This window comes from Ascaphus truei, chromosome 1, assembly GCF_040206685.1.
Source record: "Ascaphus truei isolate aAscTru1 chromosome 1, aAscTru1.hap1, whole genome shotgun sequence".
Taxonomy (NCBI): Eukaryota; Metazoa; Chordata; class Amphibia; order Anura; family Ascaphidae; genus Ascaphus; species Ascaphus truei.
In genome coordinates, this window is record NC_134483.1 from 417975983 (window position 1) to 418117143 (window position 141161).

Here is a 141161-nt window from a genome sequence, read left to right on the forward strand (position 1 = left end):
CTGAGATGTCTTAATTCACAATAGAGAGTGTCTTAATTCTCATAGAGAAAAAGACCATCTTGAAGTACAAAAATAGAGAATGTCTTCACATACAATCTAAACGAGAAGAGAATAATACTTGAATCAGTGGAAAAGATCTTGATACACAATAGAGAAAATTACCATCTTGGTATACACAATAGAGAATGTCTTGATATATAATGTAAGTATCTTAATACAAAGAGTGAAGTTAAAATGGATTGTTTCAACAACACATCCATAGATATTCCATAATGACAGTGAAACTGAAAGTCCTAATATATAAGAATTGAAAAGAGTCTTGATATACAATTATCTTAGTGGGAGAACTAAGTGCCTTGTAAACCCAGAATTGGGCACTTGTAATCTAGTGTATTCACATAGATGGGAAATACACCACTAAACATAAAGGCCCAAACTTCGATTATGGCCATAGAGAAAGAGAGAGAAGGAAGTGGCGGGAATAAAATGGGGAGGGGATATATTACTTTAAAAAGGGAACCAGTTCAATTCATTCATTAAGACCCCCAGGTGCTTTTGTTCCGAGGGTATAGATCCAGAACTGTTCCCTTTGGAGAAGGAGATTGTCTCTATCACCTCTCCTGGGATCCTTCGGTACAACTTCTATTCCCCTAAAATTAAATCCATCCACTTTACCCTCATGATGAGTTAAAAAGTGGTGTGCCTCTATCCAAATTCTGTTGGGCGTTTCAAATTCCACTAATGTGTTCACAAATCCTGACCTTTAGGAGGTCTGATGGTCTTCCCTATATAAAAAATTGTACAAAAAGTACAATTGATAATGTATACAACAAATGTAGTAAGTCAATTTATAAACTGTCCAATCTCATATTGTTTAGCAGTCTTTGCGTCATTAATGATTTTATCTCGCTTCATATATTTGCGTACAAGACATCTACCACATGTGTAATTCCCCACTGGTCTTGAAAGGAAATTACCATTAGTTGTTTTTTTACTCAAATCCTTTTTTAAAACACTTGGGGCCCAACCTATTTTTAATGTTTTTGGCCTTCCTAAATGCTATTTTAGTATGAGCTGTAATGGTATCCCTCAGCTTCGGGTCTATTTGCAAAATGCTCCAATGTTTTTTGAGGATTTGTCTACAGTGAATTGAGGCCCGATCCTGTGGTATTGCAGGTGATCAGGATCACAGTGATCCACCTTTATTTTATGTACCTGATATGTTCCATTCGTACATATAAATTGTATTTTGCCTTACTAATTCTGTCTGTTTCTCCTTTCTGCCCCTTTGTTTTTGTTTTTTTGGGGGGGGGGGTCTCCAGGCTCACCTAGCCTGTAAAGGGGGTAACAGTTTTGTTGGTTTCAATATTAGGGTAAGTTTCCCAGCTCAGAGCCCTAGGCACTGCACTGAAGAAATTCCGTCACAGTAGGGACTAGATTCCCATCGCAGGGCTTATAAGACCTGGGTTGGACTGTCAGCAATTTCAGGGAGCAAGTTTCCAGATCCGTCCTGGGCAGTAGCAAAAGACTTGAGTTATCTGTAAACCTCATGGTGGAGGACACCAGCATGCAGGGGGTATATTATCTTGAAAACCAGTCCTGTTATCACCGGAAGTTGATGTTACCTGTTAATAAAGTTTTAAAAGTTCCTGGTTCCCTCTATTTCTATTGACTCCTTGTCAAGAGCCTGCACGGGCCTTCAGCACCCTGAGAGCACAAGGTAAACTGCTAAGCACCCACACACACACACAAGTAACATTCGCTTAAAGACATGGGGGGGAAGTGAGGAGGAAGGTCCGTTTCTTGTGAGGGGGGGGGGGGGAGAAAGAGGAGTGAGAAGTCAATTTCATGGGGGGGTGGGGAGGACAGAGTGAGGTTGTTTCAGTGAGGGAAGAGGGAGGTGTTAAAGTGTCCATGAGGAAGGTGGGAAAGTGTCAGTGTTTATATAAATAAACCATTTTTTTTTTAAATCAGAGACAACAATCTCAAGCAAAAAAATAGAAAAAAAAGGCCTTTATTACTGAAATGTAAGGTTCTTCCAAAATAAGTTAGAATCATTAAGGGTGCAAATGTGCCTGCCTTACCAATTAAAATGTTACCTTACTGAGTCACTGCATATTTTATTACACAAGCAATATTAAAACTACCACCTCCTCTTGAAGAATATTTCTAGCCTTGATTGGATATCAGCTCATTGGCACCACAGGATCTGTTTCTCCACTTGCAAAGGGGAGATTCACTTACATTGGCAATAGACTGGCAGGTATAACATTTTAACAATCAGAGTTCACTGCCACATAATGCAGACCACGTGTTAAATATAAACAGTGAGGAAAAGTACTGCCATTTGTTTCCACGGTCTGGCATCTCACGAGTCTTTATACTGACGTGATACTCTTGTTAGGACAGTTCTGACATAGCGGGAAGAACTTGCTAGATTACATGCTTGCACCTAGCACTTACATTTTGCTAGCCATGAATATCTACCAACACCATCCCTTATTACCTAGTAAACATTTACTCAAGCGGACAAGCAAGACGTTTTTGACACAAAGTACATTTTTTTTTTTAAATAAGGAGATGCTTGGGGTAAACACTGTTCTGACATTAGAAAACCAAATTATATACAGTACTTAACATTGCAAATCAATGCAGTTTAAAAACAAAACAGCATTGGTCTGCAAATGCAAGGATGCAAAAAGGGAACTGCTACACACGCAACAGTCCAGAACAAAACAACAATCTTTATAGAAGCAGCACTCCAGGCTTGGTAAAGTAAAGCTACTTGGGGCTCTGACTTCTAAAGAAGTTTTATAAAGTACCAAGGATGATGTAGTGGGGGCCTCCCTTTAATTACTTCATTAAACAATGACAAATATATTTCACGGATTGTAACAACCCACACTGATATTAACCCTTTGAGTGTCCAAAGGCAGTCACTACGTCATGGGGTGTGGCGCTCCAGGGGCCTCATGATGTAGTGACTACGTCATGCCCAGGGAGGCTTGTTTCTCCTGGTTAGATAACGGCCTACATTCCCATGGATCTTTGAAGAAACGGCATAGGACTCGTCTTCCATTTCCTGAAAAACGTCTGCCGCGGTCACGTGACCACACTGTGCCAGAGGGGTCGTAGCACTACGGCACTCAAAGGGTGGTAACGTTATATTGTGCTATACTGAGGACAGTCTTAATTGCATAAACCTACAGTGCTGCTTAAAAAAAAAGTTGCCAGTTTGATTAAGCGGAGTAATGGACACATCTTTCTTAAAGCAGCAATCCCAGCTAGGAATGTGTGCGTGTGTATGCTTTATTTGTTAACATGATCGGAGCCAGGGCTCCTCTGATGCCGAGCCTCGCTATTTTCAGCTCCGGGGACCTCCTGGTTCCTGAAAGAATTACTGGTGCACTCACACACTATTGTAACAGTTTGCAGCTCAAACTGCTGGGAATATTGGCAACACATGATCCAAAACACGAAAGTGTTGCAAATCTTGCACTGCTTGAGAGGTGGGCTACAACCTGCTATAGAAATCAAATGATGCTTTAAAACGCATTAAAAAAAAGTGCATTCAAAGTTGACGCCATATATTTTTTCGTTTTTTAAACAGACACGTATCCAATATGGCAGAACTGATTTTTTTTTTTTTTTAAAGATTGCACATGTTTTGCCGCTTTAAAACTCTGTCATTATCTCTGGAACCAAGGGGCCCACGCACTAAAAATAGTGAGGGTCACCACCAAGGGTGCTCCTGGCTCCAATTATGTAAAAATAAAGAATTGTTGGCAGGATTGCTGCGTTAAAGGAATATGTAGTCATCATATGAAATTGCTTCTGTCTCAGCTCTCATTTTGTTGATGGTATAAATGGTTCACATGACTTGGTTCCATACAATTCTTGAATTGAATTTACAAGCCGCACACTTCCATATTTAAATCCCTTCTGCCCAAGAGGATTAGCTGCTGTTTGTATGCATGAGAGGACTCTGTGGTGCTACTGTGGATTTATAACAATGAACAGCACTAGAAAACCAAAAACTATGCATTCACGTGAAAGAACTGGCAAAAAGAGCTTGATAAAAAAAAGTTTAGATGTATACGTTATACAAAAAAAACAAATAGAAAACAACAAAGCTATATACAATTTCTAATCCTGCTGCTTTAACCACCATTATAATATTTTGAGAATTATTTTTTTCTTAAGAAAAAAAAAAAAGAAAAAAAAAAGAGAGGGGGTGGGGGGGAGATGATAACCATTCAGTTGAAATAAAATAGTCTCCCATTATGCATATTATGTGGTTTGTTCTAAATATCTGATCTGTCCTCCATTTCACAAAAACCAAGGCTAACCTTATTCATTCGTACAGAGAGCACCTGCAAACAGTGTGAAATCTCAACTCTACCATCCTAATAATTTACATCCGTGTCATTAATAATTATGGACTTTTCAGTGTCCTTTTATTAGTCGTGCTGGTTGCACACTGACCCACAATAATAATGTTACTACTAGTACTAGCTCAGTGAATGCACTCTTACGGTAACTGAATCGATGTAGGCCATTCAGGTACAACTTAAACCAATGACAATGAAAAGGAAAGGAACCAAACTCTACTTCCGTTTGCCTTTTGTGTCTGTGGTTTGGAAAACACTGGAAGCAGACATGAGATTCTCTATGTACTGTCCCAAAACTTGATTTTCTGACTTCAGTTTCAGGTTCTCTTCCTTAACAGCATCAACTCGTGCTGAAAGATCTGCATGTAAACAGAACATAAAAACAGTGACCAATTTAATTGCAGGTTCTAAGAAAGAAAAAAAACACAGAGATGCATTCAACACGATTCAAGTACAGTAGTAAGCAATGTTAAAGTTTGAAAATTAGAAGGTTGCTCTACGGGAGACTCCTAGTTTCCCTGTACACGAACACTACACACTTTCTGTACACGAACATTACACACCTTCGAGACAGGTAATGTGTTTTATGGTTTAGCACCTTAGTCAATATTGCTCTTAATGTCATTTAGTGACCATTAGCAGCAAGGCCTAACACAAAAACAAAAATCAACATTTATGTTGAGCTAACTAAAGAGGGATGATGAACAAGTAGTGTGGGCAAACTGGCAAACTATAGAAAGTGCATGAAGACCAATGATGGGCAGCTTCGCAAATACAATGATCCGTGGCAGAAGCTTAGACAAAAATTATACAGGCATACCCCGGTTTAAGGACACTCACTTTAAGTACACTCGCGAGTAAGGACATATCGCCCAATAGGCAAACGGCAGTTCGCGCATGCGCCTGTCAGCACGTCCTGAACAGCAATACCGGCTCCCTACCCGTACCGAAGCTGTGCTCAAGCGTGGAGACTATAGAGCCTGTTACACATGCGTTATTTACATCAGTTCTGCACGTATATGACGATTGCTGTACAGTACATGCATCGATAAGTGGGAAAAAAGGTTGTGCTTCACTTTAAGTACATTTTCACTTTACATACATGCTCTGGTCCCATTGCGTACGTTAATGCGGGGTATGCCTGTACTTCAGAATGATCTAACAAAATACTCCCTGAAACGTTAGCACATGGGTGCTTCGAAATAAGTGCATAACGTCAACAACATTTCATCTGTGTAATTTTAAAGGATGTTCATTTAGTTCTGAAAATATCATTTTATCTTGATTTGGCCCTTTCAGTAATGCACAAGCCCAATGTCAGCTCTGTCAATTTGACAGTTTGAGTGACACAGCATTTCTTTATCTTCTGGTATCTGCCAATTAGTATTTTGGAAATAGAAGTGGTTTGTTGTAATTGCTCAATTGTTCTCATGCTTGTCTTTAAACAAATGTGACACAGAACCAAAATCTAGGTAGAATCCCCCAAAAATATCAAATGCTCTTGGCTGGGATGTATATAACACATTATTTCACTTTATTTCACCCAAAAAGTACCACCGGGCTTTAAAAACAAAAAAGTGCTCTAACCCTAACCCTAAAGAGAAGATCCAAATCTTTTCCATCATGCTCTTTAGATATTTACAAACACTTATTCAAAAACAGATCATATATTAAATTTTTACTTCAGTGTAGAACTGAAGTAAAGCTATTGCGTCTACACCAGAGCACCAATTGGGATCTTGAAAGCATAAACCCTTCCTATATAAAAGGATTTTTTTCTTCTTTAAATTTTGAATCCAATCAGATTATTTCCCTTTAACTGCTGTTTCCAATCTTGGTTCTACAGATAACAGTCACTAATAACCGGGTACCCGTGGATTATAGTAACCATCAGAATTACAGTGCCAAAAAAAAAAAAAAAAAAAAACCTTTCATATTGCACCGACACACTTTATTCGAGCAAATACCCAGTATGTACCTGGCAGATACCTGGAATGCGCCGCTCCTCACCTCTGACATGCCCCGTTGCGTTTGCCTTCCCAGCCTGGGTTCATGCCTGGCTGAGAATTGTAATGATATATATATATATATATATATATACATATACACACACACACACACACACACACACACACACTGTGCAGTATTGCAGCCAGCGGGAATAAAATGCTTCAATCCCTGCCTGGAAAATAACCCAATGCACTCGGGCAGAAAACAGTCACAAACCTCAATACACCCGGGTATACCCGAATTCGTGGGACTAGCCGAGCTCGAATAAAGTGTGTCGCCAGTGTAGTTGAGACATTTTGCAAAACAGAAAATTAGTCATGCTTGTGGGAACAAGAGTGCATCACAATATTATTATCTCTAAATGCATTTTCAAAGAAATAGCGGTCTTTTGAGTTTATATAAAAGCATCTGTTCTTGGAAATAATGACACAAAAGAAACAAAAAAACACACGTCGTATATACTGTAAGCAACCTAAACATACAAAACAGAGGTAGTATACCTTCTAAAGTGTGCTGGAGTTCCAAAACTTGGTTAATGAGTCGTGTCTTTTCTTCCAGTTCAATTTGATTTTCAACATCCAGAGCTATAAAGAGAATCACATAATACACATCAGGATCCATCGCTGCAGTTTATTCCATCAGTGTCAGGGGAAGGAGCAATACACGGATAGGACCGCCTGGCACTGAGGGGGTTAACCAAGTGGTCACAAGTCACAGTATAACCAGTAAAATGTATACCGTTCATGTCGGAGTTCATCATTGCAGAGGACGAGCCTTGCGGAGTCAAACGGAACGATGATGCACAGGATTCTGCATAGAGGGGGAGGGGAAAAAAAGTCAATAAGTAAGCATGTGTAGAAGCAACATACAGCACTAGTTAGTCCGTGCCTGTTAAGCAGCGCAAACACCAGGAAAGCCAATACAAGTGGGCGAGTGGCACATTTGAATTGCAGGACGCCAATGGAGCCTCCCAAGTTTATTTTCCAGACATATGCTACAGATTACATTACTATGTACTGGATGAGCTTATCAAACAGTGAATTCTTGATATACGCTTCATGTATGATAACCTCCTCAGTCTGATTACTTTTGGAAGCACCCAAGAAGCCACCCACTGGTATTCAAGTGAAAGATTGCACAAGTACCGCTTATTCACTTGAGACCATCCACTTTCTGCAACTAAAACATCAAATATCATAACTCTTATTCCTGCCTCAGATTTGACATTCACTGGATGGTACCCAATTGTTCCATGAAAACACACACACACACACACACACACCATTTTGTACTGTATGCCAGAAGCATTTCCACATCTGCTATGGTGAGCAGTGCTGCATCCAAATGTGCTGAATGAAACGAACATAACAATTCCGACTAGCCGTCCTTGTGAATAAGCGAATAGTCTACAATTTAGGAGACCAGGTAATGACTCAAACGAAGGAAACATTTTATCTTCCTGTGCTTCAGACCGCATTCTTCTGTGAAAGGATTGAATGAGGGGAATTCACTAACCGTTTGATATGGATCATCACAAAGTTATCCAGCATTAACAGTCAGTGTAATCAATGGTAGTTAACGTTGGACCGCGGTGCGATAACCCGTATCAGTTAGGTGAACCCCGGCAAATGAGTCTATATTTTCCTGCTACGTTCTATGATAAAGCAGGAGATCTTTCTCTATAATATTTTACTAGTTGAATGCAGTACTCCACACTCCTGTGAGTTTGAACATAATTTATTATGTTGGATGCAAGCACAGTATTTTGACAAACTTGTTAGTAGTTCAATGTGTTGTGCTATTTTGCTTTGGTGCCACAGAACAAAATAAGGTTGGTAACTTCTAATATGATTGAATACATGATATCCCAAATGACAGATTGTTAACGAGAAGCAGTAAGCCTGTGTGTTAACATTTATGTTGAGTTCTGTAAGATGGTGGGGAAATTAATATAAAATTAGAAATAAAAATGTACCGTCATCATGATTTGCAATAATTCAGCCAATGTAATGTATGATCAAATTGTGAAACAGCCAGCCGTGGCTGCAAACAAAAGTATCCACAAATGTTTAGGCACTTTTACGTTTCAATCCCACAAAGTTCTCTCAACAACAGACAGGACATGTAGCCGGCCCACAACATTTATGCAGACAAAGATCATGGTATCATTTTGATACTGTTCCAGTAGAAACAGTGGTTCTAAAACATCTCCTCAAGGATCACTGGCCACGTCCGGTATCAGGAATAGTCAATGAATCTGTACCCAGGTGAATAATGTTTTTACGTTTCAAGTTTGTAGAATGTTGGTTAACCTAAAAATCGAATACGTCCAGGACCCGAATGAGAGGTTTAGGAACCGTTGCAATAAATGGTAAGATATTCTGCAAAACAAACAGTTGTGCTCCAAATGCACAATGTTCCCTGTGTACTGGAGAAATGAGCAGCTCTTGTTCACGGCCACTGCAGAGGTTAATACTTACCTCCGTAAGGGGTGCCGGTATTTCTGGCAAGTTTAAAAAAGGTGGTCACGCGGTCCAATAACAAGCCGCAAGGGATGACGTCATGGCTTCCTATAGGCCCTCGTGTCGCAGGACATTTAAGCCACCATTTCATTAGGCACACAGTGCAGAGCAGCCACCAGCACCCCCTACAGAGGAAAATATTTTGGGAAGCAGGAGGTCCCCGGAGCTAAAATTAATGGGGATCAGCTCTGGATACCCCCTGTTTCAATCCTATAACAAAACAAAAAAAGGGATGTAATGCAACCTGGACTGCTGCTTTAATTAGTGCAATAAATAAATAAATAAATATATATATATATATATATATATATATATATATATATATATACACACACACACACACACACACACATATATACACACACACACACACGTCTAGAGCACTTCATGTGAAGCATTGCATGCCAAGTCAGCCGTTTTGCAGACAATATAGATATTTAGATGTACAGTATACACAATTGATTTACAAATGCTGTGTACATTGTGAGATTTCTTTTCAATTGCTGTCACATTTTAAATCACTTCGAACTTCTAAACCTATATACAAATATGTATTATATATGTACAAACATGTGCAAAGATTCTCTTTTTTGTCATATAAATATATTATATATGTGTACATACAAGTATCTAGAATGGATGCACACAATAACAAACGCAAACTATGCATACATATTAAGACATTTTAAACACATTAATTTAAAATTCATGCAAATATTTGACATTCATTTATTTGCTATACACAATTTATAGTTGCATATAGGCCATCTACACTTGCAAAATGGAGGTAGTACGTAGTAACTCTAAATGTGTAATATATGCATTGCTTCAAAAGAAATGTAACGTAGACAGGTGCAGATATTAAGCACTTTAGTGCCAGAGGAAACTGCCATCGGTAGCACACCCCTCTGACACTGAAGGGGTTACATGGATCTATAATGTGAATACCTACAGATGTAGCAAGTTATTGCACCCACTCAGCATCATGGGATACTCTGATATTCTGCATTATGACTGCCATTGAATCCTATGGAAAATCTGTGATATTCTGTATTACAATGCAATACGTGTTATTAGTGGGAGAAATGAAGTCTGCGACATCTACAGTACGTTAACAAAAACTGCTAAGGAACAGGTGCCGGTATTAATACAAACTCAATCATTACTGTCAATATGCTGTAGGCCCTGGGTTACAGTATTTGGTGTATGTGGCACAACTAAAATTTGCTTCCCCAGTCCAGTTATAGTTTCCATTATATCTACTTGGATAATAAAGCATTTTCCATATGGACATATCAACAGCCCCAATATTTGACCATGGTAGATTGTATAATCTAATACAATACAGATAAATATGGTTTATTACATATGTACTATATATCTGCTTCAGTGCTGTAATATTGTAATAATATAATTATATTAGGGGTGTAGATTACGTATCATCATATCAAACGAGCAGGATGATATATAAATAATACAATTACAGCATAGTATCCAAAACAACAATACAGTGTAACAACTACAAAAAATACTAATACCCAGAATCAGTATCATTAATGTGCAAAATACAGATCATATTAAACATGACATAGTTACCACATCACTATATATAATTATTATAATCCTCAGATAGACAATGAATGAATATATTCACATCATTATTGACCTCTGCTCTCACCTGCACGTGAGTAGAGTATATTAGAGATGCGGTGTGATATATAGATATACAGTATATGTTATGTATATAAATATATATACACCCCTCGCTCAGGCACAGCTCTCCAAGACCCTCCTCTGCGACACCACGCAACGGTACGTGCGCGCGCCCTGCGCTCTGCGCGCTGACGTCACAGCAGGGCCTGGCACGGTGGGTGGATGGGCGGTGGCACACCACCGACTATGGACGCGCTCAACCGGCAGACGCCGCGTCACCATCTAGCCAGGAGGAGAATGGCGAGGGGCGGGGCAATAAGCAGATGCGTGAGTGGGCGGGAGCGCCCTGTGTCATTGTGACGTAAGAAGGGAGGAGGTAACCGGAGTAGAACGCAGGGAGGGGTGTATTAGTGTTACTGTCACCTGGTGCTTCCACAACACGAAGACATCCGGGTGCAGGCATACATAGGCAGGGGTGTCACATGTAGCCACAACAATAGGAAATCTCTGATATTCTTTAAGGCCGGGGTAATGCATGGGGGCTGGAATTATACATGTGTATATTATGGTAAAATAGTTTCTGCACTCATCTATGTATAATAACCAGAACACTGATATAGATTGAACCAGACTCGGATATAGCCAAGACACTAAGATATGTATATGTAACCCCCTTTCCCTACGCCTAATGGAAACCGTGGGCAATTACGTGTGCTGTTAGTACTTGTACGCTCACAGGAGACCTTAGCTTCTGGGAGCCTGGGGTGAGCACTCTCGCTCTTAGTGCAGGGCCTCCACCTATGAGGGATCCCAGCGTTGGCGGGATGACTCCTCATAGGACCCAATACAATCAGTAAAAACAATATCACTATATATATATATATATATGTAACCATGCTGTAAAATGGATTACAGTCATCTCTCCTGCTGACAGTAAGGCCTGGTAAGTTATGGGCATGCCAGCAGTAATTATGGAGGTTTGCCCTCACACCCTGGTGAGGTGCCCTATGTATGGATGGGAGTGGTCACATGCTCTGACTCCATGATTAGTGATGTCAGAGTTGTGCCAGCCACCAGAGGATACATAAGGCACAGCACTGCTCAAAAAGTTAGATCATCAGTGGAGTTCAGTAGAGTTGGTAGTAGATATGAGACAAGGAGCAAGTCGGAGTACAGACTTGGGAGGAGACAGCTCATAAGACTGTGACCAGGGACCTGGCACAGGGAATATCTCCCTAAGGGGAGATAGGGAATCCACCAATTTGGGAAAGGACACCTTTCAAAGAGAAGTGCGGTGAACATGAGCGGCTGAGTACAACCGCTGTGAGGGGCAGCTGGCCCGCCGCAAGTCAATAAAGATGATCTTGTTAACTCATACCCTCGTGTGTAAGTGTGGAGTGATTACACAGAGGGGTGCACCACAGAGGAGTTCCTCACCAGGACCATCCACAAGCGGACGCTGGGATCCTGATGAGGTGGAGGCGCTGCACTGGATATAGGTAGGACTCAAGCACACTACCTCAGCTGCCTACTGGGTTGGCAAACCCCACACAACATCATGCGGGAGACTCAGGAGTCCTGTTGCCAACAGGTGCACCACCAGACACTACACTGTAATGGGGACTGGTTAGACCACAGGGTCCAATGCGAGATTGGGTGGGTCAGGCTAGGCCAGAAAATCCGTTACATTTGGAGGCGCTGCTGAGATACCTGTCAACAGGACAGGCTTTTGCTAGGCACACTGGGAAACAGGGAGAGTGTCTGCTGCCACTTTGTGCTGTGTTGGGACGGACCTAGGGGTAGTCAGGGGGCTGATGGAGTTTGTCAGTTCGCAGGGACGACCTAGGGCCTGAAAGGAGTTGGGGGTTTGGAGCCGGGCTATAGCTGTCCTAGTCACCTTGAGGCAATGCTAGTTGGTAGGATGCCTAAAGGGATAGCCTGTTAACGTGGTCAGGAATTCTGGAGAGGATCTGCACTAGGCTAGCCAACAGTAGGTAGACGCCCAAGTACTGCATGGAAGAGCCAGAGTACTCTAGCCCATTCCAGACCACTTACCGAAGGGAGCACAGACTGGGAGGAAGGAGATACAGCAGACACAGATAGAGTGAGCCTAGCCTGAGGTAGTGCATACATGAGTCCAGCCTACATTAGGTACACAAGGTGGTGCATCAAGGTAATCTTTATTGTACCGGTGTGGTAGCTGCCCCGCAGAGAGGAGCTCCATGTACAATAATTCTAAGTACAGTGAAAGAATGGCGACCGCTAGAATGGAGGATCCGCGCTGTGCGGAAGGTCCAAGATGGCGGACGGAGGCTAATGGAGAGAGCGCACATGGCGTGTGTGCGGGTGAAGGGCAAGCTAAGGAAATGACTTTCACGAGCCTGCTGTGGAGTGGTGCTAAGGCTGTGGCCGCACCGTTTTGGTCCTGCCTAGGACCGCAGGGTACTACCCTGGAGGACAGTGTTGAGGACATTGTCGTTATGTGTGATGGAAAAGAAGGATCTGCTTGCCAGCCGGTGAGCGCTATGCAAAAAGTAGCTAAAGTAATTGGAAAGGCAAACCAAGATGGCGGCACCCGCTTCCCAGGGAGACCGCGTGGGCTCGTTGCAGAGAATTCTGCAGTTGCAAAAGTTGCAGACAGTTGGCCGGGATTGGCGCCAAAGAAAGAACCCCACCCTGTTTGGAGTAATGGCGCGAAAGCTGTGGCCGCGCCCACCAGGACTGTGAAAGGTGCGGCCTCAATTAAAGGACATCCTATTAAGCTGTGGGACCTGCCCATAATTGCTACAAGTGGGGGTGGTTTCCAGCTTTGTCAGATGAGGGTGGAGCTAGTCAAGGGAGTGGCTGGTGATTCAACCCCTGCTTGCCAGTCACGCGGAGCCAGTTCACAGAACAGACCGCTGCTGCAAGTATCTCCTACTAAGACAATGGCCTGTCCACAAGAAGCGACTGCCATGGTATCTACCCAGCCATATTCAGTACCAGGAGGCTTACTGGTGATTCAGGTGGCGGGCACCGAGACTGTGGTGTGCCTCTGTCTACAATGCAGGCTACCCGGCGGTACCGTGGGCATGGCGACGCGCTGCCCGCAATGTGGCACACAGTACTTGTGGCCTATGCCTACATTTGTGCCCATCCAGACTATCGAACCCGCGGGGGATACGGCTAGGCTGTCCACCGGGTCCCCCGGTGCACTGTGGAAAGAAGGTGCGGATCCCGGAGAATGGGGATCGGGACCGGTTGTTAAGGCCGAGCCCGAGGAGAAAGGAGCGGTCGATCAGCGTACCGACCGAGAGACAAAAAGGTGGTCGCCATGAACGGTGACCCCGAGCAGAATGGAAGCGGATTCCTCCGATGAGGAACCCAGAGTGTCGTCCGGTGCAGTGATCCGGCCTGTGGCAGTATCCTGTGGAGAAAACGGGAGGAAGGTACCACTTACCGGGAGTATCGGTGAGAGGAGTCGGGTGTCGCCAGTGGAGCGGAAGGCTGAGAGGCGGAGCCCTTCCATTCCTGGGACCGGCGGGTCCAGCGGTAACGGGCGATCCACGCCCACCCTGCAGAGCGGTAAGAGCAGCCCTTGTACTTACCAGGCTCCGGTGACGGCATCCGTGGAGGAGAGGCGGTGTCAGGCCCAGGCGGTGCACGAGAAGGCAGCGGAACTTCTGGACGTCGTCGTGGAGGAAGAGATCCCGCATGGGGATCCATCGCAAGATGGCGGAGTATCCGGTTCCGGTGATGACGTCACTTCCGGCGGAGGTAGCGGAACGACCGGAGAGATGACAGCGACGCCTCGGCGATCGGGCAGTGCTTTCCGATCACCTGTGACAACCAAGAGCTGGCAGGCTGCGAGGAGAGCCGAGAAGGGTGAGGCTCAGCCTGCGGAGAGTCCTCGCAGTGATTCTGGACAATCAAAGGGTAGAGAGCGGGTCGGAATCCCGCGGATACCATTTGCCAGTCCTTACGCCCAAACCCGTGCCCTAGATAAAGCCCCTGTCCCAGTCACCTTTTCCCGTGGGTCCACGTCCAGCTTGGGGATGTCGGGAGGGTCCCAGGGAACCGGTGAGGAACGGACTGGGGAGAGACTGGCGAGTTATACGTCCGTCGGTGGGTGGAGGCTATTCGGGGGAGGCGTCTACGTCTAGTTGGAGCCCTAGCGTGGCTATAGTAAAGTTAGAGGAAAGGCCCAAGAGAGTGGGGTGGCCTCAGTCCCGATCTACTGGGACATCAGGGGTGTCTTCCTGGGGGGACACGGAGGAGGGTGAATCCTTAGAATCCAAGCCCGAGAAGGTTAGGGAGACCCGGTGGTGGGCCCCATTATTCGAGGGTTATGTGGGATGGATGGACCGCACTCGGTTCCTACTACAAAGGGAGGATGTAGTAGACTACTGGTGGGCTAAAGGGGAATTGACGCCGGAGAAACACCAAAAGGAGATGCAGGAGCGGTGGTTTCAAATCTGCCACGGCAGTATAAAGGCCAAGGGTCCCACTATACTGACAGACCCCGTAGACCCAGACGAGCCCCTGTCATGGGTGTTGCCAGGGAAGGCAGGGAATGCAAACTTAACAAGGTGTAGCCGGGCTGAGAGGGCTATTACCGCCAAATACAAATATTCCCATGGCTTGGAATATCCCTACGTTCCAGAACTCCTCATGCAGGAGATTGAGGACAATAGGGACAGATGGTTGCGAGAGACCATAGAGGAATATATGGTCAATAAAGGGGGTGCCATTAAGGGCAGCAGAGCTGAGGAGAGGATAGCGCACCTTATGCGGGTGTGGAGTATAGGCAGGAATGTCTATAAACACAAAGTGGTGTATCGACCTGAAAGGGGGTTGCCACGCGATTATAGTGTGACCGTCCTGGACATGGGGGGTCGGGAAGTTAAGAAACCCGATCTTCGTCACTATTATTAGGGGGAACAGGATGGCTGTTGCGTAAGTTAGTGGCTGCTGGTCAGGGCTTGCTTGGCGCAATGTGTTTGTGAAATCTGTCAATGTTGTGACTAATTATGTGTGTCATTCATTTTACAGTGCTTCCTGAAGAAAGGTACTTCAAATTTAGGTCCCAGCCAGGGACGGTGGGATTCACCAGGGGGAGAATGTAACCATGCTGTAAAATGGCTACAGTCATCTCTCCTGCTGACAGTAAGGCCTGGTAAGTTATGGGCATGCCAGCAGTAATTATGGAGGTTTGCCCTCACACCCTGGTGAGGTGCCCTATGTATGTATGGGAGTGGTCACATGCTCTGACTCCATGATTAGTGATGTCAGAGTTGTGCCAGCCCCCAGAGGATACATAAGGCACAGCACTGCTCAAAAAGTTAGATCATCAGTGGAGTTCAGTAGAGTTGGTAGTAGATATGAGACAAGGAGCAAGTCGGAGTACAGACTTGGGAGGAGACAGCTCATAAGACTGTGACCAGGGACCTGGCACAGGGAATATCTCCCTAAGGGGAGATAGGGAATCCACCAATTTGGGAAAGGACACCTTTCAAAGGGAAGTGCGGTGAACATGAGCGGCTGAGTACAACCGCTGTGAGGGGCAGCTGGCCCGCCGCAAGTCAATAAAGATGATCTTGTTAACTCATACCCTCGTGTGTAAGTGTGGAGTGATTACACAGAGGGGTGCACCACAGAGGAGTTCCTCACCAGGACCATCCACAAGCGGACGCTGGGATCCTGATGAGGTGGAGGCGCTGCACTGGATATAGGTAGGACTCAAGCACACTACCTCAGCTGCCTGTCTGGGTTGGCAATCCCCACACAACATCATGCGGGAGACTCAGGAGTCCTGTTGCCAACAGGTGCACCACCAGACACTACACTGTAATGGGGACTGGTTAGACCACAGGGGCCAATGCGAGATTGGGTGGGTCAGGCTAGGCCAGAAAATCCGTTACATATATAAATATATATATAAGTTCTTGAGTATTAGGTGATACCTTTTTTATTGGACTAACAATTTATGTCATAGGACAAGCTTTCGAGAGTTATCCTCTCTTCTTCAGATCAAGCAATACTGATATACAAAGGATTCAATGGCTAAAACAATGTACAGAGAGGGAAAAAAACCCAGATATTTACTGTAGATTAGGTAGGGTGTTAAATGTGTTTGAAGCCAGGGGACAGTGTCAAAGAAAGGTGGGGAGGGGGAGGGATACTGTGGGGGAGAGAGAAAGTGTGGATAAGAATAGAGGGAAGCAGGATAATTACAAGCAATTTTGATAGGGTGTGAGAAAACCCATGTCCGCATTAAGTCCTTTGGTTTTGGTGTCAAAGAGTCTTATCATTCTGAGTTCAAATGTTTTCCGTTCTTGGGTGCTTTTAAACATTCCATTGAGGATTTTGATTTTTAGATCATTTATGGAATGATCTGGTTGTGAGAAGTGATGTCCCACAGGTGAGCTGTATCTTCCTTCTTCGTGATGGAGTATAGAGTGTCTGTGCATATTCATTCTTCCTTGTAGTTTTTGTCTGGTTTCCCCAATGTAGCAATCTTGGTCACATTTGTTGCATTGAATCATATACACTATATTCCTGGATGTGCAGCTGTATGATCCTTTAACATTGAATGTTCTATGGTTGTGAGTGGCTGTGGGATCTTGGCAAATATGTTTGCAGAGTTTGCAGCGTTTGTTGTTGCACGGTTTTGTGCGATTATCCATGTCTTTAAAATCATTGTGAAGTTTTCTGCTGACTAATTTCTGTTTGAGATTTGGTGGTTGTCGGAATGCAAGAATGGGAGGTTTGGGAAAGATTTCTTTTAATGTCGCATCCTCTGTCAGCATGGGTTGCAGATCTTTGATTATTTTTCGTATACCCTCTAGGGTAGGGTTGTATGTGGTCACTAGTGGTATGCGTGTGGTAGGTTCTTTCTGTCTGTATTGTAGCATGTGTTCTCGTGGGGCTTTTATTGCAGATGTAATAGTTTTGTCAATGGTCTTTGGTTTGTATCCCTTCTGTCTGAACGATTCGGTCAGGGTTGTGAGATGCCTGTTTCTGTCTTCAGTGTCAGAGCATATGCGGTGGTATCTTATAGCCTGGCTGTGTATGATAACTTGTTTTGTATGAGTGGGATGGAAGCTGGAGTTGATAATATACAGGCTTTTATATAATGAAAAATGCATATCATACATATAACTTACCTCGGTACAACAGGCATCTAAACAAGATGGAAGATTTCAGTGAGCACCGTCATTATAGAAGCAAACTTGCTCCGAAACAACTGCTGAGACTCATAATGGGGTGCCCCTAACAAACCATACACCACTCTTGTTGGAGGTCTTCTCACTCTTTGACTCTGACGAGTCTCTTCTCCAGCGTATTCTTGGTTGGAGAGGCTTCCATCGGCTTGAGGCCCTGGCCCTCTCATAAGGTGTGACTCTTGGTTACATTGTCTCTTTTGGGTGTAAAACTGTGACTCTGGGTCCAGAGGCCGACTTGTTGAGGCCACTGGAAATGGTACCTGACTGACAGGACCATTGCCCGACTCTTCCCTTGGTGCTTCCCACCAGTTTCTGTTGGTACAGCAGGGCCCCGCTTTTCGGCGATCCGCTTATCCGGCGGCACCGAGAAGGGGGCCGCCATCTTTGAATCAGAGTTGCGCATGCGCAGAACGGGCGGTTGTGCCCAGTGCGCATGCGCAGACCGTTGTCTGCGCGCGCAGACCGTAGGCCGCGCATGCGCAGAACGGCGAAAAACACCGTTCTGTCCATGCAAAATCACTGAAAATCGCCGGATCCACTTTCCGGCGATTTTCACTATACGGCAGGCCCCTGGAACGGAACCCGCCGTATTCCCGGGGCCCTGCTGTATTTGAAGAAGTACCTTCCATTGGATCCTGGTTCTCTTCCATTAAAGCTTCCAGGATCCTGTTGAAATCTTCCTATTCCATTGAAGATATTATGGGCGATGGTTCAGTATCACTTCCCCCTACTTGAGGAATTGGAAGCAAATTATTTCGGTGCCAAACCTTTACCCGGCCCTCCGAATCCTTGATGTGGTAGATGGGAAGCACAGGCATCTGTGACTCCACCATCGGTCAGCTAACTTTTGCTTCCCTGGTACTCCCATGTTCCGCAGGATGACCATGTCTCCAGGCTGAAGTTCCCGATATTGTACCTTACAATCATACCGCCGTTTGTTATTTCGATTCAGCTTAATGGTGGCTTCTTCCGTCAAGTAATACGCTCTATGGAGGTTATCTTGAAGTCTTGTTACATACTTATAGTGGGTCATGTTTGGTACCCTGTCGGTGGACACTCTAGCCGGCTATCCACTGGTAGTCTGGCCTCTCTTCCGAACATCATAATGTATGGTGTGAACCCAGTGGACTCATGCCTCGTGCAATTGTAGGCATATACAAAATGCTCTACATGCTTGCTCCAACCGGCCTCAGAGTCCCGTAGTGTGCCTAACATGTCCACTAGGGTCCGGTTGAAGCACTCTGGAAGGGCATCTACTTCAGGATGGTAGGGAGTCGTGCGAGACTTCTCGATATTAAGCAGCTTCAGGCGCTCTTTGATCAGCTTGCTCTCAATGTCCCTCCCTTGATCAGAGTGCATGCGATTGAGTAGCCTGTAATGTCCGAAGTACTTCTCCCACAGTATCTTAGCTACCGTGAAGGCTTTTTGGTCCTTGGTGGGGAACGTGTTGGCGTACCGGGTATAATGATCCATTATCACAAGAACATTCCTGATACCCCTCAAGTCTTGTTCGATACATAGAAAGTCCATACAGACTAGGTCCATGGGACCAGAGTTTTTCAGGTGGTTTTCAAGGGAGACCAGGCAAAATACACCTTTATACCGGGATCTTATCATTGAGCAAAGCCAATAAGTCAAATAAATTGTAATTTATTGCATAGAAACAGGCAAACACACATTGAATTACAATAGACAGAAAAAGATACACTTACTGGGGGTCTGGGGTTGACATACTGACTTTCCTAGTTGAAATAAAGTCTTTAAAACAGTCCAGTGCGGAAGTGGGGACTTAGAGAAAACATTCCGGTTTAAAAAGTCCTGCAGCCTTTTTCCTTGCAATCGCAGCAAGGCATCTCTGGGTCCGACCCGACCCGTTCTTGCCCTTATGGGAAATTGGACTTCCGGAATCTTGGCACAAGCATTGAATCCCTTTGAATCACTGGGAAACCCCTCTCTTATGAATCTCTGGGGAATCTGCCAAATCTGAGCTAGGTCAGAGTTTTTAAAACCTCTGGTATTCATTCCCAGAAACCCTGCAGCCCAATAAAAAAAAACCTTAGCAAATCCCCTAGCAACCAATTTGAGGCGAGCAGACGGGGTTTCCCAAACACCTGAGTGTTCCCAGGGTCCGGAAAAATATTCTTCTCTGCCCCTTTGCCCCCAACGGTGCGAGGCTCTACTCTGTCTGGGCTAGGCCACATGGACCCTTTGAGCTGAGGATGTGGGTGCCTCACTTAGCCGTTCTTGCTAATAAATGGTTCACACCTCTAGCCATCTGGTGTCCCTTTCATCTAGGACCAAGGGTTAGACCCACCGGCACAAACACCCAGGTGGCTAGGAGAGGGAAGACCCTGCTTTGTTTCATGGACACAGTATATAACATTTGAAAACATACCAGCTTTAATAACCTATACTTTTCTATTCTTTATTAAAATGTGCAAAGTTTATTTGGGGTGTTAGAGTGAAACCTATAACGGTGTTTTTTCTCACACTTGTCATATCTCTGACCCTCAATAGATAAACTTCTTATTTTAATAAAAACCTGCTCAGCCTTATCTTAATAAAACCCTCTCAGTTTGTAACCCTCTTTCCCCACGCCTCAGGGAAACCGCGGGCGATTACGCGTGCTGCTAGTACCTACCTGTATATGCTCACAGGAGGCCTTAGCTTCTGGGAGCCTGGGATAAGCACACTCGCTCTTAGTGCAGGGCCTCCACCTATGAGGGATCTCAGCGTTGGCAGGATAACTCCTCATAGGACCCAATACAATCAGTAAAAACAATATCACACCAGATAGATATATATATATATATATATATATATATATATAACTCTGTTTTACTGTAACAGTATATAGCATATATCACAACAATACAATACAGGCAGGTCCGGTAATGCGGCGGGTTCTGTTCCATGGTTCCGCCGCAAAGCGAAAATCGCTGCAAAGCAGAACAAAGATTTCTGGCATCTGCGTATGCGCAGACCGGCAATTTTCCCTTCTGCACATGCGCAACCTCCGTTCTGTGCAAGCGCGACAACCGTACTGCGCATGTGCGATCTCCACCCCCCCGTTCTGCACATGCGCGACCTAGGCAGCCCCCGATCAACGTATGTGCAGACATGGGGGCCCCCTTCCCGGTACCACTGTATGAGCGGAACGCCGAAAAGCGGGCTGCCGAAAAGCGGGGCCCTACTGTACACCAATAACACAACACCCTGTGTGGTTCCCCCAAAGTACTGAGGGTGCCTAGGGCACCTATAACCCCTGTGTCTGCACAAGCAATCCCACCAAAGTGTGAGGTAGCACGACCCCCCTGTGATGTGTAGGTGCACGTTGGTACCTTCCTGGTCACGGGCCCGACCAGGGGATAATGAGAGGAGGATAAATCAAATCCCACGCAGCCAGGCCTCCAACACAACTCTCCTCACACCTTAACCAGGGCGCGGTCCGCGGGGAAGTCTCCAGCCTAAGGATTCCTTTTATCTGCTGCCACGTGCAACTCTGGTTCCAGGCCGCTGTCCGGCGTGTGGACATCCGTCCACGGCGCAGTTGTGCTGCTGCAGCTCTAATGGGAGAGTCCCTACCTGGGGCATTCCCTACAATACTTCGCTCACAGTGCAGGGGCTATCTGGGGCCTAGGGGGCAAGGTCTGGCCTAGTCTAAGAAGCCGACTGCTCCCTGAACACTACCTTCCTCCTTGCTGCCTCCGTCAGAACTGCCCATGCTGTCTTCAGTCATGCAGAGGAGATCTGGATCTCCAAAATGGCCGCTCACTCCCATTTGGCTGGGGCAGCCTATGTGACCAAACATGAGGCTTCTGGGAGTTGTTGCTCAGCTCCTTACATGCAGAGCCATTCCAAGATAGCCACCGCAACTTATCCCGATTCGACGGTGCAATGCAGGGGCGATGCAGAGGCAGCTCTCCCTCCTGTGGGCAGGTAAGGGGGGACACTGCTGCATATATATAACAAAAATGGCGACACACACAAGTAGATAGGGCCCTAAGGGCCGACGAAATGATTACCAGCACCAGAAACCATGTTTTTATTTATACATAACAGTGGTTTGCAGAAGTATTCACCCCTACCAATAATGTAGCAAGTTGTTGAATTACAAATAATGTATGTGTAACCGGTCTTCTCCCACCCTAATGGAGATCTCACTGTTACACTGTGTTGTGGTGCTCACCTGCAGGAATACAGAAGGCCCTGAGCTTCCGCCGATGTTAGTTGGGGATGAACAGGACAGGTTTTTGGTGATCCGTAGCTCTCATCTTCGTGGTGCAGCACCTCCAATTCCAATGGGCCTGTTAGAAATAGGAGCAGTCACCGCAGAATACTTCTTTCCCTCCCCCTGACAGACTGCAGCCTCATGCAGGAGTTTAAAAGCATAACTGGATCTTTATTGAACACTTTTCATCACAGTAACAGGGTATATCTCTGCTTACAACCCAACCCAGATGCATCACCTCTTTCCTGGGCAGGATAGCACTGAGCATCTTCAGCCATGAAGCGAGGTAGGAAATACCAGCCATGGTAATACCCCCTCAGTCTGTTCACAGCATGCCTTACAATACATTCTCTGTGGCCCTGGACTCAACCCCCAGGGCTTGAGGCCCCAAAGGTCTATCCCAATCTCTCACACTCCCTGGTGGAGTATGGTGTAGCTGCTCCCACTCCCCTGAGGGAGGGAAAGCCTGGAACCAGGTCCCTGGTCCAGGATAGAATAACACACACCCCACTCCCAGGTGGGAGAGGGTAAAGACACCTCTTTCACTGAGGAGTGAGAGAGACGGAAAACCACTACATTTTGCTGCAGCTCCTTTTTATTACCAGGGGAGGGGCCCTAGGTCTCAACCCCGTATGGGCAGTACCCAGGCCCTAAACCCCCCCCCCCCCACCCTGTCACTTAAGGGAGCTGCTTACTACAGCAAGGGCAGATTTAACCCCAACACTGCCTGCTCTGGTACCAGGATTTATGTGTTAGGCAGAGAAACTAGTAGCCAGGGGCTGCATGGCTACACATGCGTATTTTTTCACTCTAACTTTTTATACACTTAAATTGAACACTGTTATATGATGAAAAGGTTAAATGTCCGCAAAGGGAAAAAAACTGACATTTACTGGTTGCATACGTAGTCAGTCCCATAAAGAGGCAATCTATTCTTTTTTTCCCTATGTTTTTTTGGACCTCCTGCATCCGGAGATACTTACCTCCATAGGGGGTGCCCGTTACCGCTCTGCTTGGCTACCAGGTTTCATGTTATGGTGGCGTCTCACAGCTCCTGCGCCTTGCAGACCAATAGTAAGCTGTGACATCATCAGTTCTGGCTTCCTATTGGCCTGTGTGATGCGGGAGCTTTAAACTTTAAAACCCTGGTAACTAAGCAGAGCGGCTACTGGCACCTGCTACAGTGGTAAGTATCTCTAAAAGCAGGGGGTCCCCGGAGCTGAAATGAATGGGATTCAGCCCCGGAGACCCCCTGCTTAATTTCTGGAGAAAAATAAATAAAACATTTTTTAAAGGTGCTTGGATTACTCTTTTAAATCAGTACTTGGTAGAAGCACCTTTTGTAGCAAGTTCTGCTATGAGTTATTTTAGATAGGTCTCTTCTAGCTTTGCACAGTAGGATGGGGACATTTTTGCCCATTCTTCACGGGAAAATTGATCCAGTTCTGAGAAGTTTGTTGGGGATTGTCGATGGACTGCAATCTTCAAGTCTCGCCATAAATGTTCGATTCGATCCAAGTCAGGACTTTGACTAGGCCACTCATGAATATTAATTCTCTTCTTGTTCAACCCCTCCAGTGGGACTTTGACTTTATGCTACGGGTCATTGTCCAGATGAAATGTGAATTTCCTGTTCATCTCCATGGCAGTGGACACACTTATAGAAAAAAGAAATAGTTGCGCCAAACGTGTGTAAGTGGATTTTAGACTTTAGTCCCACACAAAGTGTTAACCTGCTGCCAGAGTCTCTATAGAGGTGATTCACAAACCTCTATGTTTAACAGTCTTAGGGAGCGGGGTGGATCCTCCGGCGCTTGTCTCCACTTGTGACTCCGGGGTACATGTAATATAGATGGAAAAAAGGGGGAAGGGGGTGAGCGGACACAATCAGAGGTATCAGGAGTGTAGTAACAAATATATGAATGTATATTTAAACACACTTACATGGGGATATAAGGTCTTCCGTAGTAGTAGGGAGGACTCTGGATATTACCTCAAAATATAGGAAAGAAAAGGGGACATAGTATAACACTGTTTAATAAACGAACAATATTAAAAGAGATTGGGAACTCACAAACGGCCAACAAAAAATGGCATAGGGAAGGGATATCTCCAGATTCCACAGACCGGCTTTTCAAGTCTTTGATCGTCTGTCTGCAATCTTCCCCAGTTGGTTTGCTGTTGTTTCAGGAGGGTTGGTAAACGGCAGCGGTAGGTCTTCCGGTACTCGTGCACAGATCGGTTGTCCTCACGCTTTGCACTCTCCTTGTCTCAGCTATCCGCCTTCCGCGCATGCGCATGCGCTCCGGTCGTAGTGCTGGGCAAACTGGGATTGAGTTTTTCCTTCTCTACGGTGACCTGACTTGTCCAAAGTTCGTCAGACGCGTTTCGCAAAATGCTTCCTCAGTGACGTTGATCATTGCGGGGTAGCAGCACCATTTATATCCTGAAACCTTTAGTCAGTCCAATCGGCTCATACTTCCTTATTTCTATTATGTATCCTTAAGAACGGCCTTATTGCAGTCACTGCTCTACATTGATGAACATATTAAATATACACTAGCTGAGAGACCCGGCGTTGCCCGAGATGTGAACCGTAAATGTTGTATGATAATGTGTATTGCAAAGTTTTAATGTCATGTGAATGTTATGTAATATTTGTGAAAAGTGTGTTTGTAAACCAACAACAGTAGAAAGCATATGTATATGAGTCGAATTTTGCTAAGTGTATGTTACTTGTTACGGTTGTTAGTTCATAAAATGTTATTGTTGGAAAGGCTTGGTGAAAGATGTTTATGTCCATTGTTGAGAGTAGTGTATTTCTGGTCAGCTTGAAGTGTGTGTTGTGTAAATGTTTGGTAAGAAAAGATGAGTGCAGTGTATTGAGTGTGTTTGTGGTTTGTAGAAGTTGTTATGACAATATTTAGAGGTGAGGCAAATGTAGGAAAGTGTATGTTCATTGTAAGACTTGTTTGTAAACCACATTTTTGGTAGTTCCACTTGGAGCAAAGATGTACAATTGTTGGGGGGATCCAACTCTAGAGCACGCAACATATAACTGGCCGTGGGAGAAACATGGTGATTGTAAGTTTATACCAGTACACTTGATTGACTGTCCTTGTGCTTTGTTGATGGTGATAGCAAAAGCTAGTTTGATGGGGAACTGGGGCCGTTTGAAAGTAAAAGGCATGTCTGTTGGAATGAGTGGAATGCGGGGGATGAAAACATCTTGGCCTTTGGCGTTGCCGGTTAAGATAGTAGCTTCAATTAGGTTGGGCATCAATGTTTTGATGCACAGTCTGGTTCCATTACAAAGGTTAGGTGTGTGTAGGTTGCGAAGGAGCATGATGGGTGATCCAACTTTCAGGCGAAGGTGATGTGGTGGCATTCCAGATGGTTACAGGGAGTGTAGGAATTCTGTTGGATAGTTCACGGCTTCATCGGTATCCACAACTGTATCGATTGAGTTGTATTGAGTAATAGTGTTTGGAAGAATATCTTGAATTTGATGATTTAGGTCATTGACAGAAGTATTTTTTGCTGCAAGGATGGCTCTTTCACAGAGCCACTGGTGGTTTGTGTAATTGCGTAATAGATTTGGATAGACGTGATGTATGAGCTCTTGAAGTGATGTCATCCTGTTACAAAAATGTGTGGGAAAAGAAATTTCACCTGATGTCGTCAGTAGGTAAAGTACCTTCACCAATTTGAAGAAGGGTGTCTGCAAAAAGTTGTTCATTTGAGTTGCCGAGAAGTTGGACTCGCATATTGGTTGTTAATGGGAAATGTTTGACATGTCGCCATAAAATAGAGGATTTGAGGCATGCATGAAGTTCGTCTGCTGGTGTGGATCATGGTATGACTGGAAGTGTTTGTCTGAAATCACCAGCTAAAAGAATGACAGCGCCACCCATTATTTGTTTATTGTTACGCAAGTCTGGCAAGGTTCTATTAAGGGCTTCAAGTGATTTTTTATGCGCCATGGTACATTCATCCCAAACAATAAGTTTGCAAATTTGAAGAACGCGTGCTTGGCCAGATGTTTTGGTAATATTACAGGTTGGGTTTTCTTCATGAGCAATATTTAGAGGTAATTTAAGAGCTGAGTGCACAGTTCTTCCTCCATCATAAGAGTGGCTGCAATGCCAGATGATGCTAGTGCAAGTGCAACATCATTGTGCATACTTATTTCTGCAAGGAGTAAATTTATGAGAAATGTTTTGCCTGTTCCACCTGGAGCATCAAGAAACAGTATTGCACCTTGTCCGTTGGTGATGTGCTCCATGATGTTGTCATAGGTGGTAAGTTGTTGTGCAATTAACATTGGTTTTCTTGTTGCAACATATTGTTGTAGAAGTGAAATATTGTATTGTTTTTCGCGCATAAGCTCTGTATTGAGTACATCGTGATGATTACGCTGTGGAGATTGTAGACCTAGTTGAAGTAGTGTTTTGTTATTGATAGATAGACATGTATCTTCTATCAATATGAGTACCTCGTTGAAAATCTCTGGTGAAAACTGAACATTGAGTGATGGATTGTCTCTGTGTGCTTTGGCAAGTATATCTTCACTCATGCTTTCTCGATATGTGTCCCATAGAGTGTTGGGGTTTGATGGGTTGCAGGTGGTAAGGATAATGGCAAAAAGGTTGCGAATTTTTCCTTGGCAGTGACTGTAATGCAGCTTCGGCTAATGTACTATTCCAGTGTTGATCATCCTCTAGTAAGCCAAGCTTTTGGCAAGTTTCTCGATAAGTCTGACACAGTTGACCGTTGACAGTTTTAAGAGCGTCAAATGAAGTTGGGCCTGGAACGGTATGAAGTAGCATTCTGAGAAAGAAGCATTCAGCGTTGTTTGGGTGAACTGTGTAGACACGCCCTAAGGTTTCACTTGCAAGGGCATCCGTCCCGGGAACAGCTATACCCTGCTTTCTTTTCTTGAACTGTTTTGTGGATGCATTCCAAGTGTAATATCGTGGCGTTTGCGGATAAAGCAATGTCCTTGCAAAAGAGTCGTGTTGACATAATTGAAAGAAGGCAGTTAAAGTTGTGTTTGGTGGTTGAGCAGTAAGTGCCTCTGCATTGTGAGGTGTGAAGTATACTCTCTGTCCATTTTCTAAATGAACAGTGAGGTGAACAACGGTTGGGTGTCTTATATATCTTCCCAGCTGGTAGAGTGTCACTTCGTCCCGGATGTGTTCATTTGTGATTCCGAAAATGGCCATGTCGCTTCCCTTGTTGACAGACTTGCAAATGTATTTAATAGATTTAACCGAATTACAGTATTCGACATTAATGTGTGCGTTATAAATTTTAGTTAGAAGTGGACAATATGGAACAACCCATTTGTTGTCGACTTGGATGTGTTTGTTGCCTCGAATAGTCATTGTTGCTGTGTATCTACCGTCTGTGGGAGCGTGTCTTCGATATTGAGGATATCCATCAACTCCATTTTGTGTGTCTGCAATGAATGGTTTTGGGAATTTTTTGGTGCATTTACCGTCTTTCATACATGGTGCATGAATATTAATGTTTCCACATGGGCCATGAATCATATTTTTTTTTTTTTACAACTTTGATTTTATTGGGTGAAATACATCTTACATGGTAACACCATCCATTGTCTACAGTGACATCACCGCATTTAGTACTTTCTTTTTTACATAATTAACCAAAAACTTGACCTACTGGACTTACAAGACGAACCGGGGGACAAGACACACTAACTATGTAGTAGGGAGGGGAGGGGGGGAAGGGAGGGGGGGGGGGTGGTAGGGCTCGGAAGGGTGTTCCACCTATCATCTTCCGTTCGGGCGCCGTGCGTGTATTTTAGTGTAGACCTCTTTCTCCGAGAACATTGACCCACTCTCTCCTGCTGTTACCTCTTTGGCTGCCTCTTACACTAGGGGCCTATTCTGCCCTGGATCCCGCTCCTTCTTTGGGTTCTCTGTCTCTATGTTGTCGTGGATCCCTTTCATTACCGGAGAACGCATTTACCGCCTATTATTGCAGGATTGTGGTGATATCTATTCCCGGGATGTCTGTCTGTGCCAGCCAGGGCTCCCAGACTTTTAGAAAATTTGAGCCGGTGTCGTTAACCAAACTCGTCAACTGTTCCATCCGGCAGACAAACCAAATTCTATTTCTAATCTTGGGGATAATTGGAATCTCTGGTTGTTTCCATACTGCTGCAATCTCGCATCTGGTGGCTGTAGCTAGATGTGTGATCAATTTATGTGTGGCATTAGATAGCCCCTTGACTCGTCTGCCCAATAGGAACAGCCACGGGTCTAAGGGGATTTCCACTTCTAGCAGTCTCTGAAGCCAATCTTTAATCTCCTCCCAAAGCGGGTTTACCTTCGTACAAGACCACAGCATATGGAATAAGTCCGCTCTCTCTCCGCACTGCTTGGGGCAGAGCGGAGAGTAGCCTTTGACAAATTTAGATAATTTAGCGGGCGTGTAATACCACCTCATCAGGACTTTATATGCGTTCTCCTTTAATGTGGTGCAGATGGAGCTTTTGGCCGCCATCTGCAGGATCTTATCCCAGTCTTCGTCTTCTAATGTCTCTCCCATATCTGCTTCCCACTGTCTCATGTAGGCATGTTTGGGTTGGTCGTCCGTCTTCGGGCACACTACTTCCCTGTACATTCTAGATGTTAGTCCCCTTGTGTCCGTATCTCTTGAACAGAGCTGCTCAAAATTTGTTCTCCGAGGCCGAGTTGGGGCTTCATTGTAGAAGGCCCTGATCTGGAGGTATCTAAAGAATTCAGTGTTTGGTAAATTGTTCTCCTCTTTAATGTGATCAAATGTTTTTATATGTTGCCTGCCCTCCAGATCTTTTAGGCGGAGATACCCTGCTTGAATCCATTTTGAGAAAATGGAGCTATCCATACCTGGAGCAAAGTTTGGGTTCCCCCATACGGGAGTCATCAGAGAGTTCAGGGATGTGAGATGGCACTTGAACTTAACCGCGTCCCAGACTTTCAAGGAGCTGACCATGGTCTGCAGCGGAGTCCGCATAACGGCCCGACTTTTTTTGGGCAACCAAATTAGGTTCCTAATATCTATTGGTGTGCAGCATGTTTTTTCTAGTGCTACCCACCTCCGAAGGTTCGGGTCTGTGTGCCACTGCACAATCTGGCTCAGTTGGGCTGCTTTGTAGTAGGCGAACAAGCATGGCACCCCCAACCCTCCTCTTAAGGTCGGCCTCCTCAAGATCGCTTTGTTAATTCGTGGGTTTTTCTTATTCCAGATAAACTTTGTTATTAAGGACTGAAGCGAGAGGATATCTTCTTGTATCAGGGGGATCGGGAGGGCCTGGAAAAGGTACAGCACTCGTGGCAGGAGATTCATCCTCACACTATGAATACGGCCTATCCACGAGATACTGTACTCCGCCCATCTCCGGAGATCCTCACGGAGAGTCCGAAACAACCTGGGATAATTTGCTTTATATAAAGCCTTATATTCTTTCGTGATATATACCCCTAAATACTTAATCATAGAGGGTTGCCATTTAAAATTAAAATTAAGTCCAATTAGTTTTTCTACTGGTTTGGGTAAATTTATATTGAGGGCTTCCGATTTGGCCTGATTAATTTTGAACCCAGAAATTTGTTTAAAGGTCCCCAGAATTGAGAAGACGTTGGGCAGGGAGGTGAGAGGCTGTGATAATGTCAGGATCACATCATCTGCGTAGAGCGCCACTTTGTGTGACTGCCCTTTTACAGCTATGCCCGCAATATCCGGGTTGTTTCTGATATGTGCCGCCAAGGGTTCCACGCAGAGGGCGAACAACAAAGGGGACAGCGGGCATCCCTGGCGTGTGCCACTCTTAATTTGAAATTGCTCTGATGGGAATCCCTGGTGTCTCACCCTTGCCGTTGGCCCCTCGTAGAGGGCCATGATGGCCTCCAAGAGGCGTCCCTCAAAGCCAAATGCCCCAAGCGTCCCTCTCAAATAGGGCCAATCGATTCGATCGAAGGCTTTCTCCGCGTCCAGACTTAGTACCATTGACGGGATATTCTGTTTCTGTGCCAAATCCACCAAATCTATTATCCGTCTGGTATTGTCCGCCGCTTGCCTTCCTCCGATGAACCCCACCTGATCTGGATGAACTAACCTGGGAAGGACGATACCCACTCTATTAGCTAGTAATTTGGAGAAAATTTTTACATCCGTATTAATCAGCGAGATGGGCCGGTAGCTCTTACAGTCTGCCGGGTCCTTACCAGGTTTATGGATCAGGGAGATTGACGCCTGAAGCATCTGAGCTGGGAACGAGGCCCCGTGTAGTATAGATTTAAATAGCTTCAATAGATGTGGGGCTAAAATTTTCAGGTATTTTTTATAGTATAAGTTGGAGAAGCCATCTGGACCGGGCGCTTTGGCAGGCTTAAGTGACTTTACAACTACCGTTAACTCTTCTAAAGAGAAGTCCGTCTGTAACGCTTCTTTCTCCACCCTGCTCAAGGTCGGTAATTTGGCTTCTTTTAAGAATTCCCCGAGATTATCCCTCGTCTTTTGATTGTGTATGACCTTACCCCCATCGTATAGCGTCTCGTAGTAGCTTTTGAACTCTGCCACGATCCGCTTAGGATTAGAAGTAAGCTCACCCCCTTGTGTGCGAATAGTTTGTATATGATAATTCGGAATTTTGTTTTGAAGTCGATTTGCTAATAGGGTGTCCGGCTTGTTCGCTTTCTCAAAGTACCTACGTCTGGACCAACTCATCTCCTTTTCTGCCCGGGAGGCCAGTTTTATATTCAACTGCTGTTTGGTTTCTGCCAAAGCACGCAGTGTGTCCTGATTCCTAGATACTTTGTGCGCCTTGGATAGGGTCGCTAGTTTGTCTTGTAGGACTTTTATCTGTTTCTCCTGATCCCTCCGGCGCCTAGCAGCTAGACACATGAGGGAGCCTCTGAGAGTCGCCTTGTGGGCTTCCCATAGGGTGGTGTCGGAAGAAACACTCCCCACGTTCTCAGTGAAGAAATCCTTAATCCTCTCACCAATTTCTCTCTGCAAGTTTGGGATTTTTAGTAACAGCTCGTTTAGCCTCCAGTTTGCTCCAGGTCTGTCTAGTAAGTTTAGAGTGCACCGCAGCTCGATAGGTGCGTGGTCGGACCACGAAATATCGTGGATCCCTGTGTGGGAGACCACTGGGACCAGTCTGTTTGATACTAGGAAGTAGTCCAGCCTGCTGTATCTGTTATGGGGGTGGGAGAAGAAGGTATAATCTCTACTTTGGGGATGCTGTTCTCGCCATATATCTACCAATTGGCAATCCTTCAATCCCTGCATGATTTGCCGAATATCTAGCTTAGGGGGGAGACTAGCGGCCGTGCACCGGTCTAACTTGGGATTCAGTGTCCTGTTGAAATCGCCCTCTATGATCATGTTTCCCTTGGCTACCTTTTGGAGTTTTCGGAAGAAAAGGGAAAATAAATCAGTTGATGTTTCACAGGGTGCGTATACTGATGCTAATGTAAGCGGTTTCCCGTGGATTGATCCCACCAGAATTAGAAATCTGCCCTCTTTATCTGCCACCTTTTTCTCAACTGTGAAATCTATCCTATTGTGTATGGCTATCGCTACCCCTCTCTTTTTCACTTGGGCGGATGCCAAATGTACTACCCGGAAATCTTTGTCTAAAAATTTTGGGTAGCTGCCCCTAGAAAAGTGTGTCTCTTGGAGAAAGAGGAGGTCGGCTTTGAGTCGTTTGTAATCCCTGAGAGCTAGCTTGCGCTTCGCCGGACCGTTAAACCCCTTAACGTTGTGAGAGATACACCGGACCTCGTTATTCATAGTACTTTATTTGTGACCCGATTCCGTCGGTGTCTTCCTGAGCCATTCTGAGTCCTCTAGATGGCGTGGGGATCCCGATCCCTGTCTCTTTTAATCCGTCGCCGCCTTTCTTCTGCGCCCTGCCAGGGGAGTAGGGTATGTGGTGGGGGAAAGTGGTACAGAGGGAAAACACATCAGGGGGGACAACGAGAAGACAACAACACAAATACATGTAAACAAACAGAACCATGGTATCGGCTCTAGGACTTCCCTGTCCCACAGCCCATCCCATTGCCTTCAATAAACACACAAACAGTACCCTGGAGGTCCCAGAGGGCCCCAGGGTAAATGCCCGGAAGTAAATCCTTCCATCTGGACCCTCCTCCCTCCCTGTCCAGCACCATAGTCCCTCTTGCGGACCATGGGATTCTGGGACTTTAACAGGGGCGCGGGCTGGGCCCAACTCCCTGTTGTGGAAGCACATGCCTGCGGGCAGGGTTGGTGACAGACTCCCGACCACCCGCCGGCTACTGCTAAACATCCTCGCGCAGCCACCTCCTCCCCCAACTGGGTCTGATTTCAGGCGACCCTTAAATCCCTTAACCTACATGTCTAGTTGTGTCTATTAGTATCTAAGCCTAACTGCCGTGCTCTGGCCTGATTGTAAAGTCTGGGGACGCACGGAGCCGAACCCCCCCCGCACCCCTGGACCTCCTTCTATTCTGCTTGTGGCCCCCCCTGCTTCCTCCACTGGCCTGTCCTCTCCCTTGCTTGCCTCTGCCTAGGTGGCCGCTAGATTCCCTCTTCCTGCCTTGTGTACTAGGCCTCCCTCTCCTTCACCCCTCCCCCCCCCCTGCTTCCTGGGTATCTCGCGCTCTTGTCGCGCCCTTCCCACTCTGTTCTGGGGCTGCTCCGGTGTGACAGCCTTCACTGCCCGGCACTCCTTCACGCTGATTAGCTGACTCCCCTCCGTGTCCACTGGGCGGCCGTACCCCTCCCCGGCAGTGGAGCTCGCGTGCCTCCGCCGGGGGGAGCTGGGACCCGGCCCGTGACGCACTTCCGGTGGGACAGCCCCTCTGCCGGAACCTGTCGGGCGACGCAGCAGTGGGTCGGCAGATGGGAGCCAGACGAGGGCGGAGACGGTCGCAGCCGGGGGCGGGCGCACTCTGCCTACGAGACTGCCTCGACAACACAGCCGCCGCCATGATGCTTGCCGCGCTGAGAGCCGGGACCCGACTCGTGTGCACTTCCGGTGGGACAGCCTCTCCGCCGGGTATCCGGGACTCCGCGGCGCCGCCGGCACCTGTCAAGTGAAGCAGCAGTGGGTTGGCAGATGGGGGCCGGACGAGGGCGGAGACAGTCGCAGCCGGAGGCGGGCGCACTCTGATCATCAGTCTGTCCCGCCAAAACAGCCGCCGCCATGATACTTGCCGCGCTTTCTCCCCTTCTTTGCCAGGTAAGGCTAGTAACGCCATTTTGGGGGGTTTTCTTCGCCATTGCGGGGTTTGTTGCAGGTGGGTGTATTCACTCCCTCTGGTCTCCTTGGGCACCTTCTGAGGTCGAGGTGGGCCTTAGAACAGCATTCATCAGTGGGGGTACAATTAGCAACTTAACATGGAACTTATATAACTTGAACTGTGATTTGCGGCGTCTTGTATGATGTTACTAAGCGTCTGTATCCGCTCTGTCTTTGCGCCGCTCCGCTGTTTTGGGCACTTTTTCCCATTCAGCCGGGCGCGGGGGACGCGCCTCCGGGGTCCCCGGGCCTGTGGTTGCAGCTGTTATGCCCAGCTTTTTGAGGAATGCGGCCCCCTCTGAGTGGTGTTTAATGGTGTGGGAGCGGCCGTTTCTTATCACCACCAGGGCGAAAGGGAAAGCCCAGCGATAGCGGACGTCTGCGTCACGTAGGGCTCTTGTGATGGGGAATAGCGTCCTCCGACTCGCCAGGGTAAGAGGGGAGAGATCCTGGAAAATCGCCATGGTGATTCCCTCATAGGTTACCGCCGGCATAGCCCGTGTAATCTTACAGATCTCCTCCTTTGTTCTGTAATGGTGCAGGCGGAGGATCACGTCCCGGGGAGGGTTGTTGGGCATTGGGCGCGAACGCAGGGCGCGATGGCAGCGATCCATTGTTAGCTCAGCCTCCGTTTTGCCTGGCAATATGCTGCTCATCCATCTATTGAGCAGGGCCTCGGGATCTAGGATCTCCTCGGGTATCCCCCGTATGCGCAGGTTATTGCGCCTGTCGCGATTCTCGCTGTCCTCTTGCCTGTCCTCGAGCTCCGCTACTCTGCGCTCCAGGTCCCCCATCCGTGTATTTGTTTCCCGATGGCCCCGGGAGCTTTCCTCCATTTTTTCTTCAAGCTCGCTCGTGCGGGTGCCGATCTGTAGCATGTCTTTGCGGAGACTCTCCACTTCCTCCCTGAAGAACGACTTTAAATCTACTAGCAACCGAGCTATTTCTTTCTTTATTATCCCTGTCTGTTCTGTCCCCTCCATCTCTGGTGCCGAGTCTGAGTCTGTACCTGCAGGGATCTCCTCTGGCCTTGCTTTGCTTCCCCCTGTGAAGTATGATCGCACATCCGTTTTTCGTTTATTTTTCTGCCTTGTTGTGGCCATAATTCCTCAAAAGTGATATGTGACTGTTCCGCAGAGGTTCACACTCGTGGTGCTATTCTTGAAACTAGGGTAACTGCGCCGAGAATGTCTTTTATTAGCTAATTTGTGCCGGTGGGTATTGGAGCTGCTGCACTACACTTCCATCCACATACCCGTAGCCACGCCTCCTCCCATGAATCATATTTTTGGTGACTATTGCAAATAGTATTGGGTCTTCTTCTGGATTTGGCAACTCTGCTGAGATAACGTTATCGATGTCTATGGCATGTAGCTTTTCTTTGAGCCATATAAGAATATGAGCATGTGGAAGACCTCTTTTCTGCCACTCTATCGAGTACATCCAGCATCGTGTTTGTCCAAAGATATAACTCTTAGTGATGATGTGAATTAATGTGATTAGTTTTTGTCGAAATACTCTGGCGATTAAGTCGTGTCGATCGCTGTGTGCCTGTCCATCCCCAAGTTCTTGTTTTATTTCTGGCCAAGCTGGATTACATGTAAATGTAATAAAAAAGTCTGGTCGTCCATATGCTCGAACATATGCCATAGCGTCTTGAGCATATTCGTGCATGTGTCGAGGACTTCCTGTGAATGTTGCTGGTAGAATTAACATTTTGCCTATGTTGTCAACGTGACCATCGTTGCCAACAGCATCCCTGAGATGTATGTATTGATCAACGCAAAGTTGTTTTTGATGTAAACGTATGTATAGAAGACGCTCACTTTCAATTTTTGCATACATGTCAACAATAAACTGATGAAAGAGTTGGCGACAATGTAAAATGTGGTTTTGCAATGCATCTCGTATCATTAATCTATATGCGTAGAAGTCCATAGCGGAGACAGTTTTTTTTTGTGTTTGCTTGGGAAGCTGGGTCTACTTGCATGATAGCCATCGTCACCGTTCCAAAGTATGAGAGGGTATTGAAGTGCATCATATGAGCGATGTGTTTCACAAATGCGTGTGAGTGAATGAGCGCGTCACTGAAGAATTATGTCCCGTGTATTAAATTGTTCCCCTGCTATAACAATAGCGACTTCGTTGATTTGTGCTGCATTAAAGCGACGTTCATGTTGACCCACTGGTGTTTTGTCCGCTCTGATAATGACTTTATTGTCATCAGTTGGCATGCGTTCAAGTGATGTTTTGAATGTGTTAATGAGATGGTTGTGTTCATGTAACATCTTTTGTAAGGAGATGACAATATCACGTCTTGTATCGGGTATCCAATGGCATCGTTGATCAGCTTGTTGTTGTTCATCACCCATGAAGTAAATTTGCAAGAATTGTGGATCTTGTTCTGGTAATGGGAGCAGAGAGCCGGCCCTGTGGTAAACTTGACCTTGTACTTTGAAAGTAATTTTAAATCCTATTTGTTCCACTATAGATGTAGCACCAAAGGATGTCATTTGGAAACAGGAGTTGTATTTGCGTATGTTTTGGAGAAAATGTTTTGATTCTGAAGTTGTTCCTGACATGTATGAAAGAAGTGAATTTGGGGGTGAGTGTAGAGGTGGTAGCTGAATTTTGCCATTGCTGCAGCACATTCCAGCTGATTCCTTGTGAAATTTCTTTGCTTGACAGTAGCGACATATAGTGTCAATGTGTCCAATGTTGACCTTTGGATGTTGCTGGTATAGTATGTGTGGATTATATAGGAGAGCAGCGCGTAGCAAAGTGTAATGTGTTGAATGCGTTAATGTACTATGTTTGTGTTGTTGCTGTTGTAGTGTGTCGGTTGTTGTATTTTGTTGTGATTTTGATGTGCGCTGTATTGTTCTGAGTTTAGCAAGGCGTGCTTCATGCTGTTGTGGAGTCTCCGTGGCTCTTGATGTTGTATATCGTAGTCGCATTTTTGCCAGGCATGTTTCATGTTCTTCTGGTGTCTCTGCGGCTCGTGATGTTGTAGCACGTATTTTTTTTTTTGCAAGGCGTGCCTCATGGTGTTGTGTAGGGTCTGCTGGTCGTGATTTTGTAGCACGTTGTTGTTGTTTTGCAAGGCGTGCCTCATGGTGTTGTGTAGGCTCTGCGGGTCGTGATTTTGTAGCACGTTGTTGTTGTTTTGCAAGGCGTGCCTCATGGTGTTGTGTAGTCTCTGTGGCTCGTGATGTTTTTGCACGTTGTTGGTCTTTTGCAAGGCGTGCCTCATGTTGTTGTGTAGTCTCTGTGGCTCGTGATGTTTTTGCACGTTGTTGGTCTTTTGCAAGGCGTGCCTCATGCTGTTGTGTAGTTTCTGTGGCTCTTGATGTTCTAGCTCGTAGTCGCATTTTTGCCAGGCGTGTTTAATGTTCTTCTGGTGTCTCTGCAGCTCGTGATGTTGTAGCACGTTGTTTTTTTTTGGTGAAGGCGTGGCTCATGGTGTTGTGTAGTCTCTGTGGCTGGTGATGTTGTATCACGTTGTTGTGCGTCATGTTGTTCTGGTGTATGTGCGGCTGCTGATGTTGTAGTATGTTGTTGGTCTTTAGCAAGGCGTGGCTCATGGTCTTGTGTAGTCTGTGTGACTGGTGATGTAGTGTTTGTGTGTCGGTGTTTTTGTTGGTGTTGTTGTCGTTGTGTTGCTCTTCTGACTCTGGCTCCGTCTCTTTGTAGTGCAAGGCGTGTTTGGCGCTGTACTGTTTGATTAGCAGGTGATGTTGTGTGTGTGTGTCGAGGAAGTGGTGTGTTAGGATGCTGTGTGTTTCTTTGTCCCTTTGATGTAGTTGGTGTCTGTGTAGCATATGGAAGTAGTGTGTGATGTTGTTGTGTGCTTTGTGTTGGTGTTGATGTTGTGTTTGTGAGTATTTGTTGAAGAGCTATTGTGTCATGTGTTGTGAGTTGTGTGTTTTGATTGTGTGCGGGCATTTTGAATTGTGTCAAGTGTGTGTGCATACTGTGAGGTCGTACACATCCTGGATGTGTGTGTGTGCGTGTGGCGTGTAGTGTCAGGGTGTGTATGTTTTGTTTTGCAATGTTGTTTTTTGGGAGGCATGTTTTGTGTTGGGAAGATGTGTTGTTTTTGTTGAGTTTTTGATGTGCGGTATTGTAGGTGGTGTAGAGGTGTTGTGTGTGTGACTTGTGCTGTGTTGTGGAAAGTAGGCGTGGAGTGTGATGTTAGTGAAGTGTTTCAGTGCATGTGTGCTTAGTATACTTCCTGATGTTGTTGTGTGAAGGTTCAATAGGATCCAATAGTTGCGTTCTGTGTACAGCGTTCACGTGTGGAGGTGTTCAAAGCATCAGGCGGTGGTCTGTGAAAGGGTTGTAAATGGGTTAAGGGTGACAATCTTGAGGGGTCTTTTGTGCTTGTTGTGTGGTGTGTGTGTGTGGGTGTGTGTTTGAGTGTTTTGTGAATGTTGGTTGTGTGTGTGGCTGAATAGTGTGTGTATGGGTGTTGTGTGTGCTTGTTGGTTGTGTGTGTGGTGGGTGGGTGGATGAGTGAGTATGGGGTAGGTGGGTGAGTGTGTGTGTGGGTGAATAATGTGTGTTGTGTGTGATTGTTGCTTGTGTGTGTGGTGTGTGGGTGGATGAGTGAGTGTGGGGTTGGTGGGTGAGTGAGTGTCGGGTGTGTAGGTGAGTGAGGGTGGGTGAGTGTGGTGTGTGTGAGTGTGTGTGTGGCTGAATAGTGTGTGTATGTGTGTTGTTTGTGATTATTGCTTGTGTGTGGTGTGTGTGGCTGAGTGTGGGGTGCATGGATGGATGAGTGAGTGTGTTATTGGTGGGTGAGTGTGTGGTGTGTGGGTGAGTGTGTGGATGAGTTACACTACACCTACACGTTCCTGATAGAGAAGCCCTCTCTGCCTACACTACACCTACACGTTCCTGATAGAGAAGCTGGGGTGGTGAGGGCTAGGGGACTGTTTTGAGGTGGCTGGCTAAGGTAGTGTTTGGGAGGGGGGGGGCGTGCGGGCTACGGGAGTGTTTGGGGGTGTGGTGGGCGGGCTACGGGTGTGTTTTGGGGGGGGTAGGGGGGGCTATGGGAGTGTTTGGGGGGGGGTGCCGGGCGGCCTATGGGACTGTTTGTTGGGGGGGGGGGGTGCCGGGCGGGCTACGGGAGTGTTTGGGGGGGGTCCGGGTGGGCTACGGGAGTGTTTGGGGGGGGGTCCGGCAGCCTATGGTAGTGTTTGTGGGGGGGGGGGTCCGGGTGGGCTACGGGAGTGTTTTTGGGGGGGTTTGGCCGGGCGGTCTACGGGACTGTGTGGGGTGGTTCGTGCGTGATCCAGGAGGTCTTGCGGCGTACACTGAAACAGTGCTGCGGCAGCAGGGTGAAGTTGAGGTGTGTGGTCCCTGGAGGGGGGTTGTGGCGTCCAGCGGGAGGTGTTGTGATTGCGTGCTCGGTGCGGCTTTGGTGGGGGTGATGGGGGGGGTGCCGGGCGGGCTACGGGAGTGTTTTTATTGGTAAGGGCGGGCTAGAGGAGTGCTTTGTCCGTACGGTGGTGGATGCGGGCCCTCCTGCGGTAGGGGTTGCGCTCCACGTGCGTTGTTGTGATGCAGGCCCATTTGAGGTAGGGGTTGTGCTCCACGTGCGTGTTTTTGATGCGGCCCTCCTGCGGTAGGGGTTGCGCTCCATGTGTGTGTTTCAGATGGGTGCCCTCCGGAGGTAGGGGTTGTGGCGTCGTCAGTGCGTTTTGGTGTATTGTTGCGGTTGTGGGCAGGGGAGGGTGCACGGGAGGGGTTGCGCTCGACGGGAGTGCTTGTGGTCCACGGGAGTGTTTGTGATGCGGGCTACGGGAGCCTGTGTTGCGGGCTAGGGGAGGGTGTGTTGCGGGCTCCGGAGGGGGGACTGTGTTGTCCGGTGGTGTTGGTGAAAGTGAGTAGCAGAGTGTGTTGCGGGCTACTGGAGTCAGGTGTGGTGCTGTGTGGGGGAGGGGGGTTGCGGGCTAGGTTAGGGTGTGTTGCGGCCTCCGGAGGGGGGTTAGTGTGTTGCGTGCTAGTGGAGGAGATGCGGGCGTTGTCCGGTGGCGATGTTTGCTGGGGGGTGTGTGGTGTTTTTGGGGAGGAACGTGTTCTGTTGAGGTGAAGGGGAGGGGTGTTGGCAGGGTAGACAGGAGTGTGTGAGGGTGGTAGAGGGGCTGCGGTAGCGGCAGAGGTGTGGTGTGTTCGGTGGTGGTGTGCATTGTTGGGTGTGTGGTTGTTAATAGGGGGTGGCATGCATTGTTGGGTGTGTGGTTGTTAATAGGGGGTGGCCGTCGGTGTGCGCTCTGTGAGCGTGCGGTGTGTGGAGGTGATCGTGCGCTGTTGCAGTGGTGAAAACAATATATAGATAGGTAAGAGTGTGTACCTGCTTCCTTGTTTTGGTGGTATCAGACGGTGAGGGTTTTGTGGGTTGAGAGGTGAGAGCTGTGAAGCGTTGTCTCCCAGAGCAGTGAGGGTTAGATGCTGTGAAGCGTTCCCAAATCTCCCAGAGCTGTGAGGGTTAGGTGCTGTGAAGCGTTCCCAAAGCTCAGTGAGGGCTGGGAGAGTGTGGCAGTGGGGTTGGTGTGTTGGCCGCAGGCCAATGAGAGGTGTGCGGGGGCGGGCGTGGGGCCAAGGGAGCTATGTAATTGGGCTGAGGCCGTGGTGTCAGTGCCAATGAGAGGTGTGCGGGGGCGGGTGTGCCAGAGGAGCAATGTGATTGGCCTGAGGCGGATTGGCCTGAGGCGGAGTGACGGGCCAAAGGTCCAATGCGATTGGCCGTAGACACAGGGACCGTAGACACAGGGAGACACAGACAGACAGGCAACGACACATAGGACACTTTGAGAAATATATAGATAGATACATGGTAAAAATTATACATACATAGTAAAAATTTCCACTTAACTTCATATTAAAACATAATTTATATATTTAGCTTAAAATACATGTATACTCATACTATCTATCCTATTCTGTACATTCAGTATCAACGAATCCTCTTAAGTAAAACAATGTTGACTAAAATGTCTTAAAGTGCTTGGTTAAATAAATGCGGTGACTTCCATCTCTAAATTTAACCCTTTGGGTATTAATGTTTGGAGAGTGAAAATCCAAAATATTTCTCTTTTGGATATCTTTTGTATGAAGTCACCTCCCCTCCAATCTGCTTTAACCTGTTCTATGCCCCCAAATTTTAGACAAGCTGGATTCTTATTATGTGTGTTTTTATAATGATTTGACACGCTGTGAGTCTCTAAACCAATCGTAATGTTTCTAATGTGTTCTCCTATCCTTGTTTTTAATTTCCGGATTGTTCTCCCTACGTACTGTAAATTGCATCCGCACTGTAGGACATAAACTATCCCTTTACTGTTACATGTAATATTGGATTTAATATGATAATTAATTAATGAAACTGAACTGTTAAAAGATGTGATTTTTGTACCTAATTGTATATTATTCTTACACGCTTTACAGTTTAAACATTTCGTAAAACCTTTGGAAGCTTTATCCAGCCAACATTGGTTCTGCTTTTGGGGGAGATAACTAGGCACTAATTTTTGTTTTAAGTTCGGTGCTTTAGAGAAGATCACATCGGGTTTCTCACCTATTATTTCTTTTAGCCAATGATCTTGTTTCAGAATGTGCCAATGTTTTTTTAGAATGCCTTTAATTTGGTTTGCTTGTGTGCTAAATGTGGTTATGAATGGAATAAAAATTTTCCCAATATGATTCTCTGTATCTTTTTTCTTATATGTTAGCATGTCTGCTCTGTTTAACTTGCCTACTTTATCAATTGCTGTTTCTATTGTGGTTAGTTTATATTCTTTCTCTATGAATCTTTCCTTCATGGGCATAACCTGTCTCTCGTAATCTTCTTTTTTCATACAGTTACGTTTTAACCGTCTGAATTCCCCATATGGGACATTTTCAAGCCAATTCTTTTTATGGCAGCTATCGGCTTTAATAAAATTGTTACAATTAACTGATTTGAAATGTGTTCGAGTGTTGATATGATCTGATTCTATAAAAATTTCCAAATCTAAAAATTCTACTTTTAATGCGCTAATGTTATACGTAAAATTTAAATTAAAATTATTATGATTGATCGTGCTAAAAAATTCTTCTAGTGATGTAGAATCCCCTTTCCATATGATGATAATATCATCAATATACCGACGATAGAGCACCAGGCTTGTTCCCCAGATCTTGTTGGTCCAGATGACTTGGTCTTCCCACCACCCAAGGAAGAGATTCGCGTAACTGGTGCCCATCGCGGTTCCTCTTGTTTGCAGATAATAATCACCCCCAAACCAAAAGACATTGTGATTTAAAATAAACTTAATCCCCTCTATTATAAATTCTAATTGTGTTGGAGCCATTCCTGCATGTTTATTCAGGCAATATGTTGTGGCATCACAGCCCTGCACATGGTCTATGCAGGTATAGAGGGATGTTATGTCACAGGTGGCTAGTAGAAAGTCTGGTTGCCAGACCACCTTCTCTAAAAGTTGTATTACCTGGGTGGGGTCCTTTAGGTATGAGGGTAGTTTCTTCACTGAAGGTTGTAACAGTGTGTCTATATATGATGATAAATTTTGTGTTAATGAGCCAATTCCCGAAATTATAGGCCTACCTGGGGGTTTGGTTAGTGACTTGTGTAATTTCGGGAGGTAGTAAAAGACAGGCATTTTTGAATTCTCTGTCGTAATAAAATCGTATTCGTTTTTTAAAAGAATACCTTTCTTTAGACCAACGTCCAGCAGAATCTGCATCTCTTGTGTAAATATTGTATTTGGGTTGGATTTTAACTTTTTATATGTGGTTACATCTCCCAAAAGCCTCTCTGCTTCTCCTATGTAGTCTGTTGTGTCTAAAATGACTACTCCTCCCCCCTTATCTGCCTGTTTGATTACTATTTCTTTGTTCTCAGAGAGGTGGTCTAGAACTTCCCTTTCTTTCTTAGACAGATTTGGTCTTCTTTTATTTTTCTTCTCGTCTATTGTTTTTAGGTCCTCCTCAATTAGTTTCTGGAATGTCTCCAGGTATGGGCCTTTACAGAAGCTTGGATAAAACTTTGAAGGTTGTTTTAATGAGGTATGTGTAAATTGATCATTTGTATCAATTGTATTTACCATAGCTACATTACTCTGAACCTGATTAGTTTTTGCAAAATATCTTTTGAGAGTTAATCTTCTCATATATTTTTGGGCATCAATAAAGACTTGGAATGACGAGGTCCTATTAGATGGTGCAAAGTTTAGCCCTCTACTTAGGAGTGATTCTTCTTCTTGCTTTAATTTATATTTACTTAAATTGAAGACTCCTATTTTTGTGTTAGTTATGTTCATCTTCTCTGATCCCTTCTTCCCCCCTCTGCATCCTCTCTTCTTTCCCCGTTTCTCCCCTCTCTGGATGTTATGCCTGAATTCGCTCTCCACATTCTTGGATAATAGCCCTCCTGGTCTCTGTCTCTCTCCCTTCCTCTCCTTTGTTCTAAAAAAGGAAGTCCCTGATCTTGATAGTTTTCTTTCCTCCATGGTGTTCTATATCCTTCATATTTATCTCTCCTATTGCCAAAATCTCTTTGTTCGGGCTCTCTATATTCTCTATAATGCCGATCTCTTCTGTCTGACTCTTTATTTCCTCTAGATTGGAACACTTAGGTTTAGCTCCCCCTCTGGCCAGGATAAGACAGAAAAAACTTTCTGCAGGTAGTGCTTCCTATAAGTAGCTCCTCCTCCTACATGCCAGCAGTCTTTTTCTGTGCTACCTAGCCAGTAGGTGTGTTATTTCGGGCATACCTGATGGTCTTCCTCTTTTAGGGGATACATTGATGCCAGGGGGTCAGTTTCTCTCCCAGTCTTTGGCCCTGGTGTCACATTCAGGTGAGTGGCAATTCATGGGTCCCTTTGATTGAAATCCCCCTCATCCTCTGAAAAAGAAGCAGCATGGAGCAGCGTGTGCTGTTCTCCAGTCTCCCGGCTGCATGGAGGTTTGAGGTGCGCGAATGTGGAAGCATGTGCAAGAGGAAGGTAATTCAAACGGACCGGCACCAGCATTTTTTTAAGGACACGCAGAGGTTTCCCGTTGTCGGTGCCCAACATAGCAATTCGAGTCTGACAGCAGTAAAAGGTCTCTGCACAAGTCTTGTAGGAAAGTTTTGTTTTTCTATTTTCAACTTTTAAAAAGTGTGTTTTTTTTCTCAAAGGCACTAATTTGAGTGTCTTCATTTTTCTTAAAGGGCTTATTATATGCTTAATACCTGCTTATTGCACAATGCCTATTTTTTCAAAGTTTGGCTTTAAAAAGCGCCTTGTAAACAATCCTGAGTTCAAATCTCAGTTTGTGCTCTGTATCAGGGGTGTGCAAACTTGGGTGCGTGAATTTTTTTTGTGGGGGGCGCAGCGCTTACAGAGGTCCAGCGCTCTTCCCCAAAGCATTTAAATTAAATGCTGGTGCAAAAACAAGGAACAAGAAGCAAGTTGCTGTGGAAAGTAGCAGAAGTCATTCAACCTAGGCAAAAAATTGTTGTAGAACCGCTCATCCTGATATATTTGTAGGGATGTCCTAATTTGCTTGTCTACCTCCGCTGCAGGGTGCCTCCTGAGGGAGTGTTCAGATGTTCCGCGGCGGCCCGGCAGCACAGGGCGCCGCCATGTTGTTGCGCAATAGTAGGTGTGACTGTCAGAGCGGGGAGAGTTCGCGCATGCGCAGTGCAAAGCGCGCAAATGGCTGGCCAATCACAGAGAGGCTTTGCAGTAAACTACTACCCCCAGGAGCCTCAGCGAAGTCACCTGACGCCAGGGAGCGAATAGGATTGCAGGGATTGCTGACAGGCAGGAAAGGGAAGCGTGGGGGAGAGACCACACTAGCCAGAGGGCATCGGAGGAGCAAGGGGAGAGGTTGTGTGTGTGCAGGGGCTCAGAGACCCACCTGCGTAGGCCAGATGACCCCTCAGGCCCCAGTGTATACCCTGAGTCACCATAAGCTTGTGGTGCTGCAGGGACGCCCTATATAGGTAGTGACAACGATTCATTTACTGCATAGACAGATAGGGACACAGTGTCGCGGAGCTGCGGTGGTGACAGTCGTTTGGGCCCAAGCTGCTGGACATCATCCACTTGTGAGACTGCGCTGGATCGGCGGATCCTTTTCGAAGTTTGTTGCCGGTCACCGCAGTGACCGGAAGGTATTTTATAAGTGCACCAACACCGGTACCAACAGGCGCTGATCTCGCCTTGGGGGAGGACTCTTTGGGGACACTGGGTTGAGTGACCAGAGAACTGCGCATATTTATATATATATATACATAAGAGTGGACACGGTGTGGGGTGCACGCGGTGACGGGGAGTGACATTTCTCTATAGGAGAGTGGCCGAGCCACTGGTAGACGTTATTGCCTTTCAATCCGTTCAATGCTCTATCATATGTGTATTATTACTTATAGTTATAAGATAAGGTTCTACTTATGCGTATCAGTAAACGGTTACCAAACTGAAGTGTGTTACTATGGTTCTTGCCTAGGGGAATCTCACTCATTGGGGATCCTGGGTAAGTGGAGGCGCTGCCAAAAGTATTATTATTGCCCCAGGCTCCCAGTTAGCGGAGGCCCAGATCTCACTGAGCCAGCAGGTGTGTATAGTACCAATAGTTTCTCTAGAGCAGCAGGAAAGAGGGCTACATTTGGAGGCTCTGCTGAGATCTCAGACCTGGGGTGCCCCTTCAGAACTAAATTGTGCTTTTCAGTTAACCATGCTTGTGCCCTCACCGACCGAGGTGCGCAAGTGGGCCCTACAATGCAAAATCCCACTGACCTGTGCCATAGCCATTGGAAATGTCCCTGCCGCCACATCTTTGGGCACTTTAGGGGATGAAGTGAGGAAACTTCCATTCCTGGCCACGGCCCGAGTGGCAGACCATAAGTATGATGCGGATAACACCTGGCGTAAAGCGTTATTTGTCATGGAACGGGACATATGCCCAGAAGCAGTACCTTCCATATTAATCCTGCCTGAAGCCCCTGGCATCCACTGCTCGCTGGTGCACGCAGCTGTAGCCGAACCACTGGCTGCGTCCACACCACAGAAGGAGTACTCTGGCCCGTCATGTGCCGCAACGGCCAATCCCTTCAGTACCCCTGAGAGCAGTCTGAGCCCCCTTCCACCATCCGGCCCTCGCTAAGTAGAAGCAGCATGTCTAGACTTGATGCGTATGTACCTGCCGGAAATATCACGCCTAATGATATGTCCATCTCTGTGCTAGCAGAGGCCATACATCAATCCACCCAGTCGCATCAGTACCGGAAGCTGAAGGCGTTTTCTGGAGACAAACCGACACCCCTGGGAGAAGTCGGATTTGAAGAATGGCTGGATCATGCTGAGCAGGTACTCCCTGAATGGTCCTGCACGGATGCCGTGAGGAGGCAGCGCATAATTGAATGTCTACGAACGCCCGCTTCTCATATAGTGCATTGGTACCGAGATGACCATCCGGATGCTGTCACGCATGGTATAATTCATGCCCTCACAAAAGCCTATGGAATTCCGGTGGATGCGTTTGCACTGATGGCCAAGTTCCACGCACTAACCCAGAAAAAGGGAGAAATGGTGTCTGATTTCCTTAGGCGTCTACACTTCGATCTCTGGACCCTGGTGAGGAGGAAGGTAGTACAGAAGGCGGATGCAGACGGGCTGCGAACCACGCAATTGCTGAGGGGACTTCTTCCATTATATCCGGTGTCCGTAAGAGTCAGCGGATGCCTGGTGCCGGGACAAGCTTTGTCGTTTGATGAACTGATGGACCGAGTGCAGGCACATGAGATCGTGCTGTTGGGTCGGGACTTGAACCCGGGAAAGAAGACGGGAGTGCCCTCCAAAGAAGCCAAGAAGTCAGAGGCTAAAGTTGAGCCGGTGGGGGATGTGACCCCAGAGAAGGAGGAGTCTGAGGAACCCGCAGTTGTCCGGGGACGCACCACCTCGGGACGAGCTTCCCCGACGTTCTGGGATAGCCCACCCCGGAGCAATATCCAGTGCTACTACTGCGGTAAGATGGGGCACATCATGGCTCACTGCTCTGCCAAGCGAAGAACGGTGCCCCGACCGGCCAAATCCATGCTGTGTATTCCCCAGACCGTGGAACCCGGCCTGGTACCCCACGTGGGTGCTGCCCAGGACGCCAGCGAAGCACCGGGCTCTGCCCCGATGAGTAGCCGCATCGGCCCACCTGCCATTGTCAAAGTCATCATAGAGGGTATTTATGCCTCAGCCCTGCTGGATACTGGTTCCCAAGTAACCATTGTGTATCTGCCCTTCTACAATCAGCATCTGCATCGGTTGCCGCTACTGTCTGCAGACTCCATGAGGTTGAGAGGGTTAAGCCATGAACACTACCCTATCGATGGAGTGGTGAGAGTACACCTGGACATTACACAGCTGAATACCGGCAAGCATCACCCCATGGAGGTGAAAGCGCTGGTGTGCCCGGAACCCCAAGACCATCCCAGCGCCCCTATAATCATGGGGACTAATACGGACATTGTACAGGCCGTGATCCATATGTACTTGCAGGAAGCGGGGGAGTTACCGTTGCTGGCTCTAGCTGCGTATCCAGCATTACAAGAGGCCTGTGGGAGGATCGCGGCCGAAGAAGAGCATGGAATGCTGTATAATATGGAGTGTGGAGTGACGGAGATTTCTCCAGGGGAAGGAAGGATGATGACCGCAGCCTGTCACTATCCGGTGAGACGTCAGGCGGGTCGGCTATTCTCCTTGGAAAGTACTGTACTCGATGACCAGCGGTTTGGCTACAAGGTATTGGCCTCAGTTAAGAAGTGGGCGCGTAGAATTCCGCACCGGACTCAGGTCTACATGAGAAACCTTTCCCCCTATCCCATGCCCATTGACCACGGGCAGCAGCTTGGCCAAATATATCCGGTGACCCCTGAAGGAATGACAGAATCTAGAAGGCCGGTAGCCACCGTTCATGCCGCGACCCCTAAGTTCGTGTTTGATTTTGGGGATTCGCCTTTGACGGAGGATTGGAAAAAAAGACTGCAGACCAAGCTGGAAGCCCGATGTGAAGTGTTTTCCACAAGCGATATGGATGTGGGGTGCAGCCGCAGTGCCCAGCACACCATTCGACTGAACGATACGACGCCTTTCCGTGAACGGTCTCGGCGCATCGCAACCATGGATGTGGAAGATGTGAGGAGGCTGTTAACCGAAATGGAGGAGGCCGGCATTGTCCGTGGATCGCGTAGTCCTTATGCATTGCCTATCGTGGTAGTGCGCAAGAAGAATGGGACTGTACGCCTATGTGTGGACTATAGAACGTTGAACAACCGTACGGTACCCGACCAATACACCCTTCCGCGGATCGAGGACCTCCTGAACGCCCTATCCAGGAATAAGTGGTTCAGTGTGTTGGACTTGAGGTCCGGGTACTATCAGGTGCCCATGGACTCTGAAGACCAAGAGAAGACGGCCTTCATATGCCCCTTGGGATTCTATCAGTTCACGCGTATGCCTCAAGGAATATGCGGGGCCCCCGCCACGTTCCAGCGTCTGATGGAAAAGACCATTGGGGACATGAACCCTCGGGAGTGCCTGGTGTACCTTGACGACATCATAGTGTTCGGGAAGACGCTGGAGGAGCATGAGGAACGACTGTTGAAGATGCTGGATCGACTCAGCAACGAAGGGCTTAAGCTGTCCATGGACAAGTGTCGGTTCTGCCATACGTCAGTGACTTATGTGGGCCACATTGTGTCGGCTGAAGGAATATCTACCGATCCTGGGAAGATAGAAGCTGTGGTGAATTGGCCAAGACCCAATAACGTCCAGGAATTACGGTCATTTCTGGGGTTCTGCGGGTACTACCGAAGATTCGTGGGAGGCTTCTCGGGTAAAGCCAAAGTTCTTAATAATCTCTTAAAAATATACCCCGAAGACACGGGGAGGAAAGCCGCCTCGGCTCAAGCACCCTTTGGGAATAAGTGGACTACGGCGTGTTAACAGGCACTCCTAGGGTTGAAGACCAATCTAACCCAGGCCCCGGTGTTGGCGTATGCAGATCCTGACCGAGAGTATGTCCTGCATGTGGATGCAAGCTTCAACGGCTTGGGGGCAGTGTTGCATCAGAAATATGACACTGGGCTCCGACCGGTGGCGTATGCTAGTCGAAGTTTGACCCCAAGCAAACAGAACTACCCAGTCCACAAACTGGAGTTCCTAGCCCTCAAGTGGGCTATAGTGGATAAGTTACATGACTACCTGTATGGCATTCAGTTCGACGTCAGGACTGATAACAACCCGATGACATACATCAACACTTCCGCTAAACTGGATGCGACAGGCCACCGTTGGCTAGCGGCATTGTCAAACTATCGATTCAACCTCAAGTACAACCAGGGCCTACCAATATAGGGGCAGACGCTCTGTCTCGAAGACCTGGGCTCCACCCTACTACCGACAAGGAAGTGTAGGAAGAAATTCCGGGGCCGGGCATACGTGCGCTGTGTTCTCTAGCTGCAGTGGTTGACGATAGAGTGGCTTTCTCTGAGTTAAGAATAGCAGATTCACTAGGGTGTCAGGCCAGAGCAGTTCCTAGGGCGTACCGACATCCAGAAGGGATGAATATCACGGAGGATAAGATCATTGCATGGAAGGAATTAGTGCAATATCAAATTCAGGATCCAGTAGTGGGACTAGTTCGGCAAGCATTGCAACAAAAGAGCCTCAGCGAAGTCACCTGACGCCAGGGAGCGAATAGGATTGCAGGGATTGCTGACAGGCAGGAAAGGGAAGCGTGGGGGAGAGACCACGCTAGCCAGAGGGCATCAGAGGAGCAAGGGGAGAGGTTGTGTGTGTGCAGGGGGTCAGTGACCCACCTGCGTAGGCCAGATTCCCCCTGAGGCCCCAGTGTATACCCTGAGTCACCATAAGCTTGTGGTGCTGCAGGGAGCCCTATATAGGTAGCGACAACGATTCATTTACTGCATAGACAGATAGGGACACAGTGTCGCGGAGCTGCGGTGGTGACAGTCGTTTGGGCCCAAGCTGCTGGACATCATCCACTCGTGTGAGACTGCGCTGGATCGGCGGATCCTTTTCGAAGTTTGTTGCCGGTCACCGCAGTGACCGGAAGGTATTTTATAAGTGCACCAACACCGGTACCAACAGGCGCTGATCCCGCCTTGGGGGAGGACTCTTTGGGGACACTGGGTTGAGTGACCAGAGAACTGCACATATATATATATACATAAGAGTGGACACGGTGTGGGGTGCACGCGGTGACAGGGAGTGACATTTCTCTATAGGAGAGTGGCCGAGCCACTGGTAGACGTTATTGCCTTTCAATCCGTTCAATGCTATATCATATGTGTGTTATTACTTATAGTTATAAGATAAGGTTCTACTTATGCGTATCAGTAAACGGTTACCAAACTGAAGTGTGTTACTATGGTTCTTGCCTAGGGGAATCTCACTCATTGGGGATCCTGTGTAAGTGGAGGCGCTGCCAAAAGTATTATTATTACCCCAGGCTCCCAGTTAGCGGAGGCCCAGATCTCACTGAGCCAGCAGGTGTGTACAGTACCAGTAGTCACTAGAGCAGCAGGAAAGAGGGCTACATATTATTTAATGAAGGTGTATATGTAGTAATAATAAGGTGCATGAGGATAAATTGGAAGCACACAAAAATTATCCAAAGGGATAAAAAAGATTCCTCTTTTTGCACTCAATATTATATTATTTAAACAGGTATAGGACAAAGTTGTCTTAGCAAGACAAGTGTGCTATTGTTGCCTTAAGGGCTATCAGATCGGTATATTCAGTTAAAAACAAAAATAATAACATTTTATTACATCAAAGGTAATTTGTGACTCAGTGAAATATTTACAGTGAAAATGTTTAAAAGAATCCTCTGTAGGGGTGGAGTGGTTTTGAGACTCTATATTTTGTATTGCAGACTAATGATCACATTAATATGTGTGTCTGTTTTTCTATTGAAACCACTCCGACAACTCAGTATAATTTTAGTAATACATATACAGGTATATGGAGTATAACGGCTCAGTGGGCAGTAAATAATTGCCTTATATTGCAAAAAACCCAGGATTAATTATATGCACATCTATTGTCACTAAATCCTATGTTACGATCATGAAGTGGAGAAAGACATATAAGGGTCCCTCCTTTATTACGGTAATATGTGTAGTTTATTCCACATATAAATAGCTGTATATCAGATATAAGTATCAGGAGAGGTACCATGAAAGTAAGGTGGAATCACAAAATATGGACACAATTTAATATATGTAAAAAGAATCCTTATAATAGGGTATATCCACATGTGATCAAAATAATCATAGGAGAGATATACTCATAATAGCCTAATATCTCATAGAGACCAAAGATAGTAATGAGAGTATAAAGTGTGTGTGTCTAGCAAAATAAACCCCCTAAGGTATATTTATGGGGTAGTTTAAACATATCCAAAACACAGACACACTTGGTCTCGGCGGACCTTAATTGCATATATATTAAAGCTAGGTACATTTTCAAAAACCACTTTGAGGCCACGGCGGACCAAAACAAAATAGCAAGCTGTTGTTGGTGTCTGTCTCGTGTACTCGATATACAGATCACCAAATAGCCATTTGTTATGAGTGGAGGGTGTAACGCTGTGACACCAGTATTCTGGCCGTATTCCACGAAGCTGAGGTGTCGCCCCCTATGAAGTCGGACTCGATGTATGACGCGTTTCGCGTGTTGCCATGCTTCTTCAGATGGGAGGAGTCTGATTTGCCGATCTCATGGCTGGCTTATATACCCTCTAGTATCGAGGGTATATCACTGTGTTCTCCTATAGGAACAGGTTTTGTAAGAGAAACCAATGATTGGCATTGTTTTCTAAATGATTCATCATTGGGGTTTCTTGACTAGATAAAGATATTAAAGGGGCAATGTTTAAATGTACGTTTTCACTCTCTCTCTTGCAGATCAAAGATGTGGAGCATCAGGAGAGGCTTTCTATATATTGGGGCAAAAACGGGAAATAAGGAGTGGGTATAAAGCTTGTATTAAGGAGTCCAAAATTGTTTGCAGGGATATGGATGTAGGGTATTGTTTGTACAAAGGTGTAGTATAAAAAGGGTAATAAAATAAAATAAATATATGAGATATTATAATGTAGGAGTGTCTCTAAACATATTGATCCGTCCCTATTGGTCAATACGGATCTAAGATTAAACTATATACCTCCCCTCTACCTCTGTGTAACTAAAATAGTGTAATAATAAATGAGACGGTGTGTATAAGTGTGTTATAAAGAAAAACTATAAAATGTTATGTAATGGTGTGTAGGAGTGAAACTATCTATTTTGGTTCGCCCCTAATGGTCAATGCGAATCAAGCTAAATTAATAATATATTACCTTCTATATAAAATAAAATGTGAGTGAGTGAGTATAAGTGATATTTTTATAAGAATCAGGTAAGTATTGTAATATAAAAGTGTTTATATTTTCTATGTGATCAATACAGATCTGTGTCCCTAAAAATGTGGTTATGATGTATGTTGACAAAAATATAAAGAAATAATAAAGATATTTGAAAGAACATGTGTGTTTATTATAAACTAGCTGATATACCCGGCGTTGCCCGGGTGTGGAAGGGCAGGGAGCATGGAGTGGAAGGGCGGGGGGGAGGGGCGTCGAAGGGCAGGGGGGGATGGGCGTCGAAGGGCGGGGGGGGGGTCAAGGGGCGTAGAAGGGTGGGGAGGGCAAAGGGCAGGGGGGCAAACGGCAGGGAGGGGTGGGGGGGCAAATGGCAGGGAGGGGCGGGGGGGAAAACGGCAGGGAGGGGCGGGGGGCAAAGGGCAGGGAGGGGCGGGGGGGCAAAGGGCAGGGAGGGGCGGGGGGGGCAAAGGGCAGGGAGGGGCGGGGGGGGCAAAGGGCAGGGAGGGGCGGGGGGGGGCAAAGGGGAGGGAGGGGAGGGCAGGGGGCAAAGGGCAGGGGGAGGGCAAAGGGCATGTGGGTAGGGGGTGCAAAGGGCAGGGGGGCAGGGGGCAAAGGGCTGGGGGGGCAGGGGGCAAAGGGCTGGGGGAGGGAGGGCAGGGGGCAAAGGCCAGGGGGCAGGGGGCAAAGGGCTGGGGGGGGGGCAAAGGGCAGGGGGAGGGAGGGCAGGGGGAGGGAGGGCAGTGGGGAAGGGAGGGCAGGGGGCAAGAAGTAGGGGGGGTAGGGAGGGTAGGGGGGGGCAAAGGGCAGGGGGAGTCAGGGACGCGGTAAATAACCCATTCCCCTGCGTGTACTCGCCTTGTACACGGCTGCGCTCCTCTTCCTCTGGGTCACGGCCGCCCTCCTCCTCCACCTCAGGCTCCTCCGCGGCGAGGCTGACACGCTCCGGTGAGGAGGTGCTGTGCCTCTCGCGGGGAGAGGCGGAGACAGCTGGAGGAGCGCCCTCTGGGACGGGGAGCGGCCTGTGTGAGGGGAGAGCCGCAGAGAGCGTGCTGAGTGTGTGTGTGGGGGGGGTGAGCGGGGGGTAAGCGAGGGAGGGGGGTGAGCGGGGGGGGGGGGGGGTTGAGCGGGGGGTGAGCGGGTGAGGGAGTGGCCTATGGGTGGCCGCGCTCTTCCTCCGGGTCACGGCCGCCCTCCTCCACCTCGGGCTCCTCCGCGGCGAGGCTGACACGCTCCGGTGAGGAGGTGCTGTGCCTCTCGCGGGGAGAGGCGGAGACAGCCGGAGGAGCGCCCTCGGGAACGGGGAGCGACCTGTGTGAGGGGAGAGGCGCAAAGAGCGTGCTGAGTGTGTGGGTGAGCGGGGGGTGTGCGGGGGGGGGGTTGAGCGGGGGATGAGCGGGTGAGGGAGAGCGCCGGGGGAGGGAGTGGCCTATGGGTGGTGAGAGCCGTGGGGAGCGCTCTCTGGGATGGTCAGTTGGGGGAGCGGTCTATGTGAGGGGAGAGCCGCAGAGAGCGAGGGGGAGTGGTGTGTGTGTGTGTTTTGGGCCGTCACTCTGCCTCAGGCCAATGAGAGGTGTGCGGGGGGCGGGTGGCCCAAAGTACCAATGAGATTTCCCCTAGGGACACAGGCCATGCAGACATACATACAGTGCTTTCACAAATATATAGTAGATATGCTGAGTAAATAAATCCCTCATTCAACCCTACTGGACTCTGTGTATGTAATTGGAATATCCACCGACATTCTCTTTGTAGGAGACGTTTATCCCAGTCTCGTCTTCGGGGACCTGGTGCTACATGTCCAATACCGACAAATTGTAATTTGTCTGTATTTCCTTCATGTATTTCATTCACATGTTTAGCCACTGGCTTATCTCGGGCATGTCGAATATCTCCCATGTGTTCCAAAATTCTCGTGTTTAGGTGTCTCCTCGTCTTCCCTACATACATTTTGCCACATTTACATACAATCAAATAAATTACTCCCATAGTCTGGCAGTTTATAAAGCTCTTGATTTTGTATGTCATTGTTCCCATAGAGTTGGTAAAGGTTTTAGTTTTGGCCATTAATTTGCACGCTTTACACCGAGCACATGGATAAGATCCTACAGGTTTGTCCCCATACCACGTTTTTGTGGGGTTGTGTTTCAAAATGGCTATGTACTAATTTATCTCTTAGGTTTTTTGCTCTCCTATAGCCTGTTTGTGGTTGGTCTCTCAATACCATTTTTAGGTTTGGGTCTTCTAGAAGAATATCCCAATGTTTTGGTAGGATTTTATTGACCTGGTAGGATTGATTTGTAACGGTGCTAATGAATCTTATATTATGATCACTTTCTTTAGCTTTTTTAGTTGTTAGAAGTTTAGGTCTGTCCATTTGTGGTGCTCTGTGGTATGCTTTTTGTACTTTGTTTTTTGTATATCTGAAGAAGCGTGGCAACACGCGAAACGCGTCATACGTCGAGTCCGACGTCATAGGGGGCGACACCTCAGCTTCGTGGAATACGACCAGTATACTGGTGTTACAGCGTTACACCCTCCACTCATAACAAATGGCTATTTGGTGATCTGTATATCGAGTACACGAGACAGACACCAACAACAGCTTGCTATTTTGTTTTGGTCCGCCGTGGCCTCAAAGTGGTTTTTTGCAAACTTACCTGGCTTTTAATATATATGCAATTAGGGTCCGCTGAGACCAAGTGTGTCTGTGTTTTGGATATGTTTACACTACCCCATAAATATACCATAGGGGGTTTATTTTGCTAGACACACACACTTTATACTCTCATTACTATCTTTGGTCTCTATGAGATATTAGGCTATTATGAGTATATCTCTCCTATGATTATTTTGATCACATGTGGATATACCCTATTATAAGGATTCTTTTTACATATATTAAATTGTGTCCATATTTTGTGATTCCACCTTACTTTCATGGTACATCTCCTGATACTTATATCTGGTGTGCAGGTATTTATATGTGGAATAAACTACACATATTAATAAAGGAGGGACCCATAACACTCTTTATGTGACCAATATATGTCTTTCTCCACTTTATGATCATAACATAGGATTTAGTGACAATAGATGTGCATATAATTAATCCTGTTTTTTTTGCAATACAAGGCAATTATTTACTGCCCACTGAGCCGTTATACACTTACTCCATATATATCTTATATATATATTTCTCAAACTGTCGTATGTGTGTTTGTCTGTCTGTCCTGTCCCTAGGGGCAATCACATTGGCCCTTTGGCCCGTCACTCCGCCTCAGGCCAATGAGATGGCTCCCTTGGCCCGCCCGCCCCCGCACACCAATCATTCGCCTGAGGCGGAGTGACGGGCCAAAGGTCCAAAACACACACACACACCTCCCGCCCAGGTAAGTAACTAATCCGACGCCTCCCCTCCCAGCGCACACCCCTGCCACCGCCTCAAACCCCTGTGCCTCCCGCTGCCTCAAAACCCATGTGTCTCCCCTCCCAGCGCACACCTCTGCCGCCGGGGCCTCCAACCCCTGCGCCTCCCCTCCCAGCGCAAAACCCCTGTGCCTCCCCTCCCAGCACAAAACCCCTGTGCCTCCCCTCCCAGTGCAAAACCCCTGTGCCTCCCGCTGCCTCCAAACCCCTGCACCTCCGCCCTCCCTTCCCGCATTGCCTCCAAGCTCACACCCCAGCCGCTAGAGTCAGCGGGGGAGCGGCCGCACAGGAGGGAGCGGCCGCACGGGAGCGAGCGCCCGGGACACAGCGGGGGATGCGGACAGCCGGCCGGGGGAGCGGCCACAACACGCTGCCTCCCGCCTCAGATCCACGTGGGAGCGGGCGGACGGGTGAGGGAGCGAGCGGACGGACGGGTGAGGGAGCGGCCGACGAATGCACGTGCCCCTGTCTGCAGACGTCCACAACAGACGGAAGGTTTCGGGGGGGGGGGGGGCAGACGACCGGCAGACACTGGGGGAAGGGGGAGCAAGCGGCCACATGATACATTAATTGTCACTTACCTCCCCCCCTCACCTCCCGCACCCTCCCCCACTTCCCCCCCCCACTTCCCTTCCCCCCTTCACCTCCCCCCCCTTCAACCCCCCCTTCACCTCTCCCCCCTTCACCTCCCCCCACTTCACCTCCACCCTCCACTTCCCCTCCCCCTCCACTTCCCCTCCCCCTCCCGTCACCCCCCCCTCCACCTCCTGTCACCCCCCCTCTCCACCTCCTGTCACCCCCCCCTCCACCTCCTGTCACCCCCCCTCCACCTCCCCTCACCCCCCTTCACCCCCCTCCTTCACCTCACCCCCCTTCCCACCCCCCCTTCACCTCCCCCCCTTCACCTCTCCCCCACTTCACCTCCCCCCTCCACTTCCCCTCCCCCTCCCGTCACCCCCCCTCCACCTCATGTCACCCCCCTCTCCACCTCCTGTCACCCCACCTCCCCTCACCCCCCTTCACCCCCCTCCTTCACCTCCCCCCCCTTCCCACCCCCCCCTTCACCTCCCCCCACCTACCTCCCTTTTCCCTTCCTCCACCTCCCCCCTTCCCTTCCTCCACCTCCCCCTCCCCTTCACCTCCCTTCCGCCCCCCCTTCACCTCCCCTCCGCCCCCCCTTCACATCCCCTCCGCCACCCCTCACCCCCCCTTCACCTCCCCTTGCCCCCCCTTCACCTCCCCTCCTTCACCGCCTTTCGCCCACCCGCCCTTCTGCCTTTCACCCGCCCACCGCTCACACCCCTGTGCCACACAGCCGACGCACGCACTGATCAGACACCCGCCACACTCGACACACACCCGCCGCCTCTCACCCACCCCACACACTCGCCACACACCCGCCGCCTCACACCCTTGCAGGACCCCGACCCACAGCCAGCACTCACTACCCACGCGCCACCCGTACTGAACACCCACCCGCCGCCTCACACACGCTCACACCCTAGCAGGACACACACCTCACATTTTTACATCACTTATGTCACCAAAATATACATTGTACTGTGGTGTGTTTACAATAAACCATTTTTATACAACATCGTATTACATTTTCTTCCATCTTTCTTTTCAACATTATTATCCAACCTTTCCAACAAATACTCAACCTATTGTTCCACGATTTATAAATAATACTACCTATTACGGATTTACATCCCGGGCAACGCCGGGTATATCAGCTAGTGTATTACTAAAATTATACTGAGCTGTCGGAGTGGTTTCAATAGAAAAGCAGACACATACAATGTGATCATTAGTCTGCAATACAAAATATAGAGTCTCAAAACCACTCCACCCCTACAGAGGATTCTTTTAAACATTTATCACTGTAAATATTTCACTGAGTCACAGATTATTATTTTTGATGTAATAAAATGTTATTATTTTTGTTTTTAACTGAATATACCGATCTGATAGCCCTTAAGGCAACAATAGCACACTTGTCTTGCTAGGACAACTTTGTCCTATACCTGTTTAAATAATATAATATTGAGTGCAAAAAGAGGAATCTTTTTTTATCCCTTTGGATAATTTTTTGTGAACCTAGGCATAAAGCAATCTGCAAGATATTACAGCAATACACATTCCAGGGGAACAAAACATATTTGCAGACTTCCTCAATTAGCAGCTAATTCATTCAGGAGAATGGGAATGAAAGATATAGTTTTTTCTGAAGATAAGACACAAATGGGGTTAGCCAGACAAACAGATCTGATGGTGACAAACCTAAACAGAAAGGTCTACCTGTCTTTTGCTCACAAAATTGTCATCCGCAAGCAGCACATACAGATGTGCTTGTTGTCCCTTGGACATTCAGTCTAGCATACTTGTTCCCTGCTATACCACTTATTCCAAGACTGCTAAAAAATATTAAGAGAGAAGGCGCAGACGATTATAATTCTGCACCATTAGCCAAGAAAATCGGAGTTTCCACAAGTTCTATACATAGCAAAGGAACCTCCCTTCAGCCTTCCAGTTCCAAATGACCTGCTGAGTCACGGGCCAATATTGCAACCCAATCCTAAAAATTGGGCCTGGAGATTGAGCGGTAATTGTTCAGAAATAAAGGTCTCTCTGAGTCTGTCATCACAAATGTAATGACTGCTAGAAAGCATTCCACTTCAAACGTACAGTATATCATCGGATATGGTTTGCTTGTATAGATTTTTGCCCCACATTTGGAATAGATTTTGAAGATCCAGACCCAGGGAAACGTTTACAGTTTTTTCTGAATGGATTAGACTAAGGACGTAGTCTGAGTTCTTTAAAACTTCAAGTCACAACACTATCTACTCAACACTGTCTATTCTTTTGGAAAGATGTTTGGCTATAAATCCGCTTGTTATGAGGTTCCTTCAGGCCATAAAACATTTAAGACTACAGATAAGAGAAACAAATTCTCCCATGGGACTTGTCTCTAGTCCTCAAGTGTCTCACGAATCCTCCTTGTGAACCAAATCAAATCAAATCAGCTTTATTGGCATGACAAAGAACATTGCAGTATTGCCAAATCGTGAATAGTAAGGGGTGGGGGACAATAATTACACGAATACTAGGGGGTAGGGTATAATGATTGCATGGTATATGGGTAGCAGAACCACTGCTTCACATTAATTTGAGGACATTAACACTAAAAACGGTGTTCCTAGTGGCAATAAGAATTGGAGAACTACAGATATTATCATCAGAGAATCCTTTTTTGGTTATACATCAGGATAAAATTGTGCTGGGACCAGTTTATCATTTCTTACCGAAAGGGTTTTTCTCTATCCCATCTATTACTTCAGTATTAGGTGATCCCTTTTTTATTTGGACTAACAATAGATATTATAAGACAAGCTTTCGAGAGTTCTCCTCTCTTTTCCTCAGATCTTCAATACTGATTTACAAAGACTCCATGAGCTTAACAAAGATGTAAAAAAAGAAAAACAAGATAGCCATCTAGGGCAGATGATGCAGAGAAGGAATAAACAGACAGGGCAATAAATGGCTGAAAGGGACATTGAGACCATACATCTATCAACAGTGGGCAGGAGGCAGGGGAGGCGGTTAATTGTAAAATTCACAGAAATGCTCGGAGAAACATTACAAACAATTATACACTGTTGGATTTGATCCAGTTTGGAGGTAGGACAGAATGTTAGTCCTTTGATAATAGGCATAAGAATAATAATACCTTTATTTCATATAGTGCTTTTCTCTCAATGGGACTCAAAGTGCTTCACAATTATAGTACAGTGTGCAGCACAGAGGAATGTTACCGACGCCGTCCCTGCCCAGATGAGCTTACAATCTATTATTTTGGTGCCTGAGGCACAGGGAGATAAAGTGACATTCCCAATGTCACAAGGATCTGACACGGAATTGAACCAGGTTCCCCTTGTTCAAACTCAGAGAGAACTGAAATCTCAGGATTTGCCAGTTCATAATCAGACAGGTTTATAACTCCCAGGCAGTCTGTATGTTCTTCTGGGTTGACAGTAAGTATCTGTTTCAAAAGTAATTTTAGGTTTCTAATTCTAAGTTACTTCCATGCTGGTGGTTAGTTGCTTTCACAGTGGCAGAGTTGATTGGCATTTTGTTAGTATGAAATACCTCATGTTGTGTCCATGGTCTGCTGTCATACTGAGAGAGGCATTGTAGTTTCTTCTTGATTGAGTCCTACTGTACTTTCATGTGCAGAGTTTGCATTTCTTTTTCCAGCCGGTCAGCATTTGCAATCCTCTGCATTTGCAGGGTTTGGAGTATTGTCATTTCTTGGCATTTTAATGTATGTTTCTTCCTATATAGTTAATGAACCCGCTAATTTCTGACTTTCTCGCTGGTGCATTTGCAGAGTTCTTCAGCGTAATGGGAATTGTGCGTTGTAAGTGGGTTTTTGATCCTAAGTCCAATTGGAATCAGGTTCCATTTGTTACAGAACTGATCTGAGACGCGCTATTAGAGAGGGTTGGGGTTCCTTACAATGCATCTGATCTCAGGTGCGCAATTAGAGAGGTTTGGGGTGTAAGGGTTCCAGTCCAAGGTTTTGCTGGAACTTGCCTTTACGTGGCTATGGTGGCCATCTTGGTTCCTGGCAAGCCTCTTCCTGAACTTGGTTCCTGGCTGCAGCTCTACCAGGGCTTTAATAGCAGTCAGTGACTCCCAGCCCTTGCCTGAGCATAGTATGTTTCCTATGTGTTCCTGGCCCCCTTGAGTTCTTTTTCCTGAGCCTGCCCTGTTCCTGAGCCCTCCCTGTTCTTTGAATTCCCTGTTGCCGACCTCAGCCTGTGACCCTGACCACCACCGCTCGTCTGCCTTGACTCTAGCCTGTATCCGGACTTGCACCTTTGCCGCCTGCCTTAACCTCTGCCTGGATCACAACTACTCTAACAGGACTGTTCCCCTGGCTCTGGTCGGTGATCTTATACCCCTACCTCAGCCCGGCGGGGCCGTTTCATATCTGAGACGAGCATCGTTATATGGGGTTCCGCAGAATTTCACAATATAATTATAGGATTCCTTAAACAAAAAAAGGTTGGAAACCACTGCCATAGAACCTATAAAGAAGGCTACTCTGTAACATCCTAATTGAGGACAGCAACGTATTAACTGTTACGCCGGTGCTGCCCGCAGACCAGACCCGTCCCCTGAGCTGAAGGGGGAAGTGGTAATACACTCACCCGCAGCAAAGGGAGCGTGTCCGGAGTGTGGTATGAAGCGTTGCCAGGCCAGGTGTAGTAAGGTAGACAATACTTGCCGGTACCGGTTGTAGAGATAGAGTGATGAATGCCTTGCCGAGGTCAGGGAGTGGAGAGTGGAGATAGGTCGTAGTCCAAGCCGTGTTCAAGGGGTTACCAGAGTGAGCGTTGTCCAAGGGGTGCCGAGATCGAGAGCCAGAGGGGGTAGTCGTACAAGCCGCGTCAGAACCTGTGAAAACACTGAGAGAATCCAGAAGTACTTCCATACAGAGACTATGTCGAGCGACGAGTGATGGGAAGCACAGGCATAATAAAGCTGGGCAGGCCAATGGGAAAAGGGGGCAGGCCTCGAGGACTGCAAGGAGTCCTCCCTGATAGGAGGGAGGTGTTACAGCCCAGCTCAGTGTAATCCTTGATTTGCATGGAACTGTGTGATGCTTGGGGGCGACGCCTCACTGCAGGAGCAGTGTTTAAAAGTGCTCTGTTAGGCGTGTGCTCTGTAAGCTGGGAATGCATGCACATAACGTCTGGGGCTGGCGTGCGTGTAGGTGTGCGTGCAGGAGGGCGTGGGCGTGCCCGGCGCTGAGCAGAGGAATCGCCGAGGGGCGTGATCCCGTGACGGCGGCAGGGGCGAGGAGCCGTGGAGGCCGGTAAGGCAGGATTGTTTTGTGTGTCCAGGGTCTCCCTGCGGAGAGGGAGTGCTCTGTGTGGGAAGCGAGGAGAACGCCGATTCCTGACATTAACTAATGAATAGACCAACATTTAAGTAATAATCCTGAAGAATGGAATTACTGACCAATAATACCCTGCTGTCCTGGCTGGAAGAGTTGAAGACCCGAGCCGAAGCCAAGGCTAGAATTCTGGGCGTCACTGAATGGATAATGTCTGGAAATCAGCCAATCCCCTTTCAGAACTGAAGGGATTATCAGAGTTTTAGCCTATACAGTCTCACTAATTGCTAGAGCATTTGAACAACAATTTGAATCAATACAGCATGAGATATCAAGACATCACAAAGGAATTTCCATTGGGAAATGCAGTTAAGTGAATATGTAAATAGTGATATATTTAAAGTTGTCAAAATACATTATGATGTGAAAGCAAAAGTCATCACAAACTACCATGAATCAGTGTGTGAGCAGTTCAAACATATTAAAACATCTATTTATTATACGAATATATTTCAAACGGTTATTTTCGATTTGTGCTTTTTGCCTCTCCGCCTGGCTTGCCTCCTATGTTTATGTTTGAGTATCGAGAGCCTCAAGTGTCCTGTGGTGTGCCTTCTAAAAAAAAAACCAGGTCTACCTATACAAAAAGTAATGTTATCAGAGAGATCAGAATCACTGGCTTCATAAGTGCTGGGGTTATCAATATCAGTAAGAGGTCTATTCCTGCGTCTATATCTAGTATTACGTTTACCTTGTCAAAACTTGCGCTGTCCTATACCATGTAGCCAATTATAAATTTTATGGTCCTTATAATCCCGCTGACTAATTTATATTGATCTTTTTTGAAACTCATAATTTGTTCTCTTTAACTGTTCACTGAATGTTGAAATTTAGAGATACAGTCAGGGGACTTATCAGCTTTCAACAAGTGAAGGAGTGTGGATTCTAGTTCATAAATCTCAGAGCGTACAGTATCCAGTTCATAACCAGCATATTTAATTACAAGTAACATAAGGTCCAGTGAACATTTGTTGAAGATCGGACACCACTTTTTGCTAAATTCTGAATCCTACAGCTGATTGGTTTTCTTATTCTAAAACCTTGTGGAATCAGTTTTTCTTTGTAGTACTGAGACAACGTCAAGCCATGCAGGTGCAAATCAATCTCTGTTCTTTTAAGCTTTAAGTCATTAAAAGTCTCAGCCAATAGATCCTCATCAAATGCTAGTTTGTCAGTATTGCAAAAGAGTATTTCACCTACATCATCCTCGGAGTAGCAAAGTGTGACTGCTAACTCTGATGTAGCTCCTGCTCTCACTGCAAAATCCTCCATGCTCACACCATAGAATATAGAGCGTCGCTGTCAGTGTGATACAGTTGAAAATAAAAATAATGTAATAAAGAAAAAGTTGCATTCATAGAAAGTTAGGTTGGGTGCTGATAAAAATTGCCACACTCGCTAGTAGATAGGACCCTAAGGGGCGTTTACATATATACATATATAGATATATACTGTATATACAGAGAGAGAGAGAGAGAGAGAGAGAGAGAGAAAAGCGCGCCCGATCCTATTGTGATATCTGGGTATAGAGGTTTAATAATGTGGATCATAACAATTGAAAACTCTCTCTCTCTCTCTCTCTCTATATATATATATATATATATATATATATATATATATATACACACACACACAGTTACGTCCGGAAATAATTGGACACTGATACAAGTGCAGTCTATCAGCTTTAATTTGAGGGTATTCACATCCAAGAAGAGTTTAGGAATTTAGGAATTTAATCTCTTTAATATGTAGCCCCCTCTTTTTCAAGGAGCAAAAAGTAATTGGACAATTGACTCAAAAGCTGTTTCATGGACAGGTGTGGGCTATTCCTTCATTATTTCATCATCAATTAAGCAGGTAAAAGGTCTGGAGTTGATTCCAGGTGTGGCACTCGCATTTGGAAGCTGTTTCTGTGAACCCAGAGCATACGGTCAAAGGAGCTCTCAATGCAAGTGAAACAGGGCATCCTTAGGCTGAGTCCATGGTGACTCAGCCTGTGCGGAGGCGCGCTGAAGCCTTGGTTAGCGCGCCGTCCGGGGGCGTGTCGGGGGGCAGGCCAGTGACGTCACGGAGCTGGTTCGCCCTCATTGGGTGAACCGCTCACGTGACTGGCCCTGCGCTCCCATGAGCGCAAAATCTAAAATTTGGATAAGACCAAGCGTGCGAAAGCGTGCGCGAGCCCCTGCTAAAGCCGCTCTCATTGCGCCTAAGCGCTGACCATGCCAGAGGCTTTAGACTGCAAAAAAAAAAAAAAACCATCAGAGAGATAGCAGGAACATTAGGAGTGGCCAAATCAACAGTTTGGTACATTCTGAGAAAAAAAGAACACACGGGTGAGCTCTGCAACACAAAAAGGCCTGGACGTCCACGGAAGACAACAGTGGTGGATGATCGTAGGATCCTTTCCATGGGTAAAGAAAAACCCCTTCACAACATCCAGCCAAGTGAAGAACACTCTCCAGGGGGTAGGCATATCATTATCCAAGTCTACCATAAAGAGAAGACTTCAGGAGAGCAAATACAGAGGGTTCACCACAAGGTGCAAACCATTCATAAACCTCAAGAATAGAAAGGCCAGATTAGACTTTGCCAAACAATATCTAAAAAAGCCAGCCCAGTTCTGGAACAGCATTCTTTGGACAGATGAAACTAAGATCAACCTGTACCAGAATGATGGGAAGAAAAAAGTATGGAGAAGGCTTGGAACGGCTCATGATCTGAAGCATACCACATCATCTGTAAAACACGGTGGAGGCAGTGTGATGGCATGGGCATGCATGCATGGCTTACAATGGCACTGGGTCACTAGTGTTTATTGATGATGTGACAGAAGACAGAAGCAGCCAGATGAATTCTGAAGTGTATAGGGATATATTGTCTGCTCAGATTCAGCCAAATTCAGCGAAGTTGATTGGACCGCGCTTCACTTTACAGATGGACAATGACCCAAAACATACTGCGAAAGCAACCCAGGAGTTTTTTTAAGGCAAAGAAGTAACCTAGTGTTACGAAAGGCATTGGAAGAGAGGTGTCTATGCTCTTCTCCCCCCATCCTGTGTGATTCTGGACACTGTCTACAAGCCGCCTGCCTAGCGCTGTATTCCTCCCCGCTGCTGAGCACCATTGGACTGACACGCACGCTGTGCGCTCCACGAGAAGCATTGCGGAAGTTGAGGAGCGACTCGTGACGTCATCGCCGAGCGCCCAACGAGGAGTGGCGGCAAACGGTGCAGTGATCCATGGACGCTGATTCCTGCGGCTTCTTTACCACCCTGTGAGCTCTGTGCTGTGGGGCTTTCTCTATAAGGGACATATCCACCTACCACCCCTAAACGGAGGACGCTGTAAGGGACAGATGAGATGACTCCAGACCCATTGCATGCCGAGATCCATCCGAGGGTGTCGCACAGTGTCATCTCCTGGTGTGGTAAACCTATATACCAACTGCTTGTTTATTCTTACTTGATGTACGCAGAATTATTTACTTTTAACCATAAAGTCACATTTTTTACTTTATTACACTATGTGCGTTGTGCGCCTTGTTCTTTTGTTTTTTGTCTAGTTCCTGGGGTGTTGAGCCACCCCCAAGAAAGGCTGCAGACCCACGATTAGTGCCAGATCTACACTTAAGGTCCACAACATAGTTTGTATAATCACGGTGCACTGTTCACTTGATATTTGCTGTTCACTAGTTATTAGCTGCGCACTATCACTTTTTTCTAAAGAAGTGGAATATTCTGCAATGGCCGAGTCAATCACCTGATACCAACCTGATCGAGCATGCATTTCACTTGCTGAAGACAAAACTTAAGGCAGAAAGACCCACGAACAAACAACAACTGAAGACAGCTGCAGTAAAGGCCTGGCAAAGCATCACAAAGGAGGGGACCCAGCGTTTGGTGATGTCCATGCGTTCTAGACTTCAAGCAGTCATTGCCTGCAAGGGATTCTCGACAAAGTATTAAAAAGGAACATTTTATTTATGATTATGTTAATTTGTCCAATTACATTTGAGCCCTTGAAATAAGGGGACTGTGTATGAAAATGGTTGCAATTCCTAAACGTTTCATACGATATTTTTGTTCAACACCTTGAATTAAAGCTGAAAGTCTGCACTTCTTTGCATCTCGGTTGTTTCATTTCAAATCCATTGTGGTGGCGTACAGAGCCAAAATAATGAAAATTGTGTCAGTGTCCAATTATTTCCGGACCTAACTGTATATATATATCTGTATGCAATTTGCAACATGTAACATAATTTTATAACTGGAATTGTAACATGTAGGGCCTCATGCAGTAAGCGACGATTATGTGAAATCGGCAAGCTTATCGATTAGTCATGTTATTGGCGTTTTTCCCTCTCCGTATGCAGTAAGTGCCGAATACATTCAAAATCAACCAGAAAACAAATCCGCCCACTCTCACGATGATGAGCCGATCACACACAGGTGTATCGGCGTGCGTGGCGGGGTGCTGTTAGGTTGCACAATCACAAATCTTGCTGAATCAGGCGAAACAAGCATGTTTTTGATTGCGCGCCATATTTAAAGGCAACGTGTACTGCTAATCATTCTCTGTGTTGTTGGGAGTGAGAGAGAGAGAGACGCACAGAGCTGGACGATTGAACATTTGCATATTGACTGAGAGACTTGTTGTGTATTGGGTGAGCTTTGTCCTTTGTTGTTTTGTTTACATCTTTGTCTTGTTTTATATGTGGAAGTGGGTCGTGTGATTGCCTGTACATTTCTTGTCTGTTTTTTGTGAGTGCTGGAAGTATGCCCGCAAAGCGTGGGAAGAGTGATGCTGGTGGGAGTGGGAGTGCTACTCGTGCGAGTACGCGTCGGAGTGAACGTTCTGTTCAGGGGAGTGATGTTGCTGGTGCACCGAGTGGTGTTGCTGGGAGTGGGAGTGCTGTTGTTGGGAGTGGGAGTGCTGGTGCTGCGAGTGGTGTTGCTGGGAGTGGGAGTGCTGTTGTTGGGAGTGGGAGTGCTGTTGTTGGGAGTGGGAGTGCTGTTGCTGTGAGTGGGAGTGCTGGTGCTGGGAGTGGGAGTGCTGTTGCTGTGAGTGGGAGTGCTGGTGCTGGGAGTGCTGGTGCTAGGAGTGTGAGTGCTGGTGCTAGGAGTGTGAGTGCTGGTGCTAGGAGTGGGAGTGCTGGTGCTAGGAGTGGGAGTGCTGGTGCTGGGAGTGCTGCTGGTGGCGCAGTTGCTGATGGGGTGTCTGGTGGTGGCGTGCTTGCTGGTGGCCAGCTTTTGGAGGCTCTTCCATTGGAAGAAGGAGAGTCCAGTCAGCACCAGCCAAGCTCTGACCCTAAACCTGCTCGGAAAAAACGTGTGGAGAAGCCACGTAATCCTCGCTTCAATGACCAGGAAAATAGGGCTCTTGTCACTGGCATTCTGGAGCACTATGACAGTCTCTATGGACATTTAGTAGGTAAGTGTAACTTTACATTTATTATTCAAATACATGTGATCCTAGGTCATCTGAGTTTTGTTCATATGCAAATATGGGTACACAATATCTTTCTATGTTCATTAGTGTGGAAACACAGCTTTTTATCATGCCTTACAAGGACAAATAAACACAGGCGGTCAATTTGCCAGAACTGCATACAATATGAATGCAACCTTGCTTACATGTATAGGTTTAGTAGTCAATGCTCATGTGCTGCACATATTACACATAAAACAGCATGTTTGCTATCTCTTGGAACAGCTAGCAGTGTAGGAAACTGGTGCTTATATTATTATTAATTTACCTCATATCTTTTATATGTTTTTCAAGGGCGGACAAGTGCAGCAAGCAAAAAAGAAATGTGGGACACAATAGTCATTGGTGTCAATGCCTGTGGGAATAGTGTCAGGGACAAGTATCATTGTCGGAAAAGATTTGATGATATTAGGTCCAAATTGAAAAAGAAAATACAAGACCAACGCGTGCATGCTACTGGCACTGGAGGTGGGCCCACACCACAACGTCTCATATTGACTCCATTGGAGGAGCTGCTTCGGCCAAAATTACTTACCGTCGTCGTGGAAGGCTTGGCTGGTGACCGTGACATTGGAATTTATCCGTCACAATTTCCAGCAGGTGATAAATATTACTGTACTAGGCGTGTCGTTGCTTACAGTTATTTTGCATATTTACACTGCTTTTTATACTGTCTTCACAATATAAGCATACCTGCATCTATATATGTATATGTCTGATTCTGTATATATATATCTCAAAATAGACATATATGTAGTAGTCCTACTAAAAGCAGTAACTAATATAGCACGTGCCATTGCGTGCTCATTTACATGTGAATTCCCAAAATGCATAGCTGCAGTGGAAGCAATTGATGGTGGGCGAAGATGGGGAACAACAGGGTAGTACACGTGTAACACATGTTCATGAGAAATTATTAGTAGCTACAGGTACAGAACAGAAATATGTATCATATTATTGTGTATTTTATTGATTTTACTCCGACAAACATGACATTACTGCCTATTTTAAGCATGCATCAAAGAAATTGCATGTAACGGCCTACAAACATCACTGGCACTAACACATCTATAGTTGCTTATGAAAAGGTCCATTTTTGCTTTATGTCATATACAGACAGCATAATGAGGCACACGTATCATATGTTATGTCATTGTTTTCATAACTTAAACACTGCAGATGACTACTTAGCTCATCTACCATTGTGTTAAAGCAGCTGCAATTAATATCTCATCACAGCATACACTTCAACAGAGGGGGTGGGGTTCAGCACACACACTAATTACAGCCTCATTTCACGGTCAACTTAGTTCACACCATTTGCACCTGTTTCAAGTCATTGAAAGGTGTGGCTGATTAGGCTTTTTGGGGAAGGGAATACCTTTCTTACAACCTGAATAGCACAACTGAAGTTAATCACACTCATTTGAAAGCTTAACTCTAGCTACTAAATGCCCCAACAACTCATTACTTATCAAAGCGTACGTCACACATTAGTTCACTCATATCTATAGTTGAACTACTATGAAAGACACATTATCACACACTGCATGTGTTGTCTTGTTGAGTCACAGCCACATTCAGGTGTGCCACATCTTCGATTAATGTACCACACATATCCTCTACCAAAAACAACACTTTTTGCAATATGACCACCTTCATGATAACCATTGTGAATGGTCATCTCATGATAGTTATGTACATTATGATACTGATATCACTACACAACATATGATTTTTATGTACTCATTTAATCTATTTATCCTCACGCATTACTGCAGAAACATAGTATGTTGTATGTTAGGGAACTCAAAAATTCTAAGTACACAGGCATGTACAGTGTTATTACAACTATTTATGTTCACTTTCACACACATTTTCGGTTAAGGAACTGATGTTGTTAGTTAATCATAAATACAGAACATACAATAAGTGTTTGTTCAATATTTACACATGTAAATGTAAAACTTATGTTATTGTTATATATAGTTGCCCCTGGAGGACATGTGTCACCTGAGATGGAACAAGTGTCTTCACCTGGGTCAGCCAGCTCAACACTACTAGAAGGTGAGTGTATCATTTGCTGGCCATATAATATGTGCTCTTCTATATGTTATGTTGTCATGTGCATTATTTGTTTTGCACATCTTCTTTAAATAGGATTACTTAGTGTCAGTGAAAATTAAGTGTAAGGCAACATGTATTGTGTTAGTGATGTTAATTATCATGTAGGACTTCTGAGTTTAGAGCAACTTTTCATTCATTCATATTTCATACTGAGTCCAAACATTATTCGTAAGTCAAGGTAGTTTTTAATGTGAGGTTATAAAACGTATGCTAACATGTTAGGTGTTACTTAGGACACAGTACAATTACATAGTAACACAGCATACATTAACATGCCATTTAATAATGTGTACATTTCTTTTTAGAACATCATGGTGATGAGGATGATGAGTATGATGAGGATGACGCCACAGAAGAGACTGAAATACAATCATGTGACCATGAAGAGGTGCCAATAGAAACTGTTGTACCGCCAAATCGTCCATCAACTTCCACATACGATGCAATTGTAGCTTCAGAGGGAAAAATAGTGGACGCAGAAAATCGTCGCCATTCAGACATGATGACAGTGCTGGAAAGGATGATTGGACTGCAGGAAGAAACAGTATCACAATTGGCACATCTCCACAGAGTCTTCATTGAAGTGCCTAAACAGTTGCAAAAAATCAACACCTCATTCGAAGCATTAGTTGTTCAGCAAACACAAGCTAATTACTGGAGAATGACTAATGTACCACCATTCAACACCTCCCAGCCAGGATCTGTTCATGCAGGTCAGTTTTCACCACATTCATCTGATATTCATTCACCAGGCCCAAATGTTACCGGTCAAGTAGCAGACATTGCTGTGCAGGTTCCTGATGACATCCTACCGCTGCCATCTGTACAAATTCAGCAGCAGACACCTACAAAGGAGGCGACAAAAACAAAACAAGACACACATGAAACAGACCAACCATCACTTGTGCAGTGTCTACCAACTTGCTCACATGTGTCACTGGGCACAAGCCCTGTCCGTGAACAGTCACTACCCAAAAGCCCTGTAGGTGAGTCGCTGCCCAAAAGCCCTGTAGGTGAATCGCTGCCCAAAAGCCCTGTAGGTGAGTCGCTGCCCAAAAGCCCTGTAGGTGAATCGCTGCCCAAAAGCCCTGTAGGTGAATCGCTGCCCAAAAGCCCTGTAGGTGAATCACTGCCCACAAGCCCTGTAGGTGAGTCACTGGCCACAAGCCCTGTAGGTGAGTCACTGGCCACAAGCCCCGTAGGTGAACAGTCACTGGCCACAAGCCCTGCCCGTGAAGTGCCAGAGGCCACTCAAAGTGGCTCTGTTGTGCCTAAAGTTGGTGGCAAAAGAAAAAGGAAAATTCAAGAGACAACAAGCAGGCCTGTTACTCGCTCGCAAAAGGAACAAAAAAAATAAATGTTATAATTCAGAAAATATGTCTTTGGCCTTGTTTTGTTGACTTCAGATTATCTAATTACTATTGTATGTATGCTGAAGACTGTGTTGTTTCCAAACTTTCAACTATGTTCTTGTACACGTGAAGTTTTGGAAATGTTAACACTCATAATTAATTGTGTTATAAATATTTATGTTGTAATCGTCTGTTCAGTAATGGTCCACCAGGAGCCAGTTGCTAAGTTTAGAGAAGCTGCCATTGACTTTGCAGCAAAACATTGCATTTGGGTGTGTTAATTGATGTAAGAATTGCATATGCATATTAGTCACATGCAATTATTAAAACACCTAAGTAAGTGCAAACATCTTTCTTGTACGTGTACAGCAGGATTATGTGTAAATTATTACTTACCTTTGCCTTGCTTGGCCATTGTAATTTTGTCCTTTAATCAGTTGTGTGTTCGTTTCTATAACATCTCAGAATGTATAATAATATATATACACACACACACACACACACACACACACACTGAGTGAGTGTGAGTGTGAGTGTTTGAGTGTGTATATATATATATATGTATATATGTGTATATATATATATGTATATATGTGTATATATATATATGTATATATGTGTATATATATATGTATATATGTGTATATATATATGTATATATGTCTATATATATATGTATATATGTGTATATATATATGTATATATGTGTATATATATATGTATATATGTGTGTATATATATATATGTATATATGTGTGTATATATATATATATATATATATATATATATATATATATATATATATATATATATATATATATATATATATATATATATATATACTGGTATACACAAACTAATACACTTCATGCTTCCTTGTGAAAGCACACTATTTTAATAATACAGGCCTAATGTTTGAGAAATATCCTAAGTATGAGACTCTAACAGTATTGTGCTTAAACAAATGTTTATTACTTAATTCAATCATGTTTCTCACCATTTAAATAGGTTTCATACAAGGTATACTTAATGCCATCAATGTTGTGTGTACTCCTGCAATATAAAAAAAAAAAAAATATTATATATAAATATATATATATTTTTATAAGAGATATATTTATATATATATATATATATATATATATATATATATATATATATATATATACACACGTATTTAAACTCATGCAGACAGGGAGTTAACCAGACTTTCACATACACACAGAAATGTAAGCGGGGAAAAAACATTTCTTTTTGCAGGTGTGTTTTTACTGATATGCCTGGCTAAGAAATATTTTCACACACTGGTCTTTGTTAGTTTTCAAAAAAACACTATGTGAACGCATTCACAGTCTAGGGATGTTTTTCACAAACGAGATAAAAGAAGGAGAAATGTTTCTCCCACAGTCCCATATCACGAACCACAACTGTTAACCCAATTAGACAAACAAATCCAATTGGCGTTTGAAATAAGGAGTCAAAGTAGTTACTTTTGTTGACCTTGACAAGGAAAAACAGGAGTTTGTTAGCCATTCAGCACATTCATTTTGATGAGCAAATAACACAGACCTGCACACAGCTTTTGTGCTACTCAGACATGGCTGATGAATTCGTTAACAATATTAATCCCCTTTTAGGGTATAAGTACATGATCTGTGAAGCCATCTTGAACAGTCGCGGACAGAAAGCAAGCACACGCCAAATCGATGATTTCATTCGAGCAAAATATCCTTATTACCAAGACCGTAAGCATGCACGGAATTTTAATTCCTCAATAAGATTCACTTTATCAAGTAATGACTTTTTTGAACGTGACCAGGATAAGCTACAACACACCTATGGTTTCTGGAAGATTGCCCCGGAAAAACAATTTCTCCTGAAAGACGGCACTTATATTGTCGTGAAAGGCATATTTATTCCTAATGGCAATAGCAATGTATCCGCTACTACTGATCCCTTTGAATCGATACGTGCTGCAATATCTGCAGCCTCCATTCCTGAAACCCACATTGTACAAGAACAAAAGTACTATGATTATGTACCAAGCCTTTCAGCTGAAATTGCATTGGAATGGGAACCGGAAGAAATGAACCTACCTCCCGACCAATTATTTGAAGAAAGCAGTGGCGATTCCTATGAGCGCATCCTGGAGGAGATATGTGCCATACTGGATTCAGCGGTTGGGTTAAGGGTGGATGAAAATGGCTTGCATTTCTGGAGCGACCAGTTGCAGCCAGGCGAAGAGTTAATTCTAGAAGAATGGTAAATATAACAATCGTTATGCGTTGACTCTGCGTTTAAATTTTTTTTTTTTTTGTAACCACCATTTTCACTTTCAATGCGTGGATACAGCGTAACATTGCAGACTGCATAACATGTAGCGATCACAAACAAATTGTTTCCTAATACAATATAGTAGGACCTGAAAGAGTAGTACACATTGCTGACGGAATAAATATACGTACTTTCCTATCCCTTTAAACATATTAGCAACATTTTACCATTACTCTAACACATACCTGTTTTGTTATCATGCAACATCTACAACATTGAAAACCGGGTCCACCACGTATGACGTGGGACCCTTGTCATGGGCCAAGGCGTCCTTAAAAAGGATTAGTGATGTAAGTCCCGCCCCCAAGCGACGTGCGCGCCTCAAAGCCTATTGGCTGTCATGTTTTGTTATAGTAACGGTAACTGCAGTGTGTGATGCGTGCGGCTCAGTGTTTGTAGGCGTACTCTGGGCGTTAGCCGAATGTTAATTGAGTGGGAGGAGTGTTAGCGTGCGTTTCACGCTGGCTTAACATGACGTCACACGTATTGCATTTGCGCATTGTGTTATCGGCCGTGCTTTCTGTCCAAACACGTCTGTTTAAAAAGAATACAGATGTACTCGTTTAGAACGAATGTAGTTTCATATTCATTGTATTTGAAATAAAGATTTTATGTTTAATGGTATTTTCAAGATGTATTGAACGCACAACGTACGCTTTGTTTTGCGCATGCGCTAACAGTTAGTGCAGCCAAGCGTGAAGTGCGTGCGCACACTAAGATGTGCGCGCACATTTTTCAGTATACAGGCAACGTTCACATCATATACATAGTTATGCCTGCTACAAATTTAAAGAAACATTACATTCTGATGTACACTTGTAGTTCTAACATATAAGTGAGTGACGTGTGTATGTACACAATCATATAGAGCTGTGTAATGCGTTGTCACGGATACATATATAGTAAGGTGCCATATTTGACCATCATATGTTTGCTGTATTTCAGAGATGTCGGGGAAGATACAATCGGATCAATGTATGATTTCAGAAGAGTCTACCTTTATATGAGATGATTGTGAGGAGGAGCCACCGACTACTATACTACATATGGAACTAATTTTATATTGCTTGCAGCGCTTATTAACAAACAATTAAAAATGTGATACCCTTATGCCTATATTGCATAAGCACTTAATTAACATAATGATGTTGCAAAAGAGTGCCTCATGAATTTTTATTGAGTGTTCTTTAATGACTACTAACATTTTATGACATGGTGTGTTTTATATATAACAACCATTCCCACTCTGCTAACACATTTGTGTATTCTAATATGTAATGGAACGTATGACTGTCGAAACTATGTAACAATAATAATAATAATATGAGCATGTTCATGTATAGGGCTGCTAGTTGTACGCAGCGATTTACAGACACATGTTTCAGCCTGAGGTCCCTGGCCCGTGGAACGTACAAATGTTTTTTTGCCGCATGAGGCACAGGGAGATAAAGTGACTTGGCCAAGGTCACAAGGAGCCCACACCGGGAATTGAACCAGACTCCCCTGCTTCAAACTATCAGTGCCAGTGTGTGTCTTTACTCAGTGAGCCACTCCTTCTCCCAATGTAAAGGACACTTACAACCAAGTAGCCATTTATTTTTAAAATCTCTTGTTACATGGGTATGTAGATAAAATGGTTTGGGACTGTAGCAAATAATGTTACTGGCCAGATGTTATGGTCCCCTCCAATGCATGATGTTCTGAATATGACATCACCATCATGTTATGAAGTACGTTTCTGTGTATATTTCATTAACCTAACTAACTATAGTTTACTGTGTTTATTAATCGTTTAGAAATACATAGTATAGTCAATATGATGATATAAGCTACCATAATAAAGCTGGTGTTATCATTTGTCGGTGTTATACATGGATCCTACACCAATTGATACACACACAAACAGTTGTCTTAAAAAGTGTGTCTATGCTAGTGATGAATGTGCTCCCGTAAGTAAACAAATAAGTACAGTTATCCCCTTTTCTCCAAACACCTCTATATTACATTAATGGAAATTATAAGGAAACATACATAAAATGTGATGAAATGTGAGTAATCATTTTCTAATACAATGCACATGAAAGCTCAAGAGTAGCTAAATGCATATACATGATACAGAAAGTACATATATGTAACATTTGTGTTTAAACCAATATGTTGGGTTTTTAGTTCCAATAATTATAGGAAGATTGAGGTAGGCACATCTTATGAGAGATGTCAGCAAATATACATACCATGATCAGTCATACTGGAGATATACCTATAATGCAAAGGAACAATATATAAATTGCAAACATTGACATGCCATCTTCAGTACCGTAAACAACACAGCAAAGTGTGTATTTGGTGTTAAATGTACAACACCATGTATATTTCATGACATTCAAAATGTAAATCAGCCTGGTGTACACATCATATGGATGTACATGTTACACTGCACCAATAACATTGTATGTAAGCATACTAGAAGCATGAATGATTATGGGCATAATATGTGTTTTGTCTTAGCATAAGGAATAACACAATGCTACAATATTATTGCTTTGTTACCCAAGTTGTATTCACATACACACAACTAAAGTACAATTGAAGAGGGATTATATAACCTGTGCAACAATAACATACCGGTGCCACATCCCTTTGTGCACACAGCAGAGAAAAGAAAGGTGTGCAACCCATATTCATCTGTGTCCTAACAGAAGGTTATATAAAGAAACATTATTGTTAATATAACATAATTAAACTATAAAAGTAGTACTAGGAACATATGAGTTTGTACTTACAAGAAAAAAATGAATTGATGAGATTCTGTCGTGTCTGGCCACCACTGGCTGTTTGTTCATTTTCAGCAGCTACATGGGTGGGATGCTCGTCTACCAAAGCCTCAGCTAGGTCTGACTGTACATTGTGCCTGAGTGCAACATTGTGCAAAATGCAACAGGCAAGGATAATATCAGACACTTTTTGAGGCTTGTATAGAAGAGCCCCACCAGTTCTGTCCAGACACCTAAACCTGGTCTTGAGTAGGCCAAATGTCCTCTCTATAACAGATCTTGTAGATATATGGGCTGCATTGTACCTGTCCTCTGCTTCAGTTTGAGGGTTTAGCACCGGAGTCAAGAGCCACGGCCTAATTCCGTATCCTGAGTCACCTATAATGAATGGAGCACACATAAGCTGACATTAGTGATCAAATTGTACAATGCCAACATTCCTAAATCAACATGTGTTTTGTGTTAGAACATGTAAATATGTACTCACCCAGCAGCCAACCAGGTTCAAAATGTCCCTCTTCGAACGCATGGAAGACTGAAGAGTTCCTCAGGATAGAGGAATCGTGACTGGAACCAGGGAACTTGGGTACCACATGCATTATCCTCATCGTGGCATCACATACCACCTGTACATTGAGTGAATGGTAGTGCTTCCGATTGCGGTACACATGCTCACTCTGACTAGGTGCAATCAAAGCAACATGTGTGCAATCGATTGCACCCAGCACACATGGTATCCCTGCTATATTATAAAAGCCAGTCCTGACTTCCAGCCACTCTGTCGCCTCTGTAGGAAAATGAATATAATTCCTAGCGCGTCTATTGAGTGCATAGAGAAACTGGGTCAAGGCCCGCGAGAATGTAGATTGCGAGACCCCGCCCACTATGCCCACAGTTGTCTGGTATGACGCGGAAGCAAGATAATGTAATGAGCACAGCATTTTAACAAGCCCAGGGACTGCACGACCTCTGGCTGTGAAAAAATCTAAATCCCCCCTTATCTCCTCATAAAGAGCTAAGATTGCTGCTGAACTCAAACGATAGCGACTTACAATCTCCTCCTCACTCATCCCATCTAACAGGGTTCTCTCCCTGTACAGACGCGGACGAGGCACAAGTTGTCTCCTCTGTCTTCTCCTCTGATCTCCTGTCCCTCTACCTGTCCCTCGGCCTGTCCCTCTCCCTGTCCCTGTCGTATCCGCGTCACTGTCACTGTCCCTCGGTGTGTCCCTCCCTTGCCCTATATGATTGTCTTCATCATCAAGCATGTCATAGAAAAGAATGTTCCTGCGTCTCCTAAACATTCGCAACATTTTGAAATGAGTAGCTGTGAATGAGCAGGTAATGTGCGTCCTTTAAATAGGTATGTGATGATGTCAGGTGACATAGTAAAATGCAAGGTGTTACATTAACATAATAAAGTACTTCTGTGGCAAGCTGTGTGCACTTGTTGTTCTAAGTATTTGTTGTGTGTATTCTGCAGGGAATGATGATATTTGGCAATGATGTGACGTGAAGCTTTGTACAAAGATTGCTTGCAAATAAATAGTTGCATGTGCAATGCATGTAACACTTGTGAACGCAAGAGTCAGTCATGTAATGAGACAAAAAGGCTGAGATTGACGTGGGAAAAGTTTTGTGTAACATGTGTAATTATCCATGTTATTGTGACATGTTGGCAACAATGAATAGTCGTGTGCATATGCATGCATTTGTGTAAGGAGGATAGTTGGTATAGAATGAGTTTACAAGGTGTCCCAATGATGAATTACTGTACATGTGTGTATAAGTTAGGTTGAAGTGCTTGTAATGCAACGGTTACAATGTAAACATGCAATGTGATTGAGCGTCCAATAAGTGACGTCATGAAAATAGGGAGGACCCAAAAGTATATGTAAACATGAGAAGACAGATGTACATGAACGTTTAAAGATGCGTGTCACATTACAAGCATTGTGTAATGTAAAGGAAGATGAATATACTGTGTATGAGTGACATGTGTGACATGTGTGACATCATGTAAATAATTGTCGCTGAGTTGAGTAAAATGTGTGATATGATGTGAGGTTCTCCTTTAAGAGTGTAGTATAGTATTTTCCCTTGCCACATCATCACATGATGAGTAATGTGACCCGCAAATGCTGAAAACATGTAAAAGTCGAATGTTATGCAAATAAGACACATCAGCTGTGACACAATGCAGGGAATGCCCCCACACTGTAATGCAAATCCCCCTTGTATTGTGAGCAATGAAACGTAAACAGTACTATACTGTTATACGTCCCCGCTCCATTGACTTCCATTGATGTACAGAAGATGTTTTTTTTCTAAGTGCCGTTCCGGCAGCCTTAGCGATCGTTCTCCCGTCCAAACTGCCAACTTTAGTTGGCGGGAGAAATCGGCCATAACATCTCAATTTCGTAGTGCCGATCAGCCCCGATAAGCTGTTTTTTTTTGTTGAATCCAGCCGATTTAAAAAAGTGGCGATCAGTGTCGAAAACAGGCTTATCGGCAGGCGACTGGCCATAACCAAATTATCGGCTCCGAAACCTGGCGATATGAAGCACTTATCGGCGCTTACTGAATCTCAAACCCAATTTTGGCTATAACATGGCCATATTTCCCTTATCAACGCTTACTGCATGAGGCCCGTAATTTGTTATTTTATTGTTATGTATGCTGTATTGTAACAACAGTTTGATTTGTTCATATTAATACAATTTTTATATATTCACTTGTGTTTGCGTTTCTCTGTTACACTTCCCCAAAAAGAATGTGAAATGCAGAGTTGTATTTCTTACATATGTCGTTTTAGATACATTGAAAATGATAATATTTCAACATTTTGCAAGCATATAACATATACCATGTACCATATAAATTAACATTACATTAACTTACAAGTGAGTTGTAGTGTATAACAATTGTACTTTGCTCCTGGTAATTTCTTACTATTTGCTTGGGCAGCTGAGAGTCCAAGAGCCACATCGAGGCTCTTCCCCCACAGGCAACCAGTTTGAAGAGCCCTGATCAATTGCCCCCACAGCCCATGCAAGAGATAGAATATGCTTCTTTGTTTTTTCCTGTCGCCCCTCTGATGATGCGGCCGGTTTGTAGGGCCGGATCTTATAGAAAGACCAAATGGTAACATATTAAATATTAAATATAACAACTTCATATGCATTTGCCAGGAGAATCCCAGAAACTGCATGCACTCTTCAAATATTTATATGTGATGATTAGCTAAATGAATATCAAAAATGAACAACTAAACACCAGGCTGAAAAACCTGCAAGAGCTGCTCTGGTGTTTTTCAGTCTGAATTTCTCTTAATACAGAAATAAAGAAATGTAACCTAAATCCAAGATTAAGAAGTTAAAAAGAGAATCGCGTGCTCCCATAACCTAATCAATTTTATTTGTAATTAGATCAAAATGATCTTTGTGCACCAAATGGACTAAATGTAGTAGCATAGACATAAAACAAGATAAAAACACAAAAATAGGAACAAATATGTAAAACAGCAACAATCCAGGAGCTGATGAAATGCGTCCTTACTTCATGTTGCTAGTTCATAAGTATGAGCTGGAAATCTTTCTCCAGCACTTTGAAACTCCCTGGTCGCAACCAGTACCACGGCGTCCAAGCATCTGTATCCCGCGGCAGCCCCGTTAGACGCTCGGTGTCTCAACGTCTCTTCATCTCGCAGCTGCCTCACCAAACGCTTTCAAGGAAATGCCCTTGATCTCTGTGGTTTGGGGGTGTGTCAGCGTCAGTGACGGAATATTTATTGAACGTCCCAACGCGTTTTGTTGCCTAGCAACTTCATCAGGGGTTGTGCATCATAGAGGTGGGGTATACTTTTGTAGCCAAGGTTACCATAGTTTCCAAAAAACAGGTGGTTGTATCACAATTAAATAGGCTCTTTACGTTACACAATTTGAAGACAGAAACCGGCAGAGTTGTAATATACATTTGTGACAAGAACATCTTAAAGAAATGTGACACATAGTATATAAATAGAATAATATACATGAATATAATTGTACATGAATCTAAAGACTCCAAGTGGTAAAGTTTAAATATAAATAGATGGTATGAGTGTTGGATCCCACCCATATTTTATAAAAGATACATATAATTACTCTGATATTCACAAATAATCAATGTAGGTGGGATTTTAGGATATTTGAGAGAGCGAAAGAGAAACATGAGGTTGTGAGTGGGGGGACAGATGATAACCTCAAAATACAGCTCAACCCCGTTATAACATGATCCGTTACAACGCGAATCCGCTTATAACGCGATGCAAGTGTGGCTCCCAAGTTTCGTATTTATGAATACTTTACAACACAATTATTGTTATCTTAAATACTTTATTGTACAATGCATACAATTGTACATTATTTCTAATGCGATCCGCTTAAAACGCAATGTGATTCTTTGGACCCCAAGCATAGCGTTATAAGGGGGTTGAGCTGTATAATGCTCACCAAGTATTAGAGGGAAATACATATAAAATATAGATCCCCTGTAAGTGTATACACATGACAACCACAAAACAGATCGACATGCAGAGATGGAATATGCATGATCAAACTCAATAGAGAGAACTAGTGGAGTCACAGACATGGAGTAGTTGGAGGAATCTGGGGTGTTGACATATGGTTCTACTACAATAATGTATATTGAAATATTAATTAGCTGGAAATGGGTGTATAACATGTGTATTAGAAATACAAAATATATCATAAGAATGATGTATTTCTAACCTAATGTGATTATAGAAAAGTGCTGACATCTATACCTGCATTTAAACCGTCTGGATGTAGTGTGCCCATATTGAAAATCCATCTAGATTCTTGACGGCAGAGTGTAGAAAATATGTCTCCGCCTAGGATATCGGAGGAGGCCTGTTCTAGACCCACTATCATCATTTTGGTGGCATCTTTCTTGTGGGAATGCAAGACATGTCTAGATACTCCATGTGTAACTAGACCATTGGTAATGTTCATCCTATGCTCCATGTATCTAATCTTAAGAGGTCTAGTTTCTCTACGTATTTATTGTAGTCCACATGTACAAAATAACATGTAGACTACAAAACTGATGTTGCAATTGATGAATCTTTTGACATTCCATTTTGTGTCGTTGGTATTAAATATAACTTTTTTGGTGTTATGTATACTTTGAGAGCACATTTTGTAAATCTTTTTACCACATTTATAGTAGCCCGTAGGTTTGGGAGGAAGCCAGTTGAGGTGGGTATTTTCCTCCTTCTTTAGAATTTTCAATTTGCTAGGGGCTAATAGATTATTAAGGTTTCTTGTAAACAACTTTCGGAAGAGCTGGAATGTTAATTTTGAGCTTTGGATCGCACATCAAGACTTGATGCAATATTTTGCGGATATTAGTTGCAGACTGATTATAACGAGTGATAAACAAAAGAGAACTGTTATAGTTAGTTAGTACTCATAGTTTCTCTTCTAAGGGCTGAGTGTTGTGCCTGTTCTGATGTCAAAACACTAGATCTATTTAGATTGGGGTGTGAATCATTCTTTGTGATATTAGTAATTTCATTGTTGGTATTTTTAGTCTTAGATTTATCCAAGAGTTCTTGTCTAGATAGACCCTTTGCCTTCATATATGATTAATTAATATTGAATTATTTATAACATTTCTCCAAAAAATGTTACTTTAAGATGTCACTTTACGTTTCAAAAGCTAATTCTGAGGAACAATTTCGTCTTGGTCTACACTATTGACTAAAGGGGATGTTTTGCATGGGTGATGGTCCCTGGAAGCCTCTATGAAATTGTTTGTCGATACTGGTTTGGTGTAAATAGTGGTATCAATGTTATTAGTGGTATTGTTAATGGAAAAGGTGATGCCCAAAAAAATCAATGGATTGAGAATGGTGTTTGTATGTAAATTTGAGACCTATAGGATTGTTGTTGAAGTGCTCAAATAGATTCATTAGCAAGGTTTCACTTCCCTTTCAAATAATAATGTCATCGATGAAAACCACCATATAGGACCAGATTCGTCCCTGAATGGGTTGTTATCTCAAACAAAATGATATTCTCAGAAACCCATAAATAGGTTTGCATAACTGGTGGCAAATCTGTTATATTTCTAGTATTGGAGAAGCACTCAATATGTTAAATTAAGCTACCAATGCCCTGCTTTGGCTGCATGTTCAGTATAACAAACGGTAGTTGCATGCGGCACAAAAGTCTACATGCACCATCTCTTCCCTGGTGTCTCTCTGGAGGAATAGCATGGGACCTGGAACATTCCCCATCCTCTATGTCAGGGGAGCGCAAACTTTTTTCGCTGCACCACCTGCCGGCAGTTCCCCTCTTTCCGCGCCCCCCCCCCCCTCTTACCTTTGCTCCGGTGGTGGTGTCATGACGTCACGTTGCCATGGCAACGTGATGACGCAGCGTGTAAGAAGCCGCCGGAGCCAAGGTAAGTGAGGTTTACCGAGACCTTCGCCGCTTCACCGGTACTTAATTTAAGTGCCTTCAGGAAGCGCGCGGGGCCTCTGTAAAAACTGCGCCCCCTGCAGTCAGTCAGACAGTAAAGAACACAGCACTTCTTACCAAATGGGAAATACAGGAGGACGCCTAGCTCACTAGGTGGAGGGCATTGCCGAAGCTAGCTTACCCTAGTTGCCTCTGCCTTGATCTGTCTGAACTCTAGTAACCAGGAGTGACGGTTCAAGGATCCACAGTTCTCACACAAGGTAGTTTCTAGACACGAGACTACCCAATAACAAATGTGGAGCACTGATCTGCATCATCTTGTACAGTTTCTCGGCCTTCATATTGATGTAATTAAAGAAACACACTGAAATCACACGTTTACAACTTGAGGTTTTCTGGATAGAAGAATTAGACACTATGAATCAATTTGGTTTGAATAAGGAGTGTAGCAGCAAAAGAAGGTGAGTCCATTTGGGCAGGAGAGATGAAACACTGTAATGCCCAGGACACTTGTCCCCAAGAGGGAAAACAAGTATCAGGAGTATGAAAACCTAGGAGGTAACACGGAACCCCCAAAACAACAAGAGACTGATTTAAGTTAAATAAATAGTGTTTAATGTTCACACCAAGGCAGTTAATGAAATAGCGTGATCTAGAAGGCAGTCTCTGAACTAAGGCTCCTTTTGGACGGATTATGGGCTTTGTTGAAAATGTTCCAGATGGGAAGGTGTCCTTGTTGTGGAATTCCACTGCTTCTGAAATAACAGATAACAAGGCAAACACCTGATTGCGTAGCGTATTTCAACAATCAATCCCTATCTTGAGCTATGAAGAATCCTACTCACATAATGAACGCCTGCACATTCAGTGGAGAGAATCTGTGATCACTTCCCTTCTCCTCAGCTCTTCTCACGGACCCCACGTGGAATGGCTTGCTGGAGTGCTCCTCAATCAGCGATGGTGTTGGTAGTATTACCGATGTGGCACCCCCACGGATATGGAAATAGGGAATGACACAGATATGGTGCAATACGAAACAACTTTATAATAAAACATAAAAATATATAAAAACCCACACTCACAATGTCAGGGGGTATGCTGGGACACTCACGAATGCCGTCCACAACTTGGAAGCTCCTCGCTGTGCGACGGAGAGGATCACTGCACGCAAACCCGCTAACGGCAGAGTGTGTGACGTCAGTGATGCAGGGAACTCTCCTCGCGTCTGGAACTACGGATGCCGGATCGGCTCACAGAACTAAGCTCCTCCTCCCTACACGTTTCGTGACTCGTGGTCACTTCGTCAGGGGATGTCGGAGCTTAGTTGGTGAAACCTTTAAATACAAAACCCAATTGGGGGTGGCCTCCTACTAGGGGTGGTGCTTGGGATTGGGGTTATATCATAATGGATCAACATTTCGGTTTTAAACATGAACGGGGTCAGGACAATGATACAACCTAAACAATCTATCAAGAACCATAAAATTGCATAAAGGATAATAAAAATGGTTAAAATTTCTGAGTAAACTGAATAAGGGTCACAATGATTGCATTATGCTCCTCTGTAACGCTGCGCCCCCCCCCTAGAAAATCGTACGCCCGCCAGTTTGCGCACTCCTGCCCTAGGCTAAGATGGCCAATGGCCTCATAAATGATTCTAGTTCCTACCAGCCCTTGGTCTGAACTTTACTCCTTTGTGCGCCCCTGCAGGTCTATGGGGAGTATTGTGACGGGAATCTTGACAATAAGAGACTATCGGAGAAATCAGGTGAAGAGAACTAATGGTGGAGGTAGGGCCCTGGACTTACAGGACTTTGTGAATGCTTGCAGTAGCTTTTCCGAAGAATACTGTAAGTTAGATTGATTGGACACGGGTATAATGTGTGGATTTATGGTAATTACTGTGCCATTGGTAGGAGAAGAGAATTAGACAAGTATAAGTATTTTTAACCTTTTATAACGTATCGGGTAAGTCACGGGCGCCGGCATGCGGGGGCACTTATGCAGTACTGTGACACTTCTTGATATTTTTGCTCGTTTTCTACAGGGAGATCATGTTCACCACTTCATTAGAGCGGTGAATACGATCGAAACAAAAGTGGAGGGCGCTCTTCTTCCGTTTCAGCCATTGAGAGGCTGACCATGAGCATGTTATTGCTGACGAAGCTATCACATGGTCACGATCCTGGAAGTCCGCTGGCACTCAGATGCTGCTGGACTTCTGTCAATGTAAAGAGTAAATGATTTTGTTTTAACTTTTGAATGCTACCACGGTCACAATAGTAAATAATGTTCATAAAGATTTGTACACACAGACAAATTGTTCTCCCAATTATTTTGTGTTGCCATCATTTGCTAAATGGTAAAAATGAGAATGTATTCATTTCCTATAGGAAACAAAGTAGTAAAATGTTTACGGATTATTGCATCTTGTTTCTATATTTATTTATTTTTGCTTGCTATTTAGGACTGTCCATTTTAACTCCCATCTCCTCAGCCACATTGTGTTAGTTGTTAATCAAACAGGCCTATTGAAGAGCATAATATCATAATGGAGGGCTAACATACACTCTGCTGACATCTGCATCCCATCTGTAGCTGACTGCAGGCATCCTATCCCAGCTCAAGCCAACAATTATCAATATTACACTTTGTAATAGACTCTCAGTAGTAATCTATACATTAATCAGAGCTGTATGCCTTCCAAGTGCAGGATGAAGATTTTTGGCATCCTGTAAGGAATCTGCATGCTTTGGATGTGATGTATGTATGTATGTATGTCTTTATTTATATAGCGCCAAAAGTGTACTCCGCTTCACAAAGAATACAGTACAGGGGATGTCCTTCACTAGCGCTATCTACAGTACTTGGTCTCTGAGCAAAAATTAGCCAAGTAAATTACATTCATCCTTTATACAAGGGGTGGTCAATTCCAGTCTTCAAGGGCCACCGACAGGACCGGTTTTAAGAATATACCTGCTTCAGCATAGGTGGCTCAATCAGTGGCTCAGTTGTTGACTACACCACCTGTGCTGAAGCAGAGATATCCTTAAAGGCTGACCTGATGGTGGCCCTTGAGGACTGGAGTTGGCCACCCCTGCTTTATACCCTTTCACTATTATAGTGGCCCTTCGAAAAATTGAATGGTGGGAGCGAGACACGTATAGGATTTGGGTGGTTCGGAATGCCCCAAGAAAAATGATACAATACAATATAAAGTTAGGATGTAATTTGTATCTTACTTACATGTTTACACTAATTGTACAACAAAACTTGAGTAAAATAAAATTGTGTTAACGTTTTAAAAAGTATGGTAGTTAGTTTAGAGTTTTGAAGCATCAATGCCACCTACTCAATTACATTTCTAAGTGGCAAAAGGAGGGCATTAAAAGAACAAACCCAGGCGCCTAATGTCCAACCTCTTTGACTAATTGGCCTCACAGAAACTGGCACCTGGTCATGCTGTTTTTTACTTCATAAAAAAAAATACCTTGTAATACTCTGTCCAGGCTTGTAGTTTTAAGTACTATTTTCAGAGATAATATTCAAAGAGCTGGATTTGAACCAGCCTGTCCTGCTTAAAACGCAGTAGCAATGTTTCACAGTCACTGACTTCACTCACTGAGCCACCCCTTCCATCTGTAAACCTCAAAGCACTGAAACCAGCGATTTATGTGGGGATTTCAAGCCCATTTCAGTGAGATTCCATTGATGTCTATGGAACGGCTGGCATTCTCATGTGAGCAAGTCTCTGCATTTCTATGAACCTTAGTGAAAGCTGAACTTACAATTTCACTTTCTGAGATGCACTTTCATGTGCAACTGTAGCTACACATTGCAATCGCTTGAAATCTTCACAAACATATTCACGGCTGTTTTGTCACATATAACTGAAGAATTATTGTGAACTTGTATTTGGCAGTAGTTGGAAGAACTAAAGAAAGTTGTAATCCTGTTGTGATCCAGGGCAAAAAAAAAAAAGACACTATTATTAATTAGTCTTGTAGTCTTTTATTCATTAGTTAAGAAATTGAGCTAAAAGTTATAGAAATCTACACAAAGGAAAAAGTTTATAAAATGTTTACTTTTGTTTTATTTATGTATTTATACAATGTTTTACCAGGAAGTAATACATTGAGAGTTACCTCTCGTTTTCAAGTATGTCCTGGGCACAGAGTAATAATGACAAATAATACATGGTTACAAATACATAGTTACAATGAGTGGAATGGGCTATACAGTACATTATACACAAGACATTGTATGTACAGTTAAAGATAATATATATTATTGGCGTATGTAACAGTTACAGACCAGATTAAAATGTGAGACAGCTTTAGTTTTGAAAGAACTTAGACTGGTGGCGGCTGTGAGAGTCTCCAGTAGACTGTTTCACTTGTGTGGTGCACGGTAAGAGAAGGAGGAGCGTCCGGATACTTTGTTGAACCTTGAGACCATGAACAGTCTTCCGTTCTCAAAATATAGTTTCCCCCCTTATTTTCCCTTAAAAAACAATGTACTTTCATTAATAAATCTGAGCATCTTTACACCACTGTAAAACTGCAGTAAATGTTTAAGCAATTCCTCTTTAGCCTTTTAATTCCTGGGGTGATGTATTCAGGTAATTTTAGAGCAAAATTAATTTCTAGAGAAGGGTAAACTTCTCTGGGTAACAATCTGCATGAAAGGTAAGAAACTCTTTTACAGTTTTACACAAGCAGAAACACCATGTTCTATGCTTTGATACATCACCCCATTATCATTACGAAAAATAATGTCAGGGCACCTAACATGTTAGAAAGCAGTCACTAGGTGGCGGCACTATACAACAATGCTAAGCTAACAGTTTATCTTACAGGTTGCACACCAGCAGCTGATGCATGAAATAAAATAGCATGAATTTTGGGGTGCCATGTCACTTATCTTTTTCTTGCATTCTAAGGAAAACCGCTGAAAGAACATATAACTAATATTATTCTGCAAGTAGATTCTACATTATACCACTGTTGCCAAAATCCAGAGTAATACAGTGCAGGCCCCTTGACACTAAAGTGATTAATGAATAGTTCATTCAATATGCTGCAAAGCGGGCAATAGAAAACCCCCCATCGACTTCAATGCGTTTGCCCAATTGGCAGCATATTTCATTACCCCGTAAGTGGTGCTCTCCTTACTCTCTTCAGCCTGACTTATCTCTACTAAGAGGGTAACCAAAACCTTTTACTGTACAACATTTGAGAACAATAGAGAGAGTGAGCACAGCTCGTCTATAGCAGGATTTTATGCTGTAAAATCATAGAACAATAACACAACCTTTGGACAGGATCATTGAAATAAATGGGAGTTTTCGTGCGATAGTTCCACGATCGGCGCTGTCTCGCAGTTTAATGAATAACCACTTGTATGCTTTATATTAAGCAATTATTAATTTTTTTCCCAGTTGGCTTTAGATAATGATTGTGATTGGTATGATTTCTTGTAAGTATTGTCTGTATATTCTTTTTGCTTCTGTTTTCCTCTTTCCTATAGCACAGGGGGTTTAGTACAGTAGTCACAAGAATGCAGAGCCTTGTGTGCCACTAGTTCAGTGATCAGCAATCCATGCCCGGCATGTTGAATATGATGGAGAGTAAACACTGCTGGGCTTTGTGATTTACATGGGTATCATTTGCTTTATTTTGGAATTCGGTTGCAAACGTTTTTCCAATACAATGACATTATTTGATAGTGTGAACTTTTTTTCTGTACACAACAACAGTTCACTGCAGGAAGGGGTCATTCACTGTACCACAGTCACAACAGTTCACTGCAGGAAGGGGAACAAAAAAGGGGATTGGCACGAAACAGCAGAGTCCCAGAAATAAGCACCATCAGCTCACCAGTAGGCTGAAAAAGGAAACAACCTCTGTAGTGTTTTGTTTGTTTTTTATGTAGTTCAATAAACTTTTTTAACTTTTTCATCCTACTGGTGAGCTGATGGTGCTTATTTCTGGGACTCTGCTGTTTCGTGCCAATCCCCTTTTTTGTTCATGTTCACTGAAGATTGGGGAGACGCTCAGTTGCTGTGAGAGCACGTCATATGGGATCCGCTTCTACACAGGAGACTCACGTGGAACCTACAGACCGAGTGGAGTGTTCCCGGACGGACCGGAGGCTGTAACACACACCACCGGCACTCGGGAGCTCCACAGTGTTGGAGAGAGGAAGACGGCGTATCATTTGGTGGTTGAGATACCTACGCCCAACATCACAAGGAGACGCAGTGAAGACGGAGGGCTATATATGGGACTACAGAGGTAAAATTCATTTCCTCTGTTACACTCATATTCCCTATAGTGTTTATCCATTGGAACTCCGTCACTACCTATTCTGCTCGTGGTGACCTCTCCAATCTGTTCTATGCGGACCCAGCGCCTAGAATTCCCCTCACTTTCGGCTACTGTTGTCCTACAATATATTGACATTACCATATATATTTTTTCTCTACTCTCCGTTTTTGAGCTTTGAGCAGCCCTCCTCCTTTTTCACTGCAGGAAGGCTCATTCACTGTACCACAGTCACAACAGTTGCATTCATTTTGCTTCCAACAAACGAGCGCAAGGATATGAATGCAAATATCCATCATTTATTTTTATATCAGCTAATATTGGACAGATCACATTTAAAAAAAATATATTGGATGGACATTCTGTATCTCTTAGAAATAAGTCGGTCAAATTCATGGAATCCAACAGACTTAAACCTCTGGAATTTGAGCATATTTTTGGCCAAGGTTTTAACGCCATGTTAGTTTCCCACTAGCCTCTGTCTGCCCATGCTAATTTCATAGTAATTATTTAAGCAACCAAGTGCTGTTTTCCACACTGAAATCACTTATAAGTTAAGTTAATGTAAATGGATATGGTACAGATGTTATAAATGCTTGCAAAATGTTAAAATATCGTCATTTTTAAAGTCTTTAACATGTATCTTAAATTACTTTGCAATAATCCTGTGGCCCTTCAGCACCTAATTGTTTTCTGATCTAGCTCCTTTGGAGAAGGATTACAAGGGTAGAAATGAGGCATTGTATGCTTGGGGAGGGGTGCTCAATGTATGAGCATGCAGCCTCATGTTGTCTGTGTTTTTAAGGTGTGTTAATAATATGTTCACTGTGAGCACATTGTTGGGAAACCCCGGGAGAGGTCAACCACATGCTGGGAGAACCGACAGGACAAAGCCGGAGACCGCTAAGGTCGCCCCTTCCTTGATTTAGAATGGGACCAGGGAGCCTATACCAATCAGGAGATCCAGGAGTTCGACAGAGAATTTTAAGGAGACCCGGTGTAGGGGTCTGATGCGCTCGGCAGAGCTGTGTGCTCGGGAGCCGGAGCAGAGTACTGGTATCTCTCAGGGAGAATCCTTGCTATGCGGAAGCTGTGGTCCTAGGCCGCGTCCATAGTCAGTGCGATGGCACACACTGCAAACAAAAGGCCGTGAGTCAATGGGGACGGCCATAGAGCGCGTGAGCGCACTTGTGCACGAGTGCGATGGCGCTGCGATTTTTCGTGAGACAAAATCTTTTGATTTTTGTTGCGCGACGGCCGGGTCATGTGCGCGGTTCAGCCAATGAGGGCAAATTGCTCATGGGAACGTCACCAACACGCTTCCGATGCATCTCTACGTCGCGTCTCCTCCTCCACATCCCACAGGCCAATGGATCCACTCTGCAGCAGGTGCGCACGATGCCTTGCGCTCTGTCGCGCGCACATGCCTACTATATCCGAGCCCTTTGTAGCCACTCCGAGCACTGGAACTGTTGGGTGTGAGTCTCATCAGAAAGAAACCCCCGTGGATGATATCAACGCAGGGAGCTTGCGGTCTGTGTGTGAATACTCAGCTGGAGTGCATCTGTACCCCTGAACCTATGTGAGTGTTGCGGAACGGTCTCAGGGACAAGAGACCACCCATGGATGGCTTCAATTTTCCTACAGACTTCATACCCTCCCCTAAGGACTGTGTTACCTAGATAGCCAAGATTTGGCGGCCTCCTGGGGGACTTTCTTGGAGTTTTGCATTACACACGGCTAGGTAACCAGGAGGCTACTAGCAACTTTACCCCTTGTTTCCCTAGAAGGGATCCAAGTTGTTTGGGGTGCACAGCTTCAGCGGGTGGTGGTCCCCACCACACAGAGCTAGGTAGCCAGGAGGCTACAAGCCACATTGCCCAGTCTTCCCTGGAAATCTGGAAAGGGACCGGAAAACTGTTTTATGTTCTGGACTGCACTTTGGACTAAAAGAGCCCAGGATCGCTAAGCCTTGGCGGCATCCTGGAGGAAAGTGATTAGCCCTTTCATGAGCATTTTCCCATACATTCTGTTTCTAATGAGGGGTGCTGGATTAACCTGTTGTTGTACCCTGCGAATAACACACCAAAAGTTTATTAGCTCCCTGTGTCTGGCTAGTTGTGACCTATGTCTCATCCGAAATAGAAGGGTTGAGCCTACTCTACAGGCTCTGATGACAGGGGTGGAGGCGTGGGGCTCCTGCTCTCCTCTATCTGCCGCTACCATACCCTTCCTATTCCTCCCTCTCTTGCTTTTCCCTCATTTGAGGTTCACACTGTCCTGCTTTTCTCTCCTCACCCTGTCCATGTGGCGGTCATATATCGCCCACCTACCTCTACCTCTACCTGGGCTGCCTGCTTTCTCTCTCTAACCTCTTCTTTTGGCCTTCAACAGTGGACTGCAGCCAGTACCCACAAGGATGGCCCTATCTAGATCTGGTTTCCATTACAATACTTTTCTCTCTCTGATTTCTCCATTTCCCCTTTTCCTCTCTCTGACCGTCACCTCATCTCATTTTCTCTCTCTCACATCTCCCCTTCTCCACCTCCATCTACCCCTCGGTTCTGAAGAGACTTGCGCTCTATTAACCTACCAGCTTTGTATTCCACTTTACGCTCCTCCCTCTCCTCTCAGCTCTGCTCCAGACCCTGTCAACATGGTCAGGAACTACAACTTTGCCCTATCCTCTTCTCTTGATCTACATGCCCTGCTTTCTCTCTGCCGTTCTCGCCCTTTGAACCCCAGACCTTGGCTAAATTCCCACACGTGCATGCTCTCGTTCATCTGAACGCCTCTGGAGGAAATCTCATACTCTCGCAGACTTCTTTCACTACAAATTTATGTTATCCTGTTTCAACTCTGCCCTCTCTCAGGCTAAACAACCCTACTTTTCTTCACTAATCAACACGCACAAGTCTAATCCACGCCGACTCTTCTGTCTTTGACTCCCTACTCAGGCCATTCTCTGCTGCCTGTTTTCTTCTTCCTCCATCCCACCTCAGGACTTTGCCGACTATTTCAAGGAAAAGGTGGAATCCATACGTCCGGCCATCCCCTCCGTATCCTCCTCCCATCCTACACCTCTTCCTAACTATCCTCCTGCATTCCTTGACTCTTTATCCACTGTCACAGAGGAGGATGTGATATTGCTGATCTTCTCCCTCTACCACCTGCCTTCTTGATCCCATTCCCTCCCATCTCCTAAAACATCTTTCTCCTACTATAATCCCTATGCTCACACACATTTTTAACTCCTCCCTCTACTCTGGTACCTTTCCCTCTTCCTTCAAATATGCAACAGTCATACCATTACTCAAAAAACACAAGTTTGATCCTACCTGTCTTTTTAACTATCGACCTGTCTCCCTCCTGCCTTTTGCCTCTAAACTCCTTGAATGTCTTGTATTTTCTCTATTGCTCCATTTTCTCAACACCTATTCTCTCCTAGACCCTCTATAATCTGGCTTCCGCACTGCTCACTCCACGGAAACAGCTCTCAGTAAAATAACTAATGACCTCCATGGTGCCAAAGACAGCGATCATTACACTCTGCTCATATTACTCGACCTATCTGCAGCATTTGATACTGTGGACCACCCTCTTCTCCTTCACATTCTCCATACTCTTGGCATTCGTAACCAAGCTCTATCCTGGATCTCCTCTTACCTCTCCCATCGTACTTTCAGTGTTTCTTTTGCAAACACCTCCTTTATTGATCTCTCTTTGGGGGTACCCCAGGGCTCTGTCCTGGGACCCCTTCCTTTTACTCTTTACATACTCTCTCTAGGTGACCTAATCACATCTCTTGGATTCAAATATCACCACTATGCTGATGACACACAAATTTACTTTTCTACCCCTGACCTTACACCTGTTGTACAGACTAAAGTTTCTGAATGTCTCTCTGCTATATCCTCCTGGATGGCCATCCGCCGACTTAAACTTAACATGGCAAAAACAGAGCTCCTCATACTTCCTCCCAAACCTGGCCCTATTTCCTCCTTCCACATTACTTTTGGAAGTACCATAATTCACCCAGTAGCCCAAGAACGCTGCCTGGTGGTCACACTCGAGTCCTCTCTCACATTCAAAAGGTAGCAAAAAACTGTAGTTTTTTTCCCTCTGTAATATTACCAAGATACGCCCTTTCCTCTGGTGCTCGACTGCTAAAGTTCTGACACATACCCTTATTCTCTCCCATCTCAACTACTGTAACCTTCTGCTGTCCGGCCTTCCTGCCTCTCACCTGTCTCCCCTACAATGTATCCTAAATGCTGCTGCCAGAATCACTCTACTCTTTCCGAAATCTGTCTCAGCGTCTCCCCTGCTGAAATCTGGGTTAGAGTTTTTCGGGTTAGGGGTTAAGTTTAGGATTAGGCGTTAGGATTTTTAGGGGTAGGAGTTTAGGTTAGGATTACCTGCAGTAGCGAACTGTCCTGGCGGCAAACTGTTGAGCGTTAAAATGGCCATGGTGAAACGTACATGAACTGCAGAGCAAAGTTACCACGGCCGCAAAAAAATCTATTGTGCCAAATATTCATCTGTCTATTACTTAGTTTGAACAGTGCCACTTGTCCACAAAGGACTACATGACTATGGTGACCCACTTGGTATAAAATACGTACAGCCCCTGACATCAGTTTAAGGATAGCCACAGAACCCCTCCATGTTGTAATGAGACAAATATAAGAGATGTATGTTTGCCTACAGCTGCGTTCAGTAGAACAACATTCAGAGCTTTACTTAGTCTCACATGTAAGTACTTGGAATCAGAGCGCCGAGGTTCACAGTTGCTAGTTACTTTGACTGTTATCTAAAGTTGACCTACTAGATGGCACTGATACTTTAGGACAACACAGCAAGTTATTGTAAGCAAATCTGCATTAACCACCAATGCCATTGTTTTTCTTCTAATAGAAACGTGTGTATAAGGTATACTCTGTGTTGCATTTATTTACATGTTTTGAGGGGGGGGGGGAAGATAAATCTTGGCAACAGATTTTAGCCCACAACCTTGGAGATGTGTTCCAGGCTGGTGCACATGTCAAAAGAGGTGGGGAAGAAAAAAGAATTAATGAGCTCTAAGTCATCTCTCTCTGCAGAATGTTCTGTGCTTCTTGCACACCTTGCAGATACATTGCAGTTTTGCTTTTCTGTTGATGCCCTGACACAAAGACATACATTATTATTGAATAGAGGATCTCTGTCAAAGTCTTGTGTGATAAAGCTGGAAGAAGTTTGGCAGAATCCTTTTCTGCTATATATTTTATTTTAGTGAAGTTTTCACGTCAATCTTTTTCATGATTAACCACATAATGCACACTCGAGCCAGACTGCTGAACTAAAGATGACTTTTTGTCCGTGTTGGCCAAATCAAATACGGCAGCCATTGGCATAATTGTTCAATTTAATGGTCTGTAAGGTGTCTTAAAGTACAACACTTAGTAAATATACACCACTTAGTAAATATGGCTCATTCACATTAATGGGGCCGTAAAGTATCTTTCAGCATGGAGGGTGCCCTATGCAGTAACACTACTTAATAAATATAGCCATCGGTGTCCCGGAGGCTGCGGTGAATGTGATTTCCTCCCAAAATAAGTGATGATCACATGACGTTCCTGAACTTCAGGAGGACACCTAGGACTGCTGACCTTTTTGTATATATGCATATCTTTATTTATATAGCGCCATCCTTGTGAATAGCGCTTCACAGCAGTAGTAAACGTGACATAAAATTATAACACATAATGCTATAAGCGCTTGTGACATAAAAGTAACATTAGGAAAAATGAGTCCCTGCCCCGAAGAGCTTACAATCTTCAGAGTAAGGGTTAAAGACCAAAATTTGTTCTTAACAAAAGCAGAATCAGTGTGCGTTGTACATGATATCTTGTATTATATTTGGAATTATGCTTTTTGGCTTTAAAAAAAAAAAGGCTACTAAGCACAGCATGAAAGATGTAGAATATGTATCTGCACCTAAACTGTATGGCAACTGCAACAATTTAAAGTAATTGTATTCTTGTGTATCTATTAATTGTGAAACCCCTATTTATAACTGCAACCAGACTAGCTGTTAAAACTAAATCTAAAAGTAGCAAAGGAAATCCAATCAGGAACGACCGGTGCAGAGTCAAAAATGGAGCAACATTAGGATGTGGTGACCAAGATGATTGTTTATTTCTTTATTAAAAAACATATAGAACAGTAGTGCTGGCAAATCCTCTAACGCGTTTCACACTTGGAGAGTGTGACGGTTCAGGGGATTCCTTCCCCTTCATGTGTCCCTGACGCCCCACGCTCGCCTATCCTCTCTGTTCCTTCCCCTGCCAGCCTCCCTTCCTTTACCCACACCTGTCCCTCTCCGGCTGCCTCTGACGTCATCCCAGCACCACTGCGCGCTCCCCTCAAGACTCGCGCACCCGTTCGGTTCCCGAGCCCCTGCTGCGGCGTTCCCCACTCTCAGGCCCCTTCGGTCTCTGCTCCCATCCCCTTACCTCCGGCGGCTGTCCCTTCCGTTCCTCCCTCGTCCTCTGCGGGTGTCCCGCGGCACGGCACTCCGCGAGCCTCGTGACGCAGCCGGTGCGCGCGCACTTTCAGATTACAGAGGGCGCGCGCACACGCGCCTCTTATAGGGCTTTTCAGCCTCCTGGCTCCTCCCCTCATGCCCTGCAGGCAATCTCTCTTACTGGCTCCCTTGTCCCCTCCTCACCTATCTATTGATTTTTCATTATTTTCATTATCACCAACTGTGTGGCCTTTCGAGCACCGGACTTTGGGTTTTAACCCTTTCTCATCCATAAATCTAAAAGTAGGATGTAAATCCATTTGTATATTTTTCTCTGATACATTTAGTGCATATCTGTGCCCCAGTTCTAATAGTCCCCTTAATGATGATGTAACTTCAGCTATAAGACATACTTCCCCAGTACCCATTCTTCCATGTATAACTGTGATATGAGAGAGCGTTTCTAATTATTCCTCAAAGTGACCAATTCAAGCCATGCATAGTTCTAGTCCATTGCTCACTGAAACAATCTTTATATTCCATACAAGATCATTTACTTATGCTAAATGGATTTCCCAGGAGCTTTGCACAGAAAAAAGAAACTTATAATTTTGGTCAGGCCATTACTGACCCTGCAGTTACTGGTAATGATGAACCAGTGTTAATCTACTTCTTTCTTATTGTATTCTTTAATACATATTCTCCAAGGTCTTTGTCAGATAAGAGGAGGTCCCTATGATAGTGCATTTTATATACGTTTCACTGTGCAGAAGTAATTATCCAACCTCAAATTGATCCATTTCCAATTAAGAATTTTCAGTATCGGCACTAACCATTCTGTTTGAATGGATGAAATATATATTTATATTATAAAAAGGGTGGAATTAATCAAGGTTTTACTTGATCCAATAAATAACACTGATTTTATCAATGAAAGTTTCACAATTCTTTTAATGGGCGGAAATTGGTGCAAAACTGAAGTAAAACTTTTGAAAGTCAAAAAAGTACCTTGCACTGTGCAGCACATGATACCATTTATATCAAAACTTTACAACATAATATTATTTACTTGACTTAACTGGATATTATCATCCTGCTCATTCATTCTTATGTGTTGTTGTAATGTAACCGCTTTCTTATCAGTGCTCTGGAATACATCACAGGCCTCTCTAGCTTCAAAGGAGTTATTGCAGAACCTCTCATAACGAAGTCAGGAGATTTACTATTGAAACTGTGTTGCCACTATTGCCTAGATTGACCAAACTTTGATATTAATATTGCTGTGCATTAATGGTAAAAAAAAGTCTGAGTTATTTTTCTCATTGAATTTACTAAAGATTTACAGGTAGTCCTCGCTATCCGTTTCACTTTACAACGAATGGCATATCCAACTCTTTACAATGCAACCCTGTGGGCCGTTTTTCGACACCGGAATGCGTTATCCAACGCTCACCACCACTGATTAACATGGGACTCACTTTACAACGGTTTCACTATCCAACGCTACTTCCAGAACGGGTTCCGTTGGATAACTGAGGACTGCCGGTAATGATTAAAATATACAGCGATAACTCCTTTTATCACAGAAATAAGTGTGGGGTAAATTTAACGCCAAGATCACTAATTTAGCATGTAAATGAGCATGCATCGTCTAATTACATGTGTAAGAGTTTAACATTTAATGACTGAATTGAGATTTAGCATGCAAATGTACAGTATGTAAATGAAGAATTAACAGTTAATTTCAGGACCTCTTCAGCCTACATGTGTGTCGTCCCAATGACGGACACAGGCCTGGCCTTAGAGTTTGCAGGGCCCAAGGTTGCACGCTGGCAGTGGGTTCCCTCCGTTGGTAGTAGTCAGGGGTGGATTGTACTTACCTTCCGGTCTGTGACAGTTCCCTGAAGAGCTGCCGTCCTTGCAGTGTAGCAACATCATGTGCCATTACGTTGTTATGGCAACACGTCGCCATGTGATGTCGCAACATCATTTGATGTCAGGTCACCATAACAACGTGACGCTGCAGGAAGAAGGCTACTCTGGAGAAGGTAAGACCCCCCCTCTGCCACTCAGCCCCCTCTCCACTCACTCTGACACACACACACTAACCTTTGAGTGAGGAGCGGCCCTGCCGGTCCAGTAACTCTCCAGCTCCCTCCTCCAGCTATCTCTTCCGGCCAGGCGGAAGTTGGATCCTACCGCACAGACCCACCGACCCACTGGGGTAGCCCTGATCGCCCCGATAGGACAATCCGCTCATGGTCTCAGCCGGATCTACGTCTGGCAAGCTGTATATCTAAATTGACTGGTCAATTGGAGTGCGAGGCTTCGAACGCGCGGGGCCCAAGGCACCCGCCTTGCCCTAATGCTGGGCCTGGGCCATGGACATCTGAAAGGGTTCCCCAAGAGCTACTCCCCTCTGCACAGAAACAGCATTCTAAAGAATAACATCGGGGGTTCGTTGCTGTGTTCCATCAGCTCTGCCCTCTGTCATTTTTATTGCTCTGGAATACAGATCTTGTATAGAACATCTGAATTCATTAAGAACCTCTTCAGCCTACATCTGTGTCGCCTCTACGGTGGCAGCTAAAGGGTGTCAGCCATTTGCTACCATTTACTGATGTTACAGCTACTTTGTTTCAATCTGAAACACACCCTATGTTTCCACTTACCCTTCCTTATAGAGTGTAAGCTCCTTGGGCCAGGGCCTTCCTTACCTACTGTAACAATGTATGTTAATGTTTGTTATTTTATTATTTCTCATTCTCCAACCCTATTGTATTGCACTACGAGATGTTGGCGCATTATAAAGAATTGATAATAATAATAATTGGCTATTCACATGCTTCTCCATATACCTGGCGATATCAGGCTACAGGGAAAAATTAACACCAACCTTTACTACCTACAGCCGTTAGGACTATCTTTCCAATGTGCTATATTTAATGGATGCTACTGTATATGCAAGATAACACTAGCCAATCTAGAATGGATGATAGAAATACATAATATTCACAATGTTTAATTTATTAATCCCTTAGAAACCCAAGTGGACGGTGACACATGGTCAACCTATGACTATCTGGTCACATTGGCTACTAGAGGTGTAACATTTGCACATAAATAATCAATGATTTCTGTGACTTATTTGTAAGGTGTTTACGGCGTATGTTATCACCTTTGCTCCAGTTGCGCTGAATGCACCACCCAGTGGATAAACAAAAACAAAAATTTGGTGTCTGAAGGAATTCCTTGTAATGTGTTGGTAGCCTCAGGCATCACAGTGGTTATATTATTTTCATCGGGTTTTGTTAAGAGGTCTTTTTCATAACCCTATAGTAGAAGAGTATGCTATCCCACCTGCCCCCTCTCCCCCCCACACACACGCACACATCATTAGCTCTGCTTAAGTCAGATTTCTATGAGCTAGAGCTTATTTATATTGGTAGCGGTATTTAATGCTGCATTACTGCATTTTATGTATGGAAATCAGATTGAATAGGAATAGAAAAAAGACAAGCGCACAACTCTCATAGGGGGCTATGGTATACTATGAGAGTACATATAACTACATAGTATACTATGAGAGTTGTGCGCTTGTCCTTTTTCTCTTCCTACTACACTGTAGTGTGTAGTTCATTTTATACCATTGATACAAATTGTATCATCTTGCATATTCCCTTACCACTCAGTTGGGATATCTCCAAGGTTTTGCTGTTTCAGTCACAGCATTGATACAAGCTATACAGGTTGTATCATCTTGCTTGTTTATCTACAACTTAGCTGGGTTTTACACTGAATTCTTCCCATTCATTTCAATATTTATTCACAATATATTCACCTTGGTGCGCAGCATTTCTTTCACCTTCACAAATTAGATTGAATACCTCAACCCAGTTATGAATACTTCATTCTTAGTAAATAAAGCGGTGGGCCGTTTAAAAAAAAAAAAGGCAGATTGGTAATGCAGCAATAATGATCATCACTCATTCTAGGCATATGTGGTATTTTCACTAAGCACGTGTAGCACTGTTTCCCCCACCCTCCGTGAGATGTACTGCTGGTACAAGGGTTGTTGGTGTGCATACCTGTGAGGGTCAGGAGAGATGAGCTGATCTGCAATGATAAAGAGATCAGGACAGGCTTTTGGTGTCATCTGGGATCTTCATCTGTGGTTCAGCGCATCCAGCTTCGGTGGGCTCCATGTAGAATGGAGGCAGTCCAACTGAAGCACATCTCTCATACACCGTGCTACTGACTCAGATCAAGGCAGGTGTAAAAGTTAACAAAGGGTCTTTATTCTTAGCAGTCACTATAATAAGGTCTTACAGCGGTGCAGGATCTCAGAGGATCTAGGCCTCTGGAGGATGCATGCTCTCTGAGTCTGGAGCCTTTGATCTTACAGGCCAGTCAGCCTTGCAGCCTGACTGGCCTCTCACACTCCCAGGAGGGGAGATGAGGGAACTCGCGTCCACTCCTTACAAAGGGTGAACACAGACTGCTCTAAATTTGTCTCTTCCCTCCTGAGAAGGGGCGGGCTCAAGGTCTGTTCCTATACCAGATAGGCTAACACAGGCCATGAATCACCACAACACTCAGAAGGGAGCATGAGGGGGGTCAAAAGCCTACATGATTATGGCTTATGTGATAGGGGGAAGAGAGAGGCAGAATGAATTTACCATGCTACACATGGATAGCAGTTTGAAATCAGCAATCCCCTCCATTGTCCCTTATTGGGTTATGTTCTTAAGGAGGGGGTCTACTAGTGTTGGACTGCAGTGGATGCTACAACCAAAAAGACCCTCAAGTTCCTGAGGAATGTAAAAAAGATAGCCACTGGGCAACTTCCTGCCTTAGGCTGGGTCCACTCCGCACGGGGCATGATCAGATTGCCTTAAGGCATTGATCGCGCCCATAGACCATGCGGGCGTGCGCGGGTGGAAGCAGGAGGGGGCGCGCGTTGTGCAAGAAATCAGATAAAACTGATTTCTTGGCACGACACGCAGGTTATGTGAGCAGTTTGCCCAATGAGGACGAACCAGCTCCGTGACATCCCTAGGCACGCCCCTAGGAATTCCCCCCCACGGCAAGTCCACCATGAACAGAGAAAGCACCCTCTTCACGCGGGTCACTTCCCAGCCTCCGCACGCCTCCACGCGGGCGAAGGCACCATAGCCCGGGCCTTAGAAATAATGACCCATGAGGATCACCAGTAGTTTCCCTGTATACAGACTTGTTAAACTCCCAAATATTCTGGTACATCACAGGAGAAAATTTCCTGAGACCAGAAGTTCTCAATTGTAAGAGAAGAGTAATTCTATACTTGGAGAACTCTTAGCAACATGAACAACAATTATTAATCAGCATGAATTGCTGCTTTAATATTACATAAACTCTTTATAGCACACATTAGAATGGTGTTCACCATAGTTAATAACACTGTTATATATGATTTGTAAAAATGTTGGAATAATTATGTAAATCAAGTGTGCGCAAACGTTTTTCTTGGCGTCCCCCTGCCTGTAATGCTGCGTAGTGAATCTACCCGTTATTTCATTGCTGTTATTGATAAAACACTATCCGCTATCCCTTCTGCCCATTGAAGCACTTTCACCAGAAGAAGCATTTCATTGAATCTTTGTCATTGACTCCCTCTCCTCGATACTTACATTCAGTCCCTCACTGAATCCTGCAGCTCCCATCTACGCTAAATTGCTAGAATTTCCTTTGCGCCAAAAGAACCCCCTGAGGTGGCATAAACCTGGGTAGCAGTTGGATTTAGTAGAGCTACAAAACTCACTGAGCACATACTGTAAAAGCACACATTGATCATTTAACCAAAACACAGTTTCCGTTTTGTTAATACTGTATATAGCCTCCATTCAAGGCACAACGAAGAAATGATAAAACTGGTGGCAGGGGCAAAAAAACAAACAAAATCACAATTACACGTAGCAATGATTGCTAGGCTGCATGAACACTGCGCCCTTAGAAATGTCAAGAGAGAGTAGAAAAAAGACATGTCTACATTTGTGGGATGTTGAATATAGGATGGGATTATGGGAATATAATATCATCTGGCTAATGCTTCATTTAAGGAAGGACGATGGCCATGTGGGCTATAATAAATCTGCCACCCCTATTTAACTCTTCTTCTACTGGAGGGGCCATTAGATATATTGCTGATCCCTCAGAAGGGGGAGTCCAGGAGAAATGGAGACAGGATACTTTGCAACATATAACTAGGGATGGGTGGAACTGTCAAAATTAGTTTCCCGGGCTTTCCATTCAAAATCCGTTGACGGGTTGTCCCAGTTTCAATCCGTACGCATTCATCCGAAACCGCCGTTGGATACAATCCGTTGACGGATTGTTAAAAATCCGCACACACGGATCAGTTCGGAGAGAGAGAGAGAGCGAGAGAGATCCCCCTCCCGAGGATTTAATCTGAGTGTGGATTTTTAACCATCTGACCATTATCTGATTATTAATCCGCCATGTGGATTTTCAGTGATAGAAAAAAAAAGCAGATCACCCTTTCTGAGACTGATCCGCGGACCAAAGGAACCGGCTGATCCAAAAATGTTTTTGCCCATCTCTACATATAACACATAGAAATGTCTAATGAGCAGAAAAATGACCTGTCCCGTTAGATGTTTTATTGCATGAAACATTATGTAAAATCTCACATAAACATTAATCCTTTCACTGCCAGACAGGCCTGCAACACATTGCAAAGCGTTGGACACGCAGCAACAAAAGGGTTAATATTTATTGTGCCTCTAATTCCCAAAGAAGATGATTAATTACACTGCACGATATTTCAGGTGGATGTCTGGTGCTTGTGTCCGGTTCCATGCTGCCCACATGAAACATGGCGTCCCTAGCTATTTGTTCCCTTTCTGTTTACAATATTTATTGATCTCAGTTAGGATTTTGAAGAATGCCCTTTTATGCAACAAGTGAATAAATATTGAATAACACAAAGGAGAGACACAGTGGGTCTCCAAAGATGCGGCAAAACTCTGCACTATACTGTACAGGTATCGCAGCCTGCGGCATTCCAGTAAGAAACAGACAACAGAGTAAACTTACTACATTTTGTTATTATGATACATTATGTAAACACATACAGTGTAGATACCACACAGTACTTGATGCTTTGTGCTTCATTATCCTCTGCCGAAGAGACAGGTAATGCATTAATGTGCCGTGTTCTGCAGGTCCTTCGCTGTAGTTAAAGCAACAGTACTGCTTTGCTTTTTTTTTTTAGCGTTTTAGGATGCTAACGGGGTCTCAGGAGCTGACCTATGTTAATTTCAGCTCTGGGACCCCCTGGTTCCGGAGATACATACCTCCATCGGTGGTGCTGGTAGCAGCTCTGGCTGGGCTACGTGGGGTTATCGAACCGGTGTCTTAAATGTCACGCAGGCCAAAAGGAAGCCACAATGTCATCCCTTGCAGCTTCCTATTGGCCTGCGTGACCGGGACATTTAAACCTGTGGAGCTGCTAGCGCCACCAGCCTACGGAGGTAAGTATCTCATGGTCCAATAGGAAGCGTCATTGCTTCCTATTGACACGTGGAAAATGTAAACGCCATATTGCTCGGCCAGCCAGGGTTGCTAGCGGCATGATTTAGGGGGTCAGTGTGTTGGGAAGCAGGGGGTCACTGGAGCTGAAATGAATGCGATGCAGCTCCGGAGACCGCCTTCTTCCCACCTAGTGCACAAAAAAACCTAGTCAGAAACACACCTTTAACGAAAATGTTTATCTTTGTAACATTCTTCTAGTCTTAATTTGGATACTCTTTTCCTTCTCTGGATGTATCTATCCATGTATTACAATATTGTCATTTATTATTATAATTCAGTGATTCTCAACCAGGGTGTTGAGAAACCCTGTTATGTCCCAACCCCAAGACAGGTGTGACAGCAGTGAAACAAAATTTAAAAGCATGAAAAAAAAGCAAAGCATGAAAAAAAATTGAAACAATTATTGCATTTGAGTTTACGGTTAAAAAAAACTGTAAGGAAGACTTCAGGTATGGTGCAGCAGGAGTAGGTCGCACCTCACCTGAGCTCCTGGGCGGGTCTGAACTTTGCCGATCAGAAGATCCCCCAAATCGGCAAATGTAAGAATCAAAAGAGAAAAGTTGTCTGATGACTGCCAGCACCAAACAATACCCGTCAAGTGAAAAAATGATTATCCTTTCCAGTGCAAAATATGCTGCACAAAAACACACGAGCAGGCAAAGCTGATAAAAGAAAGAGAGAGACAAGCATGGCGGATATCATGTCAACAACAGACAAACATGTGTAGACCTGTGTAATTTTGGGGTTACATGCCTCTCTCCTTTTGTGCAGTAATTCCTGTTAAGAGGGCAGGTTTGCCAGAAGTTATCATGAGGATTGGCCTCACCCCCTTGTGAGGTGTAATATGGAGCAAAGGAAGTGACAGCATGCTCTGTGTCCACTGACAGTGACACAGGGGTGGGTCTTCTGGAGCTATATAATGCGCATCACTTCCTAAAGTTAGTCTTGTGTCTTGTGCAAGTGTCAGGTCTGTGAGACTAAAGTTCCAGATCAGGGCTCTGGCACAGATGGTGGCCCTCCCTTAGGGGAGAGGTGGCAGAGATATCCTTGTCTTTCGTACAGAGTCAGGAGGGAACTTCCTTGAGGTGAGCAACTATGCTGATGTGCGGCTAAGTACCGGCCACTATGATGGGCAGTCTGCCATGGAGAATGCTAATAAAGATGCCCTTGATTCAAAGAACCTTCTTGCCCAAGACTGGAGTTAATCAGGGAGGCGCTGTACCAACTGTGAGTAGAACTCAGCACTACCTCACGAGCCAGTCCTGGTGAAATCCCCTATACCATCAAGCGGGAGACTCAGGAGTCCTGTCAGCCAGCAGGTGCACCACACAACATGACATGTAACTGGGGCAGATTCTGCACATAGGGGCCCATATGAGATTGGGTAGGGGTCTAACCGTTACACATGTATGCCCCGTAGATTTCTATGCATATGTGATAAAGGGAGTAAAGGAATCACTGGAACCCCTCTTTGAATTATAATCACATCAACTGAAGGCAGCCATGTCGGATATATATCAGAATATATCTCACGGTTGCATGCTACGGTTCAGAAAAACGCACATAGATTAGATCATTCAGAGATGGAGAAGAAGAAAGTAACTGGATTAACAAAAAAACAACAGATTATTATATCAAAGTCGGATGATTTGGAAAATAGATCACGACGCAACTATTTAAGAATTGTGGAATTACCTAAAGAAATAAAAGGCTCACTGCTACAGGATTTTCTAGCAAAAGATTTACCACAACAGCTAGGGGTAGAAGAAGCGAAACTACCAATGGTGACTGAGAGGGCCCACAGACCAGGCCCACCACGTGGTTAGAAGCAAGCAAGGCCCGGCTGCGGAATTTCCAGGATAAAATACAAATATAAAGAGCATGCAAGAAACCCACACAACTACAATATAAAGACATGAATTCACTTCTATGCCAGCACTTTTCAGCAGAGGTGGCTAAAGCAAGAAGGGAGTACTCCACAATCTGCACGGATTTAATTCTAAGGCTACGGCCCCAGTGAGCGCGCGCGGACTGCCTGGCGGCGCTTGTGGTCATCAGCTGTTTGATCCGAGGACTTCTGATCACTCGCGGCGGGGAGGCGTGACGGGGACGCAGCCATGATGTCACGCGGCTGGTTCGCCCTCATTGGCTGAACTGCCTCCGTGGCCATTGCTCTGCTGCCGCACCAAAAGTTACATTTCTTGACTTTTGAAAATGTAGACGCGCCACTCGGGCTTGATCATAGGTGCGCACGCACTGACTGGGGCTGGCCCCATAGAGGGCCGTATCTTTTTCGCCCCACGCATGCTGTCGCAAGGAAGGACAATAGGAATTCAATTCCCCGAGAGAGGCTGAGATGTTTATGGCTTTACAGAAGGATTACATGCGGTACAAAGAAAGACAGGCAGCGACGCCCGCAGCATCTAGCAGGCAGGACACAGACACAGTTCCAGAAGGATAAACAGTGTTCCTGGGAATCTTTATTTTCACTAAAATAAAGAAAGCAAGAAGAAAATATACCTGTAATTCATGGGAAACAAAAATACAAAAAAGGAAAGTGTGGAAGATAAGAAGACTTAAATATTGTTATGTTAAGCCTTAATTAGGGTGACCACATGTCCCGATTTAGCCATGACTGTCCCATTTTTTTGCCCTCTGCCCCGGTGTCCCAAAATCGAGCTAAATGCCCCCGTGCTTGCTAGCCGCACATGCGTGAGCAGCGTTTGCCGACCACCCAGCCGCACACCGCATGGCACCATATTTGCCAACCGGTTTGTCTCAGGAAAATGTGGTCACCCTAGCTATAAGCGGTTATAGGTTATATGATATAATATAATATAATGTTATAGGAATAGAAGGTAGATTTATATATTGTAAAAGTTTAGGGAAACATCTTAAAAAGGGGGGGAAATGTAAGATAAAAACAAAGGATATGCAACAATTAGGCTTACTAAATGCTGTAGAAAATGTTAAAAGGAGCAGAGGTGAAGAAGAGAAATGGGCGAATTAGTTCATTAAACCAGTTACTGGTTTATTGAAGACTACTAGAATTGGAAAGAAAGAAAGAAAGAAAGGAAAAGTAGAAGCAGTCATTGTTTAATGTACTGTATGTATACTTGTATGTGTTTGTAGCCATGCCATCTGTGGCTACTAGTTTGCTTCCCTCCTGGCAGTAAGCCCTGGTACAAGCAGGCCTTGCCAGTAGTTGATATGGGGTTTTCCCCCTCAGAGGAGCTGCATTTGAGTGACAGCGGGAGGTGGTGACATCAGGCCTGGGCATGACCAATCATGGGACAGACCCGGTGCCCTCCTCCTGGCAGTACTTAAGGGCAGTACCGTCCCAAATTTAGCAGTGCCTTTCCCCACTTGAGGAAGGTAGGTCACACAGTGGACAGGCTGATTATTGGGCCTTCTCCAGTCATCTTCCCTCCGGGGGAGAGTGAGTGTGGACCATACCTCTGCCTCTGCTATAGAGGCAGGGAAGAGATAGGACGGCTGCGGGTGCCCTTGGCCTGTAGTGACGGTCCAGGGGCCATCCTTCAGTGGTAACAGAGAGCTACTGCATAGGCAGAAGCCTGCTTGTTGCTGTGCTGTACAGAAAAGATAGTTAACCATTCCTGTTGTTATACCTCCTGCCTGGTGCGTGACATTACTAGGGGGTAAGGTAGTAGTTCTACCGTGGGAGATCACATTCAATTCCTGGAGCCAAAGGCAGATGGAGGCGCTACACTAGCAGGGAGATATGTGGGGTATGAACCCCAGAGGCGTGGTCCTGTGTCCCCACTACCACCAGCGGACGACTCGGCCCTCCTGTTGCCAGCAGGTATATACACCATACACCGTAGTAATGGCCAAGTCTCCCACCGGGTGGGGGAAACACCGTTACATGTTGTTAGTAAATGCAGCAAAGATATGGAAAAATATTAAGAAATGTACAGTTTGCAAAGATGAAAATGATGTGTTAATGAGGGGAAAGGAAAAAGGCACAAGGAAAAAATTGAGGGGAAAAGGAAACAAGAAATGATATAACATACAAAAGCCATGCACAATAAAAGTAATGGCGTCACTCAGAATAGTATCTTGGGATATAGGAGGAATGAATGCACCTAGTAAAAGAAAGAAGATGCTGAGTTATCTCTGGAAAATAGAAGCAGAAATTGCATTTATTCAAGAAACGCACTTAATAGATAAAGAACAAATGGGTAAGTGAATGCAGGATTGCCTCGTTCAATAGTAAACCTTAAAGGGTTGCTATACTGATCAAGAAAGGCATACAAACAGAGGAATTTGACTTTCAGGTCACAGGGGAGATTTGTTATATGGGATGTAAAGATTGAGAAATAAAAATTGATTCTCTGTAATATGCGCCAAGCAACTACTCAAATGTTTTTTTTTTTTTTTAATCTAATACAGAAACTGAGCAAATACTCAAAAGGTACATTTGTACTGGGTGGAGATTTTAATCTAACAGACAACAAGATCATAGATAAGAGTAATTAAAACCATGAAAAAAAGGGGAAAAATACCCAGTAGGAATAGCACATCTGAAAAAGCACCTAGCATTAGTAGATGCATGGAGAAAACTGCACCCCGAGGACACCGATTATACGTGTACAGTATATGTAGTGCACATCAGACTTGTTCAGGGATTGATTATTTACTCATCAACACTTGAGCATTTCATAGAGTAAAAGAAGCCAAAATAGACAACATTGTACTTTTAGATCATGCTCCCGTATGGGTAACCTTGATTCTAAAAAAAAGAAATAGAAGCATATATAAATTGGACATTCCCAGTAGCTCTGGCAGAGTCAAAAAGATTTCAAGTCTTTCTTAACCATACTGTACCTGGAACAATTTCAAATTAAATAACGAAGAGCATAACAAGGAATCAGTATTGTTTTGGGAAACGGCAAAAGCAGGAATAAGAGGTGCTGTGATATCATATCAGGGAAGAAGGAATAAAGAATGAAATAAAGATTATACGGAAGCACTGAATTTACAGTGGCTTGTCAAAAACTGAAAAGGCCTCCATCCCTCCCCCCCCAAAGCAAGAATACCTAGACAAAAAGAGAGATTTAGAATGAATACTCCAAATAAATGAAGATAGGCATTGCTCATATCAGAATGATACATTTGATCAATTTGGCAATAAGACGGGCAAATTATCAAATCGAGTCAAGGGAGATGAAAAATGGAGTAGATGCCTTCGAAATGAAGCAGGGAATATTTATGTAACAAAGGCAAAAAAATGTTAGAGATATTTAGAAAATGTTATAGTGATCTATATGCCGCGAAAAGGGCAAATAAAGAGTCAAAATAAAAGGTGGGAAAAGGTGAAAATTCCCAAAATAAATAAGGAACAATTGGAAAAACTAAACAGAGCTATTACATTGGAGGGAATTTTAAAAGGGATAAAAACTATGAAAGAAAACAAATCCCCAGGGTCAGATGGCTATATAAGTGAAGAGAGTTTAATTCTGCATTCATTAGGGTTCTCCGAAACCCAGGGTGAGATGAATTGAACCCAGCCTCATACACACCTATATCTCTCATAAATGTAGAATATAAACTGCTCACAAAAATACTAGAGGAAAGATTGAAAGTTATATTGCCTCATGTAATACATAATGTCAGTCTTACTAAACAGCTGACTGCTAAATGAATGGAAAGTTGTATACCATAAACTAATCTCCAAGGCTTGAGTTGGAGGAACTAGGGGGCAAATGATAATATAATAATAACAATGTATATATATATATATATACACACTGTATATGTCTATGTTTACTGGCTATGCATCTTATCCCTGGCTGTGCTCAAAGCTGTGACCATGCAGCAAGCTTAAGCCTATAGGGAACCATGTTAAAAATGGTTTTGAAGCCAAAAGTGGCACTGTGTGCTCATTTGCATGTCATTTCCCAGAATCCCTTGCTGCAGTGGAAGTGCTGTGTGCTGGGAGATGATGGTGAAAGGCAGGGTTGCAGACCTGTCTAAGACATGCAAATGAGCATACAGTTATATTTCCATTATATATATAAAACGAATAATAGGACATATATCAGCATAAGTAATTAATACCACATATAACATGTGTAACATGGTAAGTCTATTCTACCTGTCTTTCTCCCTAATATCAAAGAATGAGAAGTGAATCTCTAGACGGTGCTTCTAAATCCAGGAATGCATAATGTTGGCAATATAGCCAAGGAGTCCAGGGTATAACCAAGATGAAAAAGCAAAATAGGTGACGGTATATAGCTCACCATATGAAGCCTAACATGGACAGATAATGTTAAACCACTCTCAGAATGATAGCACAAAAAGCCCATATATAAAAGGACTCTCAGTGTTGTCACTATAGAGAGGGATGGTCTGCTGAACCATTGGCTGGAGCCATGCAAATACCCTATAGTCACAATAGCAAAATAATCCAATGATAAGAGTAAAGTACTCACATTCAGAAACCCCTTCTGCTCCGTTGAAAGCGTGCATCCGTCCAATGAGGTAGATTGAATATGAGAGAAAAGCTGGTGGAGCACTGCGGAAAAAATAGGGCTGGAGGCTGATAGGTGAAGAATAAAAATGCTTTAATAAAGATGCATGGTAGCAAAGGCTACAGAAAAAGGTCCTCTAACGCGTTTCACGCCGAAATGGCGCTTTATCAAAGAGTTTAGCAGCCAAAATGCCTGGTTTGTACTTGCTTTAGAAGCGGAATGACCACTGGTGCTAATTCCATCTCCATTCTGATTTATGGGTTTTACTCCCTCAGCCAAACCCATATTTCAGACTCTGGGTATAACTCGCAATACCAATCTAGCCATCCTGTAGGTGGCGTGAAAAAACTGCACATTTTTAGAAGCGAATTTGCACAATGAAGCTACTAGAATAGCAGTTTTAATAAAATGCCAATTAGAGGCTTTTGACAAACCGATCAGATTGGCAGAGCCAGAGTGAAACCGCTTCTTAAAAAGCCTTTTAGACACAGATTGAACATGCGAGAAGGGATTACAGAATATGAAACCATGTCAGTCCACTTCTATGGGCACTTTAGAAGTGGTTTATCACACTTCTGAGCTACTAGAATAGTCCCCTATAAGTGCTCATTTGCATGTCATGACCTGTGGATGCAGTGGAAGTATCCTGTGTGATTACCGGAACCTGCCTGAGTGAGAAACGTCAATGTGTGCATAAGTGTTCTTTCTCATTTCAATAAAATATTATAACATACAAAACAAAGACATGTTTACGCATAGTAATACCAAGGGTACACAAGAGATCTTAGGAGCTCTCAGCCTACAGAGTTTAGCTTCTACAAATCCAGGACACATAAACCTAGGTAGCATCAAACTAGATAAGGCCAGGAAGAAAGGAGAGGAGGACTACAAATAATAAACAAGGGTCCCTGGACCAGTGGCCCTAAGCAATTGCTTATTGTGCTAAAGCCCTATTGTCCTCTTCGTCTCATGCTTGAATGATAGAACTCACGGTTTGTAACACTGTTTACACTGCAACAGCTCGTGCTTTGTTTTTTTCTTCTTTGGAAGAAGAAGATGCAGAACTGTTTCCCTTTGATAGCAAAACTGTTTCTCAGTAAAATGTAGATATTGTAACCCAAATACATTTCATACGCATAAAAAAATAACCTAAATCTTCTTACCTGTGGGATCATCCCCCAAAGAAATGCTGATAAAAGTTTCATATTCTCGTTCTTCCAGGCGTGGATCCATTTCTATCATCTCTCTCCCAGTCTTCCTAAATAACGCCTCCTGTCTTGCATTGTACAGCCTGCATGTGACACTTGGGTTAAATCATTAATAACTCTTTCTAGCAAACAAAGGCCGCCTGATTGTTCCCATAGGACATGTTCCCGTTACTATGCAATTTGATCTCTTTGCACTTTAAAAGGTACAAAGTTTAAGACTAACCGCTTCTTCAGATGTGCACTGTCAGTTTACAGTGTTTTCTATCTATACTGATCACCTTTTGAAGACCAAAGGTTACTAATGGCAATGCCATGTGTTTTAAAAAAATATATATAAGTATTTTTTTAATACTTGTCTATGTTAGTGTGTAAATATGGTGAGTGGTTTCATTTCCTGTGCTTGCTCCCGTAACTGTGATGTCACTATGTGATGCCATTAGAAGTCTTGTTTGCTCCACATCTATGTTACCTCTGATTGATTCAGTTATCAGAGAGGTAACATAGAAGATGTGCAGTAAAGGAGACTGCTCATAGAGAGCAATAACCCCTATAGGAATGTTAACAATTGAATACATGTGAGTGCATTACTATTAGTTTGATCACAAGGAACACTACATGCATTCATGTATGTATTGCAAGGGGAAATGTGGGCATGTACTATTTCATTTTGTGGAGTTTGTGGAATAACCTCACACAGAGGTGGTAGGGGCTAATACAGCAAGGGAACTCCAACATGCTTGTAATGTGTTTCTATGTTTAATGGTGGCAGTTCCTGAATTCACTTTATATTTTCTAAAAAGCATCTTTTTAGACTTGCAGTTTCATCTGAAAATGCTACTTGTCAAATGAATATGACTATAAGAGACTAATTCTATATGAGCCGATCGGCCGCTTCGGCTGATATAGGATAAGCTCCTAAGAGTGTTAAGTAGCAGAGTTTCCTAGATGCTACAAAACAGCACCTCCTTTAACAAAAAGAAATCCCCGGTGGAAACTGTGACATTTTTATTTCTCATAAATCGGTTTTGCACACGTTTTGCAGCTGGGAAACCTTGATAAATAAACCCCATTCATTTACTACGTTTGATCTCTGCTTATACTTACTGGATCTATGGCCACTGATTGACCCACCTGTGCTGAAGCTGGAATATCCTTATAACCTTACCTGTTGGAGGCCCTTGAGGACTGGAGTTGGCCACCCATGCTGTAGATCATGCACCCTTTTAGTGGACTTTGTTTTTGCACAGTCTCCAATTTATCTATGTCGGAGATTAGTGTTATTTTACCACTCCAGCAATATATCATATTATGAATGAGCAAAAATGGGGAATGAAAAAAGGATTGCAAATACGAGACAATATAAATATCCAGGGCGTACTAATTGGTGAAAAAAATTACAAAGTCTCATTATTTGCCGACGATATTATTCTAACATTAACGCAACCCCAGATTTCCCTTCCCAATCTTCACAAAGAACTATCAGAATTTGGCAAAATATGAGGTTACAAAATTAATAACGACAAGTCAGAAGCCCGAAACCTAAACCTATCAGAACCAGAGATGGAATTACTGAAACTAAACTTCAATTATAAATGGAGCCCTTCATACATCAAATATTTGGGAGTACATGTATCAAGGAACTACCATTCCCTTTATCAAAATAACTACCCAACCCTCTTTAGGAAAATTAGAAAAGATCTGGATAAGTGGGAAGGATTCCAGATCTCATGGATCGGGGAATGATCTCAGTTAAAATGAATATACTCCCCAGATTATTATATTTCTTTCAGACGCTCCCGGTCTGAATCCCTGGTTCGGAACTGAAAAATATTCAAAACAAAATGTTTCGCTTTATTTGGCAGGGTAAGAAACCCAGAGTAGCAAGATCAGTTCTCTTGTCGCCCAGAACGAGGTGAGGCTTGGGAGTCCCAGATGTCTCAAAATATTACCAAGCAGCCCAACTCAGACAGGCGGTTATGTGGAACTCGGACCCAGACCAGCGCTGTTGGCTAGCAATTGAATCCCATTACTCCCGAACGCCTTCTCTGCCAGCTTATCTTTGGTGTCGGGATAAAGGGACAGATATGGCGCCTAAATTTGAACTGGGTGCGATGAGGCACGCATGGGAAGTATGGCTGAAAGCTAAAACTAAATTCCAGCTTTCCTCCACCAGTTCACAGCTCATCCCAATATTTAACAACCCTAAATTCCCTCCAGGATGCGAAACTAAACAATTCGATCAATTCAAATCACTGGGGATCAGAGCGGTCGCGGACTGTCACGGTTGTGCTCTCCACAAACCTGGGTTGGACCGCGTGGCTGAGGTGGGGTTGTAAAAGCACCGACCTTTGACCGCGCAGGCTGATCCGGATTGCTCAGTTCGTAGTCGTACATAGCAGGGTCGGGACTGGAGAAGGCAGCATCATCAGTGGGCAAGCCAGGGTCAGGATCGGAGACATCAGGATAAACGTTGTTCACACAGGAGTTCGGCAACAGGTAATCAGGAGTTCCCCGCTTCAACTTAGGAGCGTGAGCGCGGGAGTGGCCTCTGCGCGTGCGGCGACCATGGCCCATGGTACTGGTCTCAGGAAAGGATAGGCAGACCGGAGTGGGCACACCGCCTGGCAGCCCTGGTAAACCACTGCTTCAGCGCAAGAGTCCTCAGCGGGCTGGAGAATCCTCCGCCTCAGCACAGGAACCAGGACACGGCCTCTGCAATGGAGAATGAGCAGCAGGCACCAGGAACCAGAGAGCTGAAGACAACACTGGAGGGACCTCCGCTTCAGCACAGGAGACAGGAACAGGCCTCTGCGTGAAACTAGCAGCAGGCCTCAGGAAAGCAGGCCTCTACGAGAGAGTAGTAGCTGGCCTCAGGAAAACAGGAAGCTGAAGTTACGCTGGGGATTCAATGCTTCAGCACAGGAACAAGAACTAGGACAAAACAGAGTTAGTAACGAGAAAACAAGCCAGGGGCTTGTGGCAGAACACTTGGTGACATCCAGGGAGGACTATGCATGGAAGGGAGTGTAGCCCTTTTCTGAACCCTCCCAAAGGAACTACTGGTCACTGTATAACACCTGTGGCTCCAGGAGATCTGAGCCTCCGCTAGCTGGGAGCCTGGGGTAACACTTATACACTTACATAGCGCAGCGCCTCCACTTACCCAGGATCCCCGTGACGTAAGATTCCCCTGGGCAAGAAACATACAAATAACTAGCACACCGTGGGTATGATAACCAATACCTTTTACTTAGGAACAGCATATAACACATATATCAACAATAGAATAACAGGTGTCCCTCTACAGAGGAGACACTAATAACCAAGGCGTCTCACCAAACGCTTCCCCCAACACCGAGTGATCCCACCCAGTGTCCATAGGATCCCCACCCAATGTCCCGCACTCTTGCAGAGAGAGGATATGGGTGACTGCGCAGTCACTTAAGCTAAGGGCCCGTTGGTGCACTTGTGGATGTAAAGTACCTGCCGAGCACTCCAGTACTCGGATCAGCAACTGCTTCACAAAGGATCCGTCGCTCGTGATTCCGTCTGATCCCAAACGGGTTCTTTGCACGAGGACCGCCAAGGGCGATCTCACCCTGGATATAGTCTCTGTGGGCCCCGACTTGAGCCCGAACCTCTTCACAGGAACCGCAGCGTCCGCTGTGTCCCTATCACTGGCACTACGTGACACGGTCCCTAACCTAGGGCCTGTCCCTGTAGCACCACAAACTGGGGAGTGAGGACCTGGGACCTAAGGGGTTAATAGCCTGCTCCTCTCCCCTAACTCTTCCCAGTCCTGACTAGCTAATACTAACAGCGCCTGCAGCAAACACACTGCACACACTCAGTCAACCTGCAGCAACCCACTGCACACACACAGTCAACCTGCAGCAACCCACTGAACACACACAGTCAACCTGCAGCAACCCACTGCACATGCTGCATACACTGTGCCTACTTGTTAGCGCTCACAGCACTACCAGCCATGACACTGACAAACCTGCACACTCTCACACCTAAGGGCAGAGTCCCTCAGTACCTACCCCCTACCCTGGTGGGGATTGGGGCCTGCCTGGGACTTGGGGATCCTTACCTGGTGCAGGAGCCACTTGCTCCTTACACCCTTCCTTCCCCTTCCTGCTCCCAGCTCCAACTGCCAAACATGGTCCCCGCAACATTGTAGCCTTCCTCCACAGGAGAAGCTGCAAAACCCTATTTGCTGTTTGGCTGCATGTGATGTGGGTGAAAGGGCAATCCCCAGAGGCTGCTGGGAATTGTAGTCCACTCAGGACCTCTTTAGCATTGGGACCGCGTGCGCTACCCTTACTGCGCCTGCGCGATCCTGTAATGGCTACCGCGGTGGTTCTACGCATGTGCGACCTCACGCCAACTTTAACATTGCTGCCGGCTGTCACGGGAGACTCCTGTGGCGGGTAGGATCTCGGTGGCCGGAACAGCACGAGCGTAGTAGGGGTCACAAGCAGAGGTCCGAGGCAGGCGGCAGGCAGCGAAGTCAGGTACAAGCAGGGGTCCGAGGCAGGCGGCAGGCAGCGAAGTTAGGTACAAGCAGAGGTCGGCAACGAGGAGACTGGAACAGGACAGGCGGGGCAGGACAGGGACTAAGAACAGGGAGCAGGGACTGAGACCGGGGAGCAGGAATAACCAGGGACAAGCCAGATTACTAGCAAGGACCTTTACTGTGAGCAGACTACAATACAGGTACAGGTACAGGTACAGGTACAGGAAACAGGTCAGGATCAAAGACAGGCATGAGCATACTGTAGGAGTCTGACTAGCAAGCAAAGGCAAAAGCAACAGACAGGAAGCAAGCTATAAAGGACAGAGACAGGAGCAACAAGAAGACAGACAGACAGAGGAACCAAGAGCCAACAGAAGACAGCAGCACACCCAGTGGACAAGGAAGCTATGGCTAGGCAGGAGGTCTAGGCAATCCTGACATTACTCCCCCCTCTCAAGAGCGTTCTCCGGACGATCCTCCAGGCTCTTCCCGGAGGCCTTGATGAAATGGCGACTCAAGGTGACCCACCTCTGGTGGCTTGTCAGTGGGCAGAGGGTACTCCACAGGTACATTTGGTGCAGCAAGGAACCTCCAAATGGGTGCGTTCAACCCAAAAGCAGGGGCAGAGAAGCCAGTAGATCCTCCTGACAACCCTCCTGGTTTAGCAAGGTGTCCCTGATGGAAGGCCGACTCACGATGGCCTTCGGACAACACTCCAAGTTTTGCAGGAACATAGGGATCAGCAACAACTCCGGACAACCTTCCAGGCTCTTCAGGGAAATATTGATGGAAGGCCAACTTAATGTGTACGTCAAGTGCTGATGGGAAATCTGTGAGAGGTGCATTTATCCTTATCGCAAGAGCGTTGGCATCAGCATCAAGAATATTAGGCATAGCAAGGAACTTCACCAGGGATCCGTCTAACGTCATAGCAGGGGCATCGGACACAGATACATCAGGCTCTTCACATGCGGCAGAGGGGACATATTCACTTTCCGTGGTCTCTTTTTGTGACCAATATATCTCTTTTAGTTTTGGAATCTGGAACTTCCCAATGGATACGTTCAACTCCATTGCAGAGGCATGGACATCAGGAATGTGGGCATCAATGACGGGTGCAGACTTTTCACATGTGTAAGTGGGAACATAGAATTCACGCTCCATGGTCTCCTTTTGTGACTGCCGTTTTGTGGTATCACCTAAAGTCTCATTAAGACCAGCTATTTGATTTTTCAGCTCTTGAAGCTGTCCTTCTGCACTTCTTTTCCCACTCAATGCAGTTGTCAGTTCGGCTTCTTTGGAGTTGAGTCGCGACTCCATATCTCCCAGCTGACTCAGAGTAAAGCTTAAATATGTTTCATCTTCTTCATTTCTGATCTGCAGCTGCCGGTACTCCTTCCGGGCATTGTCCAGCTCCAGCTGCAGCCGGACCTTATCACGGGCTGTGTGGTCCAATAATTTGCAGGCATCGGCCATTTTGACCTCATAGCGCTGTGTCAGGCCAGCCACTTGACAGACGGAAACCTTCTCTCTCTCCTCCTTTTTGGCAAGCTGTATCTTGAGCTCAGCGATCTGCGCCTGCAGCGCTGTGAGCTGCTGAGATGTGTGTTCAGCTGCTAGCTTTAGCTCTTCCTCCAGCGAGGCTCTGGTTATGCTCAGTGTGGCCTTCAGCTCCTCATGCTGTTCTTTGGGGACACACTGGGTACTCAAATAATCTTGCATCATACTTATTTTGTAGGCAGTCTGGAAACTTTCTTCCTGCAGAACTCGCTGCTTTTCTTCAGCATTTACCCATTTCTCTTTGGTGTCCTGCAGATGTGTACGCAGTTCTCGCAGCTGACTCTGCAGCATATTTTCTGCTTGTGTGCGCCGCTCCAGGGAGACACGTTCTTCTTGCAGCACTCTCTCTGCATTCTGCAGTGCTGTCTGCACGTCTAACTTTTCCTGGGCCAACTGTTTCTTCTCCTCTCCTAATTCATGGAGCTTCTTATCTCCTTCACTGACTTGGACATAGAGATTCTTGCACTCCTGGGTTACCATTTCAAAACTGCTATTTAACCCTTCGAAGATCTCTCTCAAAGAACGTAGTTCTGTGTTGAAGTGGCAATTCGTCTCCTCAGAGGCTTCCAATTTTGTGCCAACTTGAGCCATGAAACTCTGGTACTGCGCATTATCAGCATAGGCCTTCTCCAGCTTACTTGACAGGATTACCCTGTCCCTCTCCAACTGCTCTCTTTCTTTCTCCTGGAGAACACACTTAGCAATTGCTGAAGATAGACAGCTTTGTAGTGCAGTCTTGGCCTCTTGCTCCTTATCTAAACGTTCATAAAGACAATCAATCGCTTTCTGTGCAGCTTGCAGCGTCTGAGTAGGGGCATCTTTCTTTTCTTCCACTATTCTTGGGATACGTCTGTGAGTTGCCTTAAGCTGCAGCATATCTCTTTCATCAAATGCAGACTCTGAGGTTAATTTTTCATTCTTAATTCCTTCTGCAACTTCCACAGTAATGCCTCCCTTCTTTTTCTTCTTCCTTGCTTTGAGAAGTTCTGAAGAATCAGTGGTACTGTGTTCACATTTACTGCTCAAGACTGTTTGAGTGGGAGCCATAATTAAACCACACTTCCTAAGACACCAGTAAAGAGGAAATGTGTTTTTAAAGCAGAAGCATTAGAATGAACAACAGGAATATTAGACACAGAGAGACACAAGATAGGAGAGCTGACCCTTTGAGACTTTAACATCAGTCACAGAGATTATAAATGCAAGGAAAAAACATAGACAGAGAAACCTGCAGTTATATCTGAATCTTTTAGGCATAAGGCGTAGGGATATCATACAGACAGAGAAAACCTGCAGTTACATCTAAATCTTTATGCATCAGGCGTAGGGATATCATATAGACAAAGAAAACCTGCAGTTACATCTAAATCTTTATGCGTCAGGCGTAGGGATATCATATAGACAAAGAAAACCTGCAGTTGAATCTGAAACTTTTGATATCAGGCATAGAAATATCATAGACGGCAGGAAACTAATCCAGAGAAAACTTGTAGTTAGATCTGAAACTTTTGACATAGGAATATCAGACAGAGAACCCTGCAGTCAAATCTGAAACCTTTGATATCAGGCGTAGGGATATCATAAGTTGCAGAGAAACAAACTTTAGGGGAACTTGCAGGTAAACCTGAAACCTTAGAACCAATCATATGAAAAACTATAGATGCAAGAAAATCAAAGCATGTAGCAACAAAATAATGGGAGCACTTTTGTCTTTTGAAATGAAGACCCTGTGAACAGCAGTAAATCAAGGTAACCGTCTTAAATAGAAATGTGAGTCTGAAAATCTGCAGTGGCCCACCCACAATGCAGAGACAATTCTTGTCCAGGTAATGAAAGTCTGAAAATGGCAAAAACAGGTACTGCAGGGAGGGTTTTTTTTTTTTTGTAAAAGGGAATTCTTCTCAGGGAGAAAGTGGCACAAAAAACCCTGCAGAAACCTTTGCAAAAATAAACATCTCAAAGAAAGCTGCAATAGTCGGTAGCAACAGTTCTAGTCTCAGAAAAAATGTTTTTTCGTTATGAACGCAATAATTCTTGCAGAACACTTAGCAGCAACAAAAAAAAACCTTTCAAAATCCCAACATGGATTTCCAAAAAAGAAACGAAAGTACTTATCTTCAACCATGCGGATGTGGTCTGCTGCAGCAGGCAGGAAAGGGTGCAGGCAGAAGAAGAATCTGTTCCAGCGAGATCCAGAAGTGGCCTTTGCTTTCTGTCACGGGAGACTCCTGTGGCGGGTAGGATCTCGGTGGCCGGAACAGCACGAGCGTAGTAGGGGTCACAAGCAGAGGTCCGAGGCAGGCGGCAGGCAGCGAAGTCAGGTACAAGCAGGGGTCCGAGGCAGGCGGCAGGCAGCGAAGTTAGGTACAAGCAGAGGTCGGCAACGAGGAGACTGGAACAGGACAGGCGGGGCAGGACAGGGACTAAGAACAGGGAGCAGGGACTGAGACCGGGGAGCAGGAATAACCAGGGACAAGCCAGATTACTAGCAAGGACCTTTACTGTGAGCAGACTACAATACAGGTACAGGTACAGGTACAGGTACAGGTACAGGTACAGGTACAGGTACAGGAAACAGGTCAGGATCAAAGACAGGCATGAGCATACTGTAGGAGTCTGACTAGCAAGCAAAGGCAAAAGCAACAGACAGGAAGCAAGCTATAAAGGACAGAGACAGGAGCAACAAGAAGACAGACAGACAGAGGAACCAAGAGCCAACAGAAGACAGCAGCACACCCAGTGGACAAGGAAGCTATGGCTAGGCAGGAGGTCTAGGCAATCCTGACACCGGCACTCCTGGAACTGTACAGCGCGTGCGCGACTACACTGCGCAACCACAAGCAGACACAATGGCAGCCCCCGCTAGCCGGGTGCGCCGCAGAGCCTCGGAGCGCTCCCTGCTCCGGCCCCCACCTTCTCGGCGTGCCGGCGGGTCCATCGCTGCCTCCGGCGGCACCCGCGACCGCTCGGCACTTCATGAGGGGGGTCTCTGGGGCTGAAATAGAACCGGGCTACATTCTCCCCCTCGTAGAATCCCAACGACCTCGCTTGGGTAGCAAACATACAGAGTGTTATATAATTGCATAAATCATACCGCACATAACTTGCATTTTCCCATTGGTACCCAACATCATCACGTGAATACCCGAGGCTAGCTGAATCTCAAAGTGGAGTGCCCTTAACTGATTGGGTGAGGGTTTCCCACCTTGACTCCTGTGAGTCTTTTGGAACTCAAGATCAGTCTCTACCGCCAAACCATCGCCTCCCCCTCGTAGAAAAAATAGTAAAGGGTCCTGGGTATTGACCCTTGCCGGGTCCTCCGGTTTCGTCTCGCGGGAGACAGGGAGGTTCAGTCTCTTGCCTCGGTCCACCACATGATGAATGGGATGCTCCTTTTTGGGCTTAAAGGAGGCAACTTTCCCTGAATCCTTCTTCACACAGTCTTTGTCCCTACAAACTGGCGAAGCTTCCACGGGGAAGCGAACAATGGACAATGTCTCTTTCCTCACAGTCTCGGGTTCACCCTGCAGGGGGTAAAGGGTAGATACCTTACCACTGCCGTGGTTCACGGTGGCCAACAGATCCTCGGGGACGCTGTCAGTTCCCACCTTTGCTGCCTCGGGACCTGTCCCCGGCACTTCTGGGGCAGTCCACTTACAGGCTGGATCCTCAGGAGCGTTGGATCCCAATCCTGGGACCACTTGGGTTTGAGCGCACGGGCTCACACTCAGATCAGGAGCGGTTATCTTCGCCTGGACGATAGGCGGTAGGTACGGGTCCACTCGCACCACTGGACAGCTATCTTCTAAGGGGGACACCTACGCCAGGACGCGATGACGAGGTGAGCCCATCGCCCGGGTGACCCTACCTTCGGAGCCGCCAGGCTCCACGATCACCGGGGAGCTCACACTCGACACCCCTGGGGCAGTCAACTCACCCTTGTCGTCGTCACCAGGTACTGATCCCAACCCTGGGACCGCTGGTACCTCGGTGGTAGGCCGGACTGGCCACAGTAGGGCACATGGGCCCACAGCATCTGGATACACCTCCTCTAGGGCACAGAGACCCACAGCAGGCTCTGTATCAGCTGAGATAGTTGGCTCGGTGACTTCACTAGGGTGGTCCGCCGGCAGGCGCATTACGACGAGTGGCTGGTCACTGGAATCACTAAAAGAAGATGGGGGTATAGACACCTTACCCTGTGATTCCGGAATCTGCAGTTCTGGGCTCTGTGGTTCCTGCTCGGGACCCGTGTCTGGAACCGGCATCTGGGGTTCCAACATCTGTGACTCTGCCTTCGGCGGCTCCGGCTCTGTGTCTAGAAAGTCCATTTGGGCACAAGGGCCCTCCACAACATCCACAGCTGAGGTAGGTGGACTGGTAGCGGCTTCACCCGCCTCGGTAGAGCCATCAGGCGCCTCTTTCTCCACGGGTTCTGCCATCAGAGGTTCCTGCTCTAGCACTAGGATGTTCCCCTTTAGAGGGTCTGGAACCGGGTCTGCAACATTGGGTTGGACACACGGGTCCCCTGAGGCCTCGGTATTGACTGATCCAGTCTTGAAGTCGACTGCTTCTTCCTTTGCGGTTTCTGTAGGCTGCAGCAGCTTGGGAAGCATGAACCGTGCCCCGCAGCAGGCACACTGGGGTCCCCAGGTCAATTCACAACCTGGGAAATCACATTTAGAACATGGACCTTTGAGACACTTCTTACCTTCCACTTGTGTCATGAACACCCCACACGGTAGCTGATAGGCATCAAAGTCCTCACTACCAGGTATATTCAAGTCCCTTTATAAGCATGGACACAAAATAACGGTTACGTTCACTCCCCTGGTTCGCCAGGCTCTATACAACTGAGGGTGTATTTTACTGCAGCCGTCACCTCTCTCATGGTGAACAGACGTGGCTGATCGCTGTTCACCGTGCTCACTCCTATTGTGGGGGCGGGGCTCGGGGTTTCCCGCCAGTCCTGGATAACTGTATGCAACTGAAACAATCTTAGGTAATATCCCATATCTGAATCCTGTCTGCTTCAACTCTTTGCTGTGTGTATTTCAGTATATGCAACTGAAACAATCTTAGGTAATATCCCATATCTGATACTGTCTGCTTCAACTCTTTGCTGTGTGTATTTCAGTATATGCAACTGAAACAATCTTAGTGGCAAGACGACTGAACAACTGAAGTTTAAAAGGAAGTTCAAAAGAAGTGAGGAAGAAGTGGACACCCCATCTGGCCCTGATTCCTGCATGTGAACTACGCTGGAAAGGAGGAAATCATCTATACCAGACTGCATCATTACTGCTGTAATGCTGCCTTTACCATTTCTATTTGCTGTGACTTCACTTCTTCTCAAATTATGCACTTCCTTTTACCAGCCTCAGAATGTCTCTAACTCTATTCATATATCTCCATCTCTCCTTCCTTCCCAACTTCTCAGCTCACATGAACTCCTTTCTTACCTGCGCCCTCTGACACCACACAGCTATATCCCCTACACTAAAACACAACCCTACAAATCATCCTCACACGTTCTCTTTCTATCCATGCTTCTCCTCCTTGCTTCTGGGGATATCTCTCCCAATCCTGGTCCCTGCCTTATTTCTGTATGCTTTAGTCCTCGCCTCCCACATACAACTTCTACACCTTCTGGTGTTAACCCCTCCAACCTCATACCCATCCCCTGCCACCCTCCCTCCTCTCTCCCTTTCTCCTGTGCCCTTTGGAATGCTCGCTCCCTCTCTAACAAGTTCCTCTCTGTGCATGACTTCTTTCTCTTTCACTCCCTGCTTCTCTTTGCTATAACTGAGACCTGGCTCACTCAGTCTGACTCTGCTCTGGAAGCTGCCCTCTCCTATGGTGGCCTTTCCTTCTCCCACACTCCGCGCCCTGATGGCAGGGGTGGAGGCGTGGGGCTCCTGCTCTCCTCTCTCTGCCGTTACCGAACCCTTCCTATTCCCCCCTCTCTTGCTTTTCCCTCCTTTGAGGCTCACACTGTCCAGATCTTCTCTCCTCTCCCGGTCCATGTGGCGGTCATCTATCGCCCACCTACCTCTACTCATTCCCCTTCTGCCTTTCTCTCTCACTTTGAATCCTGGCTCTCTTTCTTTCTCTCCTCAGACTCCCCTGTTCTTCTCCTTGGGGACTTCAATTGCCACATTGATGACCCCTCTCTCCCTTGGGCTTCCCGCTTTCTTTCTCTAACCTCTTCTTTTGGCCTTCAACAGTGGACTGCAGCCAGCACCCACAAGGATGGCCACTACTTAGACCTGGTTTTCACTAAAAACTTCTCTCTTTCTGATTTCTCCATTTCCCCTTTTCCTCTCTCTGACCATCACCTCATCTCATTCTCTCTATCTCGCTTCTCCCCTTCTCCACCTCCATCTACCCCCCGGTTCTGCAGAAACCTGCGCTCTATTCACTTACCTGACTTTGAGTCCACTTTATGCTCCACCCTCTCCTCTCTCAGCTCTGCTACAGACCCTGACAACCTGGTCAGAAACTACAACTCTGCCTTGTCCTCGTCTCTTGATCTACATGCCCCGCTTTCTCTCTGCCGCACTCACCCTTCTAACCCTAGACCCTGGCTAAATTCCCACACGCGCATGCTGCGTTCCTCCACTCGTTCCTCTGAACGCCTCTGGAGGAAGTCTCATACTCTCGCAGACTTCCTTCACTACAAATTTATGCTATCCTGTTTCAACTCTGCCCTCTCGCAAGCTAAACAAGCCTATTTTTCTGCACTAATCAACATGCACAAGTCTAACCCACGCCGACTGTTCTCTGTCTTTGATACTCTACTCAAACCACCCTCAGCTGCCTCTCCTTCCTCCATCTCCGCTCAGGACTTTGCTGACTATTTTAAGGAAAAGGTGGAATCCATACGGCAGAACATCCCCTCTGTTTCTTCCTCCCATCCTACACCTCTTCCTAACTCTCCTCCTGCCTTCCTTGACTCTTTTTCCACTGTCTCAGAGGAGGATGTGTCGCTGTTGATCACCTCCTCTCCCTCTACCACTTGCCCTCTTGACCCCATTCCCTCCCATCTCCTAAAACCTCTAGCTCCTACTATAATCCCTACGCTCACACACATTTTTAACTCCTCCCTCTGCTCTGGAACCTTTCCATCCTCCTTCAAACATGCAACAGTCATACCATTACTCAAGAACAGCAAGCTTGACCCTACCTGTCTTTCTAACTATCGACCTGTCTCCCTCCTGCCTTTTGCCTCTAAACTCCTTGAACGTCTTGTATTCTCTCGCTTGCTCCATTTTCTCAACACCTATTCTCTCCTAGACCCTCTACAATCTGGCTTCCGCTCTGCTCACTCCACCGAAACAGCCCTCACTAAAATAACTGACGACCTCCATGCTGCCAAAGACAGAGGTCATTACACTCTGCTCATATTACTCGACCTCTCTGCAGCATTTGACACAGTGGACCACCCTCTTCTCCTCCACATTCTCCATACTCTAGGTATTCGGAACAAAGCTCTATCCTGGATCTCATCCTACCTCTCCCATCGTACTTTCAGTGTCTCTTCTGCTAACACCTCCTCGTCTATTGATCTCTCTGTGGGGGTACCCCAGGGCTCTGTCCTGGGACCTCTTCTCTTTTCTCTGTACACACTCTCTCTAGGTGACCTAATAACATCTTTTGGGTTTAATTATCACCTCTATGCCGACGACACACAAATATACTTTTCAACACCTGTCCTTACACCTGCTGTACAAACCAAAGTTTCCGAATGTCTCTCTGCTATATCATCCTGGATGGCCCTCCGCCGCCTTAAACTCAACATGGCTAAAACAGAGCTCCTCATACTTCCTCCCAAACCTGGCCCTACTACCTCCTTCCACATTACTGTTGGAACTACAATCATTCACCCAGTAGCCCAAGCACGCTGCCTAGGGGTCACACTCGACTCCTCTCTCACATTCGCCCCTCACATTCAAAACATTTCTAAAACTTGTCGCTTTTTCCTCCGCAATATAACAAAGATACGCCCTTTCCTCTGTTTCTCGACTGCTAAAACTCTGACTCAGGCCCTCATTCTCTCCCGTCTTGATTACTGTAACCTCCTGCTGTCCGGCCTTCCTGCCTCTCACCTGTGTCCCCTACAATCTATCCTAAACGCTGCTGCCAGAATCACTCTACTCTCTCCTAGATCTGTCTCAGCATCTCCCCTCATGAAATCCCTCTCCTGGCTTCCAATCAAATCCCGCATCTCACATTCCATTCTTCTCCTCACTTTTAATGCTTTACATTCTTCTGCCCTTCCTTACATCTCATCCCTAATTTCTCGTTATGCACCATCCAGACTCTTGCGTTCTTCTCAAGGATGTCTTCTTTCTACCCCCTTTGTATCTAAAGCCCTCTCCCGCCTTAAACCTTTCTCACTTTCTGCCCCACACCTCTGGAATGCCCTTCCCCTCAGTACCCGACTAGCACCCTCTCTATCCACCTTTAAGACCCACCTTAAGACACACTTGCTTAAAGAAGCATATGAATAGCACTGTGGATATTCTGAACACAATACATAAAGCTTGGCCTCCTGCAGACGCACTTACCAGAACTCCCTCCTACTGTCTCTGTACGTTCTACCTACCAATTAGACTGTAAGCTCCTCGGGGCAGGAACTCCTCCTCCGAAATGTTACTTTTATGTCTAAAGCACTTATTCCCATGATCTGTTATTTATATTATCTGTTATTTATATGATTGTTGCATGTATTACTACTGTGAAGCGCTATGTACATTAATGGCGCTATATAAATTTAGACATACAATACAATACAACACCTGCGGCTCCAGGAGATCTGAGCCTCCGCTAGCTGGGAGCCTAGGGTAACACTTATACATTTACATAGCGCAGCGCCTCCACTTACCCAGGATCCCCGTGACGTGAGATTCCCCTGGGCAAGAAACATACAAATAACTAGCACACCGTGGGTATGATAACCAATACCTTTTACTTAGGAACAGCATATAACACATATATCAACAATAGAATAACAGGTGTCCCTCTACAGAGGAGACACTAATAACCAAGGCGTCTCACCAAACGAGCACTCCAGTACTTGGATCAGCAACTGCTTCACAAAGGATCCGTCGCTCGGTGATTCTGTCTGATCCCAAATGGGTTCTTTGCACGAGGACCGCCAAGGGCGATCTCACCCTGGATATAGTCTCTGTGGGCCCCGACTTGAGCCCGAACCTCTTCACAGGAACCGCAGCGTCCGCTGTGTCCCTATCACTGGCACTACGTGACACGGTCCCTAACCTAGGGCCTGTCCCTGTAGCACCACAAACTGGGGAGTGAGGACCTATCTGGGACCTAAGGGGTTAATAGCCTGCTACTCTCCCCTAACTCTACCCAGTCCTGACTCTAGCTAATACTAACAGCGCCTGCAGCAAACACACTGCACACACTCAGTCAACCTGCAGCAACCCACTGCACACACACAGTCAACCTGCAGCAACCCACTGCACACGCTGCATACACTGTGCCTACTTGTCAGCGCTCACAGCACTACCAGCCATGACACTGACAAACCTGCACACTCTCACACCTAAGGGCAGAGTCCCTCAGTACCTACCCCCTACCCTGGTGGGGATTGGGGCCTGCCTGGGACTTGGGGATCCTTACCTGGTGCAGGAGCCACTTGCTCCTTACACCCTTCCTTCCCCTTCCTGCTCCCAGCTCCAACTGCCAAACGTGGTCCCCGCAACATTGTAGCCTTCCTCCACAGGAGAAGCTGCAAAACCCTATTTGCTGTCTGGCTGCACGTGATGTGGGTGAAAGGGCAATCCCCAGAAGCTGCTGGGAATTGTAGTCCACTCAGGACCTCTTTAGCATTGGGACCGCGTGCGCTACCCTTACTGCGCCTGCGCGATCTTGTAATGGCTACCGCGGTGGTTCTACGCATGTGCGACCTCACGCCAACCTTAACATTGCTGCCGGCACTCCTGGAACTGTACAGCGCGTGCGCGATTACACTGCGCAACCGCAAGCAGACACAATGGCGGCCCCCGCTAGCCTGGTGCGCCGCAGAGCCTCGGAGCGCTCCCTGCTCCGGCCCCCACCTTCTCGGCGTGCCGGCGGGTCTGTCGCTGCCTCCGGCGGCACCCGCGACCGCTCGGCACTTTGTGAGGGGGGTCTCTGGGGCTGAAATAAGACTGGGGCTACAGGAGCATTGTGGGAAGGCTGTCTTTAAAGGTCAGTGAACTAATAGCAGAAGGGGCGTGTGACAGCATTGCTTTAATGAGTGAACCCAGGGTGGAGCTGCAGTAAATATCAGGAGCAGTGTTCCAGGGCTGCAAATGCCTGTAAGGCAAGGCAAACAGTAAACTGAGGTGTGGATTCCTTACAGTACCCCCCCCCCTTCATGTGAGACCTCTGGGCGAACAAGACCACTCATAGAGTTGGGGGACCTGGAATTGTTCCTGAACTGTCTAGGATTGGGGGTAGAGTTGTGGTCCAGAGACTCGTGGGCACTCCTTTGAGTACCCCCACCCCCCAGTGAGAACTGCGGCCAGACAGGGCCATCCATGGGTCTCGGAGACATTGAGTTGTTCCTAAAGTTTTTTAGGCGGAAAGGAGATCCGTAAATGAGCAGTTCCTTGGTGAGTACTGTTCTAGGATATGAGAGTGGTGGTAGAGACAACATTGGTACATGGCTCGTCACGCGAAATGGCTTGGGAATCAGGGCTGTGACGAACCAGGGGTTTCTGGAGCAGAAACGGCAGAAGAACCCCCACTGGGAGCCCAATCTTTAGTAATGGGCCAGAGTTCAGGATAAGCGGCATCGATAGTTGATCGAATATACCAGGGCGACCTTCGGGACAGACAAAGTATTGGCTGATCTCTGCATGTAGAAATTTGAGATGGTTTTCTCCTCCAGAGGTCTCCCAGGTAGTGGTCAGCGAGGGTATAGGGTGGGTGGGCGCATTTCCAGGTATTGGTATGGAAGGTAACACGGCAAGCAGTAAACCAGGCATAGAGACCGAAATCTTGGGATACGTACAGAGTATTTCCAACACAGAGGAAATAACAGGGGCAACAGAAGGTTCCGAGGGGAAAAACCATGGTTTCGCAGAGGCAGAGAAGCAATCAGCAGTGGAGCTCCCAACTACTGTAGAACCCTCAGTGGGAGATAGTATTGTCTGGGGAGTAGGAATAGGCTTTGGGGCTTTAATATCAGGAACTTGAGAATCAGGGAGAGCAAGGGTAGCGGAGGGAGGGGAGCTAACATCAGAAGCTGAGGTGTGTACTTCAGTGACAGGGGCCTGAGAGACTACAAAAACAGCAGCGAGTAAATTAATTGACTCCGGAGCCTCGGAATCCATAACAGAAATATCTAGCAATGCAGGGGTACTGATAGGAGAACTAACGTCAGGATCTGGTGCTTGAGAGTCAGTGACGGATAATGGGGAGGAGGGGAGGGAAGGAGCTAGATGGGAGGCGCCTTGGGTGGGGAGCAGGGAAGGAGCTGCGGGTTAAAGTGTGTGAGTATGTATGTGTGTATGTATGTGTGTGTGTATGTGTGTGTATATGTGTGTGTGTGTGTGTGTGTATATGTGTGTATGTGTGTATATGTGTATATGTGTGTGGGGGGATGGACAGCAACACGATCAGATCCCGCCCCCCTCCATCCCACTCCCACCCCCCTCCCCCCCACTCCCGCCCCCGGCTCCCTACAGACCGCATATCGCGGTCTGTGTCTGTCAGCGCCCCGCCTGTCTGCAGTGCGGGCGCGCTGACTGAGGGAGCGGGGCCTTAGCCTTAGAAGCAAAATTTATGTAACTGTACTTGTAACCATGTATTATTTGTTTTACTCTGTGCTCAGGACATACTTGAAAACGAGAGGTAACTCTCAATGTATTACTTCCTGGTAAAATATTTTATAAATAAATAAAAGGAGTCTTATCCAAAACTGCAAGGGCCCTAACAACAGGGGTGCTTGTCATGACAAAAACATAAATAGGCGTGTTTACTAGTGCAAAAATTCTGATAACGGGACTCCTAGCCAGTGGTGAGGGTGTCTGGGTTTGACTAGTGAGAAAATCAGATATAGTGATAAGTGACTTAGCATCAATCACTGAGGTTCTAGGTTTGCTGAACATGTGTGAGAAAGTACCCTTTAAGACAGGAGTTTTAATTTTTACCCCGAGTAACCCAACGGTTGCTGGGGCATATTTAGACGCAGTGCTGAGGGGCTGAGGTTTAGCAAGGGCAGGAAAACTAAATAGCTTAGATTTAAACACCAGGACTAATAATATAGGAAGGGTGGTCTCAGACTGTACTAAGGGAGTAACAACAGATATGCTGATCCCTGGAGGGTTTGCATGGGCAGAGAAATCAGGGGAACCAACAGCAAGGACTGCCTCTATAGGAAGAGATTTTGAATCTGAAGGGAGGTTTTAACCTCTCAGAGTATCAGGGCCGGCAAGGCAAATTTCAGAGAGAGGGGAAACTGTGTGCAGGCTTCTAGCTAGCACATATGAAAAAGCGTCACTTTTGAGTGAACGCAGTGTGTCAGCAAACATTCCTGGGAACACAACATGAACCCCAGGAGGGGCATAATGACCACTGTACGCTTTTAACCCTAAGCTTTGAGAAGAGGAGAACACAGACAGTACACGGGGGGTAATCATAACTGTACTGGTCTCTGACCTGGGTATTTGGTAAAGAGTATCTGGGAAACCAGAAATGACTGCAGATTCCACGACGTGGGGACTATGCACTGAAGCAGGGATCATCGCTCTCTGGATGACAGACTGGTTCAGCGAAATACCCGGGAGTGGGAACTCTGCGACCAAGCTTAGGGAAAAACCTGGTAACTGAATACATTTAACTGGAATCAGAACTTTAACCGAAGTTTCAGGGGGCACGGCAGCTGAAACTTGAGCTGAAGCAGGGGTTTTATAGCAAAAAATATCTAAGGACTCAGCAACGTTGGGGGAGTCATTTAATGCAATCTCTGCTGTCGGACTTGGGGACACATTCTCTGAGGCTAGAACGGAGGCATTGGCTTGGAGGCAGCAAGAGTTTACAGGGGTTAATGCAGATAGTACCTGAGAGTAAAAAATAGAGAGTTTTTCCTCTGTAATTGGGGACACGAGGGATTCCTCCTTTGGAGCTAGGGACGTGACCTTGGCTGGCGAAGGACAGGGATTTACCAAAGGGGACTCAGAGAGCTGCCCCACAGGGGTTAATACAGGAATGACCCTGGGAACAGAACTTAGAAATTCAAGCTTAGAACGTGGAAGTAGAAGGGATTCTTTCTCTGACGGGGAGAGCACGCAGGACTGCCTAGCAGGGGTTAAAGCAGGAAAAACTTCAAGGGCTGGAATGGGAGATTCAGAGTTAGAAAGAGAGAGTAAAGAGAGCTTACACTGTGAGAGCGACACACAGACCTGAGAAATACAGGGATTTGCAGTGGGAAACTCATAGGCCTGACTAGCTGGGGTTAAGACAGGACTAAGCTCAAGTACAGAAGTTAGGGATTCTGAGCTAGAAATAGAGGGAAAAAGAGATTTGTTCTCGGATACTAGAGCCTTAGTGTTGGCTAGAGAAATATACGTATACTCCAGGGGAAACTCACAGGATTGATCGGCAGGGGTTAACGTAGACATATCATTGGTGTCAGAGTAACCGGGCGTACAATCAGGGCTAGGGACCGTGGCAGCTTCTACGTTAGGGGGCAGTGATAGTGGGACAGTTTGGTAATTTCCTGGGGAGGGAGATACGTCCCCAGGTTTAGCGACAGGACTGGCAGCAGAGGGGTAGCTGGCGAGGAGAGGGTCCTGTTCCTTTATGCAAATATCCAAAGTCAGGGAAAGTACACAGATTTGTGTTTTGTGCGTGAGCCAACATGAAGAGAGGGTCCTCTCGTACTACGAGAATGTCCAGTGATAAGGCCAAGGCATAGAGTGCATCTTGGGCGTCGGCCAGTTCCATAGGGTTCACATTATCCCAGGTTAAAGGGGAACCAGGGGAGCAAACACAAGCGGCCAGAGACTGTTTTAAGTCCTTGAGGCAAATAGCCTTACTAATGAGATCATAATGGCCTCTCTTTTGCAAAGGGGTTAAACCTTCATACATATACAGACCCTCTATCCGAGGTAGTATTTCGCATAGATACTGGGACTGGTCTGCAGGCCGGGACAGGATTTCAGACAGAAACTTACCAAACCGCACCACAGGGCGGTCTGAGTTTGTGGGGCCGAGCATACTGTCATGGTTGTGCTCGCCACAAACCTGGGTCGGACCGCGTGGCTGAGGTGGGGTTGTAAAAGCACCGACCTTAGACTGCGCAGGCTGATCCGTATTGCGCAGTTCGTAGTCATACATAGCAGGGTTGGGACTGGAGAAGGCAGCATCATCAGTGGGCAAGCCAGGGTCAGGATCGGAGACATCAGGGTAAACATTGTTCAAGCAGGAGTTCGGCAACAGGTAGTCAAGAGTTCCCGCTTCAGCTTGGGAGCGTGAGCGCGGGAGTGGCCTTTGCGCATGTGGCGACCATGGCCCATGGTACTGGTCTCAGGAAAGGATAGGCAGACCGGAGTGGGCACACCGCCTGGCAGCACTGGTGAACCAGTGCTTCAGCGCAAGAGTCCTGAGCGGGCTGGAGAATCCTCCACTTCAGCACAGGAACCAGGACACGGCCTCTGCAATGGAGAATGAGCAGCAGGCCCCAGGAACCAGAGAGCTGAAGACAACACTGGAGGGACCTCCACTTCAGCACAAGAGACAGGAACAGGCCTCTGCGTGAAACAAGCAGCAGGCCTCAGGAAAGCAGGCCTCTACGAGAGAGTAGTAGCTGGCCTCAGGAAAACAGGAAGCTGAAGTTACGCTGGGGATTCAATGCTTCAGCACAGGAACAAGAACTAGGACAAAACAGAGTTAGTAACGAGATAACAAGCCAGGGGCTTGTGGCAGAACACTTGGTGACATCCAGGGAGGACTATGCTCGGCAGGGAGCATTGTGGGAAGGCTGTCTTTAAAGGTCAGTGAACCAATAGCAGAAGGGGCGTGTGACAGCATTGCTTTAATGAGTGAACCCAGGGTGGAGCTGCAGTAAATATCAGGAGAAGTGTTCCAGGGCTGCACACGTCTGTAAGGCAAGGCAAACAGTAAACTGAGGTGTGGATTCCTTACATGGACCTGTTGAGCGATGGAAAGTTCCTGAGCTTTCAAGATTTACGCACCAAACTCAACGCACCTGAACTAGATACATTTACATTTCTCCAAATTCGGCATTTTTTTTACAAAAAATGTTCCCAACGTTGAAATTTCCCCCTCTCACCAAATTTGAGAAGCTCTGCCAAGAAGGGGCACACCAAAAAGGTCTAATAACACAAATATACGCCGGAATGGAGAATCCAGCTAACCAAACCGCACACGATTATATGCTCAAATGGGCAGCGGAATTGAACATGGTTATTGACAGAGAGGAATGGGAAGAAATATGGGACTCAGCCTCAGGAACTTCCATATGTACCACAGTGAAAGAAAACATATATAAAATAATGTATCATTGGTATCTTACCCCAGTGAGACTGAAACAAATATACCCTCTGGCATCCGACTTATGCAGGTTAGGCTGTGGACAAAGAGGAGACATAGACCATATGTGGTGGCTATGTCCAGAGATTCAGAAATGTTGGCTTATAATACAAGATTTAATAAAAGAGGTCACAGACCTCACAATTCCCATTGATCTACTGACCTTCCTATTGGGCAGACCGATAGAGGAAATTGATCATCCAATATGGAAATTAATCTCCTTCATTCTCACAGCAGCGAGATGCTCAGTTGCGTTCTCATGGAAGAAGGTAACGCCCCCCACAAAACAAAATGTAAAGAAAAGACTTAATGAGGTCATGATAATGGAAAAACTTACGGCCTTCCTCAAGCGCTCGACGGAAAGATTCTATAAAATATGGGAGCCCTGGCTAACCCACTAACCTAAACCAAAATATACCTCACTAAGGGCCTCATGCAGAGAGCAGCGAATTTAAAAATTGGCGAGTTTAATAAAAAGTAGCTTTTTTGGAGAGTTTTATTCTCCATATGCAGAAATGTGCGAATTCTGCAATGTTTGGCATTAATGCGTGTGGCGAGTTAGAATTGGAGAGATGCGCGCTGCAGAAATGTGTTAAAAAAAAATCGCAAATTTTTTTTTCCCTTTCCTATAGGCGGCGAGCTCCATCTACTTGCCAACTTTTCTTGGCGAGGCAAATAGTAGAAAATCGCGTCATTTTCTTGGCGCGAACAGCCGCTAGATGCCGTTCGCGGCTCTCTGAATTAGGATATTTTTAAAACTGGCGAGATGTAGGTTCTCGCCAGCCGCGCGGCGAGATTTTGAAAAAGAAAAAAAAATGGCGCGTTTTACGTAACTCGCCATTTTTGGCAGTTTTCGGCGCGAATTTCCCCAAAAAATGGCGAGATTTGAAATAGCGCTGCTCTCATATGCTTCTTTAAGCAAGTGTGTCTTAAGGTAGGTCTTAAAGGTGGATAGAGAGGGTGCTAGTCGGGTACTGAGGGGAAGGGCATTCCAGAGGTGTGGGGCACACCCCGACCCTTCTACTACCTGAACAAGGAAAAATAGTATTATATTAGGCCATATATGTAATGTAATACAATGTATATAAACCTAAATATGCCTAATAAAAACGTTTGGAAAAAAAAAAAAAAAGGATTGCAATAGAAAGTAAGATCAACCCTAAAAAGTTCTTAAGTACCTAAATAACAAAAAAATTAGAAAAGAAAATATAGGACCCTTTCAGTGTGAGATGGGCAGGCAATTTATTGGAGATAAGGAAAAAGCAGAGATATTAAACACATTCTTTGCCTCTGTGTTTACCAGGGAAGAATCAATTTTAATAGTAGTGCCGCAGGAGGAAGCCACAACCTCCATATTAATGAACAATTGGTTAATTGAGGAAGAACTTCATAGGCGGCTTTATAAAATTAAAGTAAATAAGGCACCTGGACCCGATGATATACATCCATGAGTTCTCAAGGAGTTAAGTTCAGTAATAGCCAAACCATTACATTTCATATTCAAGGACTCCATTTCCACAGGCTCGGTATCACAAGATTGGTGTAAAGCAGACATGGATGCCTATATTTATAAAGGGAGCTAGATCACAACCGGGGAATTACAGACCTGTAAGCCTGACATCAATAGTGGGGAATCTACATGACGGTTTAGTACGGGATAATATTCAGGAATAGTTAATGGAAAACAAAATTATTAGTAAGTCAGAATGGATTTATGAAGGATATGTCATGCCAAACTAACCTTATTTGTTTCTTTGAGGAGGTAAGTAGGAATTTAGACTGGAGTAATGCAGTTGATGTGGTCTACTTAGATTTTGCAAAGGCTTTTGATATGGTTACACATAAGAGGTTAGCAAAATAAAATAAAGCAAATTGGATTGGTACTGGGACCGCTGCTTTTTAACTTGTTCATTAATGACCTTGAGGTTGGCATAGAGAGCAAAGTCTCCATCTTTGCTGATGACAGTAAATTGTGTAAGGTAGTAGAATCAGAGCAGGATGTAATTTCTCTCCAGAAGGACTTGGAGAGACTGGAAACGTAGGCAGGTAAATGATAGAAGAGGTTTAATACAAATACATGTTAGGTTATGCTTTTGGGACATAAGAATAAACAGGCAATTTACAAATTAAATGGGGATACATTAGGTCGGAGAATCTTTGATGGAGAAGGATTTAGAGTGCTCGTAGACAGCAGGCTTAGCAATAGTGCTCAAAGTCATTGTGACGGTGAAGGGGTACCCAGGCCAGTAAATAAAGGTACTATGCCCGACTGGGTGCTACTAAGCCATATTGGGGAATTGTGATTGTCAGCTCTTCAACCCAGTAATGGCAGTAACACTGTGGTTTTAATAAAAATGTCTGTGTGTCTCCGACCAGGTGGCGAGAATCATGTTATTTCTACTGTTAAATTTATTTCAATAGCAGTGTTTTCCTGTAACCGCGCAAAGGAAAAATGGTTTTAAAACCCAGCAGAATGCAGCACAGCGCATAGCTTTTAGCTAACTTCTGCTAGGAAGGTCCTAGCGCGCTGAGATTTGCTGTGAGTGCTGGGAGAGCAAAATCATGAAAAAGGTTATAACACAATTTTTATACAGTTTCATAAAAATTGATGAATGAAAGTCCCCCTATTCTAATGGTTCCAACATAGGCATAAGGGAATTTTCATTCAGACGGCCAGAACAGAGGGAAACACTCAAGTTGTAATTGCGGTACTTTAGAAATGTTTGGCAGGAAATTCCTGCGAGGTGAGCAATGCATATGTGACTAGGACTTCTAAGCCACCCCGCTGGTTTTGTTCCTCAATGTCTGGAAAAGTCCGTAGTTGAAAGCATTAGCTAACTAAATGTGTGAAGTGGGGAGGGGTAATTCAAGTATCTCCCATCTTAGCAAATGGTCCAGATGTCCAGCCAGCTCAGATAAAATGTCGCCAGGTAAGGGGTCTTGGTCTGGTATACTAAGCGGCAAAGGTGCGAGGTTCGCACATTCCCTGAGCAAACTGAGAAGCCCTCTGCCAGGTTTTGCCAAGTAGGGGCAACCCTGGGATAGGTAGGAATATTATTCCCACGAACGAGATTGGCTGCAGAGGTTACAGATAGGGAGTCAAATTCATCTAAGCTGGATTTTAAACTTGGCAACATCGTAACCCAAGTCAAGAGTTCGTAAGAACTAAGGGATCCAGAACCAATTCTACGGTGGTAGAACGAAATAAGCAACTACGGAGGACAAACAGTGGTTGCGAGAGGCGCCACTATCCAAACACTGTTTTCAGCTTTATTTGCGCACAACCAAAGACTCTGTTTCTAAAGATTTCGTTTTGGAAACCGAAGATTTAGTTTTGCCCCGTCCCAGTAAGTGTATTTCAAGTGTTTTTTGCAAATAATTGTGTGTATGTTCATTCTGTAAATAAATTACAATTTATTTTATCTCTTGCTTTGCTCAATCAAAGGATCCGGGTAGTTTGGTGTTAAAAGCATTGGTCTCCTGTGACAGTCATGCAGTAGCCTCAAAGGCAAACAAGGTCTTATCTTGTATTAAATGGGCAATAGATGGAAAGGAAGTAAACATAATTATATCCTTCTATAAAGCATTAGTAAGACAACACCTTGAACATGGAGTACAATTTTGGGCACCACTCCATAGAAAATACATTATGGAAGAGCCACCAAATTAATAAAGGGGATGGATAATCTGATTTATGAGGAGAGACTAGCTAAATTAGATTTGTTTACATTAGAAATGAAGCTTCTAAGAGGGGATATGATAACGATATACAAATATATTCGGGAACTGTAACAGGTGCTCACCACAAACAAGACGGGACCGCGAGGCTGAGGTGGGGATGTTAGTGTACACCGACCTCCAGCCGCGTAAGCGTGTCTGGAGTGCAGAGCGATAGTCATATAGCTGGGTCAGAGAAGTCGGGTGTCCAGGTACAAGCCGAGGTCAAAACACTGAGACAAGACAGGATCAAAAATGTACAAGGCAACAAGACAAGGCAGCAGAAGCTTGAGGTAAGCACTATGTTCAGGAATTAAGAATTATGCTCAGCCAACTTGCCAGAGGGCTGGCTGAGCATATAAAGGGCATGTGACCAATGAGCAGCCAGCAAGCAGCTGCTTCACAGCATGAGCCACCCACTTCTGTAGCAAGCACCCAATGGTAGAACGGAGACGAAGTGAGCCGCAGGTGCAGGTGATCCTGGGTTAGTGTGGAGTTAAGGATTAACCCCTTGCATGCTCTTTGTGAGGCGGTGCCGGTGCGTGGTTTCCTGCGGGCACGATGTGTCACCCGTGTTGTCACAGGACGTGACATGGGGGCGGGTCCTAAGCCCGAACCTGGAGGTATCCCTATGTCTCACGGCGCTGCGCCTGTGGGTAGCTTCCTTGGTCTGTGGTGCGTCACACATGTCATCACGGGACCTGTCGCGGGACCTAATGCCGATCCTCACAGGGACAGTACAAGGAGCTTTCAAAATAAGTATTCATCCCAAGGGCAGTACAAAGGACACAGGTTCATCCCTTAAGGTTGGGGAAAGGAGATTTCACCAGCAACAAAGGAAAAGTTTCTTTACAGTAACGGTAGTTAAAATGTGGAATTAATTACCTATGGAGACTGTGATGGCAGATACAATAGATATCTTGAAAAAAAGGTTGGACATCTTTTTAGAAATGAAAGGTATACAGGGATATACAAAGTAAGTATACATGGGATAGATGTTGATCCAGGGAGTAATCTGATTGGCAATATTTGGAGTCAGGAAGGAATTTATTTTCCCCCTTATGATATCAATAAATGATGTTTCACAGTGTTTTTTTGCTTGCCTTCCTCTGGATCAATATAGTGTAAATACAAATATAGGACAAAGTATCTGTCATCGAAATTTAGCATAGGTTGAACTTGATGGACGTACTGTATACAGTATGTATTTTTTCAACCTCATCTACTATGTAACGATGTAACTTGAACCGAACCCGAAAGATTGCTGGAAGCAAGTGCAGATCACGTAGGATTGGAATAATATGCTCCAAGCGAGAAACACGTCTCAGCATCCTAGCTGCAGCGTTTTGCATAAGCTGGAGCCTTCGCACCAAGCATACCAGTAGTCTTGCATATAAGGCATTCCTGTAGTCTAACCGCATGGACACAAAGACATAGACCAGTGACTTGAGGTCCATAGATGACGGGAGTGGACTCAAGCTCCAATGCAAGACTCACTGTCTCTGGCACAGCAGTCAGGTGGATAACCCCTTTTTTCTGGGGTGTCAATTGATGTTAATGTTTTCTCAGGATATCAAGATGTCATTTACAATACCATTACCATCTTGTGTAAATACATTAAAAAAAAACGTGAAAAATGAATTAATGTGTTCATGTGTACCTGACTGAAGTAATAATACTGAGCAGCAATACCAATGTTCTAGTGAAATATCCACATGATGGGAGGTCTCTTCATTGTAACACAAGGGCAGGATCCTGCTTCTAGAATGGAATAAAAAGTGATTGTGTTCATTTCCTGAGTCACACAGAATAAACATAAACAGCAAGAAAACTAGGATAAAAGGCTCTATCACATGTTGGGAAAGTGTTTCTGACCTTGTGCTTGTACCTCTGAGATTCAAGGTAAATCACAATCAAAAACAATGACAAATAATCTAATCATACTTCTGCATTGCACATCTGAGTTTCAGGACTAGATTTAATGAGCACCTTTAGGCCTTAAAGCATCTAACTGCCCATTCAAATGAACACATGGTCCATAAAGTGCCTTATGGATTAGGATTGCTTTGTAAACATGGCCCTCAGTCCTTAATTGTTTGGTTTTCTTCAAAGGTGAGCCCCAATTTTATTCTCTTTTTACAGTAGTGTAAAAAAACAAAAACAAAAACAATCTTTCCTAGAGGTCTAAACTAAGCTCAATATATGTCAGTTCTCCAGAAATAGTACACTACTACATTGTTTTGATCAATATGGATGTTACAAAATGCTGGGATACAGATGTAGCTCTAAGCTACAGTAACTGTCTTCGGCGCCACTGCTGCCACCAGTGTTCATGGTCCCGGAGGAGTAACGCTGCTGAGGGTCCAGCTAGGAAGTATGGACTCCCCACAGTGCGAACGCGGCAGACACTGTCTCCGGCACCATGTGCTTTTGCTTCTTTGATCGCAGTGCCAGAGATAGTGAGTCTTGCTACATCTGGACATTACTGGTGTAATAGGCACTGATTTATTTTTTCCCCAAGGAAGATATGAAATGATATCTAAGTCACTGACGCCTACAGCAATCACTGGATATATTCTGACACCTATTATTTGGCTTTGTAGCACTCCTGTATTTTCACTTCTTTATTGCAATGCTGAGCCCTGATAGAGATGCAAAGTATTGCAGTGCATTGCTGGACCCTCTGGTAGTGTAGGTGTTAATTAGTCACAGGGTTCTTTGGAACTGATTTGAAGTGCTCAAGACACAAAATTATCTGATGCTCAGAGCTTTTGTCAAGATCTTCTGGGTCTCTGAAGATGCAGATCACACCACTCTCGGTTAAAGCTGCATAATCTTTCATCACAGTGCTAGAGAGGAGCAGCAGCTGGCCTGAAGCACACTCCTTGAAGCTCGTCTGTTCCCTCCGGAGAGAAAATCCTGGGACTAAGGCCAAAAATGTATAACAACCCCCCTTAGACAAGCAGTTCAAATCTCAGATTTGCACAGAGATAAGGATGCAACAATGTGGGTCATTTCAAGTATAAAACTAATCTCTGCAACTGTTTTATCATGTATACAGTTTTCTTACTTTCATATTATGTACATCAAATAAAAATACCACTAGTGAGCACATTCACACGTCTCAAACAGGTCTTCAACCCTGTCTCTCCCCATTATCTCAGCATACAATGCTTCCACTGCAGCAAGGGATTCTGGGAAATTACATGCACATGAGCACTCCCAGTGTGGTTATCTTTTACTTCTTATCCATTTTAACATGGACCCCTATAAGCTTATGCCTGCCGTATTACACAGCTTTTCAGCACAGCCTGGGTTAAAGAAGTGCAGAGCCAGTAACCCTACTCAGTCTTACATATTATGAAATATGAAATCATGTACTGTACTTTATGTATTTTAAAATTTCAGTTGGTTTCTTGGTACCATATAGGAATTGAAAACACACAACAATGTAACAACTTCCCTGCATTTTAATGGCTGTTTTAAAATGTAATTACTTTTTAAAGTGTAGGCTCAAAAGCATAACTCAAACCTAATTGACAGTGATTGCAGAATTGACTCAGTTAACACCTGATCTGCAATTTGTACCATTTGTTTCACAATTAAAGAAATGTTTAATTGTTAGGCCACATTAAAAAAAAAAAAAAACACACAAAACAAATAGTCGTGTAATGTATAACAATTACTGCATTCTTTAAAAGATTGTAAGCAGAGCATACCAGAGAAAACGATTCCGTTTCAATTAACATTCTGCCATTATTGCTAAATTAGGAAATCATACCTGGCAACTAAATCCAGATGAACAGTGCGATCATTGTTCAGTCATGGAGGGTGCTTTAACAATGTAAAGAAAGTACAAGTAAAAGTGTGATTTGATGCATTGCTCCATTTGCTGCTTGCATTTGTTAGAGTTAGCTACATGTGACTCAAATTAATAGCTAGAAAGGTCAGTCACTTCAGTCTTGGTGCACACAAAAAACAAAAAAATGACAGAGAAATGCAGAAAGTAATACATTTGCTTATAATCTGTAACTCCTCCTAAACACCTTCTATTGGCATTCCTTAAATTGCAAGATGTTCCACATAGTACAAAACGTGGAGCAAAGACCTTGATATTTTGATGCAATTACATGAAAGATGAAAATCATGCAATTTGCTTCATATTTGCTTCAAATGTAACCTTGAAACATCACCCCTTGCTATTTGCTGTCTGTGAGCCATTGTGGTATAATATATTACACTGTTAACCTGGAGTTACATGTCAGGTATGTAAATAGTTTTTTTTTGGATGAGTGAGTGAGGGAGCGAAGACATCAGTTAGACTTTGTGGCCACTTTGGGTGTGTGTTTGTCTGTCTGTTTGTGTTTTTGTGTTTTTGTGCGTGTGTTCTCTCTCCACAGGCCACACGCCTTGACCGATTCTGATGAAATGTGGAAGATACCTTTCTGCGATCCTACCGTATATCGAATTCATCTTTTGTTTATTGAAGTGATTAAAAAAAATGAAACTGTACATCTCATCGAACAGATTCTTGATACAAAACATTAAATGTATTATTGTGCAACCTGTACTAAATTTTCAGACACTTTGCTTGAACCGTTTCAGAGAAATTAAATATTTAAAATGAAAAAAATTGATAATCACGGTGACAAACGACACTGTACAACACTGTACAACAACCTGTAGATTTACCAGCTAGGTGGCAGTGATAATTATTCACTGCACAATAGGTTTTTGGTTGGTTTCCCACTGTATCCACGATGTTAGTATAACTGTTCCTACATGTGAAAAAACATTCCTAAATTAAACGTATTTCTTTTCAAGTCGCAAAATGTGAAAGTGGAAAAGGTATTCAGTATTTACATTTTTGTTTGACTTCAAGAAAGCGCTTGATCGCTGGGACAGACAATATCGGGACTTTCTGGACTTCGTTGCGGGTGCCTCGACTGTCAGTGGAAACTAGGCTTATTTATAGGCTTGTGTAATACCACACAATCGTATGAGAATTAAGTTGGCCAGACATTACCATTTTTAACTGAAGTATGAGGATACTAAGACAATTTGATGACAAAATTCACAAATTGATTGCGTTCCAAATATTGCCCGTGTTTCATTCCTTGTTATGAGTCTTTGTCCTATTTGGTTTAATCGCTCAACCCACAACGCGGTATAAAATGTATCTCCCGAGTAACTTTAAGTTGTTCGTATGGATAAAAGATATTAACCTATTCGGCCGAAAATTGGCACTCCATAAGTTTCATACAAAGGATGTTTATGAAATGCCAACTGGCAATATGGCACTCTTAGATGACATGGATTTTGAATATTTGAGGGATCTCATATGTTAGAGGTGAGAAGGACAATATGAGTCCAGCAGAAAGGAGAATTAAAAGATCTTAAGGGTGTCATTATAAAACCATCTGATAAGAGAGGTAACACAGTATTACTGGAGGGAGATAAATCAGGAACTTTCCGACTCCTTAATGACTCCCAATGCTATGACTTCAGTAATGACCCCACAACTGTGCACTCTAAAACTCTACAATCCATTTAAAAAAATGGATTAAATAAAAAGGTTATCTCTGTAAAAGAATATAACTATATGATGGTCAAGAAACCACGTTTTATAGTATTCCAAAATTACATGAATTAGAATAGTCAGAACCCCCAGGATGACCTATAGTGTCTGGTATTGGCTTCCTAAGTGTAGCACCTTTTCCCCCACCCTAAGTGAGATCATGTCGCTACCTGGTGTATTCTGGTGCATACCTGTGAGGTAGAACTGAAGGCCTGAGATCTCCGCTGTGGTATAGGGAGACAACAGGACAGGCTATCAGGGATGGTTCGTCGGTCAGCACAGCGCCTCCAGCCCAAAAGGATTTTGGTGTAGCCAGGATGAACCTCAGGGGTACTCTTCTTAGGTTGTTCTCTGATCAAAGCATCACAACA

At 45.1% G+C, this 141161-nt stretch overlaps 3 protein-coding genes across 5 annotated transcripts; 1 reads left to right on the top strand and 2 right to left on the bottom strand.

The window, feature by feature from the left end:
- Positions 1-1996: 1996 nt before the first annotated feature.
- Positions 1997-109822, bottom strand: SCOC (short coiled-coil protein). Of its 3 annotated transcripts, none has more exons than XM_075614943.1 (4): positions 109799-109822; positions 7140-7211; positions 6902-6985; positions 1997-4750 (listed from the first exon to the last, which is right to left on the bottom strand). In XM_075614943.1, the coding sequence occupies exons 2-4, from the start codon at positions 7159-7161 to the stop codon at positions 4608-4610; spliced, it is 249 nt and encodes an 82-aa protein (XP_075471058.1). In that variant the 5' UTR covers positions 7162-7211; positions 109799-109822; the 3' UTR covers positions 1997-4607. The 3 variants fall into 3 exon arrangements, with proteins under 3 accessions (XP_075471058.1, XP_075471065.1, XP_075471051.1); XM_075614950.1 differs by lacking the exon at positions 109799-109822 and adding an exon at positions 10602-10820; XM_075614936.1 differs by lacking the exon at positions 109799-109822 and adding an exon at positions 8882-9084.
- On the bottom strand, positions 34515-35332 carry LOC142501689 (uncharacterized). Its single transcript, XM_075611959.1, has one exon. It carries the CDS (start codon positions 35253-35255, stop codon positions 34515-34517), a length of 741 nt encoding a protein of 246 aa, XP_075468074.1. The 5' UTR covers positions 35256-35332.
- LOC142501740 (uncharacterized) lies at positions 68629-78965 on the top strand. Its single transcript, XM_075612084.1, has 3 exons — positions 68629-68700; positions 69066-69850; positions 78792-78965. The coding sequence occupies exons 1-3, from the start codon at positions 68652-68654 to the stop codon at positions 78963-78965; spliced, it is 1008 nt and encodes a 335-aa protein (XP_075468199.1). The 5' UTR covers positions 68629-68651.
- Positions 109823-141161: the final 31339 nt, after the last annotated feature.

What these genes read in the sequence shown, in the direction of transcription:
- SCOC (XM_075614936.1), bottom strand. Translation starts at nt 9,014, where the DNA reads ATGAAATGGTGGCTTAAATGTCCTGCGACACGAGGGCCTATAGGAAGC. An exon ending in TACCGGCACCCCTTACGGAG is followed by an intron (nt 7,212 to 8,881) that starts GTAAGTATTAAC and finishes CCCTCTATGCAG; the next exon opens with AATCCTGTGCATCATCGTTC. An exon ending in GATGAACTCCGACATGAACG is followed by an intron (nt 6,986 to 7,139) that starts GTATACATTTTA and finishes TTCTCTTTATAG; the next exon opens with CTCTGGATGTTGAAAATCAA.
- LOC142501689 (XM_075611959.1), bottom strand. Translation starts at nt 35,255, where the DNA reads ATGGACTTCTACGCATATAGATTAATGATACGAGATGCATTGCAAAAC.
- LOC142501740 (XM_075612084.1), top strand. Translation starts at nt 68,652, where the DNA reads ATGGAACAAGTGTCTTCACCTGGGTCAGCCAGCTCAACACTACTAGAA. An exon ending in CAGCTCAACACTACTAGAAG is followed by an intron (nt 68,701 to 69,065) that starts GTGAGTGTATCA and finishes ATTTCTTTTTAG; the next exon opens with AACATCATGGTGATGAGGAT. An exon ending in AATCGCTGCCCAAAAGCCCT is followed by an intron (nt 69,851 to 78,791) that starts GTAGGTGAATCG and finishes TCATGTTGCTAG; the next exon opens with TTCATAAGTATGAGCTGGAA.